This window comes from Copadichromis virginalis, linkage group LG20 (assembly GCF_057382275.1).
Source record: "Copadichromis virginalis isolate Kocher_CV1m ecotype Utaka linkage group LG20, C_Virginalis_male_GT1.1, whole genome shotgun sequence".
NCBI classification, from domain to species: domain Eukaryota; kingdom Metazoa; phylum Chordata; class Actinopteri; order Cichliformes; family Cichlidae; genus Copadichromis; species Copadichromis virginalis.
This window is the reverse complement of record NC_140637.1, coordinates 26,388,536-26,489,861: the sequence shown is the minus strand read 5'-3', so window position 1 is coordinate 26,489,861 and position 101,326 is coordinate 26,388,536. Positions and strand designations below refer to the sequence as shown.

At 41.9% G+C, this 101,326-nt stretch overlaps 1 protein-coding gene across 1 annotated transcript; it reads right to left on the bottom strand.

Annotated features, from left to right (window-relative positions):
- Positions 1–41,903: 41,903 nt before the first annotated feature.
- On the bottom strand, positions 41,904–80,767 carry arhgef10lb (Rho guanine nucleotide exchange factor (GEF) 10-like b). Its single transcript, XM_085443741.1, has 22 exons — positions 80,507–80,767; positions 79,644–79,757; positions 79,306–79,414; positions 77,726–77,829; positions 76,352–76,429; positions 75,804–75,983; positions 74,102–74,218; positions 69,639–69,731; positions 67,677–67,847; positions 66,812–66,957; positions 65,810–65,976; positions 64,301–64,416; positions 58,774–58,901; positions 58,554–58,654; positions 57,645–57,766; positions 48,788–48,874; positions 48,230–48,453; positions 47,364–47,521; positions 47,085–47,227; positions 45,725–45,896; positions 44,753–44,869; positions 41,904–44,026 (listed from the first exon to the last, which is right to left on the bottom strand). Exons 3-22 carry the CDS (start codon positions 79,400–79,402, stop codon positions 43,440–43,442), a joined length of 3,108 nt encoding a protein of 1,035 aa, XP_085299867.1. The 5' UTR covers positions 79,403–79,414; positions 79,644–79,757; positions 80,507–80,767; the 3' UTR covers positions 41,904–43,439.
- Between the last annotated feature and the right edge of the window lie 20,559 nt (positions 80,768–101,326).

Sequence of the window (101,326 nt, the reverse complement as noted above, 5' to 3'; positions counted from 1 at the left end):
CGGCCCTGGATACTGCCAAGATTCTCACGCAGCAGGTGTTCCGTCTCCATGGGGTTCCCCAAGATATCGTGTCCGATCGGGGTCCCCAATTCACGTAGCGAGTGTGGAAGGAGTTTTGTAAGGAACTGGGGGCCCAGGCCAGCTTGTCGTCCGGCTTCCACCCTCAAACCAACGGGCAAGCGGAACGGGCTAATCAAGAGCTCGAAGCGATGCTGCGTTGTGTGGTCTCTTCGAACCAGTCATCATGGAGCGATCAACTGGCGTGGGTCGAATATGCCCATAATGCTAGCACGTCGGCAGCTACTGGGGTTTCCCCGTTTGAGGCCTCCCTGGGGTATCAGCCCCCGCTTCTCTCTGTGTCGGAGGGGGAATTGTCGGTTCCTTCAGTCCAGCACCACCTGCGGCACTGCCGGCGGGCATGGCGCGCCACCCGGGCCGCCCTCTTGAGGGCCGCTGAGCAGAACAAGAGACTTGCGGATCGCCGCCGTGCTCCGGCCCCTGCATACCAGGTCGGGCAACAGGTATGGCTGTCTGCGAAATATGTTCCTCTGAGGGTCGAGTCTAGGAAACTGGCTCCACGCTTTATCGGGCCCTTCCCCATCCTGGCCGTGTTGAATCCTGTGACTGTACGTTTGTCTCTTCCCCGTTCCATGAGAATTCACAATGTCTTTCATGTGTCCCAGGTGAGGCCTGTCCGGACCAGCCCTTTGTGCCCGCCCTCCGGGCCCCCGCCACCCGCCCGGATTATCGACGGCTCGCCGGCGTATTCCGTATCGCGGATATTGGATGCCCGGCGCCGCGGTAGGGGCTTTCAGTTTTTGGTGGACTGGGAGGGGTACGGTCCGGAAGAGCGTTCTTGGGTGCCGCGGTCCGCGGTTCTCGATGCTGCCATGGTGAGAGACTTCCGCCGCAGGCACCCTGATAAGTTTGCTGGGTCGCCGGGAGGCTCCCATTAGAGGGGGGGTACTGTCAGGTTCGACGGTGCCCCGACCGGCGACCTGTGTGTGTGTTTGTTCTCCCGCTCTGTTTTTGTCTCCGTTGTAGTTGTTACGCGGTTGCGTAGCAACGGGAGATGTCCGACCCGGAAGTTCCGCCACTCTGAGTGGTCCCACCTGCAACTGATTCCTCGCCAGCTGCTGCCAATCATCCACCATTGTGACAGAACTATTTAATGATGTGGCTGAGTGACAGACAGCGCTGGAGTATTCCACCAAGCCGGGTAGTGACTCGAATTCAGCGAGTGTTAGACAAACGTTTGATAGCGGAGGGAGGCTAACCGCATCTGTTTGCCTTTTTTCCAGGCTACGAGTGAGACGGAGATACGAGAGGAGAGACGTCACTGTTTACGAAAGTTGTATGGACACATGAGGGGAGCACGGAAGGGACTTAGCACTATGGATTACTTTGGATTTGCTTCACTGTAAATAAAGACACTGTTCAATCTTAACGAGCGATCCGCGTCTGGGTTCTCTTACTCATCACTCCCGTAACACAAAGACATACTTTTCTTTCTTATTCTCATTTAAAATGTCGAACTTTTAATTATTTAATATTTATCTGAATCTTACACCCAAAGTTTTAATCTGATGTAAAATGTATAGAAGTCCATTATTGTATATAGTAACTGTTAAGTCTAATATACCCTAGTAAGCTATAGTACTTTTTCCTTTGGGAAGGTACCATCTGTGCAGTCTGCAATTTTGTTGAAGAAAGATGTTGAATCTATTTAATATTTCTTGAAAAAGAATTGATTTCTGTGTATTTTTTTTCACACTGCATCAAATTAAGGTTGATTACGTCGATTAAGCATCATGAGGTGGAGCGTGAGGGGTGGGTCCCTATTTTTTATTTATTTATTTTTGTTGTTGCTGGGAGTTGGAACCCTATTAGTTAGGTTGCTTAATATTTATGCTAAGTACTCTTTAAAATACCAGAATAGGGAGGATGGTGTAGGTTTAAGTTTATTAGATTGATCAGTATTGCTGAACTATGAAATATTTTTTTTTTGCATACAGGTATAACAGAATAGCTTTAGTGTAGTTGTTGTTTTAAACTTGAGTATGAACTTATACAAAATGCAGAAAGATATTTTAAAAACAGTTTTGTTGATTAAAAAAACACTATATCGGATTCATATCGGTATCGGCAGATATCCAAATTTATGATATCGGTATCGGTATCGGACATAAAAAAGTGGTATCGTGCCATCTCTACTAAAAACTACTTCCAAAAACATTCAGCTTTGATATTAATTAGTTTTTTGGGTTCATTGAGAACATGGTTGTTGTTCAATAATGAAATCATTCCTCAAAAATACAACTTGCCTAATAATTCTGCACTCCCTGTATATACATCAAGGCTGAGGCATGTTGTTGCTGAGGACTTTATTTATTTGAAAGCTGTACTCCCCAAAGTGCTCTACCAGGGGCAACAGGACACTGGACCATGTGCACAGTAACATCAAGCGACACCCCTCCCCCACCTCTGACAATATGACCACTCGTCTCTGCTCTTCATCTGTTTTTAAACCATCCTCAGGAAACAAACCCCTCCAAGCACCCAGGTCACTAAAACATGGCCAGATGGTGCTTTCATCCAGCTACAGGTGTTGATCTGACAGACTGATTCATCTTTGAACAGCAGGACCTGGAGAGCTTCACCTAGTCTGTCCTTTTCTACATTAAGTGCTGTGTTGAGAATATAACAGTTTTTCCTAACTGGAAACCTTGGATCACGAGAGAAGTACAGGCTCTGATCAGAACTGGTAACTCTGCCTTCCAGCTGAGGGAAAGTTTTCTGTACAGCACTGCCAGAGCCAACTCTAGGAGGGGTGTCAAACAAGCTAAGGAGGCTCACAGGAGGAGGATGAGGCCTTCAGTTTCACACTTAGCAGAGCAGCTCAACAACTTCTTTGCTCAGCATCACCTCACCTCCCCCTCCTTCTCACCCAGCACTCTCCCTTTAGGAGCATGAGGTAAGGAGGCAACTGAGAGTGGTGAACTCCAAGAGAGCTTTGTGGCCATGATGGCATGGGGCTGTGGTCAAAGCCTGTGTGGACCAACTGGGAGGGGATCTTCATCAGGTTGTTTAACCTCTGCCTGACTCATGCCACCATTACCACCTGTCTGAAGGCCTACATAATGATTCCCATTCCCTAAAAGCCTGTAATAGACTTCCTCAATGACTACAGACCTATACCCCCTAAATCTTCAGTCATGAAGTGTTTCGAGTGTCTCAGCATATCAGAGACTGCCTACTGCCCTCTCTGGACCCCTACCACTTTGCTTACAGAGCAAATCAGTCCACAGAGGATACCATCTGATCCTGTATCACTGATCTCCTCACCAACCAGCCCAAATCAGTCAGACTTATGTCACATTCTAAAGATCTGACATGTGGGGTACCGCAGGGTTCAGTTCTGGGTCCTATTCTTTTTCTTTTGTACATGTTACTTCTAGGACTTCTAATTAGGCAGTTCCCTGAGGTGTCTTATCACTTCTATGCTGATGATATTCAGCTCTATTGCTCTTTTAAGCCAATGGAAGTCCATAAACTGTCCTGTTTAATTAAATGTTTAGCTTCCATTGAATAGCGGCTTGGTCACAACTACTTACAGCTGAACTCTGAGAAGTCAGAAACATTAATTATTGCCCCCGACAACCAGATATCAAACAGCATCTTGGTTCTCTCGCTCATCTGTTCACCCTAGCCTCAGGTACCTTGGTGTGATCTTTGATTCTGCCATGTCCCTAGAACAACAGTCTCGTCAGTTAATTAGGAATTGCCTTTTTCAGCTAAGAAACATCTCCAAACTGTGAATTTTGCTGTCTAAATCTGAGTTAGAAATGGTTATTCATGCTTTTATTTCATCTCGCTTAGATTATTGTAACAGTCTTTTTCTTTGTCTGAGCAAAATGAATCTTGACCATCTCCAGTTAGTCCAGAATGCTGCTGCAAAGCTTTTAACTAAGATACGAAAAAGAGAGCACATTACACCAGTGTTACGTTCATTACACTGGCTTCCAGCCTGAGATCATCTAATCAAAGGCTGTTGGTAGTCCCACAAACTTGTTTTAAGACCAGAGGAGATCGATCTTTTAGAGCGGTGGCCCCCAGGTTGTGGAATGCTCTCCCTCCATCATTGCGTTGCCTTGATTTTATTTATTCTTTTAAAAAGCAGCTTAAGACTCATTTATTTAAATTGGCTTTTAATTTGTGCTGTATGTTTGATCATTGATGTATTTTATGTATTTTTGTTTTATATTATTGTGAAGCACTTTGTGGTTTTTATCCTGTGAAAAGTGCTATATAAATAAATTGATTTGATTTATCTTTTCAATGGTCTGTTGTCATGTGGCAGTGAAGGCTTGATATAGGACCCAAAATGCAGACTAATTGGGAAAATTAAACTTAAACACAGCTTTATTGCTGAATGACTATGTACATAAACCAAGAAACCTAAACTGAGATACCAGCCGGAACACACAGCCAGAGGATGAGGGAGATCACCACACTGGACGGAGGGAGACACAGACAGTAAATACATCAGAGGGGGTCAGAGCAGAGATGAAACACCTGGGGAACACAGGGGAACAAAATCAACTGACGAGACAGGGGAAGAACAACCGAGTATGGAACACACAGGACTCTTGTCTAGTTTCAAACAAAAACAGGAAGTACGTGAAACATACACACCAAGATGCAGACTGATGAAACCCAGGGAACAGAGGGAGGGGCGAGAGAGGGAGGGACGAGAAAGGGCATAAGAACAAGGAGAGCAAGGGACAGAAAGGCAAGAGAAACCAGACAGACACACAGACCATGACTGGGGAAACGGGGGACAAACAAAGGACCTGCTGTGGTGGACACTCATGAAAGCAACCAACTAAATGAACACGTTGTCATGGTCCCTGTGCCTGCCCGGCCAGCCCAGTGTGGCCACAAATGTTTTTGTTTTTGTTTGCTCTGCCTTTGCTCTCCCCTCTCTTGCTCGCCTTGCTCTCTCTCTCTCCTGTCTCTCTGCCTGGGCGGAGCTCAGATTGAGCTACCACCCTTGGCCCACGCACCTGCAGCTGATCACCAGTGATTCTGCATTTGGTTACTGACACTTCTTAAGGCAGGGGCGCTGAGCTACTCGTCGCTGGAATATTGAATAACTCTAGTTCAGGCATGGGCGAACTACGGCCCGGGGCCACGTGCGGCCCGTTAAACGTTTTGATCCGGCCCGCCAAACTTGAAAAAAATTTAATAAATTAACCTTGTTAATGTTTTATTTCCCCTGCAATTCTGATGTTTCCTCACTAGATGGCGCACTCTAGATATATTGGCTTTGTTGAGGTGAAGCGGCGTAGGCCTATTACTCCACGTTTGCACTTTACCCTGTGACCTACCGCCCCTCTATGAAGATGAGCGGACCCAAGAAAAGGAAAGTGGACAGAGAATGTCGAGTGTTCAAAAAGGAGTGGACAACTAAATATTTTTTCACTGAACACCGATCATCTGCTGTTTGCCTGATATGCCAAGAAACTGTGGCGGTTTTTAAAGAGTATAATATTAGCCGTCACTTTGCCACAAAGCACGCAAATTATGCTAGCAAGCTCTCAACAAAAGAACGGGAATCTGCTGCTGAGAAGTTGGCAGCTAATTTGAAGGCTCAGCAAAGTTTTTTTCACCGTCAAACTGCCATTCAAGAGTCAAGTACCAAGGCCAGTTTTATGCTTTCATTCAAAATAGCAAAGGCCAGCAAACCACTGTCAGAGGGCGAGTTTTTAAAAGAATGTATGGTAGAGACAGCAGGTATTTTGTGCCCGGAGACCAAAGACAAATTTGAGAAAATCTGTTTATCACGGCGGACAGTGACTCGCCGTGTAGAACTAATAGATGAAGATATCACCAGCATATTAAACAAAAAGGCGAAGTCATTCACTTTTTATTCTTTAGCACTGGATGAAAGCAACGATGTCAAAGACACTGCTCAGCTCCTCATTTTTATCCGAGGAATCAACGAAACCTTTGAAATAACGGAGGAGTTTTTGACAATGGAGTCTCTGAAAGGACAAACACGGGGAGAGGACTTGTTTGAACGAGTGTCTGCTGCCATTGAAAACATGAAGCTTCCCTGGAGTAAGCTTGTTAACGTCACCACAGATGGATCTCCAAATTTAACGGGAAAAAACGTTGGCCTGCTGAGGAGAATCCAGAATAAAGTGAAAGATGAAAACTCTGACCAGGATGTGATTTTCCTCCACTGCATCATCCACCAGGAATCTCTATGTAAATCGGTGTTACAGCTGAATCATGTTGTGAATCCTGTGGTGAAACTTGTCAACTTCATACGCGCAGGCCCGTCTGAAGTTTGCCAGAGAGCACATGGATGATACAGCAGAGGATTGGGAGAATGTCATGTGGTCAGATGAAACCAAAGTAGAACTTTTTGGTATAAACTCAACTCGTCGTGTTTGGAGGACGAAGAATACTGAGTTGCATCCCAAGAACACCATACCTACTGTGAAGCATGGGGGTGGAAACATCATGCTATGGGGCTGTTTTTCTGCCAAGGGGACAGGACGACTGATCCGTGTTAAGGACAGAATGAATGGGGCCATGTATCGTGAGATTTTGAGCCAAAACCTCCTTCCATCAGTGAGAACTTTGAAGATGAAACGAGGCTGGGTCTTCCAACATGACAATGATCCAAAACACACCGCCCGGGCAACAAAGGAGTGGCTCCGTAAGAAGCATTTGAAAGTCCTGGAGTGGCCTAGCCAGTCTCCAGACCTCAACCCCATAGAAAATCTGTGGCGGGAGTTGAAAGTCCGTGTTGCTCGGCGACAGCCCCAAAACATCACTGCTCTCGAGAAGATCTGCATGGAGGAATGGGCCAAAATACCAGCTACTGTGTGTGCAAACCTGGTAAAGACCTATAGTAAACGTTTGACCTCTGTTATTGCCAACAAAGGTTATGTTACAAAGTATTGAGTTGTATTTTTGTTATTGACCAAATACTTATTTTCCACCCTGATTTACGAATAAATTCTTTACAAATCCTTCCATGTGAATTCATGGATTTTTTTTTTCACATTCTGTCTCTCACAGTTGAAGTGTACCTCTGGTGCAAATTACTGACCTCTGTCATCATTTTAGGTGGGGGAACTTGCACAATCGGTGGCTGACTAAATACTTTTTTGCCCCACTGTATAGTATAGGCCATCCCTATACACAAACCAATACCATTTCAAAGTCTAAAGCTCATCAAAGATCCATAGGGGGAGGTACATCACTGTTTAAGGTATTATCATGGAACAAAAAATACATTTCGTAAATGTATATGGCCCCAACGACTCTATGAACAATTTTTCTTTACTTTTGTCACAATCTGAAAGCAGGGACTCAAGCGCAGAACAGGTTGACGTCTCAGAGCACCGTTTATTTACACACCAGTGCGATAATATATACAGTGACGGGGAAAAATCCAGGGTTCCAAGGGATTAGGGGAAGGCTCTCTCTCTCACGTTCGCTCACGTCCTCACATCCAACTCACACACGTTCGTACAGCTGGGAGGTCACAGGTCCGGGAAGGTAAAGTTAGTAGCACAATTATCCAGCGATGAGAAAATCTGTGGCCCAGCCTCAAATAGTAGTCGGGAAATCAGCTGATCGCCAACAGGTGTGTAAGCCAAGGGCAGGAGCCAGCAGTGAGCTCCGCCCAGGCAGAGAGGTAGGGGAGAGAGAGAGAGAAAGCAAAAACACAAGTGTAGCCTTATGAGGCCGGCTGGGCAGGCACGGGGACCGTGACAACTTTACCTAGAGCGTCAAAAATTCCCAGCATGCTTCACCATCAGAGCTTCTGTTGCGAGCACGTCACTACCTGACTGAGGTTCCTCTCATTCCCCTACCAAGGTCTCTCATTGTCCAGAATTTCTTCTGATGTCTTCTCCCACCATTTCTTCCAAATTTTGCCAGCACACTTGCTCCACTAAGTGGATTTCATGATCATGCAGTTGAGGTCACGGATCGCTTCTCATCGCTAGTCTGCCTACCACTTATATTTTTGCCTTATATTTTAGTATCCCCTCACCCTCATCAGTTGCACACCACAAAAGGAAGACAAGACAGGGAAGGAAAAGCCCAGGTATATTACCAGACAAGTTTTTGTGATAAATACTTCAGGTATGCCTCTTCCAGAACAATGCATTCCATTATTGTCACAAGATTTCAAGATTTTGCTTTTTCTCCAACAAACTAAGCAAAAAGTTTTCAAAGAAAAGTGATTTTATGTCAATTTTATAGGCATTTACATCTTAAAGCATGGTATCACCAACATTCTCACAATACCAATTTTGGTTTAAAAATAGATTGGATTATGACACATAGATCATGTTTCCTGTCCAGTCTGTCATGTGTTTCACGTCTGTGTTGTGTCCATGTTGTCAAGCTTGTGTGGCATGTCTATGGCTGTGTCCATTAAGAGACCGCATGCTTGAAGTACGCATTTTGAGACCTATTAGAGGATCATCATTTAGCCTGGAGAAATAGTTTGCTGCTTTATAAGAAAGCCCTCCGCAAAGCCAGAACATCTTACTATTCATCACTGATTGAAGAAAATAAGAACAACCCCAGGTTTCTCTTCAGCACTGTAGCCAGGCTGACAAAAAGTCAGAGCTCTTTTGAGCCAACAATCCCTTTAACGTTAACTAGTAATGACTTCATGAACTTCTTCACAAATAACATTTTTATCATTTGAGAAAAAATTACCAATAATCATCCCACAGATGTAATATTATCTACAGCTACTCTTAGTACCATTGATGTTAAGTTAGACTCTTTTTCTCTAATTGATCTTTCTGAGTTAACTTCAATAATTACTTCCTCCAAACCATCAACGTGTCTTTTAGACCCCATTCCTACAAAACTGCTCAAAGAAGTCCTGCCATTAATTAATTCTTCGATCTTAAATATGATCAACCTATCTCTAATAATCAGCTATGTACCACAGGCCTTCAAGCTAGCTGTAGTTAAACCTTTACTCAAAAAGCCATCTCTAGACCCAGCAGTCTTAGCTAATTATAGGCCAATCTCCAACCTTCCTTTCATATCAAAAATCCTTGAAAGAGTAGTTGTCAAACAGCTAAAAGATCATCTGCAGAGGAATGACTTATTTGAAGAGTTTCAGTCAGGTTTCAGAGCTCATCACAGCACAGAAACAGCTTTAGTGAAGGTTACAAATGATCTTCTTATGGCCTCTGACAGTGGACTCATCTCTGTGCTTGTCCTGCTAGACCTTAGTGCAGCATTCGATACTGTCGACCATAATATCCTATTAGAGCGATTAGAACATGCTGTAGGTATTACAGGTACTGCACTGCAGTGGTTTGTATCATATCTATCTAATAGACTCCAATTTGTGCATGTAAATGGAGAGTCCTCTTCACACACTGAGGTTAATTATGGAGTTCCACAGGGTTCAGTGCTAGGACCAATTCTGTTTACATTATACATGCTTCCCTTAGGCAACATCATTAGAAGACATAGCATACATTTTCACTGCTATGCAGATGACACCCAGCTCTATCTGTCCATGACGCCAGATAACACACACCAATTAGTTAAACTGCAGGAATGTCTTAAAGACATAAAGACCTGGATGGCCGCTAACTTTCTGCTTCTTAATTCAGATAAAACTGAGGTTATTGTACTCGGCCCTGAAAAGCCTAGAAATATGGTATCTAACCAGATTCAAATCAAATCAAATCACTTTTATTGTCACATCACATGTGCAGGTACACTGGTACAGTACATGTGAGTGAAATTCTTGTGTGCGAGCTTCACAAGCAACAGAGTTGTGCAAAATACAATAACGTAAACAAGCAAAATACAAGAATGGCTACATCTGAAACTAATATGTACAATATGTACAATATATAATAGTATATGCATTTCTGGATTTGTATACTAAATATTTTTCTACGTGTGTGTGTGTGTGTGTGTGTGTGTGTGTGTGTGTGTGTGTGTGTACGTGTGTGTGTGTGTGTGTGTGTGTACACATATTTTACAAATTAAATAGTGTAAACAATAAAATAAAATACATAAATATATAATATAATATATATATTCTTACTCTGGATGGCATTACCTTGGCCTCCAGTAACGCTGTGAGGAACCTTGGAGTCATTTTTGACCAGGACATGTCCTTCAATGCACATATTAAACAAATATGTAAGACTGCTTTCTTCCATTTGCGCAACATCTCTAAAATTAGAAATATCCTGTCTCAGAGTGACGCTGAAAAACTAGTTCATGCATTTATTACTTCCAGGCTGGACTACTGTAATTCATTATTATCAGGATGTCCTAAAAACTCACTGAAAAGCCTTCAGCTAATCCAAAATGCTGCAGCAAGAGTACTGACAGGGACTAGAAAGAGAGAGCATATTTCTCCTGTTTTGGCTTCCCTTCATTGGCTTCCTGTTGAATCCAGAATTGAATTCAAAATCCTGCTCCTCACATACAAGGTCTTAAATAATCAGGCCCCATCTTATCTTAATGACCTTGTAGTACCATATCACCCCATTAGAGCACTTCGCTCTCGCTCTGCAGGCCTACTTGTTGTTCCTAGAGTATTTAAAAGTAGAATGGGAGGGAGTGTCATGGTCCTGGGTCGGTGACCCAGCGCTTTTAGTTTGTTATCATTTTCTAGATGATGATTGTTTAAGTTCTGTGTTATATTCGGTCTGCCTCTGAGTCTGCGTCTGTATCTGTCTGTCTATGGTGTCACCCCATCTGTTTGTGAATCTGTCTGTTTAGTTCAATGTCTTGTCTGGTTCCATGTGTCTGAGTTTCCTGTTTTATTGTGAAGGTCCGTGTCGTATGTGAGTGTGATCAGTTTACGTTTCCCCTGTCCCGTCAGCCCAGATTCCTCCCAGCTGTGTTGCCCTCCTGTCTCTCATCCCCTGATTACTGGTGTGTGTATTTAAGCCCTGTGTGTTCTCCTGCCTGTTGCCGGTTCGTCTGTATTACTCAGTGTCAGTCTGTGTATCCACCGTGTCTTCTCCCTGCTGTTCATCGTCATCCTCCTCTGCTCGTTTTCATTCAGGTTTGTGCTCTGTAGTTTAGTTGTTTCCCAGTTTAGTTTAGTTCGAGCCCCGTTTTGCTGTTTGTCCACATTCTTTTTGTGTTCAATAAATCACCTTCACTTCTCCACGACTGCCTGCGATTGGATCCTCATTTATTCCACACGGCTCGCCTCGGGAGCCGTGACAGGGAGAGCCTTCAGTTTTCAGGCCCCTCTTCTGTGGAACCAGCTTCCAGTTTGGATTCAGGAGACAGACACTATCTCTACTTTCAAGATTAGGCTTAAAACTTTCCTTTTTGCTAAAGCATATAGTTAGGGCTGGACCAGGTGACCCTGAATCCTCCCTTAGTTATGCTGCAATAGACATAGGCTGCCGGGGGATTCCCATGATGCATTGAGTTTTTCCTTTCCAGTCACCTTTCTCACTCACTATGTGTTAATAGACCTCTCTGCATTGAATCATATCTGTTATTAACCTCTGTCTCTCTTCCACAGCATGTCTTTTATCCTGTCTTCCTTCTCTCACCCCAACCGGTCGCAGCAGATGGCCGCCCCTCCCTGAGCCTGGTTCTGCCGGAGGTTTCTTCCTGTTAAAAGGGAGTTTTTCCTTCCCACTGTTGCCAAAGTGCTTGCTCATAGGGGGTCATATGATTGTTGGGTTTTTCTCTGTATCTATGAAGCGCCTTGAGGCGACTTATGTTGTGATTTGGCGCTATATAAATAAAATTGAATTGAATTGAATTATTACGTCACCGCGACGCAATGACGGCTGTCCCAATCCGAAGGGTACTTCAAATGCATACTCCAAATATGCTGTCGATTTCCCAAATGTCAAGCGTCGTCTGGTGCACGCTTCGTGGTCCCATATATCCCAGAATTCATAGCGCGGCGGTGGGTGTGGATAATTTTGCCGCAAAATACGGCAGAAGCAGAGCGGCCGAAGAGTGAACTGTCAAAAGTACTGAATATTATGTCACTTATTTATGTGCGAATGTTTAATAATGAAGACATTCCTGTTGGCCACATGTCGGCAGAGTTATGTGACATTAGTGATGTTTGTACTAACTTGGTTTTAGAGCCTTTACTTTAAAATATACGCCGTTCAATAGTTGACCATAATCTTACAGAGAATGTGATGATTTTATGGATAATTAAAGTCAGTCATATATCCACAAACACAACAAGCTGAAACTCAGTGATGCTGCTCGGTTTGTAGTCCTGAATATCACGGCACAAGCAGGATTCACTGCACTGTTAATGTTAGCTATGTTATATTGCTGCCTCTGTTCGGTGGTGTCGAGCCAAACGGATTTTAACGTGTGTTTGAACGAGCTGACGGTTCACTCGTTAAGCTGAAAGAAAGATGCTTTGATCACAGGAGTCACACATGTGTCCACTGTACCATCTGGAAACTCTTCTTGTTTAGCACTCGTAATAACACAAACACTAAATCCTCCTTCTCTTGTGCTGTTTTGTAGCAGTGTATACACCTGAGACTGTCACCTGTCTGTCTGTCCTGCATTCTTTCTCTCTTTCTTTCTCTCTGATTGTGGAATAAAAGTATGAACATGTGTTTATAAGTTACACTTGTGTTTGAATCCTGCAGCTTATCACACATTTGATTTCCATGTGTGACAACTGCAAGTGTCCAGAGTGAGGACAGACTGAGGGACCCACTGCTGCACATCATCTGTGAGGCTTTGCACTTTGATACAGAGTCCGTCTGTATCTGGAAGTCCCACAGGATCTTAGCTCGGTCATTCTCCACCACCCTTGGGGGTGTCTCCCATTTTGACCTCGGAACTTCCAGGCCATATTCGGCACAGATGTTTCTGTATACTATGCCGGCCACTTGGTTATTGCGTTCCATGTATGCCCTGCCTGCTAGCATCTTGTGCTGCCATGATTAGTGCCTCTGTGCTGTCTTTCAGTCCAGCTTTGTCCAGCCACTGGTAGGATTTCTGGATATCAGCCACCTCCTCTATCTGCCGGTGGTACATACCATGCAGGGGCCTGTCCTTCCATCATGGTTCCTTGTATCCCTCCTCTTTCTTGGGTTTCTGCTGCCTGAGGTATTCACCGAGCACTCGGTCAGTTGGGGCCATCTTCCAGGAAAGCCAGCTTTCCTAGCTGCCTCTTCATGGTTCCCATTCGCCTGCAGGAACCCCAAGTACTTGTAACTGTCCTCTATGTCTGCAATGTTGCCTTCTGGTAGCTCGATCCCCTCAGTTCTGACTACCTTCCCTCTCTTTGTTATCATCCGACTACACTTCTCCAGCCCGAATGACATCCCGATGTCATTGCGTAGTGTGGATCAGTGAATCGATGTCTCGTTCACTCTTGGCATACAGCTTGATGTCATCCATGTACAGGAGGTGGCTGACAACTGCTCCGTTCCGTAGTCGGTATCTGTAGCCAGTCTTGTCAATGATCTCACTGAGGGGGTTCAGGCCTATGCAGAACAGCAGTGGGGACAGAGCATCTCCTTGGTAGATCCCACACTTGATGGTGACTTGTGCTATGGGCTTGGAGTTGGCCTCTAGTGTTGTACGTCACATCCCCATTGAATTCCTGATGAAGGCTCTTAGGGTCCTGTTGATCTTGTACAATTCTAGGCATTCCAGTATCCAGCTGTGGGGCATTGAGTCATAGGCCTTCTTGTAATCAATCCAGGCAGTGCACTGGTTGGTCAGCCTGGTCTTGCAGTCTCGGCTGACTGTTCTGTCTACCAGTAGCTGGTGTTTTGCACCTCTGGTATTCTTGCCAATCCCTTTCTGTGCCCCGCTCATGTATTGACCCATGTGCCTTTTCATCTTAGCCGATATGATGCCTGACAGGAGCTTCCATGTAGTACTGAGGCAGGTTACTGGTCGGTAGTTGGATGGGACCGGTCCCTTCTTGGGGTCCTTGGGGATCAGGACCGTCCGACCTTCGGTTAGCCATTCCAGGTGTCTCTCGTCCACTAGCAGCTGGTTCATTTGTGCTGCCAGACGCTCGTGGAGTGTAGTCAGCTTCAGCCAGTAGGCGTGAACCATGTCGGGGCCTGGTGCTGTCCAACTCTTCATACTAGAGACCCTTGCTTGGATGTCTGCCACCATGATGGTTACTGGACCCTGTTCATGGAGGTTGCTATGGTCTGCCCTCAGATCCTCTAGCCACTGAGCATTGCCGTTATGGGTTGCGTCCTTCTCCCATATGCTCTTCCAGTATTGCTCCGTCTCCAGCCTTGGTGGTGCTGTTCTCTTATTGTTCCCTTGCCACTGAGAGTACACCTTTGCTGGTTCTGTGGAGAACAGCTGGTTATTTTTCTTTTCTGCTGAAAAGAAAATTGGAAGAAGTGAGAGTTCATTGAAAAGAGTACACAGATAGAAAATTAAGTACAATTAAGAAGAAAGAAGAGAAAACCCCAAAAATCATATAATAATAATAAATTTTATTTATAAAGCGCCTTTCAAGACACCCAAGGACACTGTACAATAGGATAAAACACATAATAGAACAATGACACAATGAAGGACAATAAAACAAAAGCACAAGATAAAATTAATGACAGTGTGAAGAAAAAACTCGCTTTTAACAGGAAGAAATTCCAGGAGAACCAGGCCAAACAGGTGAAACAGGTAGTGGGCAGTATGCAAGGGGTTACCTGTGATGGCCCTGGTTTTCCTGAAACAGGAGGTGCTGGTGATGGCCTCCAGGGATGGCAGAGGGGAGCCAATGATTTTTTGGGCAGTGTTATTTACCCTTTGTGCAGCCTTCCTGTTGTCAGTCGTGGCCTCTGCATTTCAAATACCCAGGCAGTAGGAGAGCTGCTCCACTTCTACCACTCCTCACAGTAGAAGGCCAGCAGCAGCTTATGGTGGTGTCATCGGCATACTTGACATCTGAAGGTGGTCCACTTTGGTGGCAAGGATGTCTGGGATTGTAGTGTTGAATGCTGAGCTGTAGTCCACAAAGAGCATCCTCACATAACTCTTACTGTTCTCCAGATGGCGCAGTGCTCTCTGAAGTGTGATGGTGAAGGTCTCCTCCCAATTCATATCCCCAATACATAATTTCCCCTTGGGATCACAATAAAGTACTTTGATTCTGATTCTGATTCTGATTTGATTTGTAAGCAAAATGGTAGGAGTCAGGACAGGGCCGTATGCAGTCTCTAAGGTGCGAAAACACTATCTGTTCAAAACACTTCATGACTACAGATGTGAGGGTTATAGGTTTGTAGTCATTAAGGCTGTCTATTCCAGGTTTGTGGGGATGGGAATGACACCGTTCCCACCTGGCATAAGTCAGGGAGAGGTTGAACAGCCTGGTGATGATCCCCTACCAGTTGGTCCTCGCAGCCCCTGGGATGCTGTCTGGGCCAGCAGCTCTCCTGGGGTTCACCACTCTCAGTCTCCTCTTAACCTCATGTTCCTGGAGGGACAGGGGTGTGTGCCTGGTGCGGGAGAGAAGGAGGGCAGGGGTGTGGGAGAGGGGTCATCTCAAACTGGGCAAAGAAGGTGTTAAGCTCCTCTCCAAGTGTGAGGCTGCCGTCAGGGGCTGGGTGGCTCTGGCCTTTGATGTTGGAGAGGGCTTGGATGTCTCTCCACACCTGGTGGGGGTAGTCATCTGCCAAGAAGCACACTACCTTCCTTGACATGCTTCCTCATGTTGGCTTTGGCAGTGCTGTACAGAGAACTGTCCATCAGCCTTAAGGCTGAGTTTCAAGTTCTGTTCAGACCTTGATTGCGGTTTGAAAAAAACTCGGATGTTTTTTGTCATGGTCCTGGGTGTTTCCCAGTGTTTTATGTTTGATTTCTATTTCCTGATTATTGGTTATTCATTTGTTGTTTGTTGTCCGCGTATTTGTGAATTGTGTCTTGTTTCCTGTTTTATTTTGATTCTCCCAGTCCTACGTGCAGTGAGTCTAGTTTTGCTTCCCCTTGTCTCGTTATGTATAATTAACCCCAGCTGTGTCTCCCTCCTGTTTCTCATTCCCTGGTTGCTCCTGTGTGTATATAAGCCCTGTGTTTTCTCCTGATTGTTACTGGTCCGTCTGTGTTCCTCCGACAGTTCTCCCTGATTATCCTTCTTCATGTTCTCGCTGTCACCTCGTGTTCAGGATTGAACCCAGTTTAGAAACTACAAGAGTAGTTTCCGTATTTAACCTGTGAGTGGAATATTAAAGACTGGCCGTCCTGTGACTAAACAGTTTGAAAGACAGTGAGCCCACTCAACTTCCACTACAACCACCACTACTATTGTCAGCTGCCCAGCCGTCAGCTCAGTCATCTACTCCACTACCCGCTCCACTCCCACCACAACCATCACTTTGGTCACCAGCTCAGTTTCCAGTGTTGTCACCAGCAGTGTTGGTCAAGTTACTTGAAAAAAGTAATCAGTAACTAATTACTGATTACTTCCCCAAAAAAGTAATCCCGTTACTTTACTGATTACTTATTTTCAAAAGTAATTAATTACTTAGTTACTTAGTTACTTAGTTACTTTTTAAAAACACGATTTACAACCTGAATAGGTGATAAAGCGATAGATCTTTCAGCCCAATTCTACTTTTTCTACATAATCCATCATACAAAATGTAATCAAATGGAAAGGTCCCTTTTTAAAACTTGTTTTATTAGTTTTAATCTTTTAACTTTATGCATCAAGCAAAAAATTTTATTATATGCAACATTCTCTGACTTGAAGAAATTAGTTTAACATTTAAACCTATTTTCTACACATTCCAGCACATAAAATAAAATATTTTTTGTGTTTACACTCACTCTTTCAAATAGATGCAAGTAAAACACAGCAGAAAATAAATAAAGTCAAAGACTCAGCGGTCCTGTTGCTCTATTTTTACCTGTAAAGCAGGACTGCAGTAGGCGGGGGTTTACCCTGGTGCAGGTGTGCCGCGGTCAGTTGAAGAATCCGCGAGTTTCTCTGTGAATTTCCCATTACGTGGTAGCGCACTCGGTGCTTGCTTGGAAGTTTAGGGTTTTTTTTTCGCTGTCAAAAGAAGTTTTCTTCCCATGCACAACGGACACTAATGTTTTTGTCACTTTTTATGGAATCAAACTCAAAGTAAGGTCAGTACTTCCACGCTTTAAACGCTGCACGCTCATACTCTCTCCCACAATCGATATGTGATCCATTGTTGATCTGCACACAGCTGTTGTCACTAACGGCGCACTCGCTTACGTCACTGTTGTGAGACATTCTCGCAAAAAAATCACGGTTTTAGTAACGCAGTAACGCAGCGTTCCTACGGGAAAGTAACGGTAATCTAATTACCGTTTTTGCAATAGTAATCCCTTACTTTACTCGTTACTTGAAAAAAGTAATCAGAACGCGTTACTGCCCATCTCTGGTCACCAGTTCTGTCGCCAGCTCAGGCTCCTCAGCTCTGAGCACAAGGTAAGCGGCGGGGCCAGACGGCATCACCGACCCTCTGCTGCGGTGCTGTGCTAACCAGCTAGCAGGTGTGTTCACTTCAATTTTCAACGTGTCCCTGGCTAAGTCTGTGGTCCCCACATGCTTCAAGAGATCTACCATCATCCCTGTCCCAAAGAACAAGCAGCCCTCATGCCTGAATGACTACCGTCCAGTTGCACTGACCCTATGGGTGTTGGACTTCCTCACTGGCGGTACTCAGGTGGTGAGGGTGGGTAGCTGTATCTCCAACAGCATCAACATCAGCACGTGAGCGCCACAGGAGTGTGTCCTCTCCTCTCTACTCCCTCTACACTTCAGTCTGTGTGGTCACCCAAGGCTGGTGTTGGACGCCATCTCCAACAACGATGAGGCGGCCTACATGGATGAAGTGAAGAATCTGGCATCGTAGTGCCGGGACAACCACCTCCAGCTGAGCGTCGGCAAGACCAAGGAGGGGGTGGTGGACTTCAGAAGGAGTCAGCAAAGAGACTACAAGCCCATTATCATTAATAGAGCTCCAGTGGAGAGTGTGCAGTCCTCAGTATCTCGGTGTCCACATCTCCTCAGACCTGACATGGTCTGCCCACATTCAGGTCCAGACCAAAAAGGCTAGGCAGCGCCTGTATTACCTCCGACAACTGAGGAAGTTCAGGGTCTCTCTTATATACAGACACTGTGGAGAGCATCCTCACACAGAACATCACATCATTGTATGGAAACAGCTGTGTCAAGGATAAAAAAGCTCTTCAGAGAGTGATCTGTATAGCAGAACACTGCTGCAGGACAGCTCTCCCTTCCCTTCAGGACATTTACGTCAGGAGATACTGGACTAGAGCAACTCAGATTTTGAAGGACCTGTCCCATCCCAGCAACGAACTGTTCCAGCTTCTGAAATCAGGCAGAAGGTTCCGCACCATCTGAACAAAAACAGAGAGGCTCAAGAGGAGTTTTTATCCTCAGGCCATTCGTGTGTTGAATCAGCTTACTCTGGACCCCTGGAGACAGCGCAACCTGTTTCACCTCGGAGCTCTACTGGGCCGTCTCAGCAATCACTCTCTGCTGAGAGCATGGGTGAGTTAACTCAGCTGCCTCAGTCCTCTGCTGGAAGCTCGAGTGAGCTCATTCGGCCAGCTGAGGACTGCACCCTGCTGTCACTGCCTGGGCAGAGCCAGTGCCCTGGACTCTGAAAAGAACAAATTACACTTCTGTAAAACCTTTTACTGGTGTATTTTTTAAAATCTAACATTTCATGTACAGTTTTCTCTCACCATGTTACCAGGCTGCTAATTTTTCTGTAGATGGATGTAAAACAGTTTTAATCAGTTTGTTTATATCATGCTTAGGTTTATGCTAAAAGTTTATGCTAAAATCTCAAATGCAACATTTAATTTCTAGATAATTCTGATATTTACAATAAATCTGGACCTCTCCAGATTGTGTGGTTGATCATGCATTGTCTAAAATGAGGAGAACAAAGACTGAGTAGTGAATTATTCAAACTCATGGACTATGAGAGGAACACAGCAACGCAAATAGGGAAAATTGCAGTAGTCCCATCAAGAGGTGATAATAAAATAAATACGAAAATTGAGTGTTAACCAGTCTTTGACAGCAAGAGGCTGCAGTGGGACAGAGACATCCAATTTCAATGGGAAGTAAACTGGGATGTCATCAATACAAAAGTGTAAGAAAATATTATATTTCTTGATAATGAATCCCAAAGGTAGCATGTATAATGAGAACAGAGCAGAACCCAAAACAGGCCCCTGTGGTATACCACACAGGGCAGAACAAGAAGAATATTCACTACTGGCAACAGAAAAAGACCTCTTTCACAAATATTATTTAAATTACCATAAAATGGTGTCTTTCCGACCAACATGTAGTGATGGACCGTGTCAAAGGCAGCGGCTAAATCTATAAGAGCTAAAACAGCAGAACATCCTGAGTCAACAGTTAAAAGATAATTAAAAACTCTCAGTACTGTCATGGGATTTAAAACCAGACCACTTCACAAACACAATCAACATCCAAAATGGTCTGAAGTTGCTTAAACTTTTTCTACATGATTTGACTTTATTAATACAGTATTTGTCTAAAATGTGATTGTCGCAAAGTGGAACCCAGGTGGAGGAAAACTCACCTAAATGTTCATCTCCTCTACCTAAAGGACCTTTTAGCTTCTTTTAATAATGCTATCAGAGGTGCGAGGGCTGCCTATTTCTTACACTTGGTTGCAAATAGCAGAGGTAATCCTAAGGTGCTATTTAACACCATTAGTGGCTTTGTTACTCCTGCTCTTCCCGCGGCCCCGTTTTCTTTCTTTTATGCTTGCAAAGATGAAGAATGTAAGAATGAACTTTTCTCATTCAGCACCTGTTATGTCTATCTCCACCTCATCACACCCTGTCATTTTGGACACTTTCTCTCCTGTTTCACTACCTGAGCTAGCAAAACTAGTGAATTCAGTGAAAGCATCCTCTTGTCCACTTGGCATTGTACCTGCATCATTATGAAAAAATGTCTTCCAGGTTATTGGTCCATCTGTGCTCACTCTAATCAACCCTGAACTGGTGTCTGGTATAGTTCTGGTTTATTTTAAAAAATTCTACTATTCTCTCACTTTTAAAAAAACCTCAGTTAGACCCCCTCTCTTTGGAGCAGCTACAGACCTATCTCTAAATTACCGTTAATTGCTAAGCTTCTAGAAAAGGTTGTGGCTAAGCAACTTATAGCGGCTCTGGACAAACATAGCATTTGCGATAAGTTTCAGTCCGGCTTTCGCAGAGCTCACTCCACAGAATCAGCCCTTCTTAGGGTCTCAAGTGACATTTTGATGAGTAATGATGCAGGAAAATGTTTGGTCCTACTTATGTTGGACCTAACATCCGCTTTTGACACTGTTGACCACCACATCCTCCTTGAAAGGCTTAAACATTGGGTTGGTGTATCTGGTACTGCCTTGGAGTGGTTCTCCTCATATCTACATTAGAGATGGCACGATACCACTTTTTTATGTCCGATACCGATATCATAAATTTGGATAGCTGCCGATACCGATATGAATCCGATACAGTGTTTTTTTTAAATCAATAACACTGTTTTTTTTTTATATCTTGCTGCATTTTGTATAAGTTCATAGTCAAGTTTAAATAAACAACAACACTAAAGCTATTCTGTTATACCTGTATGTAAAAAATACACTGCACCCAAAATAGTTCATAGTTCAGCAATACTGATCAATCTAATAAACTTAAACCTGCACCATCCTCCCTATTCTGGTATTTTAAAGAGTACTTAGCAGAAATATTAAACAACCTAACTAATAGCAAGCAAAAAAAAAATAGGGAACCACCCACCCTCCACCTCATGATTCTTAATCGACGTAATCAACTTTAATTTGATGCAGGTTGGAAAAAAAATGCACAGAAATAAATTATTTTTCAAGAATAATTAAATACATTCAACATCTTTCTTCAACAGAACTGTAGACTGCACAGATGGTATCTTCCCAAAGAAAAAGTACTATAGTTTACTAGGGTATATTAGACTTAATAGTTACTATATACAGTAATGGACTTCTATATATTTTATGTCAGATTAAAACTTTGGGTGTAAGATTCAGATAATTATTTATTAAAAGCTAGACATTTTAAATGAGAATAAGAAAGAAAAGTATGTCTTTGTGCCCCCTTTTCCTTGTTAATGCCCTATCCTCCCCCCTGGCTAAACTTTGCTAGATCCGCCCCTGCACAGTTACCAGCCGTTAGCTGCGTAGAAAAGGATCCTGGTGTAGAAAGTAATATTAAATAAATTCTAACAACAGCTTATCGAGGTTAAACGTGCTGCTGTTATTCAGCCACTGGTTTCCTCTTTCTGGTGCAAAGTGGGCCAAAAACAAACAAGAGAGACGGACTCGCAACAGAAAAGCCGATCAGCTGATCATTGATCAGTTTCATGATTGAAGAAGCAGCAGGAGAGGGAGAGAAGAGGCAGTCGCTCCATATATCGGTTGTTAAACTTAACGATGGAATGCTTGACAAACATTCAGAGATGAACTTACACACTTGCTTTACTTCTCTCTGGGATCACTTCCTCGGAGATGAAATGCTGGTTTGGTAGAGAGGCTATAAATACACACAGCCGCTCTATCACATGATGCATACTGCTCCGACGTGCTACGGTTATGAGCCGAGTTACACCGTGTCGCAAGTTTTGTGAGGTGCTTTTTTGATATTTAATGGATCTGATTACATTTTTTATTTCTCTCCAATATCCGATCCAGTAATTTACGTCAGTATCAGACCGATACCGATACGTAATATCGGATCGGTCCATCTCTAATCTACATAACCAATCTTTTTCTGTGGTGGTCTCTGATTTTAGGTCATCCTCTACCTCCCTTACTTGTGGTGTCCCTCAGGGTTCGGTTTTGGGGCCTTTATTGTTCTTAATATATCTTCTCCCCCTCCAGCATATAATGGGCTCTTTTAGGACATTTCTTATCACTGTTATGCTGATGATATTCAGTTGTACATTTCTTTTAAGCTCCAGGATTTATCTAAGCTTCAGCTTCTAAATGACTGCTTAGATTCCATCAAACGTTGGATGGCTGCAAATTTCCTCCAACTCAACGATGGGAAAACTGAAGGCCTCATATATGCTCCGGACAGATTTGTATCCCAGATAGTGAAAACCCTTGGTCCTCTTTCTGTGTATGTTAAATCCTCTATCAGGTGTCACTTTTAGGTGTCACTTTTGACGCGACTCTCATGGGCATGTGAAATCTCTGGTTCGGTCTTGTTTTTATCATTTAAGAAATGTGGCTAAGTTCAGCCCTATTTTATCTCGCCCTAAACTGGAGATTGTCAGGGTCCTGGGTCTGAGCGACCCAGGATCCCTGGGCAGTCATGGACTAATGATATTATATGTATTTTTGGTGTTGCTGCTGCTCTTTTCCATGCTTGTAGGTGTGTGTGTGTGTGTGTGTGTGTGTGTATGGGTGCAGGTGTGTATGTACACTGGTTTACAGGTGCCTTCAGGCCTGGTGGGTGTGGCCCTGCTAGGGGACTGGCCACACCCGAAGCTACACAGCTGCCGCTGATCAGGGCTCGTCAGGGGAGTTACTTAGGAGAGTCTTGGAGCTCCCACTGACGTGGGATCATTCCTTGAGATTTCATGTTAGTCTTCTGCTTAGTTAAGTCTGTGAGTGTATGCTTACTGGAATTAAGTGTCTTGATGGCTGCCTCTGTTATTTTCCCCTCAGGAGGAACATCGGAGGGCAGCAGGCACAGGGTGTGTGTGGACACACGAGAGTGGAGAACATGACACGGGAGAGCACGGGGATTTACTGTTATTGTTTCCACACACTGTAAATAAACGCACTGTTTATACACAGAGCACCGCGCCTGAGTCCTCCTTCCCCACATCCCCACAGTCTGCCATGCCAAACCGTGACAGAGATAGCTATACTTGCATTTATTTCCTCACGCTTGGACTATTGCAACTCTTTGTTTATGTGTCTAAGCAAAGGTTCTCTGGATTGTCTGCAGGTTGTGCTAAATGCTGCAGCTAGGCTGTTGACAAAATTCTCCAGGTATTCACATGTGACACCATTGCTATTTCAGCTACACTGGCTTCCTGTTGAATTTAGAGTACATTTTAAGATCCTGGTCTTGACATTTAGAGCCTTGCATAGGCTGGAACCATCCTACATCTCCGACCTGCTACAGCCCTATGTCCCCAGCAGGTCCCTGAGGTCATCTGATCGGGGCTTACTTGCTATAAAACAGACTAAGATGAGAACAAAGGGTGACAGAGCTTTTGCCACTGTGACTCCAAGATTGTGGAACTCTCTCCCTCATACATTAAGAATTGTGGACTCGGTAGTTGTTTTTAAAAAACAACTCAAAACTCACCTTTTTAAAACTGTTTTTGGTTAATTTTTTGCCTGTTTTATTTTGTCTGTTTTACCCTTTTATTATTTGTTATCTTATGTGCAGCACTTTGTGATTCTGTCTAGAAAAGTGCTATATAAATAAAATTGTATTTATTTATTTATATACAAAAGTTCATTACATGACAGCACCAGATCAAGTGTGTGACCATTTCCATGAGTTGGATCACTCACCCACTGAGTGAAAATAAGAGTTGATAAGGTTCCTTTACTAGTGGTCCAGTCTCAGAAAAAACATATATGTTAAAATAATCAACAATTAAAACATGATCATAACCTAGCACAAGTAAGTCAAAAGAATTAACACAAAAATCCTTAACCCATTTCAGTGGACCATACACCACAGTGTAGACAATTGAAGGAGTTCAGTTCCAGAAGCTGCACTTTAAAGCTGGGGTAGAAAACGGGTAACAGTTGTCGACAGTGAATTTTGGATTTAAATACAGAAGCTAGCCCTCTACCTTTACCAGTGGTCCGGGGAGAGCTGAGAAATGAACATTGGGGGGGAAGAAATTCCAAGCAAGAACTCCTTTGTGGGTGGCTGTAGCTCAGGTGGCAGCGCAGGTCATCCACTAATCAGAAGGTCGGTGGTTCGATCCCTCCTGGCTGCATGCCAAATATCCCTGGGCAAGATACTAACCCCATGTTTGCCTACTGGTGGTGGTCAGAGGGCCTGGTGGCACCAGTGTCCAGCAGCCTCGCCTCTGTCAGTGCACCCCAGGGCAGCTGTGGCTACAATGTAGCTTGCCATTGCCAGTGTGTGAATGTGTGTGTGAATGGGTGAATGACTGAATGTAGTGTAAAGCGCTTTGGGGTCCTTAGGGACTAGAAAAGCACTATACAAATGCAGGCCATTTACCATTTCACCAGGTTGAAGCCAAGTTTCTGTTGGCCCAAGTTGCGCCAACAGAAACTTTCTGCCAAGTTGGGCCAACAAATGCTTTCATAAATCACGGCCAGTGTATAACAGCGCTATCCAAAACATGATCAAACTGGTGCTAACCGAAGTGCATCTCAGAAGGCGAAGGTGTCTATAATTTGGGCCACTTCTGTAGGACGACAACCACTGCCACTGGAGGCTTCGCTGGCAGGTCTGAAGGAACAGGAAGACAAAAAGGATTTATCCAGCGATGACATCTGGATACTTACATGACTCATCTTTTTTAGTGCTTCCAAGGAGGAAAAGTGAATGGTAGGCAGCATAGTCAATCAAGTATGTCCGCCAGTAGTGGAGGAAGGCTTCCTGGCTGATTTCTCAGATCAAATGTTGGCAGTTTAACTGGCTAAAAGCTCAAAGTGTTTGGCTTTCATAGATGAGTGGAGCAGAGCCATCAGGGCAATATGAAAAAAGAAAAATAACAACATCCTGCAGATAGAACCCAGCTTGCTGTGCACACTGACGCCATCTTTATTGAAAAGACATTTCGGGGAGTGTTATTGCAGAATATTAATAATGAATTTAGCCAAAAATAATTAGCCACAAAGGATTTGCCTGTTTCCCTCGATGCTCACTTAAGTGTTTATTTAAATGAGCGCACCTTAAAGCAGATAACATGTAAGCTAGGGAGGAAATGGCTCATTAATTTGGAACATCATTCTTTACCCTGGCTGGAAAATAGTTTGCTGCCCACCGTAAAGCTAAAACAGAAGAAAACTGAAGAAAATAAGAACAACCCTAGGTTTCTCTTCAGCACTGTAGCCAGGCTGACAAAAAGTCAGAGCTCTGTTGACCCAACTATTCCTTTAACGTTAACTAGCAATCAGTTAATCAATTTCTTCACAAATGAAATTTTAACCATTACAGAAAAAATTACTCATAATCATCTCACAGACATAACATTATCTACAGATACTTTAAGTACCAGTGATATTCATTTAGAATCTTTCTCTGCAGCTGAGTTAACTTCAACAATTACTTCCTCCAAACTATCAACGTGTCTTTTAGACCCCATTCCTACAAAACTGCTCAAAGAAGTCCTGCCATTAATTAATGCTTGTTACAGCCCTAGCAGGGCCTCCTCTTGAAATTGCCCTTGTGTGGGTGTGGTGTTCTCTCTTTGCCTCCTCCTCTCTTGCTCCTCCCACCCCTCTCTCTTGCTTTCAATCTGCCCTCTCTCCAGGACGCACCTGCTGTTCATTGGCCTCGTTTGGCATCTGGACCCAGTCAGCAATCCCCTCTCTGAGGTTATATATGCTGGGGAAGAATTGTATGATGTGGGGTGGTGTTTCTGTGGCTCTACAATGTGTTTTGGGTGATAGAAAGGTCCCATTGTGAGATTGTCCGGGCTGTGATGTGGAAGCAGTGGGGAGAGTAGCTGCTTAAGTGAGTATTGTGGCTTGTGGGCCACAACAGCAGCAGCAGTAGAGCTTACTGCTGCTAGTGACAGGATGAGCCTTTGGGCCCTTGGAAGGGTCAAATGATCATCATATGACCCTAGAACTGAAGAAGCTTCTCGGATGAGACGTGAAACATCTTCAAGCAACTTAAAGAAGTCCAGATGTTTTTCTTTCCAGGCTCCTTAGACTTGAAATTGATTAGAAATCTCAGTCTACAGTTAATACAATGCAAAATACTACATAATGTACAGTATACAGGTCAATGGATGTTCAGTATGGGTTTTATGTCTTCTAAGGACTGCTCACACTGTCAAGGGAAAACACCTTGCAGTTTTGTCCAAGCTCTTGGGTTCTGTCCACCTGTTCAGAGGTTCTGGTGCTGGATATGTGAAGACTTATCAAAGTGTTTGAAATGTAACATTCCAGTCTCCACTTCAGTTTGCTTGTTGGTCGACTTAGATGATGTCACTACAGAGATGAATACAGCCCACAAGGCTCTCACTGCCCTATGCTTGCCAAGAAGACCGTCCTCATGAACTGGAAAAATTAAAATAATGATAATTCTAACCAATATAGAGACCGTCTGATAGATCATATTAATCTACCAGTAGCCATGCTGCTCCTAGGTGGGTCTGGGGCAGGCTTATGGACTTGGAATTCTGGGGGTGCTCTGCCTCTAGGCTGGGGTTCTGGTTGGGCCTGGGTCCTGATTAGTGTGTCGACAGGATTGTGAGTGGGTGCATGCACGGGGGCCCTGCCTAGGGGCAGGAGGCCTCTAGTGCATCAGTGGAACTGGGGGGAGCTATTTAGCTGGCAAGAGGTTGTTACCATCCTTTGCATGTGGTCTCTGCTCGTAAAGATGTGGAGGGCAGGGGATCTGACAGACGTGGAGGATAAACTCAACCTGGGTGTCTATTGTCTTATGTAGTCTGGGAGTTGACTAATTGTTGGGCTGGCTGTTTCTCCTCTGCGGTGGGCTTGGATTGAGTGGCAGCGGAGCCTGCGGGCTTGTCGCAGCTGCCCTCTGTGGCTTCTGCACTGTGGCTACTGGGTAACCTCCCAGCTCTTTTCTAGGTGGGTGGTGCGATTCCTCCTTGTGCTCTCATGTTCTGGGGATCATATATATTTATATCGATCTATCTGCCATGCCTGCTTCATGTCCTGGGGGGAGGGCTTTGGCCCCCCACTGTTAGACACTTACATGGAGAAACCTAATGAATAAAAGCGCGCTCACAACACAGATGTGCACAAAGGTGTGCAAACAGGTACTCAGAGACAGACAGTATCTTGGTTGGCTGCTACATCTAAGCATATCATGCACTATTAATACTGTATGCTGCTCAGTAACACTGAATATTTATTATTTACTGTTGCTTATGCTTATGTTGGTTCTTGCTGTGGTTTGCTTACTGTGTTGTTTTCTTTTCAGCAGGTGATCAAGCAGATTTTCAGTCTATTGTTTCTCCTCTATTTTTTTCCTCTCCTTCTGTTAACTCCCTTCCCAGCTTCTCTTTCCGTTTTCTTTCTCTTTCCCTGTTGCTGTGCCTCCCACAGGCTGCTTCTGCTGAAGGTTTGTTCCCTGTAAGAGTTCTCCCACTGTCCCTCGTCTGATTGATTTGTTCTTGTTTTCTCTGTTTTGTCTGTATTATTGTAGGGTTTTTAATTTACAATATAAAGCACATTGAGGAAATCACTGTAGTGATTTAGCACTGCATAATATAATAAATAATAATAGTATTTACTTGAATTTAACATTCAGTTCAATTCGAGGGCAGCTTGAATTGAACTGAAGACCACTCATCATGTCCTCTGCCATTACAGTGAGGCTCACCTTCATGAGGCTGATCTGTGCTGCATGATGTCATCCTGCCTCAGATTATTTTTCCCCATGTTTTCTCTTTTAATCCTCCCTGCAGCTTTTTATCCACAGAGCCAGCCATTTGCCAAACTGTCTCCCCCAACACACACACACACACACACACACACACACACACACGCGCGCGCGCGCAATGTGGCAAAGAGATTAACACATAAAAGAATAATAATACTGAAATGTCAAAAAAAAAAAACCCTAACCAAAACAGACAACAAAAAAGCCAGAGAGAACATATTTTGTAATGAGATTAATGTTAGTCAAATGAGATATAGAGAAGTGATATGATTCTTCCCTGTCAGGACAGTGTGTGTGAATTGTAAAACTAAGTTCATGACATAGACATAGACCATGTCTTGTGTTTGCTGGGGGATAAAGTTAGGACAAGCCCCTCTATTCTCCCATTATAGGATGCAAGACAGTCTGCCCTCCTGTCAGAAAATAGACTCCAACATCCAAACACATGAACACCAAACTGAAAAAACACAACTACAAATCTGCAATTCATGTTGCTTCTCTAGACATTAGGAATGGTGAACTTTAATGAGACAAAACAAAAGCTGCTTTAAAATGGAAAATAATGAGACTCACCTCACATTAATGCCCTTCTTTGCTCACAGAGCTCAGATCTTTATTTAAAACCACCACGTCTGTTATCTAGCTGCTTAACCTGAGCCCAAAATCCTCACAAAAAGAGAACTGGTGTATGAAATATCTTTCATCTTCTCGAATAGCTGTTCAGTTCCTTCCAGAGCAAATACCATGGCCATATCACTGTGATGGACACATTTTAATTATTTCTCTGTGTTCCTTTATTTGGAAATGTACCTTGTAAGCCATTTTACCTCCATTAATAACCAATGAAATTTTACTGGTTGAAGATTTTAATTGGGACTGGTTGTCTTCTGTCTTGCAGTTTCATTCTAAGTATCATTCATTTAATATCATACAACACTGATTTACAAACCTCATTATCCAATCTTTTATTCACAATGGAACATAGAAAACCTGTCAAAGGTTTAAAGTGTGATAGTGTATCATTTTAAGAAAAATTGTTGTTGTTGTAGTAATAGTAATAGTTGTAGTTTGATTTGATGGCAATAACTCATCACAAAAAAGCTGGGAGAGGGCAAGAAAGGCTGGAAATGTAACACCTGGAGGAACATTTTGCAACTAATTGGGTTGACTGTCAAAAGATCAGTAACATGATTAGGTATAAAAAAGAGTGCATTGGAAAGGAAGCGCTTTTAAAAAGTAAAGATGAGCAGAGGTGCACCAATCTGCAAAGAACTATTTCTACAAATTGTGGAACAATTTCACAGTAATGTTTTAGAACACCCTGAATTGGATAAGCAGAAGAAAATAGATTGATATTCCTAAATATAAAATTGTGACGACTTTTATCAAAAAGTATCATCAAAAAATTCCAAGAATCTGGAAAAGGACAAGACTGAAAATGAATATCGGATACTGGTGAACCCGTGAGGGGTAGCCATCTGCTGCAACAGGTTGGTATCAGTCCTTGATTGATACTTGACTGATTGATTGTGACACGGTGGCCTTCTCTCTCACAATTTTGTCCATTCTTGTCCTCACAGTCAGAAATTTTGAAAAGTGCACCATGACTAAGTGAATATGTGTTGAATATGTATTTAATTTCTTTTACAGTTTTTCTCCATTGGTTTGGCTCATTTCTTGAAACAGAAATTACATTCTCAAAACTCTAAGATCATTTGGCAAAACACTCTTACAGTTTAGCACAACACTATAGCTCACCTGCAAAAGCTCATATCTCTTCCAAAACTGTTCACTCAGGCTTCAATCTAAATCCCTTTCGCATTTAAACAGTCAGTGTCTCCAAAATGGCAAAGATCCTTCTCAATAGCTTTGGCTCATTTCTCGACACAGATCGGACATTCTCATCATTCTTGGTGCTTTTGTCAAAAATAAACCTGGATGGTTGATCACAACAACATGGTCCACCTGCAAAAGCTCATATCTCTCCTAAAACAGTTCCCTCATGTGTCAAAACTACATTTCTTTCTAATCTGAATAGTCAGTGCCCCCAAAATATATCGTCCCTTTGGCATTGTGTGAGTGCTGCCATACAAAATGTTTAGATGTTTTGTCACTATGGCAGAGGACCAACAATATACAACAGAAAAGAGTAGCTTCCAAGGTTTGACATCACAGATTGCACTCACACTACCAAGGAAATTATAACCATTTTTTATTCACACGCAAAGAAAGTTTCATACATATGTAAAAAAAACCTGGGACATCCACTGTGACCCGGTGGCCAATAATATTACGGCCACATCTTCGGCCCTTGGCCAGGTTGAAGCCAGCTTCATCCACGAACACCAGGATGTGAGGGATCTCATGTCCTTCCAATGACATTATTCTCTAAAATAGAGTAAAGAACATAAAATCAGTCATACAGAAGAGTCATATACTACAGTTAGACAATGACATGTTCTCCCCCACAGGTTCAATATACTACAGGCCACTACTCCAGTGGTTCTAAACTAGTGATAGGCCTATGAGGAAGTACTGCAGGGGTATTTGATAGAAAGGGGAGTGGGAAATACTGATGACTTACTGAGATGTTACAGTAAAACCTACAGTATTAGATAGATTTGATTGGGAGACAATAAAATAAGGATTATAATGAGAATCGTATCATACAGTAAACTGCAGTTTTCTGTTGAAATTGTTGAAGTCAGATGAAGCAAATACTGATTCTGAAATCAGGTAAAGGAGGTATTGAAACCAAATAAGTGAACTACTGCTTACTGTGATTACGGGTAAGGTTATAATGAGAGACAACCAGTAACTGACTTACATTTATATACTGGTAGCGCAGCTCCTTCACTCTGTCAGAGTTCCTCTCAAATGGTACCCTGTAGATTTGTTTCATTGTCATCTGATGCTTCTTCAAAACCCGGTCTATTGTGGAGATGCTTAATGTGTTTATATTCTGGAATATATGATTGTCCTGAAGGATGGCATCACGGATCTGTCTCAATGTGATGGCATTATTTGCGGCCTCTTCCCCTTATTCCTCCACCACGCATTCTCAGTCCTCCTCCTCTTCTTCTTCTTCTTCCTCCTCTTCCTTGAGGAAGAACTTCCTCTTGTCCGTTTGCTTGGCCTTGTCTATCCTTGTTCAGAGATCAGACTGGCTCTGGTCAAGCTCTATATATCCGTGTTTGGCAGCACACAATCATGGAACACACCTGTGTGTGACACTACCCCTTCGTTAGTCTAGTTTCACCTGACTGTCAACGACTGTCATCAATTTATCAAATATTCAAAGAAATTCATATATGGTATTCATGGTATTATGTTCTTGACCAATTTTTGACAATTGAACAGACAGTTGTGCATGCGAGTACTTATACAATGAAATCATGCTGACATGTTTTGGAGAGAATGATCATTAGACTGAGAATCAACTAATCAGTTTAGATCTACAAGATCTATTCATTTGGAAAATGTGCTAAATGTGGGCTAACTGTATAACTGTAGGCTACGTGTACTTAATCATTTGCAAAGATGCACTGAGACAATTGAGACATGTACTAAGGTATTTGCCATTTGATAAAATGAATGAGAAATGCCATTCTGTTATGAACATTTGCCAAGAGGTTTGGAGGTTTGTCCATGTTATTTTGAGAATGTAATTTCTGTTTCAAGAAATGAGCCAAACCAATGGAGAAAAACTGTAACACATCTCCATCTCTTATCAGGTTTTTACTTCTTGCTGTTGAAATAACAGGTAATAAGTGTAAGTAGTAGCTATTAAAATGGGCTCTCTCCTGGCCTCATTGAAGGGCATGAGGTCTACTTATATATTTTTTTATTCTTATAAATATAGCATATAATTTGGTTAAATGTAAGGGATTAATAGTGGTGGTGGACATGTAGTGTCCTGGAATACAGCTTGATGTCATTTATGCAGAGTAGGTGAATAAGGTTTACTCCAGTCCATATTAGGCATCTGTAGCCAGTCTTGTCAATGATCTCACTGAGGCGGTTCAGGCCTATGCAGAACAGCAGTGGGAACAGAGCATCTCCTTGGTAGATCCCACATTTGATGGTGACTTGTGCTGTGCTGTTGTATGCCACATCCGCACTGAATTCCTGATTAAGGCTCTACAGTTGTAGAGCCTTAATCAGGACCATCTTGTACAGTTCTACGCATTCTAGTATCCATGTGTGAGGCATTGAGTCATGAGGCTTTCTTGTAGTCAATCCAGGCAGTGCACAGGTTGGTCAGTCTGGTCTTACAGTATCAAGTGACTGCTCTGTCTGCAGGTAGTTGGTGATTTGCTCCTCCAGTGTTTCTGCCCATTCCTTTCTGGGTCCCGCTCAGATATTGAGCCATGTGCTAGTTCATCTTAGTTGCTATGATGGAGCTTCCATGTGGTGCTGAGGTAGGTTATTGGCTGGTAGTTTGATGGGGCTGATCCTTGCTGAGGATCTTTGGGGATCAGGACTGTCTGGCCTTACTTTTATCAAAAAATGTTTCATTTAAAAAAAAGAAAAAAAAATGTTTTGATAAAAGTAAAAAAAACATTTGGTGCCTAAGTCTCAAAATGGTAATGTCAGGGATGAAGTGATTGACTGATTTTGTGTGTTTTGACATGTGTGTTTTAGTATTTTTAGCAACTGTTTTGAGAACTGCGTTAGGAATAATTATAATTTCAATCTGCTGTAAGAATTATGCCAAATTGAAAAACTAATCACAAAAGTCTTTCACAGAAGAACATTTTAAACCCCTCCTGCATCGCACAGTTGCCCTAATAGTCCACTCAAAATCCTGAACTGAAAATTAACTGGAGCAAGTAAAGTGGGTTAATGTAGATTTATGAGTTAAACTGCAGTTTAAATGAGATAAAGCGATGAGCAGGACCCCTCCAAAGCCTATGATGTAATGACAGCATCTAAATTGTTTCTATTAAACTATGAATTAGAAATCAAATATTCCTTTGCATTTTATTTTATGTTATTCATGTTTCATAATTTCTTTAAATGTAAGTTTCAAATTGCATGAATGAATTCTTTCCTTTTTCCCCTCATATGGAATTGTCATGTGTAATTCCCATTGCACCTCCATGATGTTGTCTTTGGGCTCCACATCACGTTAGTGAAGGAGCTCGTTCTCCCGGAGAAAATAATTCATGAACCAAAATCTAGACGGACGTTTTGAAGATCATAGATCGCAAATCTCTGACTTCTGCTTTGGGATTAGCATTCATGCACTCTGTGGTTTGAGCAGCCGCTAACATTTAATCATTTTAAAGTACAGATTACCTTGAGCAATATGGGTCATGGTTAGACAATGGGCTTTTTTATCCCTAAGGGCAAAAATCTCTGAGCAGGATTAAGTAACTTACTAAAGGACAGCTTTCCTACTCTGAAGCTTTAACAAAAGGCTTAATAAACATCCAAATTTCCTTTCATAAAAATGTATTTCAACAAGATCCATGAGAAAGACTGCAGCTGCTGAATTTGTAACATTAAATCTATGTTTACATAATCCTCACATAGCTGCAAATTTTAAAAAGCTGATAAAGTTTTTGAGGTTTTTAAACATTTAATAGCTTCCAGACAACCTCTGGTTTCCAGTCAATTCACCTCAGCCAAAATACAAAAAAATAGATATAACATATAACTTATGATATGCAAAGTCATCTGTGTACACAGTCCAAAGTAAGGCTGGGCTGACCATTGGCATGTTGTCCTAAAGTTCTCATGAAGATCATTTCACAATACAGAAAACATCATTATTTGCATGGAGACTTTTAGTAATTTGTTCAAGGAGTACTATGACGCTTGATGACTAAGGTCGATGTCAAGACTGTTGACATCAACCTTAGACAGCCATGCCCTGTGACCCAGCCCTGTCGGTGACTCTAAATAGGATAAGCAGAATAAAATAGATGGATTTCTAAGGATTTGGAAGAAAATAAATACTTTAATTAAGCAAATTATTAATTGCAGAGTTAACACAAAACAATTGTCATGTAGTGATGTGTCCTGTCAAACTACTGTTCCAAATGTGTAAAAATACTGGCATGATGGCATGATCCTTTCACTATGCATGCACACACACACACACACACACACACACACACACACACACACACACACACACACACACACACACTTACTTACTCTCTTGAGTATCAGTATAAAAAGTGCATTGTTCTCTCTCAGGTGATTAACTTCATCACAAGTAAGTTTATGTGAAACCATCATGTTCCCTGAAACAAATGATTTAAAAAACACTTATAACTGCTACTACTACCTATAACTACTCTTAGAAACTGACTTTTTTGACTACTGAAAAGACCACACAAAGGCAAAATCAATAATATCAACAAGGAATCACAAAGCACACCCCTATGTACTTACCTGTTGTAAGACTGAAAATGTGAAGCAGAAGGAGGAGGCAGAGGACAAGAGAAGCAGTCATCCTGCTGGGTGCTGCTGCTCACAGCTGAGGATGCTCCATCTGTTATAAGAGCGGAGGATGACAGCAGCATTTCATCTCCCATACTTCACTCTGAGGCAGCTTTGCTCAGCAGCTCGGGTTTAAACTCGGAGGATTACAGCATCTCTCTCTCTCTCTCTCTTGTTTTTGTTTCTACACCTCACTCTCAGTGCATCTCCATGTCTGCTTCCCTGTTTTGTCTGCCAGAATATTTAACATTCTGTCCTATTTTCTGTTTCCTTGTTCAAGTTGAACAAGCTCTCTCTCTGCTGTGGCTTAATGTATGCTGCTTATCACAATCCAGCATTTGTTTTTGTTTTTTTCTCTGGATAGGTTTATGTGAAAAAGCACAAAAATGTGCTAAAAGAAATCCCATGTAATTAAGCTTTCGTGTGTTTCATGTGATGCCAATTAAAACATTAAAACATGTATATATATTTTATATTATTTCTCATGGAGGGTTTTTGGCGGGGCAAAAAATATACAAGCAGTATATTAATACTACGTGTGATTTATGCAGTATGTGTGTGGTTGGCTACTAAAAATAGTTCATGGTTGACTGTTCCAACAGCCTAAAGGTTTAGTATCATACAGGGATGCTCGGGAGAGAGAGCTACTCTGGCTGTGGGATGTATAAAATGTAGAAAGCATTTTCTGTGTTTTAGCATTATATGTTACTCAAATTTCTCTGATTATCATCCACTACCAGTCAAACATTTCAGAACATCCCAGTTTTTCCAGGTATTTATTGAAAATTATGCAGTTTAATGTCTCATAAAATTAACAGCAATGTTTTCATCCTAGAATGGGTGAACAAAAACAATGGCAACTGTGTAAAGTTTTTCTGTTATGCCTGTTTCATTCATTTTTAAAGCCAGATAACTTTGGGAGAGTTGCCGTCCCATCTCCATCATCATCAGCTTTCCTTGGGCTATTAACAATTTTTAAAAACTCTGTTTTTACATCACATTCAGTTCAATTGAATTCAGTTTTATTTATCTAGCGCTAAATGACAACAACAGTCACCTCAAGGCGCTTTATATTGTAAGGTAGACCCTACAATAATAATGTTGGTTGATGTGGTTAGCAAGATGAAACACATCTGTTACAATGACTAAAACTTGTTTACTTGCTAACGTTAGCTGTGTTGCCACACAAAGCGCAGTTCTTAGCTGAACTAAGACCAGTGATTTATCCACAATATATATATATGTGGAAATCACCTGAAGAAAAGCTGCCGGTCGCTTAGCTTCACCAGCTTCAGTCACTGTTAAAACCCTTGTTTTGTCCTTGGGTCATTTTTGTCTTCTAAAGAAATCTTTTTTTCTATCAAAAATGTGTTTATTTTCATCAAATGGTCTGAAAATAACAAAAGTTATTCAGTACTATGCTATGTATGATTGGAAGAAGTTTTAAGTAATCTGATTTATTTATGGGGTTTTTTATTGGATTTTATAACACCTGTTGTCCTCGGGGCCAAAAATGTCCCCAAAGTACAAAGTGTTGCAAAGGGACATATTTTCACACCATACTTCTTTCAAACATCTTTGATCTTGGATCACTGATGTGTGGGGTCAAGCAAAGGTCATAACCATAACAACAACAACAACAACAGGCAGCACAATGAGGAGGCAGGTGCTCTACATCCAGTTCAATTGTATTTATACAGCGCCAAATCACAACAACAGTTGCATCACGGTGCTTCATATTGCAAGGTAGACCCTACAATAATACATACACAGAAAGTATGCTCACAAGCCTCCATTGCACTGGAGGACTTTGCACTTGGAGAGGACTCTGTCCATTCCAACACAACATCCCAAGTAAACCGGGGAACTTTGAGATAAAAACGTGGGCAGTATGTGATGCCAGGTCCAGCTGTACATGGAACATGCTAGTGTATGATGGCAAACCATCTGGCCTGCAGTCAGGGCATGCAAGTTGTCCCTAACATTGCAGAAGGTTTCCAAAAGAAAACAATCACCAGTAACAATTTGTTTACTGTATATGACCCTTGGCCTGCAACTGCAGAAAAGAAGGCTGTCCATGATGGGACCAGGGCCCTATTTCAGGAAGCCGGTTTAGTGCAAACTCTGAGTAAGTATACCCTGAGTTAACGAAAACTCTGGGTTTTCGGTTTCACAAAGCGAGTTTAGATTAATTCTGAGTGAGTTACTATGACGACACACTCCGTGAAGCTAACCTGCCCCCTAGCAGGTTTACTTCAACTAACCCTGACCTTCTCCGCCTCTTTGTCAGAAACCTGACTGTAGGAAGTGTCAGACATGGCGTGCCCCTTCCCTGAAGAGCCAGTAGATGTTGAAGCCCAAATTCTCCGCAGAGCTCTCCGCCGGGAGAGAGTGATTAGAGCGCGTTTGGACATTTTATCATTTCCTGATGATTTTCTGTGCGAACGTTACCGTTTTTCAGCACAATCTATAATTTATTTGAATAACATCCTCAGGCCTAATATTGCTCATGTGACACATCGCGGACATTCTCTCAGTTCTGTACATATTATTTGTATTGCACTTCGGTTTTTTGCAAACTGGAGCTTTCTGTATAATATTGGTGAAGCTGAGCACGTTTCCAAGGCTACCGTCTGTCGGGCAGTCAGGAATGTTACAGTTGCACTGAAACGTCTCCTGCACACGTCTGTGGTGTTCCCCGGTCATAGACCCACAAGATTTATCAAAGAGGGATGCCACAAAATTGCAGGTAGCAGGATGAACGAAACTTAATTCATGATGTGCTGATATTTGAACTACTACTTAAATTTTACATTTATTCTCACGGTTCCCAGGCGTGATTGGCTGTATAGATGGCACTCACATTCCAATCATTGCTCCTTCAGTAAATGAAGGAGACTATGTGAACAGGAAGTCTTTCCACAGCATTAATGTACAGGTACATAGCTCCCTGTAGCATGTCAAACTAACAAATTATTTCATTATAGTAATGGATGCTAATTTGTGTTCTCTGCACTGTGAAGATCATATGTGATGCTGCCAACATTATCACAAATATGGAAGCCAACTGCTCAGCCTCTGTGAGTGGTGGTGGTGGAGGACCCCCACCTGTTTTTCGGGCCTCCGCTTTTTTTTCTGTTGGCTATAACGGGTCACATTTGAGCATACAGAGTAAGCAAATATGTACTTGTAATGTGCTCAGATAATTTCAATAAGTGCTTACAGAAGGAAAATTAATGTAGCCTCTAACTGCAATTGATTTACATCGGACAAACAGACCAAGCACTATGGCTCATAATACAATTACACCTTACCTGTTTGGACTATATTTTTATATTTCATTTTTACTTGCTGCCAGGAACGTTTGGGGCCTGTTGGGTTGCACCTGCGCTCACATCACATCACAAAATCAAATGTATAAAATAAAAAATAAAATAAAATATAATAAAAAAACGTGTTAAATGGGTGGAAATCCCTAGATCAATGTTTAAATTAACACTCACGCATTGACTCTGTCGGCTATGTTTTGCCATGCATGCTCACTTTCTTTTGCAGCTGAGGCTGTGTTACTTTTTTTCCGCAAAATTTGCATGTTATCGGCATATGCTGCCATCAGAATTTCGGCCTCAAGTGCTGTAAAATACATTGACCGCGCCTTCTTTCCCTCCGTCTCCATGGTGACTCGCTTAATCTGTGCTCCACTAATCAGGGCTTTATGTATCCTCGTGCGCGCGTTTAACTTGGGGTTAAAGCAACTCCGCGTTGATTGAACTAATTGTTATCAGCCTTTCTGAAACCGAATATTCCGAGTTGGACAGTTCGGGGTTACTCAACCCTGAGTATCGTTTTTCACTCTGAGTTTTCTAAACCGGCTTCCTGAAATAGGGCCCAGTACAGAGGAATAAACCTGAGCTTCCTCCTGCACTTGTGTGAAATATGGACACGGCTTTGTCCTCATGAAAGTTTGCCTTCACTCAGACCCATGCCCTGGTGTCCTACCATGCCAAAATATAGAAAAATGTCAGGTAATGAGTTGGAATAAAGATGAATAAAACCTTGAAACACAGAGATGAATGATATTTTATACTTATTGCTTTATAAATATTCAAACCAGACGGGGTCATTTTTGAGCCCAAAGGACAACAGATGTGAGTATTTGCTGCCACTACTTGAAGTAGTTTAAAAACCGCTTCCTAAATTAACTTTGACATATACCCGTCTGTGATCATCTGTTAAAGCAACCAACTCTGGTTGTGAAACGATAATCACAAATCCCTCAGACTTCATTCAAAATGTGGGTGTTTGATGGAGAGTTGCGGTTAGTGAGAGTTTGGAGGTTTATGAGAGTGAGGAGAGAAAGACAGGAGAGAATGAAGCCAGCTAAGAAGAGGAGGATGTCCTCCCCTGTGTGGGAACATTTGATCTTATTCCTCCCAACAAGGTATGTAAATTTCTACAGAAGATGTATTTTCATAATACTGATGGTGCAATACAATTTATGTTAAGCTGTCTTTACTTTTGTACAAGGTGAAGTGTTTGCTATGTGCCAGGGAGCTGGGATATAACAACAACACCTCATCCATGCTTAGGCACTACAGAGCTTTGCATGAGAACAAGGAGAACACCGTTTGTGGAGCAAGACCAGGTGAGCCATCAAATGCCATGATAATATAGCATGCCGTAATGTTACTAAATGATATAACAATATTATACAACTGTAATAAGTTACGTGTGTGATATTTATATTTGTGCTTTGCTTTTATTGTCTTTCCTCAGGAGAACAATCTCAAATAGATGAAGACCTGGTTAGCATGGTGATTGAGGACTCCCAGCCATTTAGCATTGTGGAGGACAAAGGATTTAAAAGATTTGTTAAATCATTAAATCCTAGCTATGTTCTCCCCACTAAAAAGGCAATAAAAGCAGTGAAAATTTAGTTTTTACTGAATAAAATGTGAACAGGCTGGACTGAGGCCTCAGTCTGTAGCTGTCCATACCTCAACATTACAAAAGCACAACCACTGTCCACACCTCACCTCACAGTAAATGATCATTTCCATTTTAAGCATTTCCAAATAATCATTTTCCATACTGCCACTATAAATATACACAGTATACTGCCACCACTACAATATACATGTTTTACACACTCCTTTTGTTGTTGACATTTACAGGCTGTGTGCAAAATGCCACACTCTTCAAATTCATGCCAACTAATATTTTTACGTCCAGTAGGTGTCCTACTAGAGCAAATGAAGCTTCAAGACGCTTTGCGCTGGGGTGAACCAATTGGATGAAAAGCTTCAGTGCTTCATGAAGCTTCATCTGCCCATCACTACTGACCTGGCCCTCTCCCCTTGAACATCTGAGTTCTTCTGCTTAAATACTCCAAACGATATCCTCCTCTGGACTATTCCATTCAATAGGTAAGATAAACATTACCATTCTAATAAACGTATGATGCTACTCTTTATTAGCAATAAAACACTCAAAGGTGTAGTCAATACATGTTACATCAATACATATCTCTCTAACAAACACAATCCTAAAATCGGCTTTATTCAATTACACCAATTCTCCCCCTCTTCACCTGGTTTCTTCCTGTGACATCCAAACCAAAAAAGAAGCTATAAATACAGGAAGTGAGGCATCACTTCCTCCTTTTGCTCCTGGAACACAGGTAAGTCAGGTGAGTTCAAACCAAGTAAACTAGACAAATTAACAGTTGAATTAAATAAAATGTTAACTTAACAAACTTGTCAATGTTGATTTAAGCCAAGATGCTATATTATATAATCTGTAAAAGTACAAAACATAAACAAAACCGGGATAGTAAATGTTTGCAAACTACAGAATTAAAATAAGGTATGGCTAAATCAAAACACAAACGTTAACTAAGAATAGCAAACTTCAACTCTGGACAAATGGTGTTCTCACCCACTTTGTCACAGCATCCACACAACCAAGGGTACAACTCCTCCAGCTAACTGGCAAAGTCCAATCAGAGGAGATGCTTGCAGATGTGAACATAGATCTAAGATAAGATAAGATAACCTTTATTAGTCCCACACGTGGGAAATTTGTTTTGTCACAGCAGGAAGTGGACAGTGCAAAAGTTATGAATCAAAAATTAGAATACAATAAGAATAAATATAGTACACAACTGTACAGAATAGAATAAAATAAAATACTATATACAGTAGAATAAAATAGAATAAAATATACAATAAGATAAAAATAGAATACAAATGCTATATACAACTGAGTAAAAATACAACGATGCCAGAAAAGATTATTGCACTTAGTGTTATTGCACATGTGTGGATGTGTGTGTTTGATCAGTTAAAGTCTTTATTGTGGAGTGTGACAGCAGTGGGGAGGAAAGACCTGCGAAATCTCTCCGTCCCACACCGTGGGTGCCGCAGTCTCCCACTGAAGGAGCTGCTCAGTGCTGTCACAGTCTGCTGCATGGGGTGGGATATGTTGTCCAACAGGGATGACAGCTTAGCCGCCGTTCTCCTGTCACTCACCACCTCCACTGGGTCCAGAGGGCATCCCAGAACAGAGCTGGCCCTTCGGATCACCCTGTTCAGTCTCTTCCTGTCCCCGGCAGAGATGCTGCCGCCCCAGCAGACCACACCATAGAAGATAGCAGAAGCCACCACAGAGTCATAGAAGGTCTTCAGGAGTGGGCCCTCCACTCCAAACGACCTGAGTCTCCGCAGCAGGTACAGCCTGCTCTGCCCTTTCCTGTAGAGGGCGTCTGAGTTATGAGTCCAGTCCAGTCTGTTGTTCAGATGAACACCAAGGTACCTGTAGCTGTCCACAGCCTCAATGTCCATACCTTGGATGTTCAGTGGTTGCAGTGGAGGATGCTTGTGCCTGCGGAAGTCTACCACCAGCTCCTTGGTTTTACTGGCGTTGATCTGGAGGTAGTTCAGCTGGCACCAGTCCACAAAGTCTTGAGTCAGTCCTCTGTACTCCTTGTCGTCCCCATCAGTGATGAGGCCGACTATTGCAGAGTCATCAGAGAACTTCTGCAGGAAGCACTGGGTGGAGTTGTGGGAGAAGTCTGCAGTGTAGATGGTGAAGAGGAACGGAGCCAGAACCGTTCCCTGTGGGGCCCCCGTACTGCAGACGACCCTGTCCGACACACAGCCCTGAGTTCTCACATACTGTGGTCGGTCGGTGAGGTAGTCCAAAATCCAGGTAGTGAGGTGATGGTCCACTCCAGAGTTCTCCAGCTTGTCCTTCAGAACCAAGGGAAGAATAGTGTTGAAGGCACTGGAGAAATCAAAGAACATGATTCTCACAGTGCTTCCAGCGGTCTCCAGGTGAGCGAGGGAACAATGTAGGAGGTGAATGACGGCATCATCCGCTCCAATGCCAGGCTGGTAGGCAAACTGAAGTGGGTCCAGTGATGAGCTTGTTAGGCGCCGAAGCTGAGCCAGGACCAACCGCTCCAGGGTCTTCATCAGGTGGGATGTCAGAGCCACCGGCCTGTAGCTGTTGAGGTCCTTGGGGCGTGAAGTCTTTGGCACTGGTACAACACAGGAGGTTTTCCAGAGCTGTGGGACTCTTCCCAGCCTCAGGCTCAGGTTGAAGAGGCGCTCTACTCTTCATTTGGCTGAAGAAGCTAATTGAAGGCCTGGTAGCATAAATAAGTGGGCTGCTAACAGCAGGTACCTGTCTGGACTTGCCAATACAGGGCAGAAAATCCACAATCATGAAATATCCCCACAACATGGAAGCTCCACTAAAGTTGGATTTATAGTCCCGCAAATGTGTGCATGTACAGACCAGGAGGGGAAAGGGATTTTCAATCACACAAGACGCACTGTCCAAGTGGGCTGGAATAGAGCAGTGAGTAATAGTGAGTTCCCTGGGGACGGGAGCTCAAAAAATACAGCATGTAAAGCACAGATATTGTTTTTAACACCTGGTTTTACTTCAACTCTTTGTATGTTACAACTTCGTTCTTCTTTGCAGCTGGCTGACAACAGAGTTCAGTGCAATCAGACACACAATCCCTGGACAGATGATGCGGTCTCTCTGCACGACCATAAATAACGCATCACAGCAACCAAGCTAGTTACAAGTAGACACGTGAGTCAACCATTGAGCACAGCACAGAAGGACATTAGAAATAACAGTTTACAAAGCACCAGCTCCTGGTTGAGCAGTTCATGAAGATTCGAGGAACAGGCAGACCAAACTCAGCACCACCTGGATTCACTACATGAAAGCCTCTGACTCTTGTAGAACATCTTTGCTGCATATGGATTAGACATCACCAAGTTCCCATTGCGTCTAAAGGTGGTTGAAACAACAGTGGATTAAGGTCCTGTGGGACTTTCAAGTTCCGGATAGAAAAGCAGCCTCTGGCCAACCAAACAGATATAGTTGACAAGGAGCAGAAGACCACAGCTGTGAAAGACGTGGCTATGCCAGCTGACAGTAACATCAGACAGATGGAGCATTAGACATCTGAGAAGTGGCGAGACTGAAGGAACAGCTGTGGCAGATGTAGGAAGTCGTCATCCTAGTGGTAATAGAAGTATTAGGAGGTGGAACATTTCCAGCAGTGAATCTTAACAGCTCACAGTAAAGACATCACTTGATTCCATTAACTGTCTGGGTCTGTGTATTTATGTTGTATTTATGGTGTAGCTGCACACACGCGCTCTCTCTCTCTCTCTCTCACACACACACACACACACACACACACACCCAAACACCATTGAAACTTTCATTGTGATGCAATTTTCTTACATTTTTTTCCTTTATTATGTAAAGATTTAGGTTTTCATTAAGTTCTTTTCATAATATGCCACTATTTTGTTTAGCCTAACACTGAGATATGTGTCCAAATCAAAACGTTTAAGGTCCAAATGCAGACACTGAGGCTTGACACTCATCTGACATACACATACAACCTGTTTCCATACAGAAATGTTCCACCAAGTATCACATTGTACAGCTTCATTTGAAACACATTGCTGATTTTAAAATTAGTATACTATATAAGCCAGGTTCTTTGGGGGATTGCTTCCTGCTGATGCCAGGTGCTGCTATCTTTGTGATATGCAACATTACTACTGCTCACTGTAGTAAATAAAGCTGTCACCTAGTATCCACTGTGATGACGGTCGTCATCTGTAGGCTTAAGTAATGTTACTTTTATTTTAACTGTCAACTGTCAAAGGTGATATGTCCTTGACTTTAGAATCAACCTTAAATGTTTAAACGTGCCTGGTCTAAGAGTAATCACACGTGACTAGAACTAGAGTAACTGAGGACAAAGAAAGCTGTCACTGGCTAAGCGTGAGAGGGAGCTGCCACACGAGCAGCGTGTTTTCACTGGAGTCTGAGCAGGTTTCTTCTGATGCTGACAGTCCTATCCTGCGGTATCCTCTTCCACCAGAGAAGATGGCTGTTGAAGTGACTTTGTTACGTTTGGCCTCTCCCTCCTTCCCCAACTCCAGTGGCCGCCCTCTCAACCAAACATCGGGGTCCTCATTTACTTCATAGATGGAACCGTCCTCCATCTGGAGATCTGGGGAGGCCCTTGGGTTCGCTTGTTCTGGCTGAGCTGTCAGCAGCTTCCCAGGAAGCTGGGAGGTGGAATGGAGGTGGTACTGCAATAGGAGATGCTTAGGTTTGTCCTGCTTCCATGGAGAAGTTTCTAAGTTCTCCCTATGGTGGCTATTTTCCAGCTTCTGCTCTCCTCTTTCTCCTTCAACATTACCTCCACCTCCTCCTCCCTCTCCATTAGCACTCTCTTTGCTAATGTTGAAGATGGAATCCCGTCGAAGCAAATCAGAGGCCAGGGTGCTGGAGGCTGACACCAGGAAATCTACAGCACCACAGTGAGCATTCAGAGATGTCATCGCTTTACCTGAGGATATAAAAGTTGTGCATCTGCTCACTTTGTCTCATTTTACCAGAGTAACACATGAAAGAAGTAAATGTGTTCCAAAAGACAAAAAAAAAACTAAAACTGAACAAACATTAAGTATACAATAGAACTAAAAAGAGTGTTTTTAAATGCAACCCTGCAGAGAATCATCAACATTTCAGGACCACAGTTTTAGTGGAGTTTGAGTTAAAAGGGGAAGAAGTTTTAAAAAACTTGCACTGAGACCCGCAGAGGTAGAGTGTTTCCAAAGCAAAGCATATGCACAGGACTATTTGATATATATCGCACATCAATAAACTAAAATAGGAAAACTAAATAATAAAGTAAATTAATAGGGGAACAAATAGTATAAATTAGGAAGCAAATAGAAATGAAATAGTCGTTTTTTCATAGATTTATATATAAAAAAAAAATGGCTACACTTCTTTTGAGGGAATTAATGTCATTTTTTGTTAAATAGAGCATATCTCCTGTTTCTTTGTTGCTTTCAAGGTTCAGTTTCCAGTTTATTGAGTTAACTTTGTTTTGGTGAGTGCCAGAGCCTTCATGAGTACGTGTGCATTATCAGGCCATCATGCTACATGGATATATTGTATATCACAAGAGATCTTGAGATGTTCAACCAGTAATGAGCACATGCTGTGTGTACATTCAACTTCAGTCACAAAAACATCAGAGAGCAGGAGCGCTGATGCATGTTCTGACCTGTGATCTTCGGGATACCCTCAAGAGTCGGTACAGAGAAAGTGATGATGACGCCCTGGCTAGTCCCCACCCACAACATACCCTGAGAGATCAGTAAGCTGGATACACAAACGTGACCTGGAAAACAAACATTTAACCATTACATTGGTCATAGTCTAACTGTACATGTTTTATTCCTGCCCAGCCCTGACAACACTGTGTGTGTGTGTAGTCTGCCAAAATTTGAACTCGGGCTGAGCTCTGTCACTGAGCAGCTCAGTTCAATTTACAGCGTGGAGATCTTAAGGAAAAAGTGAACAGGAAGGGAAAGTTTCCAGTAAACTGTAAACGTATTGTAGTATGGGATATCACACCCCTGTGTGTCTTGGCTGAAGACATCTCTATTCATGCCTTTAAGGCAGATAACCTGTGATGACACTATGTAACTGAATGTCTGAATGTTAGATAGACAGCATTACATATTGTTCGTAAGAATGGGAGCAAGTTGTATAGAACAGAAATGCATCATTTAATAACAACTTCTGCTAACTTCTGTTCCCTGAAGGAACAAGGTTGCCCTGCCATGCAGTTGGGTTCAATAATAATAATAACTTAGATTTGTATAGTGTCTTTCAAGAAACCCAACTTTGCTTTACACAACAGTAACTAGAGCTTAAAATAGCTATGGGTTGTGGGATTTGTTGAAGAGGCGAGTTTTGAGAAGTTTCCTGAAGGACTCCAGTGTCGTGCCATCGTGAGTCTCATATGGGAGAGAGTTCCAGAGGGTGGGGGCTGCCACACTGAAGGCTCTGTCCCCAAAGGTATTAATAAGGTTGGTGCAAGGGACAGAAAGGAGACCCATTCAACATGACATCTGAACATTCAGGCAGTGACAACAATATTCTAGAAATGCTAAACACAGGTCTAAAAGCAGCTATGCTGTATTCTTGGTATGCCCGTCTGTCTCGGTGACAGTATCGTTTTTGGCCTTGCCTGGTGACAGATAGTTGGTACGGGTGGAGATGTTGATTTCCTGCAGTTGTTGCAAGGTCTCTGTGTGGAACAGATGAATGGAGGATCCTTTGGTGAAGGCCATCCAAACACCTCCACCTGAATGGACCATATGGCTAACATGGAAGTCTGGATCTGAGTGGGCTTCGAAGCTCTGAAACACAGAGAGAAAGGGTTAATCTGTGGCTTATCTGTCAAAAAAAATATGTCAGTTGGTTTCACAAAATGTGTCATATGACTCATTTTGTGGAAAATATTTTTTTAGGAAAACACGGTACATGAATGTTCTGAAGAATATTTTAATTCATGTAAACAATAATCTGCTGGTTGTTCAGTAAATAAAGCTCTTGCCTAGTTGTGACTGTCATCTGTAGTCATCTGTAGTATTCGGGTAAGTGTGTATGCTGAGAATACATATTTACTAGGGGTGGGACTCGATTAAAAAATAATCTAATTAATTAGAGGCTTTGTAATTAATTAATTACGATTAATTGCATTTAATCACACAAGAAACCTCGCCTCAAAGTGCAAATTTTATTTTTTCATTTAAAAGGGTTTTAGCGGGCGACAGAATCAAATAATACACATGGATGTGAGTATTGTAAACTCGAGCTCTTTTCATTTTTTGGGAAAAAAATGAAGCATTTAAACTGCATTTCAATTCAAAACAGAGAAACAAAAATAATATCCCTGGTCAAAATTGGGCAGACCTTTGACAACCATTTGATATTTGATGCTCTACTGTGAATAAAATATGGATTTATGAGAACAAATCATTTCATTCTGTTTTATATACATTTCACAGAGTATCACAGCTTTTTGGGAATCAGAGTTGGAATCCAATCCAGGCAGTATTTTCCTAAATGTGGTTTACTGTTGATGCTGACCCATCAAACACATTTAACACTTACAGTTTTATTCTTCTCTTGTAGAACTGGTAATACTTATTGAGCTTACTTTGGGCCTTGACATAGCCTGTCAGTTCACTGTCTCTCTGAAACAAGCCCTTTTGTCTTATTTGCCTTAAAAAGCAGCTTTGAACAGCAGGTAGGTGGGACTGTTGAGCTGGTCTGATAATTTAGTTTTGCATTTGTGGTGGATTATACATCCAAGAATATAAAAAATGTCTGAAATGCAATAGTTAGAGGACTCTGAAGCTTGAGCCGTTGGTTCACAGGAATCACTTGTAAAAATGCCAGCCTCATTATTGGGTCATTTTGACATGGATCCACCACTGTAACAGTATACACATCCATTGCAGAGCACAAGGGAAAGTGTAAAGTGTAAAGTAAAGTGTAAGTGTAAAAGTGTTCTCAGTGTGCATACTGAACAGTCAATATACCTGCATGCAGAGGCTGTCTCCTTGTATGACAGTGACTTGGTTTTCACAGCTGGCCCACATAGTGTCTTCAAGTGTCAGCAGACAGTAGACCGGCTTGGAGCCAAGAGACACTAGCTTGCATGAATCCACATCCCACAGTCGCTCTGACAGGAAGAATTAGTTGGTGGTTTAGAACCTAATTTGAGCTCTGTGATTTAGCTCCTACTACGCTAGTGCATGACCTCATTAGTCTGACATGCAAACTCGCATCATGTGAGAGTGGTATCTGTGACAGCTCACCTCCAGTTTTTCTGTGGTATATAGCTACTTTGCCATTAGCCAGTCCAGCAAAAAGGAACGACAGTAAATGTTTGAGGCAGAGCACTGGACAGTTGTCAGGGTTTACCAAGGTCAGCAGGCACTGAACAGCTGTGTCCACACTGCTCTGAACATGGATACTGGAAAGACAAGCAGACAGAAAAGTCACATATTACACATGGGGCCAGATTGTTGCTGTTGCTGCTGTAACAAAATAACATAGCTCTACATTAGTCTTTCAAAATCTCATAGTACAATCTGCTCAAAGAGATACATAAGAAAATTGAATGTCATTACCTGATTTCATGCTTTTCATGTAAGTTTTAAGGTTGTCTTTGATTATTTATTTATATATATATTTTTTAGAATAATGTATTTTGCAATCAACTTGTTTTCTTAAGCCTTTTTTGTGCAATCCAAATCAAATAACAGCAGAGTACCACATTCTTTCAGTTTATAGCAACATAAAATTACAAAATGGGTTTAGACATCCTTTTTCTGGGGAAAAAAATAATAATGGCATAATCAGCGTAAAAACTGCCTGGTGCAAACCTCGGCATGAATGAGCAACTGTAAACTCCCACAAAAACATATGTCAGCAGCAAAAATAATTGTTTTTAGCAGCAGTGACAAAAGAGGGTTCATCCTGGCCTTAAAACTGGTCGATGAAGTGAAAGAAAATTGATGATATTAAAAAAAATGGTTCAATATTTTGAGGAATTGTCTTCTTCTTTTTTTTTTCTAAACTTACAATCGTTAGTCAAATATAACAAAACTGTGGTCCAAACAATACTTAATGTTCCGACAGCTATAAAACTAAATAATGTCCTGTGTTGGAAAAGACTGACCTGCCGTCCTGCAGGCCAACACAGATTATGTTTCCTGTCTTGGCTGCCCTTGGGCCTTTCTCAGTCCCCTCCTGGAGCACTGTACTGGGGCACGGCTCCTTCACATACTCCAGGCAAAGGACTGGGGCTCTCAGTGGGAGGGTTTTGACCAAGCGGGCACTGGCTCGGTTCAGAGAGAAAATCTCTACTTGCCCATGGTTGGAGTTGCCACCTCCACCAGCAACCTGAAGACCATGACAGGAGAAAAGTAGCTTTGCTTATCACAAAACAAAACAAAAAAAAAAACCAACAGTCAAAGCAATTATGCCATGGATCCGTAATGTACCAATAACAGTGTGTCTCGAAAGCACAGATTTGAACAGCCAAGGTTTTATACATAAGTTCTTACAGCAGGGGGACAAGCTTACCCCAGCAGCAGAGCTAACACCGTGGTAGTGGTTATACAGACATAAAACAGAAACCGCACTGAATAATGCATTCAAACATACAGATCCACATAGGAGCAGGTGAATACTGAATAAAAAAGATGTTTTCTGAACAGTGGAAGCTTAAACTCACCCAAAGGTAACCCTGTGGCAAGGATGTGCTGGCAGTGCAGAAACCAAGCAGTCTGGACTGAGATGGGCTGTGAAGAGCTGCCTCCAGCTGGCCAAACATAGCAGACATGTTTGAAACATTAATAACGTTATAAATCATCTCTAAACAAATAATTAATTAATGAAACAGAACAGATGAACAAATTATTCAAAGGTCAGTTCAGTTATTAAAACAATAATGTGTTAATAAATTAACATATTTAATTAGTGAAATGCTTTCTCATCTCATACAGCTAAAACTACTCAGTATCACTCATATATATATATATATACATATATACATATATACATATATATATATATATATATATATATGTATATATATATACCTTAGCAATCCTTATTCGATTCCTGCCTGGGGCGTCTGTATCCAGTAAGGGTCCTAAGGCTAGACCCCCTATGCTAAGTGAGCCTACCACAGACATGAGTGAGACAGATAAATACGAAGGCATGCCGGCTCGGATGTTGCCCGGATCAACAAGGTCCGCGTCAGGTGTTGAGGAACCAGGGCACCATGACGACAAGTGGGCTACTGGAACAAGAAGGCATTGGTGGGCAAGAGACGAAAACAGGGCGTTGTTGGAATGCTACTACGCAAGTAACCCTGGCGGAAGGGGCTACATGAATAGGATGAGGGATGTGTTCCAACATTCGAAAGAAGGGACTGCTATCACAACTAGAGGTTGACGAGGTACAACATAAATGCTACGGCAAGGAGGAGTCAGGACTCCAGGTCAGGGGGGAGATATCATCACCCCCACCCGAGATTGGGTACATAGCCCCAAGTGCAATAGGAGAAGGATCGTTGAGTGCGAGAGGAACTGACCTGAAAAATAGGATCATGGCCAAGCTTGAAACCTGGATCCCCCGTAGCCGGTTACCAAGATTACGTGAAGTACCCTCAGAAGGTCTGCTAGATGATGTTAATGCAGCACTACGGACGATACCTACAACCACGATTACCGACACTAACAAGCTGATCTACAATACGGCAGCAGTGATCAGTGAGATGCTTGGCTACAAGTTGAACAGCCACAAGGGGCAGTACCCTCCATGGAGAAGGAGGCTAGAGAGCAAGATCAAAGTAGCACGGAGGGAGGTTAGCCAACTAACGGAGTTGCAGAAAGGTGCAGCAAAGAAGGTGCATAAGAAATACATCAAACTGTCCTTACCTGAGGCCTTGGAAACTGCCAAGCAAAGACTCACAGCCTTGGCCAGCCACTTGAGGAGGTACACCAGAGAGATAGAAGGCAGGAGAATAAACCAGCTGTTCTCCACGGAACCAGCAAAGGTGTACTCTCAGTGGCAAGGGAACAATAAGAGAACAACACCACCAAGGCTGGAGACAGAGCAATACTGGAAGAGCATATGGGAGAAGGAAGCAACCCATAACGGCAATGCTCAGTGGCTAGTGGATCTGAGGGCAGACCATAGCAACCTCCCTGAACAGGGTCCAGTAACCATCACAGATATCCAAGAAAGGGTCTCCAGTATGAAGAACTGGACAGCACCAGGGCCCGACATGGTTCACGCCTACTGGCTGAAGAAGCTGACTGCACTCCACGAGCGTCTGGCAGCACAAATGAACCAGCTGCTAGTTAACGAGAGACACCTGGAATGGCTAACCGAAGGTCGAACGGTCCTGATCCCCAAGAAGGGACCGGTCCCATCCAACTATCGACCAATAACCTGCCTCAGTACTACATGGAAGCTCCTGTCAGGCATCATATCGGCTAAGATGAACAGGCACATGGGTCAATACATGAGTGGGGCACAGAAAGGGATTGGCAAGAATACCAGAGGCGCAAAATACCAGCTACTGGTAGACAGAACAATCAGCCGAGACTGCAAGGGGGATGTGGCGTACAACACTAGAGGCCAACTCCAAGCCCATAGCACAAGTCACCATCAAGTGTGGGATCTACCAAGGAGATGCTCTGTCCCCACTGCTGTTCTGCATAGGCCTGAACCCCCTCAGTGAGATCATTAACAAGACTGGCTACGGATACCGACTACAGAATGGAGCAGTTGTCAGCCACCTCCTGTACATGGATGACATCAAGCTGTATGCCAAGAGTGAACGAGACATCGATTCACTGATCCACACTACCAGGCTATACAGCAATGACATTGGAATGTCGTTCAGACTGGAGAAGTGTAGTCGAATGGTAACAAAGAGAGGGAAGGTAGTCAGAACTGAGGGGACTGAACTACCAGAAGGCAACATTGCAGACATAGAGGACAGTTACAAGTACCTGGGGATCCCGCAGGCAAATGGGAACCATGAAGAGGCCGCTAGAAAGGCTGCAACCACCAAGTACCTGCAGAGGGTCAGGCAAGTCCTGAGGAGTCAGCTGAATGGTAAGAACAAGATCCGGGCCATCAACACCTACGCCCTGCCCGTGATCAGGTACCCTGCTGGGGTAATAGGCTGGCCAACGGAGGAGATAGAAGCCACTGACATAAAGACAAGAAAGCTCCTTACCATGCATGGAGGGTTTCACCCCAAGTCCAGCACCCTGAGGTGGTACGCTAAGTGGAAGGAAGGGGGCCGGGGACTGGTGAGTGTCAGCACCACAGTCCAGGATGAGACAACGAACATCCAAGAATACATTAGGAAGATGGCCCCAACTGACCGAGTGCTCAGTGAATACCTCAGGCAGCAGAAACCCAAGAAAGAGGAGGGAGACGAGGAACCATCATGGAAGGACAGGCCCCTGCACGGTATGTACCACCGGCAGATAGAGGAGGTGGCTGATATCCAGAAATCCTACCAGTGGCTGGACAAAGCTGGACTGAAAGACAGCACAGAGGCACTAATCATGGCAGCACAAGAACAAGCTCTGAGTACAAGATCCATAGAGGCTGGGGTCTATCACACCAGGCAAGACCCCAGGTGCAGGCTGTGTAAAGATGCCCCAGAGACAATCCAGCACATAACAGCAGGGTGCAAGATGCTAGCAGGCAAGGCATACATGGAACGCCATAACCAAGTGGTTGGCATAGTGTACAGAAACATCTATGCTGAGTATAACCTGGAAGTCCCAAGGTCAAAATGGGAGATGCCCCCAAGGGTGGTGGAGAATGACCAAGCTAAGATCCTGTGGGACTTCCAGATACTGACGGACAAAATGGTGGTGGCTAACCAACCGTGGTGGTGGTAGACAAACATAAGAAGACGGCCGTAGTGATCGATGTAGCGGTTCCGAATGACAGCAATATCAGGAAGAAAGAACACGAGAAGCTGGAGAAATACCAAGGGCTCAAAGAAGAGCTCGAGAGGATGTGAAGGGTGAAGGTGACGGTGGTCCCCGTGGTAATCGGAGCACTAGGTGCGGTGACTCCCAAGCTAGGCGAGTGGCCATAGTATATACAGTATTCTGGAGAAGGTGTCAAATGTTACTGTGTGTGTGTGTGTGTGTGTGTGTGTGTGTGTGTGTGTGTGTGTGTGTGTGTGTGTGTGTGTGTGTGTGTGTGTGTAGATTTTTTAAAATTATTACTCAAGTATAAAAACAATAATAAACACAGCTGCAATGTTTTGGTTCTGTAACCTTTATTCTATCATTACTTTATTAGAGATTAGGTGTAAGAGTTGTTTAGTGTGAATAATTAAATAATAGTTTAATACAACATCATATTGTGCCTTGTACTTAGATAGACAGCAAGTAGAGAGTGATAGATGAGATGAGGAGATGGAAGGAGGAAGAGAGGCAAAGAGTGAGTGTGACAAAGTGGGTGAGAAGACCATTTGTCTATATTCTTAGTTAACATTCTTGTTTTGATTTAACCATATTTCACATGTAATCTGCAATAGGCAAACATCTACTATCCCGGGTTTGTTTATGTTTTGCACTTTTACAGATTATATAATATAACATCTTGGTTTAAATCAATTCCTACAAGTTTGTTAAGTTAACATGTTCTATATTTCAACTGTTAATTTGTATTGTTTAGAACTTTCCTTACGTACCTGTCTTCTAGAAACAAAAGGAGGAAATGTAGTTTTACTTCCTGCTTTATACCTTCTGAGTTCATCTGAGGTCACAGGAAGAGACCAAGTGCAGAAGGGGAAGAACTCTTATAATTTAATAAAGTTGATTTTAGAGGGTTTATAAAGAAATAGATTTATTGTTGTGATATGTATTGATTACACCACAGAGTTTGTTGCCAGTAAGGAGGAGTAGTAGAGGTTTGAATATAATAATGTTCATCTTACCTACTTACTGAATGGAATAGTCCAGAGGAGAAATTGTTTGGTTAAGTGGACTATTTAAGCAGAAGAACTCAGGTGTTTCGGGAAGAAAGGTTCAGGTCAGTGTAGCTGTGTGCAGTTTGACCTTAATTTCCGTTGATTTAAGTTCAGTTATGTTTATTTGAACTGAGTTAATTTGGAGTTGAGTTTATTTGTTTCTTTGTAAATATTTTTTGGGTCACAAAATACCATACCATACCATACCATACCACCTTTATTTATGAAGCACTTTAACATAAAAACCAGAGTTCACAAAGTGCTGTACATGCTAAAAGCATAAGTAAAGAAAATTAAAATGAGATAAGATAAAATAAATAACTAAAAAACTAAAATAAATTGAAACATGTTAAAACAAATTGAGTCAACCCCTCTAATCAATGCCAAAGGCTTCAGCGAATAAATATGTTTTAAGAAGACTTTTAAATTCAGAGAGAGAAGAGGCCTGCCTAAGATGCAAGGGTAGATCATTCCACAACTTTGGAGCAACTACAGCAAAAGCACGATCACCTTTAAATTTATACTTAGTTTTCGGTACCTTAAGGAGCTGCTGATTGGCGGACCTAAGGGAACGGGCAGGTGTATATGGTTGTAGTAGCTCCGAGAGGTAGGGTGGGGGGGGGGGGGGGCAGGCCATTAAGAGATTTAAAAGCAAATAAGAGAATTTTAAAAACAATCCTAGAATGTACATGTAGCCAGTGGAGTGAAATTAAAATTGGGGTAATGTGCTCAAACTTTTTTGTTCCAGTTAAAAGACGTGCTGCAGCATTTTGCACAACCTGCAGGCGCCTAACGGACGCATCACTAACCCCAAAATAAAGTGCGTTACAATAATCCAGCCTAGAAGTAACAAAGGCATGGATTACTGTCTGAAAATGCTGTTTCGATAAGATAGGCTTTATTTTGGCTAATTCCCTCAAATGAAAAAAGCTACATCTTACAACAGCTCTGACCTGGCTTTCAAGTTTAAGATTTGCCTCTATTTTAACTCCCAGATTAGTGATGACTGGTTTAACATACTGTGCCAGTGAACCAAGATCTATAATAGTGGCCTCAGAAGCGCCACCAAAAACCATCACTTCTGTTTTCTGTTCATTAAAATGTAAAAAGTTCAAAGCCATCCAGGCCCTTATTTCATCAAGGCATCTGAGCAGCAGGTCTACTGAGAAGCCATTTATCTTTTTAAGTGGGAAATAAATCTGGGAGTCATCGGCGTAGCAGTGGAAAGAAATCCCATGTTTCCTGAAAATAGACCCAAGGGGTAGGAGATATAGAGAGAAAAGAAGCGGGCCTAAAACTGAACCCTGTGGGACCCCACATTGAAGAGAAGCAGCAGAGGATACAAACTCCCCTAGTTTCACAGAGAAAGTTCGCTCTGCCAAATAGGATCTGAGCTACTGCAGTGCGGTACTCCGCATACCCACCAACTGCTCTAAACGGGAAATTAAAATATTATCATCCACTGTATCAAAAGCAGCAGTTAAATCTAACAGCACAATGATAACACAGTCACCTGAGTCATTTGCCAAAAACACATCATTAAAAACTCTTAAAAGGGCAGATTCGGTACTATGTAAAGCTTTAAAACCAGATTGGAAAACTTCTAAAATACCCTGTTCTTCTAGGAAGGACATTAATTGCTTGTAAACTACCTTTTCAAAATGGTGAATAAATCACTTGCTACACTGGACAGCATCAGTCTCCTGCACTTCTTTGACCGCTTAAGTCAAGTTCTACCACAGTGAGTCTATTAGGGTACCTGGGTCATTGACCCAGTGTTTTCAGTTCTTATTTTGTTTTATTACTGTGAAGGTTTTGGTTTCTGTTTTGCATTTTGCATTTCTCTTTTCCCCAGTTCTTCTGTGTGTGATTTTGTAGTTCCTAAGTTTAATCCCATACTCCCTCTGTTCTGTGTCCAGTCGGTCTGCCCTCATCTCACGTCTCTGCTCACTCTGTTGAAGTGTCTGCTTGTGAGTCTGTGTCTGTGAGTTCAGTCTGTGTTCCCCGTTTTACTTTGAAGGTCCATGTCTTATGTTAATGTGTCTAGTTTTGCTTCCTTTGTCTTGTTAGCCCTGATTTGTCCCAGCTGTGTTTCTCTGCTGTTTCCCTTTCTCTGATTGCGTCCTCTGTATATTTAAGTCCTGTGTCTTCCCTTGTCTGTGTCGTGATCTTCATCATCCCGTGCTGTGTGATCCATCCATCCATCCATCCATCCATCTTTCTCATTTAGTAATAATTGTTTGTTTCGAGTCCATCATTTCTCCTAGCCTGCCTGCACACAGCCTTCACTTGACAGAGTCGTAGGCAGAGCCTGCTTTATTTCCTACAGTTTTTTTTTATCTGTTGCCCTACGGTTCCAAGTGCTATCACCAATCTGTGCATTTTATTATCTCATAACACTTGTTTAATCAGCTACAATCTCTCCTATGGACTCTTTAATGTCTACAGTCTCAGATCAACACAGCCGTGCCCTCCAGCACTATCAGCAGCAGGAGCAGCAGCAACCCCTCAACAGCAACATTGCACCTATCAGGTAAAACATAAACTATGTTTGCTTTGCATTGTCCCCACCTAATGACAGTGATAGTGTATGATGCGCTTCCACATTAGATTCTTGATGAATGTGTGTTGTTTTTATTCAGCCTGGTTCTACAGGGAGTGCAGAATTATTAGGCAAATGAGTATTTTGTCCACATCATCCTCTTCATGCATGTTGTCTTACTCCAAGCTGTATAGGCTCGAAAGCCTACTACCAATTAAGCATATTAGGTGATGTGCATCTCTGTAATGAGAAGGGGTGTGGTCTAATGACATCAACACCCTATATCAGGTGTGCATAATTATTAGGCAACTTCCTTTCCTTTGGCAAAATGGGTCAAAAGAAGGACTTGACAGGCTCAGAAAAGTCAAAAATAGTGAGATATCTTGCAGAGGGATGCAGCAGTCTCAAAATTGCAAAGCTTCTGAAGCGTGATCATCGAACAATCAAGCGTTTCATTCAAAATAGTCAACAGGGTCGCAAGAAGCGTGTGGAAAAACCAAGGCGCAAAATAACTGCCCATGAACTGAGAAAAGTCAAGCGTGCAGCTGCCAAGATGCCACTTGCCACCAGTTTGGCCATATTTCAGAGCTGCAACATCACTGGAGTGCCCAAAAGCACAAGGTGTGCAATACTCAGAGACATGGCCAAGGTAAGAAAGGCTGAAAGACGACCACCACTGAACAAGACACACAAGCTGAAACGTCAAGACTGGGCCAAGAAATATCTCAAGACTGATTTTTCTAAGGTTTTATGGACTGATGAAATGAGAGTGAGCCTTAATGGGCCAGATGGATGGGCCCGTGGCTGGATTGGTAAAGGGCAGAGAGCTCCAGTCCGACTCAGACGCCAGCAAGGTGGAGGTGGAGTACTGGTTTGGGCTGGTATCATCAAAGATGAGCTTGTGGGGCCTTTTCGGGTTGAGGATGGAGTCAAGCTCAACTCCCAGTCCTACTACCAGTTTCTGGAAGACACCTTCTTCAAGCAGTGGTACAGGAAGAAGTCTGCATCCTTCAAGAAAAACATGATTTTCATGCAGGACAATGCTCCATCACACACGTCCAAGTACTCCACAGTGTGGCTGGCAAGAAAGGGTATAAAAGAAGAAAAACTAATGACATGGCCACCTTGTTCACCTGATCTGAACCCCATTGAGAACCTGTGGTCCATCATCAAATGTGAGATTTACAAGGAAGGAAAACAGTACACCTCTCTGAACAGTGTCTGGGAGGCTGTGGTTGCTGCTGCACGCAATGTTGATGGTGAACAGATCAAAACACTGACAGAATCCATGGATGGCAGGCTTTTGAGTGTCCTTGCAAAGAAAGGTGGCTATATTGGTCGCTGATTTGTTTTTGTTTTGTTTTTGAATCTCAGAAATGTATATTGGTGAATGTGGAGATGTTATATTGGTGTCACTGGTAAAAATAAATAATTGAAATGGGTATATATTTGTTTTTTGTTAAGTTGCCTAATAATTATGCACAGTAATAGTCACCTGCACACACAGATATCCCCCTAAAATAGCTAAAACTAAAAACTACTTCCAAAAACATTCAGCTTTGATATTAATGAGTTTTTTGGGTTCATTGAGAACATGGTTGTTGTTCAATAATAAAATTATTCCTCAAAAATACAACTTGCCTAATAATTCTGCACTCCCTGCATGTGCCCCTTTTTAACTTTGAGCACCCACCCCTTCAAACATCTCTGCACGGCCCTGGTCCACACATAGCAACAAACCATTGATGAGTAGTTTGTTGCTATGTGTCTTTTGGACTGCGGTTACCCACTTGTAAGAAGGCCAGTGAAAATACTACATGGGAGGAAACTGTTCAGGCTATGAGGAATGTGTGGACATGCAGCAACGCAGGGGAAGAGCTGGTGAAGCTGAAAGCAGGAGGTCAGGATAGTCCAGCTGAGATTGAGTCACCACAAATTTCCTTCATTTAATTAAAGACTAATCAAACACAGACTCTAAGTGAAACATTTTTGGACAACTGTATTTGTCATCAGCAACAGCTCTCTCACCTTCAGAGTGTGTGTTCTGGAGGAGAAAACCGAAAGTTTACAGGTAAGCAGTGGGCAGCTTAACAGAGCTTTCGTCTTCCCATCTTCTTCAGCACATTCCCAACCTGATGTGTTTTCCTTTCCTGACCAAACAACAGACACGCACGCACACACAAACATTAAAGACAAAAACTAACAACTTTCTTAAACTGTCAAAATGCAGACTTTGCTGTATGATAATGATGATGATGATAATGATGATAATGATGATAATAATAATAATAATAATAATAATAATAATAATAATAATAATAATAATGATGATGGATTGCGTTTATATAGCGCTCATAGATCCTCAAAGCACTTTACAATTCCACTATTCATTCACTCTCACATTCACACACTGGTGGAGGCAGCTACAGTTGTAGCCACAGCTGCCCTGGGGCAGACTGACAGAAGTGAGGCTGCCATATCGCACCATCAGCCCCTCTGGCCAACACCAGTAGGCGGTAGATGAAGTGTCTTGCCCAAGGACCCAATGACCGAGACAGACAACGCTGGGGATCGAATCGGCAACCTTATGGTTACAAGATGAGCTTCCCAACCCCCTGAACCACGGTTGCATGTATGTAGTAACTTTAAAGTTGAAGACAAATACAACTTATGATTAAAATTAAATGTAAAATTAATTTGATGATTTATTGGTGAATTAATGTCAAACTCATGTCTCAGCATGAATAGGCTGCAAATTTCAATTTAACCTAAAATTGGCTTTTATTGTTTTACAGCATTTATCAGCACTGCTAACTGGTTGGTAGTTTTTAGGTGAAGCACAAATCTAAAAAGATTGTGAATCTGAGTGCTCAGAGTATCAAAATGCTATGCACGCAGCAGTCCATTTCCACACTCCACACACACAATTAAACTTACTCTGGGCTATCTTGGCGAGGTGAAGACGGTTCACCCAGGAGATCTTACTGAAGGGGTTGGGAGTGTTGAAGACCACCACGATGCTCACTGGACGACCAGACCTGTCAGGCATTGAATATTATGTGGTCATATCTTCTAACACTTTCACACACCTCTGCCTGGTAAAACCTCACTGCCCCTTCTCTAAGTCTGCTTTGGATATGGACCTCTTGACACTTACTTGTCAGGTTTGCCTGGAACAGATAGGCGTAGGCGACACTTGTTGGCGTTCTGGATCTCCTCCTCCTTTAGACGGATGAGCCTCTGCAGAGCCAGACACCAGTCCTGAGACACTGTGGTATTCAGATTCTGGCAGGGAGATTAAAAAAAAGGGGGGAAATAAAGGATGGACCTCACTTGCTTGGGGTGGGGTTGTGTTTTGTTTTGTTTTTATTTATAAACAAATACGGCAGAGGTGTGGTCGCTTGCTCAACTGCAGGTGCTGCAGTGAACTCAAGGGTCGGTCCCAGGGAGGTTGGAGAGACGGGTGGAGATAATTTATCTAACAAGGTTTTTCCCTTTTTATAATAAGATCAGAGACAAGAGGAGAGGAAGAGTGTACCGAACTGGGAAGAGTTATATAAGTGCAAAATCAATAAGAACCCCTAACACAACCGCAACAACAGTGTGTTGGGTTGCAGTCTTTTACATACACATTCAGAGTTTTAATCAATAATGTGCTTAGACATACTGCTGCTCACTGATGATCACCTTTTCTTAACCTACAATTCTTTCATATAATTTTATGGTCATTAAAAGCTGTTGAGCCATACCATTTTCTCAATACTACTGTAGGGTCCTACAGTATATAGCACCTTGATGTGAATTTTGTAAAACGTGAATTGAATTGAAAGTGAGAGCTTTAATCATCTACCTACTACTCTGCACATCACCCATGTTCTTAAAAATCTGTCCTGTACTATTCTTCTTCATATGTATGCCTGGTTTGAGATAGTAGGCATTAATGCAGTTATAGCTGTCTGTCCAAAACAGCTTGCTATTATGATATATTTATATTTAACTGGTTAAACAAAACAATTATTATTAATCAAGAGGACAATGAAGTATTACAGTTTTTCTTGATTGCTTAATCACTATAACCAATCTTGTGAACCCAAATTTCAAAATCATAATGCCACTTTCCAAAAAGCACACCCATTACCCTGAGCTATAAACACTATGCCCCTGCTTTACCACATGAGTCAGATGTGGTGAACTGTTACTGCAAAACTCTACACACAAATCCCTACATTTGTCAGTGCTGACACCATGTGGTCACTTAGAAAGCACTAGCAGTCAATAATGCTAACTCACATCAGCACAGTTTTAGCTCAATTAGCACACAATTAACGAAGTGGAAACACTAAAAGTCAAAATGTATCACACACCAATCAGAAACTTTGATAGATAGACAAAAGCGGCAAAGTCAGCTCATTCAGGTTTGAAACAATGGATCCAAAGACATTTCAAGGAGGAGGAGGAGAAGGAGGTCTAGGACACCAGGGAGGAGGAGGTGGAGGAACATAATTGGCCATTGGGCTATTGTAAATGCCCCCTGGTCAGCGTGGAGGGAATGTTGCTCCCTGTGCCGGCATCAGCCAACGAGGGGTACACCACTGCCATGCCATTCTAGGACCCTATAAATAAGGGGACCATATTTTGATTTCCAAAAGGAGGACACTTGGCCCAGTCATGAAAAACTTTATTTACAGTTTTTCTGAATTGCTAAAACACTAAACCCCATTGTAAAAACTAAATTGTCAACTATGAAAACTCTTTCATCAAATCAATCTCACAGTTGCCAAAATCTTAAACACTATTTATGTGGTTAGGAGACCGTTGGCAAATCTGAATCTCCCGTTTACCAAAACTCTCTAAACACATTCTCAAACACAAAACACATTTAGCAGTGTGGTGCACTTGTATCCAGAATGGTGCACACAGGCAACAGAAGTTAAACACAACTAACACACTGTTTTCATCATTAACTCTCTACCACTCAAAATGGAAAACACATGTTGCAACCTCTTCTTTTGTTTTTTGCTAGATTGAATACAGCTTCATCCACGAAGATGTATTCATGAGGCCTAACCATTGAGTCAAGTACACAACAAACTAATTTTAGTTCTGTAAATGAATAGTATGATGTATACATGTGCTGTGTATACAAGTATACTTATAACTAAATTGTTTTTTGTTTAGAATTGAAGGATGGCCACATGAGGGTGGAAGGACATGAATGCGCTCACAACACCAGGAGACACTTATTGTGGATATGGTCAATCAGAATAATGGAATTCGACTGCATGGAACACAGCAGTGGATTATAGAAAACAACATACATGTTGAATCTAGCAAAAAGGAGAAGAAAAGGTCGCAATGTCATAGGTCAACGTACCATTATTGAACTGCCTGGCCAGCGTGGTGGAAATGTAACTGTGCTGCCATCAGCAGCTATGGGGTTCTCCGCTGTCATGTTACTGTTGGGCCATACAACACCGAACTTCTAGCAACATTCCTGGATGGTCTACAGGATGCTTTGCTTGAGCAGAGACATCGCGAGCAGGCAGAGCATCCCATATCATTTGGGACAATGTGAGCTTTCACCGAGGTCCAAAAATATGCAACTGGTTTCACAATGAGCAGCATTTTATCAATGTGTTTCTTCCACCATACTCTCCCTTTTGAACCCTGTCAAGGAGTTTTTCTTAGCATGGAGATGGAAAGTATACGACCGAAATTCTTAAACACAGGAAAATCTACTTCAAGCAGATTAAATTATCTGAATATGCTGTAAAATATTTTTTTTTATGTATATGTAACTTTTTTTATTGCAGTTCTTTTTTCTTTTTTTTTGTTAAAATGTGAGTACAAGTATAAATGAATGAATAAATACACATTCTTTTCCCGCTTTCTCACAGTGTTTTGTATTTATTTCTGTAGTGTGTAATAGTTGCTAAGTTGTGTTTGCACGTTGGCTGGTTTTGTGTGGTTTTTGACAGTAGTGCTTGATTTTGAGAAAAGTTTAAATAGTTTGGGGTCAAATGTTTGGTTTTGCAAGACAAATCAAAGGTTTTGTGTGTGTAGTTTGAATTTTACAGTTTGTGTTTAGTGTTTTGAGACAAAGAGATGAGATTTTAGGAAATGTGTTTTAGCAATTCAGAAAAACTGTATTCTGGTTGCTTAAAGAAAACGTTAACATATTTAAATGATGCCTTCTATGTGCGGTTAATGAATGGTGAAATAAAAAATATCACATAGGCTTTTACAAGTCAAGTGCAAAAAAAGAGGATGGTTGGTCACCCTACTATAACACTATGCTTCTCCTTGCTTTTCTTGGTGGTCTGAGACAACATATGTTCCAGTGGGACTGAGGGGAACCAGCAGCCAGAGCAGCCTCACTACGTTCTTGTTGTCAGCTTCCATCACGCTGCTCTGGTTCGAGACTGGTTTACCAATAACCCAAGGTTTTCTAACATCTTTCTGCCTGCATACTCTCCCTTTCTAATCCCGAGGAGTTATTTTCGGCATGGCAGTGGAAAGTGTATGACAGAGAACCATATGCCCGTGTATATACATTGGTTGCGTCTTTTGTGTTCATCATGTGAAAAGGTTTTTGAGGGTAAGAACCAAAAGCAACGTAACTTGTTTTACATTTATTGCACCAGTGTGTACAACTATGTTGTCGTGTGTGTGTTTTTGAGGTCTTGTGTGTGATGTCTGTGGGCAAAGTTTGGTTTTTCAGCAAGAGTGAATGATTTTGAGTGTAGAGCTTCATTTTGACCTGACAATACGATGTTTGGGAAATTGGGTGAGACATTATGGATTTGTGCTTACTGTTTTGGGGATACAAGGCATAGTTTCAAGAAATGTGTTTAAGCAATCGAGAAAATCTGTAAGCAATCGAGGAAAACTGTAAAATGAAATCAGAACAAATCTCTTTTACAAAGTGCTAACACTTGCCAAATATGACACCAAAACTAAAAGGTGTGATTTTACATAGTGTGACAGTGTTTCCATAAAATTTAAGAGTGAAATTTCAGAAGGAACACATCAATATATCTGTCGATTTATCGATGGAACAGCAGAAAAGCTGTGATCAACCAATCTCTATATCTCACATGCTTTCAGAACACTTTTAGGAAGACATACCTGCTGCATAAAGCAGCAGGTTTCAGGCCCCTCTTCTGTGGAACCAGCTTCCAGTTTGGATTCGGGAGACAGACACTATCTCTACTTTCAAGATTAGGCTTAAAACTTTCCTTTTTCCTAAAGCATATAGTTAGGGCTGGACCAGGTGACCCTGAATCCTCCCTTAGTTATGCTGCAATAGACGTAGGCTGCTGGGGGACTACCCTGATTCATTGAGTTTTTCCTTTTCAGTCACCTTTCTCACTCTCTATGTGTTAATAGACCTCTCTGCATTGAATCACACTTGTTATTAACCCTTTAAGACCTACCATAGAACCAAGTCCGCCAGAGCTTATATTATATTTTTACATGCTGTGGAGCCATTTTTGGGAGCATTTCAAGTTGCTATACATCAATACAAACATTATAGCCCAGATTTTAATAATATGTATTCATTAAGTGCATAGTAATTACATAAATTGCAAAAAAGTGCAATAAACTACAAAAAAATGTAAAATCGTTTTTGATTTTTTAACATATATTTGTAGTTAGAGAAATTTAAGAGGCTTATCCCTCAAAACTGTAAATACAAAAAAGTTGCACAAAATAGTTTCCCACCACAGGAAATGTATTTTGAGTGTCTTCATAGTTTTATTTTTGAAATACACCAATTTTTATACACTGCAGGAAAAACGAAAATAAATATTATACTGCAAATTTGCAAAAAAGCAGCATATGCATCAAAATAAACTATTTCCAGCAGTGCAATATGAGTCCTAAGCATCCCAGAAAAGACACAGAAAGTCATAAAGTCAAAGATAACTTTTAAAAAGAGCAGTATAGGCCCTGAGGCCCTGATCGCAAAAAAGACTACATTTCTGCGAAAATGACGTCACTTCCGGTTTCGGGCAGGTAATGGCGGAAATGCAAAAGTTCGCGCTGACGTCTATTCCAACGTAGGAAGTGTTATGGACAGCTGATCGGATCGGTAAAGCGTGTTTCTGGAATATTATGTTTTTGTTCCTGCAAGCGCTTTTTATGCAGTTTTTGCAAAGCTATATGTGGAAGGAAACCGTGACCTAGGACAAGCTGATGGCATAAGATGTAAGTACAACTCCTCCGGTTTCATATGCAAAAAAAATTTTTGCGCTAGCTTACGTGGTTGCAGTGCTACTGGGATTTAAAAATAGTTACGCATAACAGAGCGTTCCCGCTCCAATCGGCTCTAAAGGGTTAATCTCTGTCTCTCTTCCACACCATGTCTTTATCCTGTCTTCCTTCTCTCACCCCAACCGGTCGCAGCAGATGGCCCCGCCCCACCCTCAGCCTGGTTCTGCCGGAGGTTTCTTACTGTTAAAAGGGAGTTTTTCTTTCCCACTGTTGCCAAAGTGCTTGCTCATAGGTGGTCATTTGATTGTTGGGTTTTTTCTGTATGTATTATTGTAGGGTCTACCTTATAATATAAAGCGCCTTGAGGTGACTGTTGTTGTGATTTGGCGCTATATAAATAAAACTGAATTGAACTGAATTGAATTGAATTCATAAAGCAAAGTGAAAATAATAATAAATATTGTTACCTGGTAGATTCCGTGGAGCGTGCCAACCAACAGTGAGACCTCCTCCACTACAGCCAGGTCATGCTGCAGCTCTTCCAATTCCTGATACAATCTTGGAGGGCCAAGCAATACTTTACCTGAAACACATACGTGGTCACATTTAGCATCTATGACAGCTTTGTACCAGGCATCTTCAGTATCAGAGGGGACCTCTGGTGGGTGCTTGGGGAAGTCCCCCTCCAATGCCAAAGATTCCCAAGCCACTGCAGAGCACCACCCCGAGGGAGGCCAGAACATCTAGCCACACGCCCCAGAACCAACAAGCACATGCATCGTAGTCTAAGGAGCTTGGAAAGAAAAGCATCTGGACTTCTTTAGGCTGCTTGAAGACGTTTCACCTCTCATCCGAGAAGCTTCTTCAGTTCTAGGGTCAAATGGTGGAGAGTCCCAGATTTAAACCCCATGGGGATATCCCCCAAGGAGGGACAAAGGACCCCCTGATGATCCTCTACCTAATCACATGAGCCAAGGTGTGAAAATGGGTGTGGCTCATGAAAGTTATGCAGTTTAATGTCTCATTGCACTCTGAAATGAAAGCATAGTACAAATACGCAATTGGAGTAAAAGAAATCATGGAATCAATTTATAGACCAAAATGTATTCTAAACTTTTGACTCATCAAAGTAGCACCTGATATAACAGCTGAACACAGCCGTGGCTTCTTTCTACAATAGAAATCAAATATTCTCCCATATCTGTAGCAGAAGTTCCCATAAATGTGGACCTTGTAGGTTGCTTTGCTTCACTCTTCTGTCCAGTTCATCCCAAACCAGCTTGATGGGGTTTAAGTCTGGACATTCCGTGTTTTCAAGCTCACCACCTTGTTCTTTGTTCCTGAGGTAGTTCTGGCACAGCTTGGATCTATGTTTTGGGTCATTATCTTGCTGTAGGATGAACCCCTGACCAACTAAGCTCATACCAGAGGGTACTGCATGGTGCTGCAGAATGCTGTGGTAGTTGTTTGGGTTCAGGGTGCCTCTCACTCTGGTAGTGTATATATTGCTTTGCACTCAGAGCGCATATAAATTTCGATTTTCCATTTTATATAAGAACATTAGCAGTGCAGTGAAATAATTGTTTTATGCGTTCATGTTCAGAAATAAAAGTCAGCAATAATCATAGAACACAAGCATCACTTTCTGTGTGGTTGTTCAGTGTGCACAGCCTGTGTTTATATTTTCTGCAAACATATATTCAATTAGTGCTGTCAGCGTTAATCTTGTTAAAATGACATTAACACCATAGCACCATAACACGGACAGCACTAATATATTCATATCAGTATTCTATAGAAAGGCACACTGTTGTGATTCTGTCATAATTATGACTCCTGGCTCAAGACCTTTACACAGTACTTTAAAACAGATAGCTTGGAATAATTCCCAATCAAATTCTTAATATTTGCTTGCTTTTAGTATACTGCACAGCAATCTGTGTGGTAGCTCAGATAATGAGATGTGGATATGATACCAGTGATGCTGGCAGTAGAGCTGTGACATCTGGCTGTGATGACACCGTCTTTGCCCTGCAGACTATCTTGCCCCACCTCCACCACCTGAGTCTGCAGCAGAGAAGCACTCCACTTCACTGTGTACTTAGGACCAACAGGAACCAGGGTGTTGATGTCAGGGGGACCCCTGGTGGACAAATACATTGCAAACATTTACAACAAGGGACTGGGGGTCTCAGCAGGACACAACAGCTATGGCGTAACTGCAGCTTGTCTAGGAAATGTTTTTCTTATCTAGATTCACTGACACTTAGTAACATATGTAAAGATGGTTATTAACTCAATAAGTCAACCGAGGGGTTGTGTTGGAAGTATATCTACATATGCAGGTAAACAGACTGATACCAATACATACATTATTTCCACTCAACCCTGCACTAAAACCACTTTCTACTGCAAATCTCATTCACCCAGTCACAAGCATTCTCATAAAGAGCGTTTATTGATGCCTAAGGACTATTGCACACACAGTCCTACACCAATTGATGTATCAGGGCAAATTCCATATTTAGTATCTTAAATACACTTTGGCCAAAAAGTATTTGTCCCTGTGGCAGCAGAGCCAAAGCAGAATACAAGTCCAGTTTCCCCTGGTAAATAATAAATTAATTAATTAATAATAATAATAATAATATTAATAATAATAATAATAATAATGGGGAGATAAAACCAATAATAACACCAATATTTGTAGTTGACATGGCTTTCTTTTAGTACCTGTTCAAGCTCTGAGAACCCTACGAGACGAACTTGTATAATATCCCAAATAATAACAGCTGGGTAATTGCAAATTCACTCCAACCATTCAGTTAATTTTAATTGAATTCTATTTTATTCATATAGTGCCAATTCACAACAACAATCACCACAAGATGACTTTGGTCACTATACGTATCGCACCAGTCAGGATATTCAGAAACACCTAGGAGTAAAGTTTGGGATTAAAGAGGTTTGGTACTTACTTCAGGTTCACATTGGCACAAATGAGGGTGTCGTTGATGAGAAAGACCTTCCGCTCCTTTGACTTGATAACTTGACCTTTATCCCCAAAAACTATCTCAGTAAGAAGTTCACAATGAATCAGCTGCCTCTGTTCTGAGTTCAGCAGCTAAAAACAATGCAGGTCACTGATTACAAAGTATTCTTACATAATGTTTGAAACTACAGAAATCAAGAAATGTCTTCACTGAAATCAAGTTTCAGAGTAGTTTTATCCCAGGTAAGATTCATGTCACAAGCTAAGAGCTGACAAAGTACACCTTCATATCTGCAGACAGTTTGGCATGGTGCTGATTAGCTGAAGATATCAAATTCCTTGAGAAACAAATTTTCTCATTTATTTTATCCCATATTAAGGTAACCCATTGGTTACTAGACTAGTGTTAAATTCAGCTTGAATAGAGAACTTTGGTGATCTTCCGTCAGCTGCCCAGAGGTACCATGAGCAATACAAATTAATTTAGCTGAACACATGCTGGAGGATGAACCCACCCAACCATGTACTTTCAACGTCCAGCTAGAAAAATGAAAGAGGACTCAAAAATCAAACATCTATGCAAATTCATGCTGGGTAATGCAAATAAAGTCTATCAGATGAGATTCTCCCACAGATTGTGGAATCTCCTTACACCATTTTCAAAAATGTAAGAGAAGCTTGTTCTTTGCATCCATACAACTGGAGCTTTGCTTTTAAAGATTGATTGGACAAAGGAAAGTGAATGGACTTTCTGGTGACTTCTGAATATATGTGGTCATGCCATTATCTCAAATTTACCCGCAAGTTTCATGAACAGCTTATGTTTGCATAAATAAATGCATAGTTGTCACCTTGTTGAGATTGCGTTCCCCAGTGCTGTGAGCTAAGTGCTGGATCTCAGCCTCCTGATCAGCCAGACGTTTCTGCTCATTGAGTTTCTCGGCCAGGGTCTCAAGCTCAGTCAGAGCCAGCTGCAGGGGCAGCCGGTCACTGTGGGACCTTGGAGTGTTCTTCAACATGTCCTGATGCAACACAGCAGAGACTGTTCATATAACATGTCTTATGGTGACAGAGAATTTAATAGTCCATAGAGAGAACTCATTATAAAGACAGAAAATATAGAAAACCTTTCACTTGACAATAGTATTTTACCAAATACAACCTTACATTTAAGTGAGTGGGTTAAAAAAGGAAAGATTAAATATTATTTAATCATTTAAAGTCTGCCCATTCTCTTGAGTCCTTATTTTATTTTTGGACTAGAGCAGAATGACTGACAGACAAATAGTCTTTGTTCGTCTTATATCACGTTTAGTGCAGCCCCTCAGTTCATCCTCTCTCTGAACCAAGGGTTTGTAACACTTCCTCCTTGAAGCCATTGTTTTTTAAAGTTACCCTGATTTTAATTAAAAGTACTCAAGAAACTGAATTGCCATTGCCAAAGACCTGAATTAAATTGTAAAAATTAATAAAAGTCTTATTTTGGGTAAAGTGACAAAGATGTGTAATTCCTCTGATTTTCGAAGAGGTGAAGTTTAATGTTTTTTTTTTTTTTTTGGTTGATTATCTGGGTTATTCCAAATAGGAGAGTAAGGAGATGGTGAGGCTGTGGAGTTGGTAATATTTCCCACCAGGTTGACAGAGATGACTCTATGGATATGCTGTGAAAAGTTTGTCTGATGAATGGGAGATTCAATAAAAGTATGTCTCGGCATAATGCTCGATCAGTTTGTAACCAGAACAATTTGGATTGAGGATTAAACCATTTAATAAGATATTTTAGCTGATTAGCTAAATAATATAATTCTATATTTGCTGCTTCTAGACCTCCTGGAGATTTTTGTTTTTGCACAATTTGATATGGGGAGTTTTATTTTTCCAACAAAATTTTGACAGAGATGACTTAATAGACTTGAACAAGGAGGTTTTAGGAGATACAGGGATCACTGACAATACATAATAGAATTTTGGAAGGACTGAGATTTTAACTGTTGCTATCCTTCCACTAAGTGATATAGGTAGGTTGATCCAGGGGTTTAAATCCTCTGGGATAAATTTAAACAAGGGAGTGAAATTCATCATTCATTCTGTCAGCTTGGAGGAAACTTTAATACCTAAATATCTAATATTGTCTGTTTGAAGGTGATGGGGCGAAACAAGATCTGCCACATCCTCCTCATCCATACAGAGTGGTAAAATAGTGGATTTCGACCAGTTTATAGGGGAGCTGGAGACTATTTAGAACAACAATTGTTGCATTGTTACCTATTTAGCTGTTACTGTCACTTATATTCACAAACAATAGGCTAACTTTTTTATGTAACTATGTACTGACGTGTACTCTAACTGAGTGTAATATTAAATATTCATGCAATTCGTTTCACTTTTTTGAATGGGGTTTTGAAAAACCAGCTTTCTGGTACAGTACTACTTGCTGAATGCACAGTGCACTGGAGTAGACAGTGGCGAGAACTGCCTTTCACTTCCTTTCATCAGAAAGTTTCAGTGTAACTTTTTCAGCCTTACAGTATTCCAGAAGAGTCGGTAAGTTTCAGTATGAATTGACATGTACACTTGACCACACACCTTTTCTAAAAGTCAGCATTTCCTATTTAGCATGCAAGTCATCTGTTTAAACTGCATTTCATCAACTGGTTGCTTCGCTTGCCTTGTAAGATTTGGATAAATAAGTAATAACTGTAACCTGAACCTTCAGCTTGCGTTCCATGGTCATGACCCACGAGTGCAGAGGTTGAGACATGCTAACAAGGGATCAGAGTGATGCAGTCACTGGTGTGTCATCAGTCACTCACCTGTAGCAGCAGAATGAATTGTGGGAAGCGCTGAATAGGTTTAACCATCAAGCCATATAGGGTGATTCTGTCTGGGCTTGATGCCTGCTTCCTCTAAAGGTCGAAAGAAAAGAGGTTTTTTTTCCACTGAGCTTAAAATAGGAAGTGCTTCATGTTTCAAAACAAAGTATTGTATTTTCCAAGATCACTTGATCACTTGAGGTAAATGGTTGTAACTAACAGTTAGAGATCCTACAACCACTTGATTATGGTCCACATGGAATATTGCCCTATGCCTGTATGTAGCATGCTGGGAAGAATGGGGAGGATTTCCTCGTCTTCCACGGTTGCTGTACAACACTACAGAGCTGAGTCATTTTCAAATATGTATTAACTCTTGATATTGAAAGTCTGCTGCTGATCTCAGTGGCTGATTCACAGTTTCCCCCTTCCTTATTCTGAGATTTCCAGGTGTGGGTAAAAGAACCACAGATGATGTTCCTCAGGAAAGCAGAAAAAGTTGATCATCAAAGCAGACTGTTTCTTAGGCATATAGAGGATTCTCTTCTCTCAAATTGACTGCATTTTGTGCTGCTGCATTTTAAAATGATTTCATATTAAATATTAAAGTTAAATAGCACAGGTGGCCAAACAGTGGCTGTGGCACATTATACTGTTTGTATTGTTTGTCTGAAAAGACGGAGAATAATGTGCATATGTGTTTCAATAAAGATGTCATGGTATTCATGCAGATGCTGTAGTTGAATGTTTCAGTTGAAGTTCATAAGTGTTCTATAGTCTGTAACACTGACAACACTATTAAATAACTACAGATTATATGTTCGGGAATTTTACTTCTATGTATTTTTCTTTCTTTCAGTGTGGCATAGTGGTGAAGTGTCTAGCACTGTTACTTCGCAGTAAGGTCCTGAGTTGGGATGGGTACCGGTATCCGGTGCCATGATGGCACCGGTTCTGACATAAACGGCACCGGTTCTGACATAAACGGCACCAGTTCTGAGCGGCGAACAGGTGGATGATGTCTCTCTTTTAAACCCGGCCCAATAAGGCTAAACACGTTATTAAATTAACGCCTGTAAGGTGAACTAGCAAACACCGTCGTAGTTACATGCGGCTGTCTTCTTGTTTGATGGCAGATACTCCCTTCACCCTGGCCAAAAAGGCTTAAATGACAAAAAAAAAGTGTAAAACAGTCAAACATGAGAGGTTTTTGGACAAAGTTTGTGTTTTTTCCATTGTTTAAGCACTGCTTCCAGCCAAGAGTGATACCATATATGCCCTATAGCTGCAGAAAAGGCTAACATTGTTATCTTTTTACAAAAAAAACAGCTGAACGTGAGGTTTTTGGACCAATTTTGTGTTCTCCATTCTTTAAGCACCGGTTTGAGCACCGTTTAAGCACCGGCACCGTTTCAAAAGTACCAGTTTGGTACTGGTATCGGATAAAACCTAAACGATACCCATCCCTAGTCCTGAGTATATATATTATACACACACAGGTATATATATGCAAATATATCTGTGAAGGTTCTCAGTCATCCAGGTCATTGTAGTCAAAGGAGCTTGCAAAGAAAACCGTCTGGACTTCTTTAAGTTGCTTGAAGACGTTTCACCTCTCAAATGGTCAGGAGTCCCAGATATAAACCTAGTGGGAGTATCCCCCCACAGAGGGACAAAAGGACCCCCTGATGATCCTCTAATCGCCTGAGCCAAGGTGTGAAACTGGGTGTGGGTCCCAATCAGCCAGGGTTTCGGGTGAGCTCATTGTGAAACCTGGCCCCACCTTATCATGCGAATTCCTGAGGTCAGATGGCCCAGCCGGTGTATCAGAAAAACTCAGGAGAGTTTTCTCCAAGCATGACATCCCGGTGCATTTCAGACCCAGCAACATGCTCAGACAAAGACTGGTTCACCCAAAAGACAAAACTCCAAAACACAGACTTAACAATGTGGGGTATGCTGTGCAGTGCAGCGAGGAATGCCCAGACCTCTACATTGGAGTGACCAAACAGCCACTTCACAAGCGCATGGCACAACACAGAAGAGCCACTTCCACAGGACAAGACTCAGCTGTCCATCTGCATCTTAAGGACAAAGGTCACTCTTTTGAGGATGCCAATGTTCACATTTTGGACAGAGAGGACAGATGGTTTGAAAGAGGAGTGAAAGAAGCCACCTATGTGAGCGACTGTGAGCGACCATCTTTGAACAGAGGCGGTGGTTTACGACACCAACTCTCTGCCATCTATAATCCAGTTTTGAGTTCCCTCCCCAGACGCCTTAATGCCCACTCACATCCTGGGCCATCTGACCTCGCATGATAAGGTGGGGCCAGGTTTCACAATGAGCTCACCCGAAACCCTGGCTGATTGGGACCCACACCCAGTTTCACACCTTGGCTCAGGCGATTAGAGGATCATCAGGGGGTCCTTTGTCCCTCTTTGGGGGGATACTCCCACTAGGTTTAAATCTGGGACTCTCCACCATTTGACCTTAGAACTGAAGAAGCTTCTCGGATGAGAGGTGAAACGTCTTCAAGCAACTTAAAGAAGTCCAGACGCTTTTCTTTGCAAGCTCCATATGCAAATATATGCAAAACAAGAGAAAGGCATTCAATAGAAAAGGCAAACATTAGAGGACAGGTTCCAAAGTGTTTGGAAGTAGTGCAAGAGGACTTGGTCTGAGTAAAGTCTGTGTGTGAGTGTGGCCTGAGTGATGAGGGTTACTCCAACCATGGCTCAGATTGGTGGGTCAGTGGGCAGGATTGGGGTCACCTGTGAGTGCCCTAGATTTCCTGAGACAGAAGGAGCTGGTGATGGCCTCGGCAGAGGGCAGCCACTGATTCTTTTGTTACCCCTCCTGTTCTCAGTAGTGGCCTTTGCATATCAAACACCCAAGCAGTAAGGGAGCATGCTCCCCACTCAGGAGCAGTCAAAGGTAAGCTGCAGCTTCTGGTCCAGTTTGTTTTTCATGTTTTTCATGTCCGTGTGCGCAGCCATCTTGGAATGAGTAGTTCCTTTCCCATTTATTATTTATCTGCACATTTTCCTTTTTTCACTTCCTTTATTATTTTTGCCATTTGGCCATTCTTCTTTCCAGAGTTTTGTCATATCTCATATGCCCTGCCATGGGGTTATAATGAGCTGTCTTGAAAATCATTTCCTGGTGGCTCTTAGTCACTAACAACTAGGTGTGTTCCTCCTCTGTACAAGTGTCACGACTCACTCGATAAAGCCTATCATTTAACAATACAAAGTGCGGTCCGCGCATCATCAGGGCGCGCCGAGTGACCATCAATTTCTATCACTTGGTCAAAGGTTGAGTGTAGGGTGTCATCACAAGATTAGTCCAGTGGAAAATCTTCCGTGGGGTGAATTGCAGCCAATCGGTTCCCAGAATTAGGGGATGCGACAGGTGCGAGCAAACTGCTGCCTTTACTCTATGCATGTTGCCCTTGTATTCCAATAGCAGCAGCACAAGTGGGGTAATTGTGAATATCCCCATGAACACATCTAACCTCCACCCACTCTGCCTCCAACAATGCCACGGGGAGAACCAGGGTCTGCATGACACCTTACCAGAATGTGGTATGTTCCTCCAGGACCGTGGCAGGGTGCTGGAGCCCCGGCGACGGTTCAAATATTAAAACTATGCAAGTACTTTTTAAAATGTCAATGGATAAAATGAATATTGGGTTACACTTCTGGATGTGGGCGGTCATGGTCTTCAGCTACTTGCTTTCAACATAGAAAGAAGGGGAAATTGCTGCTGGCTTGTAAGGGAGCCCATCTTCTTGCCAAAAGGCTGGAACAGTGCTGAGAGTAAGAGGCTTCAGGTGCTCACAGCTCAAACTTTACACTTCTAAGTTCATAAAAAATCTCATAACCTTATAAACCATGTATTCTCAGGATATGGGAACTTAACAAAACATTAGAATTTCCATAATTCCTCATATCAGCACAGCCTGTTCTGATATTATACTCACTCATAGCTGATTCCACTCCAAGTCACATTTTAGCTATTCCTGTAAGACTTTATTCATCTGTCTCATTCTCATGGCCAATTCATGATCACCAGTTAACCTTAAGTCTATGTCTTTGCACTGCGGAAGGAAATGGGAATACCTGGCAAAAACCCACACAAGCACATGGATAACCTTCAAACTCCTCACAGAAAGGCCTCATCTCGAATTCAAACCAGGAAACATTTAGCTGCAAGGTGACAAATGCACCAACCATCCACCACCATGCCACCCTTTTCACTTTACAGCTTTTCACATTATTTTCATTTAAACTGCACTTTTAAAAAGGTCACACTTGTTTATCATTTGGTATAATTTGATTTTAAATCCAGTTAACAATCCTACTCTTCTTAGTTCTCCCCTGAAGGGAGGGAACATGTAATCGGTTCCGTTTGTCATTTGTCACATTTGACAATGTGGTGTAAATGTGCAGTGTGAGCACCTTAAGAAAGTCCAAGAAAGCAGGTTTTGACAAGCAGGCCTTCTTGATAAGAGCCATGGCGCTGGTGAAGTTATTGATGTAGTCACTATACACGTTCAGAACCATGGACTTTGAAAACTGTGAAGGAAACATTGTGACATAAGGACTCTGCTTCGCCACAATATTTGTATGATAAGATTCACAGTAATTCAACATGTGGAACTACAAAGTAAATAAATGGTTGACGAGTCAATATTTTTGTCAAACCATTAGCCATCATAGGTTATTCTGACTGCCCTCTGAAACACGGAGCTCCCACTCTAACAGACTGACTCACTATGGAGCTAAGTCAGGGTCAAAAGTTTTATTCATTTGAAAAAGTTATTTGAAAATGACTGTTCTTATTTATAAAGTGCTTTACAAAACAGAACATTACGGCTAACGGGTGGATTTTCCCCATTTGAGTGCAGTTAGGCAAACAGCCACTTACTGCTAAAGAGTCAGACAGTAAAAGTGGACAGCATAGCCTCAGTTTCTTAACATAAAACTCACTGCTGCATCCAGGGACAGCATAAAAGTGATCCCCTTAAACTGACTTTTAGTTTTAGTGTCACAGCTGTCATGGTCCTGGTCTGTGACCCAGTGTTTCTATGTTCCTTAGGCTTTATCTGGCATTGTTTAGGTTACTAGTTTAATCACTGGTATTTCTGGTTCTCTTAGTTTTCGCCTTGTGTTATATTTATTTTTTTGTGTGTAGTTGTATGTTACTGTGCTTCCCCTGTGTTCCATGTTTCTCATTTAGTCACCCTTGTCTTCATGTTCGTTTATCTGCTATGTCCGTGTTAGGTCTTCCTTTTCTGTCTCCCTAGTCGACTATTTTCTCATGTCTGTTTCTCCCCTGGTCGCCAGTGTCAAGCCTGTGTGTCTTAGTCTGTGTCTCAGAGTGTTTCCTGTTTTATTTTGACAGTCTATCATCTTGTGTTCATTATGTTCAATTTTTCTAACTTTACAGCAGTAAAGCTGCCTCCTTTCATTCATCACTTTGTGTTACACGTCCTGCATTTGGGTCCGACCTCTGCCTGTCACACAGTGCTAACCATGACAACAGGAGATGTCAGTCATTAGTCTACATTCTGCTTCTCCCTTTTGATACACGCTCACAACACAAAATTAGGGAAACTGAAAAAAGGGTCTGAAACTGGATGAGATCAAATGAGATTTGAAACAAAGAAAAGTGAATTTAAAGCTAAAAATAAATTGGAAAAAAATACTTGCATTAAAACGAATAGTTTATTTAAAATAAAACAGTTTATGTTTTTTTCACTTTCTTTTAAAACATGAAAACGTAGAATTTCACTTTCAAATAACTTTTTCAAATTAATTAAACTTTTGACCACAATCTTGCTCCATAAATGCTTTCACCTTCTATATTTCAGTATGCCTGTCAGGCAGAGAGGCATCTATCAGATAATAATATTATGTCACTAAAATCAGGAAATAGCACAGCCATGATGGTCTGACAACCCCTATGCCTAATACATCACTGAGATTACCTCGGCTTAGAATCAGAGACTTCAGCTTTACAAAAACGATGTTATGAGCAGGTTGTGTGGAGTTTAAATGACTTGAAAGAGACTTTAGTAGTGTGATGATGGACACTTCACTTAAAGGTGAAGGATGACAGAAATTAAAAAGAGAAATTAGGAAGAAAATGTCAACTGACCGAAGCCACAAACAAGTCTCCTATCTTTTCACTTTGATCCCACTCGGCCACGCGGGATGCAAGGGCAATCTGGAACATGCAGTGACACTGATAGATCTCGTGCAGGCGGTGAAAGATCTGACGCACCTTCTTTGGGTTTAAAATCACAGACTGTGTCTCCAGCAAAGGCTTCTGGTACTCCTGAAGGACAAAGACAGACCAGTCTGGTATACTGCATATCTGTGGTTATGGTTCTGTTAGGTTACCCAAACAGTGCTTAAACTGTATACTTTGCATTTTGATATCCATGATGAATTCATCTGCTAAATAATGACCCACAATGTTAAATATTAGAAATTGGGATGTCATATTTCTGATGGCTGAAGTTTTTTCTGCTTAAGTATAAAGTAATTAAAGTTTTAGAGTGAGTTCCCCAAAGTGCTCAGATGAACACTGAACATTTATAATTAACCTTTATATTAAAATGCAAAATTTGGATATAATATAAAAAATATAAAATTCGTGACTGAGTTCCACACTGACAACACCTGAAGAGAAACGTGTCTCACCTGAAGGATTCGTTTGAGAGAGTCCAAGTAGCTGCTCTCACTTTGCACAATGGATCTGAGGATGAGACGTCTGACAACCTGAACGAAGCACCAATAAGTGAAATGGATCCAGCAAACCAATGACCGTAAATATTAACAATAAAAACATGCGCAAACAGTTTCAGTTTTAGAAAAGTTGTAGATGATGAGTCAAGACGAATGCAGAAATATGGAACAACAGGGAGGACAAAATTTCTTAAACTTCAGCCACAGTTGTTTGATATTTATTTGAAGTAGTTCATGTTAAATTATTTGTTTTAAACATCCTAGAAAACATGATCATGTTAAGAATGCTTAAATAACTTTGACCTTGCAGTAAGTGTAGGTGGCTGTGGCTCAGTAGCATAGAGTAGTTGGTAACTATATGCCAAGCTGCCTCAATACACTATTGCAATGTCCTTGGGCAAGTGACAGTTACTGATGCATCAATCAGTAACTGTGCAACTGTGTGTGTGTGTGTGTGAAAACTAGAAAACTATGAATGTGACCTGTAGTAAAAAAAAAAACACTTTAAGTGCTCAGTTAGAGCAGAAAAGTGCCATACATTTACCAGTCCATACACAAATCTCCATTAGGTTAGGGTCACAGTTGTGAAATCAGGTCTTTTTCAAAGTCTTTTTGAGGATAATCATCTGTTGTTGATAGAATAATAACGTTTTACTGTAAGTAGCTACCACAAGTTCACTACTTGGCATGAATTCCTTTTATGTGTTGAATATGTCATGGAATAACACAGAAGCACCTGGCACTGAAACTCAGCCTCCAACTAAACACATGTATGACACATCTATGATATCTACCATGCCTTATTATTTCATTCATACGATTAGCAGAAAACTTATTGTGACCTTAAGATCGAGGTCATTGACATTCAAACTCGCCTGAGATTTTTAATAGATACACCTATGGTATTAATTTGGAGCTCCTACGTCGTCTTGATCCCACCTGGCAGGGTGACGACTAAAGGATGAGGACTAAATTACTAGACCCCTATGTGTTTAAAGAGAGCAAGGGATTTTCAACATAGCATTTCTAAATCTACTAGGTTTTTTTTAAAGCAAAAAATGTTTTTTTGCACTCAATAACAATTATTTTAGAAAAAAAAATCAGCAGGGTTTGAGCTGTCACCTGAGAAAGCCTCATGGCAAAAACAAAAGAACTCTGCTTAGACTTGAGAAAAACAATTGTTGATGCTCACAAAGCAGGAGATGGATATGCAAAATCATCTCAGCGTCTCCAAGTGTGAAGTATCAAAAATGTCAAAGATAGCCCTACAGTACAGAACCAATAAGTCAGCAGAAATACAGATTAGTGAACATATGCTGACATGCACACCTGCTGACTGCTGAGTCCCTCTGGCATGGGGCAGAGTTGTGGTGGAGGGTGTTTTACCTCACACAAAAACACATCTATGTAACCGGCATCATCTTTTCCATCACCTGCAAAATCAAACAACCAGAGAGTGTTTGCATCACAAGTCATTTACTGCCTTTCCTGGCTCATTTATTAACTACTGTCTTCTTTTCCATCACTGTAACTGAATATGTTATTCATATAAAGAGCATTTTATTATTATAAATCTCACACACTTACATACACACATGTGTAGTCACTTTTCTAAATTCCCCCCTCGCCCCTGCAGGCGGTCTTTATCCTTCAAACTCGGATCTTTAACGAGAGGCCTGGAAGCTGGAGGGTCCTGCTCAGTATCTTAGCTGTTCCTAGGACTGCGCTCTGGACAGAGATCTCAGATGCTGTTCCTGGGATCTGCTGGAGCCACTTGCACTTGGTCACTGCACAAAGTGCTCCAATTACCACTGGGATCACTGTTGCCTTCATCCTTCAAATCTTAAGTTCTTCTCTGAGTCCTTGGTACCTCCCCAGCTTTTCATGTTCCTCCGTTCTGATGTTGCTAGCACTTGGTATGCCGGCCACTAGCCCTGCCTGCTTGTATCTTGCACCCTGCTGTTATGTGCTGGATTGTGTCAGGCGCATCTTTACACAGCCTGCACCTGGGGTCTTGCCTGGTGTGATAGACCCCAACCTCTATGGATCTTGTGCTCAGAGCTTGTTCCTGCGCTGCCATGATTAGTGCCTCTGTGCTGTCTTTCAGTCCAGCTTTGTTCAGCCACTGGTAGGATTTCTGGATGTCAGCCACCTCCTGCCAGGGGTACATACCGTGCAGTGGCCTGTTCTTCCACAATGGTTCCATGTGGTATTGAGGCAGGTTTTCTGCCGGTAATTTGATGGGAGCTGTTCCTTCTGGGGATCAGGACTGTCCAACCTTCAGTAAGCCAATCCGGGTGTCTCTCACCTTTCAGCACCTGGTTCGTTGGTGCTGTCAGAGGCTCATGGAGTGCAGTCAGCTTCTTGTCTGGCTTCAGCTATCTCTTTCCCACTCATATCTGAGATAGGGTACATTAGCATGAGGGGTCTAGCCTAGGAATCCTTACCGGATGCAGAAGCCCTGGTTGGGAATTGAACCCCGGACATGAATTTCCAAAGGCATGTAATTATAATTTTTATTATTTTATATGCTAAATGTTAAAAAGAATGTTGACAGGTTTCTGCCGTACCCTGTACAAAAGTAAAAATAGTAATGGTGACATCAGCTGTTTTTTTAACTATTGTTTGCACCCTCGGTTTGGCACCCTTGGTGTTGGATCCAAAAGTGACTGGTAATGGGCTGGCTGTGACAGAGGACGTTTGTACATAAGGTAGCAAGTTATCAGTTACAAGGTAGCAACACTCTAAATCATGACTCAAATAGGCCCATTATTTACAAAATGAACATCATAGACTTGAATCTTGGAAAACTTGCAACTCAGGCCAAAAACTTTTTAAAGAACGTTATAATTTTCATTTTTAATTATTAATGAATTATTTAAGGATTAATCCCAGCTCCAATTCTATACCTGTAGAGTCTTTTCTCTGTAGGAATGACACTTTGCGAATCATTGCTAACTTTCTCCTTCCTAAACCCTCCTTGGTACCGTTTCTTGCTGCTTTCATCAATTACTGAACCTGGAATACAAGAACAGATGTGTAACCATGGTTACTTCAAATTCAAATCTGAAAAAATTAAACCACTTGTATTGTATCAAAATACTATTGGGGTTTATTTCATTTCTGGCAAAAGCAAAACAAAACCATATCTATCTGAAGTCATTTAAGATTATCTGATTAACAGTCAGAGTAAAAAGTAGTTTGTTCAAAGATGGAAGAGACAAACAGCTGAAGTGACTAGCACTACCTTAGTGTCACAGGTCTGTCTGATGTGGGCAAAAAGAGGCATACTGATACACAAAGCCAGCTCTCTCCTGGTGACAGCACAAAGGTCTTTGAGCCCCGGCACATCTGCAGGCAGCTGACAGTTGAACATCAGGAGGCAGAGACACAGCATTAGTTTAACTTTGACACGCCTGACAACTCATATCAATAAACACAACACAATACGACAAGAAGTTCAGTTAAAGACACATGTTAGTAGGTTTCCCACATACCCAGAAAATGAACCGCTGCCTAGGTCTTTGTTAAATAAACTTAACAATATTGATGTTTTTGCAAAGTTTTATACACATCTGATCAATACTTCTGCACATACAGTAGTTGTCAGAAGTTGACATACATTCATCCTGAGCGAATGTACAAGTTTGAATTTATTTGGGATTTTCTTTAATATTAGAAGCCACATTCAGACAGTCGATGGATCACACACACAGTGATGATGCATTATTTTGTATGTTTTCAACACTTTGTTTTAGGGATCAAATCACAAACCTTCCATTTGGCAGATAAATGACTGTGGTTCATGTGGGAAACTGTTATATCTAACTAAATGAAAGTGACTTTAATGTGAGGGTAGAGGGCCATCACTCTAAAGAAACACATTTACAATGAAGGAAATGTATGTGAAACTGAGATCTAAACTTGGCTTGGCAAGAAACTACAGACACACATGAACTTTAACATCTTAAAACATGGACTGACAAATCTAATAAAAAAGCATAACATTAAGATTTATTGTTGCATATATTCTCTAAGAGAAAGTTAATCATAATATCTGTCTCTAGCAATTGTTCATATTTCCTTTGTATATAGTTTTAAGACACCTACCTTCTGTTCACACAAACCACTTTATTTATCCAAAGTAAAGAGATTCCGTGTTGTGTTGACCCAGCTGATGAACTCCTTATTCAATATTCCGAACTTTACAAATTCTCCCCACTAACCAAGTCAAATTACTCAAGTTACATTTTACCCTTTTCAAAACACTGAGCGGCGAAAGTCCAACAGCAAGTTACAGCACATGGTGACAAAAGCAGAAGACAGAAGTGCTGACATGGTGAGGGACTGCCAGAAATAAATCACTTCCTCTTTTCATCATTCTCGGGTTGATTCACACAGAAGTTTAAAACAGATGTAGTTATTCCTTAGCAAAGTGATTTTTGGGCTGAAAAACTATGAATCGTTTAAAGCTAATCCTGACACTGCTGGACTTTTTCCACAAAGGTTGAATCTGCCTATAATGAAAAAAATAAAGAGAATTATGACCAACTCTGCAGTTTCTCTCTTTCAGTTCATCATTTTGCACTTGTAAAATATTCTTAACTCCAACCACAATAAAACATGAATGCTGTTTTTACAGCGCCTTCTGTGATCCAAAATATATTAAATCTACTTTATTTCTTTAGTGAAGACTTTTTAAATGACTTCACATGCGGTTTTCAGAGTAAGCATATTGATAGTTTTTTTGTAATGACTTATCTTGCTGCTGCTGTGGGTTGGAGGAGCAGCCTCACAGTCACACGGGTCATCATAACGCTCAAACTCACTGCAGCTCCAGCTTTTGGAGCCGAGATGATCGGGTCTCTGAATGGTAAATGGCCTGTATTTGTATAGCGCTTTACTAGTCCCTAAGGACCCCAAAGCACTTTACACATCCAGTCATCTACCCATTCACACACTGGTGATGGTAAGCTACATTGTAGCCACAGCCAACCTGGGGCGCACTGACAGAGGCGAGGCTGCTGGACACTGGCGCCACCGGGCCCTCTGACCACCACCAGTAGGCAATGGGTGAAGTGTCTTGCCCAAGGACACAACGACCGAGACTGTCCAAGCCGGGGCTCGAACCGGCAACCTTCCAATTACAAGGCGAACTCCCAACTCTTGAGCCACGATCGCCCCGCCCCGATCGCCATGATGTCCTCAAAAGTCATCCACACCTGGACACAACATACTGTCAAGGTTAAAAAAGAGAGCAAACAACTGACGTGTTTGTCGCTCTCTATTCTTCTTCTTAAATTCATATCGTTAACTTTGTTTTGGACTTGACCGATCAACCGTTAAACCTGTTATGTGGGGTCTATCACCAAAATACATTTTGCTCACATCTGAACCTGTTTGGCTCTAGCACAAATCTGCTCCACATTCCAACATAAAGAAGAAAAAGCCTTAGAGGCAGCTTTAAGCTTTTATCCTGAGCTTCTAGAACTGTCTGCTGGAGGCCCTGAGAGCAGCCAGAAGTGCTGAAATGTTTAAACAAACTTAAAACTTACTGCCTCAGCTTGGCTTTTGACTGATTATGTGCATATACTAAAAATCAATTCAATTCAATTCAATTTTACTTATACAGTGCCAAATTACAACAACAGTCGCCTCAAGGCGCTTTATATTGTAAGGAAGATCCTACTATAATACATTCTGAGAAAAAACCCAACAACCATATGACCCCCTATCAGCAAGCACTTTGGCGACAGTGGGAAGGAAAAACTCCCTTTTAACAGGAAGAAACCTCCGGCAGAACCAGGTTCAGGGAGGGGCGGGGCCATCTGCTGTGACCGGTTGGGGTGAGAGAAGGAAAACAGGATAAAGACATGCTGTGGAAGAGAGACAGAGGTTAATAACAAGTACGATTCAATGCAGAGAGGTCTGTTAACACATGTTAATGTTTTACTACAATCTGTGAAATATTAACTGATTTTCTTTTCTTCTACATACAAAAACAAATATTAAATAACTTTCCTTAAATGGACTGGTTCTTATTTAGTGCATTTGTACTCTGAGCACTCTACACAACTTGCCTAATTCACACATTTAAAGCACTTTTCTCTAGGTTGTTACTAAGTGCTTTCTGTCTAACACTCACACACATTCATTCTGTTACCCAAGGATATTTGACATGCAGACTGGGATCAAACCACCAACCTTCTGGTTAGTAGGTGACCTGCTCCACCACCTGAGCTACAGCCACCCACTAACATTTGTTGGATGTAGTTGTGCTCTCATCAGCTGCTTGTTATGTCTGTGGCGTCCCAAAAACCTGTTGTAGAGTTGGAAAGTATGGATGTCTGCTGGGAGGTTGCAGAGAGCCATCTGGTGGACAAACTGCTGAACAACACACCATGGTTGGAGTTCTCCTTCATTTTGGTTCAATTCTATATTATCCATATAGCTCCAAATCACAACAACTGCCACCTCAAGACCCTTTATGTTATAAGGTAAAGACTCCACTATAATACAGAGAAAACACCAACAATCAGATGAAGGAGAAAAAGGAAAAACTCTGTTTTATCAGGAAGAAATCTCTGGCAGAACTAGTCTCAGGGAGGTACTGGTTGGAAGTGATGGGAGGAAGACAGGACAAAAGACACAGTGGAAGAGAGACAGAGACTAATAATAACTAATGATTAAATGCAGCATGGTATCTAAACACATAGCGAGTAAAATGGGTTAGTGAAAAAAAAAACAACACTCAGTGCATCATGGAAGCCCCAAGCAGCCTAATGCAACATAAGTAAAGGAGGATTCCCAGAAAGCTGATCCAGCCCTAACTATTTTAAGACCAATTGTAAAAGTAGAGGGGTGTCTGAAAGCTGAAGGCTCTGCCTCCCATTCTACTTCTAAATACCCTATCACCACAAGTAATCCAGCAGTGTGAGAGCAAAGTTCTCTGTTGGGCTGATGCAGTACTAGAGATGGCACGATACCACTTTTTTTATGTCCGATACCGATATCATAAATTTGGATATCTGCCGATACCGATATGAATCCGATATAGTGTTTTTTTAATCAACAAAACTGTTTTTTTTTTTTATATCTTGCTGCATTTTGTATAAGTTCATACTCAAGTATAAAACAACAACTACACTAAAGCTATTCTGTTATACCTATATGCAAAAAAAAAATATTTCATAGTTCAGCAATACTGATCAATCTAATAAACTTAAACCTACACCATCCTCCCTATTCTGGTATTTTAAAGAGTACTTAGCATAAATATTAAGCAACCTAACTAATAGGGCTCCAACTCCCAGCAACAACAAAAATAAATAAATAAAAAATAGGGAACCACCCCTCACACTCCACCTCATAATGCTTAATCAACGTAATCAACCTTAATTTGATGCAGTGTGAAAAAAAATGCACAGAAATCAATTATTTTTCAAGAAATATTAAATAGATTCAACATCTTTCTTCAACAAAATTGCAGACTGCACAGATGGTACCTTCCCAAAGGAAAAAGTACTATAGCTTACTAGGGTATATATATTAGACTTAATAGTTACTATATACAGTAATTGACTTCTATTCATTTTACATCAAATTAAAACTTTGGGTGTAAGATTCGGATAATTATTTATTAAAAGCTAGACATTTTAAATGAGAATAAGAAAGAAAAGTATGTCTTTGTGCCCCCTTTTCCCTGTTAATGCCCTATCGGCCCCCCTGGCTCAACTTTGCTAGATCCGCCCCTGCACAGTTACAGCCGTCAGCTACATAGAAAAAGATCCTCGAGTAGAAAGTAATAATAAATAAATTCTAACAACAGCTGATCAAGCTTAAACGTGCTGCTGTTGTTCAGCCGCTGGTTTCCTCTTTCTGGTGCAAAGTGGGCCAAAAACAAACCAGAGACACGGACTAGCGACAGAAAAGCCGATCAGCTGATCATTAAGCAGTTTCATGATTGAAGTAGCAGCCAGAAGAGGCAGTCGCTCCATATATCGTTTGGTAAGCTTAACGCAGGAATGCTTTACAAACATTCAGAGATGGACTTACACACTTGCTTTACTTCTCTCGGGGATAACTTTGTCGGAGATGAAATGCCGGGTTGCTAGCGAAGCTCCACATGCTATCCAGACCACCGACATGCCACAGCCGCTCTGTCACGTGATGCATACTGCTCCGACGTGCTAACGTTCTGAGGTGAGTTACGGCGTGTTGCAAGTTTTGTGAGGTGCTTTCGTGATATTTAATGGATCGGATTACATTTTTTATTTTTCTCCGATATCTGATCCAGTAATTTAGGTCAGTATCGGACCGATACCGATACGTAATATCGGATCGGTCCATCTCTATGCAGTACTAATAGGTCTTTATTATAAAATGGGGCCTGATCATTTGAGCACTCACATGTAATAAGTAGGATTTTCTTGATTCAAATTAACAGGGAGCCAATGAAGACAAGAAAAATATGCTCTCTCTTTCTAGTCCCTGTCAGTACTCTTGCTGCAGCATTTTGGATTAACTGAAGGCTTTTCAGGGAGTTTTCAGGACATCCTGATAATAATGAATTGCAGTAGTCCAACCTGGAAGTAATAAATGCATGAACTAGTTTTTCAGCGTCACTCTGAGACAGGATATTTCTAACTTTAGAGATGTTGCGCATATGGAAGAACGCAGTCTTACATATTTGTTTAATATGTGCGTTGAAGGACATGTCCTGGTCAAAAATGACTCCAAGGTTCCTCACAGCATTACTGGAGGCCAAGGTAATGCCATCCAGAGTAAGAATCTGGTTAAGATAAGATAAGATAAGATAACCTTTATTAGTCCCACACGTGGGAAATTTGTTTTGTCACAGCAGGAAGTGGACAGTGCAAAAGTTATGATGCAAAAATTAGAATACAATAAGAATAAATACAGTACACAGCTGTACAGAATAGAATAAAATAATATACTATATACAGTAGAATAAAATAGAATAAAAATATACAATAAGATAAAAATAGAATACGAATGCTATATACAACTGAGTAAAAATACAACGATGCCAGAAAAGATTATTGCACTTAGTGTTATTGCACATGTGTGGATGTGTGTGTTTGTTCAGTTAAAGTCTTTGTTGTGGAGTCTGACAGCAGTGGGGAGGAAAGACCTGCGAAATCTCTCCGTCCCACACCGTGGGTGCCGCAGTCTCCCACTGAAGGAGCTGCTCAGTGCTGTCACAGTCTGCTGCATGGGGTGGGAGACGTTGTCCAACAGGGATGACAGCTTAGCCGCCATTCTCCTGTCACTCACCACCTCCACTGGGTCCAGAGGGCATCCTAGAACAGAGCTGGCCCTTCGGATCACCCTGTTCAGTCTCTTCCTGTCCCCAGCAGAGATGCTGCCGCCCCAGCAGACCACACCATAAAAGATAGCAGAAGCCACCACAGAGTCATAGAAGGTCTTCAGGAGTGGGCCCTCCACCCCAAACGACCTGAGTCTCCGCAGCAGGTACAACCTGCTCTGCCCTTTCCTGTAGAGGGCGTCTGAGTTATGAGTCCAGTCCAGTCTGTTGTTCAGATGAACACCAAGGTACCTGTAGCTGTCCACAGCCTCAATGTCCATACCCTGGATGTTCAGTGGTTGCAGTGGAGAATGCTTGTGCCTGCGGAAGTCTACCACCAGCTCCTTGGTTTTACTGGCGTTGATCTGGAGGTAGTTCAGCTGGCACCAGTCCACAAAGTCTTGAGTCAGTCCTCTGTACTCCTTGTCGTCCCCATCAGTGATGAGGCCGACTATTGCAGAGTCATCAGAGAACTTCTGCAGGAAGCACTGGGTGGAGTTGTGGGAGAAGTCTGCAGTGTAGATGGTGAAGAGGAACGGAGCCAGAACCGTTCCCTGTGGGGCCCCCGTACTGCAGACGACCCTGTCCGACACACAGCCCTGAGTCCTCACATACTGTGGTCGGTCGGTGAGGTAGTCCAAAATCCAGGTAGTGAGGTGATGGTCCACTCCAGAGTTCTCCAGCTTGTCCTTCAGAACCGAGGGAAGAATAGAGTTGAAGGCACTGGAGAAATCAAAGAACATGATTCTCACAGTGCTTCCAGCGGTCTCCAGGTGAGCGAGGGAACGATGTAGGAGGTGAATGACGGCATCATCCGCTCCAATGCCAGGCTGGTAGGCAAACTGAAGTGGGTCCAGTGATGAGCTTGTTAGGCGCCGAAGCTGAGCCAGGACCAACCGCTCCAGGGTCTTCATCAGGTGGGATGTCAGAGCCACCGGCCTGTAGCTGTTGAGGTCCTTGGGGCGTGAAGTCTTTGGCACTGGTACAACACAGGAGGTTTTCCAGAGCTGTGGGACTCTTCCCAACCTCAGGCTCAGGTTGAAGAGGTGCTCCATCACCCCACACAGTTGGTCCGCGCAGGATGCCAGATACCATATTAGATACCATATTTCATGGCCGAGTACAATAACCTCAGTTTTATCTGAATTAAGAAGCAGAAAGTTAGCAGCCATCCAGGTCTTTATGTCTTTAAGACATTCCTGCAGTTTAACTAATTGGTGTGTGTTATCTGGCTTAATAGATAGAGCTGGGTGTCATCTGCATAGCAGTGAAAATTCATGCTGTGTCTTCTAATGATGCTGCATAGGGGAGGCATGTATAGTGTAAACAGAATTGGTCCTAGCACTGAACCCTGTGGAACTCCATAATTAACCTCAGTTCACTGTGTGTTATGCTTGTATAACTATGCATGTGACAAATAAAGAACCTTGAACCTTGAAATTAGAGTCTATTAGATAGATATGATACAAACCACTGCAGCACGGTACCTGTAATACCTACAGCATGTTTGGCTCTCGTCGAAGGCGGTCGCACTTTTTCTCCTCTCCTCCTTCCGCTTATCTTCCCTGCTTAGCCTCTTGTGTCCTTGTCCTGTCTCGTGTGTATTACTTTCCCTCGAACACTCTCTCACTGTCGTTCTCTAAAACCTAAAAGAGAATTATGGATTTGATCAACTGGTCTCTGAATGCTATTGACGCCCTTTTCTCAACGAGAAGTCTGGGCTCGGGAGAGCCCGAGTGCCCTGGAGGGACTTTCCCTGCCGGATACACGATGGACGGGTGGCAGAAATGGAGGATCATGTGCCTGGTGGGACTGTCGATCAAGGACGCTGAAGATATCTACCTATTCGGAACCATGATAACAGGGTTCTTGCTGATCGGAGCTGTCTTGGCCCTGGCTTATCGGAGAATTAAGAGAGCGGAACCGGCTGTTCAAACCCCCCCAAGGCTGCCCGCTGGGATTGAAACGATGGGACGAGGCGCAACTTCTCACAACGAAAGCAGCATGGCTAACACCTTGGAGACGCTTACAGCTGCCATGAAGACTCAAAATAACACCATTGAGCGTATATTGGGATACATCAAAGAGAGGCCTGCTCAAAATGACACCCTTGAGCGAAAGTTGGATCACATCGCAGAACGGCTCACTGCAGTTGTGGGGTCTCAGAATTAAAAGAATGACAACACCACGGAACGGAAGTTTGATACCATCATGGGGAGGCTCGCGGTTCTCCAACGGGAGATATAGAGACCAGTGTCGGAGTGTTAAAGAACAGCTTTGAAATTCTCCTGAGCTGCTCGCATAGAAGAAAAATCAACAACATCAACACGCGGATACCTAGGCGCCAGCTGCGGGCCCAAGGCTGGAGCCGAACAAAAACTCCCAGATAACGACTGTGTGTTGACTATTCTTCCCACCCCATGCAAGGCCACCTGGGTTGGCTGGCAGACTGTTTACTTAGCCTGATAGGGGGGAGGACACTGTCTCAGCTGAACTCTGGACACGCACACACAAATGCCTTCGATGCTTGTTTCCTGCGGGGGAACATGGTGGGTCTGTGTGCCGCGCTGTGCAGGGCGGCTGCTGTGTTCGCTTTGTATTACTCCTCACCCCCCTACCCAATCCTGTGGCTTGTCATGTCTTTCACAAAGTTGTGCTGTGGACATTTATGTGCTTTTTGTGCAGGGGAGTTTTTTTGTTTCCTGTTCTCATGCTGTCCTACCATAGAAGCACAGCATGAGTAGAGGTCTCTTTTTTTCCTCTTGTACTTTCCCATTGTTGTGTATATTTCAGTGTTTTTCTGTAACGCTACCGATCTCCGACTTGTATCCCCATGTAATGTCTGTGTTGTGTCTGTAAGGTCGGGGGGGGGGTTCCCATTTCACTGCAGGGCAACCTGCATGTGGCGAATAAAGCTTTGATTCATTGATTGATTGATTGATTAATTGATTGATTGATTGATTGATTGATTGATTGATTGAGCATGTTCTAATCGCTCTAATAGGATATTATGGTCAACAGTATCGAATGCTGCACTAAGGTCTAGCAGGACCAGCACAGAGATGAGTCCACTGTCAGAGGCCATAAGAAGATCATTTGTAACCTTCACTAATGTGATTGTTGTACTATGATGAGTTTGGAAATTTGACTGAAAGTCTTCAAATAAACCATTCCTCTGCAGATGAGAGCTGTTTGACAACTACTCTTTCAAGGATTTTTGATATGAAAGGAAGGTTGGAGATTGGCATATAATTAGCTAACACTGCTGGGTCTTGAGATGGCTTTTTGAGTAAAGGTTTGACTACAACCACCTTGAAGGCCTGTGGTACGTAGCCGATTATTAGAGATAGGTTGATCATATTTAAGATCGAAGAATTAATTAATGGCAGGACTTCTTCGAGCAGTTTTGTAGGAATGGGGTCTAAAAGACATGTTGATGGTTTGGAGGAAGTAATTATTGAAGTTAACTCAGAAAGATCAATTGGAGAAAAAGAGTCTAACTTAACATCAATGGTACTAACAGTAGCTGTAGATAATATTACATCTGTGGGATGATTATTGGTAATTTTTTCTCTAATGATAAGATTTTTATTTGCGAAGAAGTTCATGAAGTCATTACTAGTTAACGTTAAAGGGATGGTTGGCTCAATAGAGCTCTGACTTTTTGTCAGCCTGGCTACAGTGCTGAAGAGAAACCTAGGGTTGTTCTTATTTTCTTCAATCAGTGACGAATAGTAAGATGTTTTGGCTTTACGGAGGGCTTTCTTATAAAGCAACAAACTATTTCTCCAGGCTAAATGATGATCTTCTAAATTTGTGACACGCCATTTCCTCTCCAGCTTAAGAGTCCTCTGCTTTAGGCTACGTGTTTGAGAATTATACCACAGAGTCAGGTACTTCTGATTTGAGACCTTAGTTTTCATCGGAGCTACAGTATCCAGAGTCGTACGTAGTGAGGAGGTAAAATTATTAACAAGATAATCGACCTCTGTTGGAGTATGTCTGTGAAGGTTCTCAGTCATCCAGAAAAACCTAGTGGGAGGTCACTCCCACTAGGTTTATATCTGGGACTCTCCACCATTTGACCTTAGAACTGAAGAAGCTTCTCGGATGAGAGGTGAAACGTCTTCAAGCAACTTAAAGAAGTCCAGACGCTTTTCTTTGCAAGCTCCTTTGACTCTGTTGGAGTAGTATTCAGATAGCTGCTCTGCTGTATGTTGGTACAGGGCATTGAAGATGATAACAGTGGGTGGATTATATTCTTAAACTTAGTTACAGCACTTTCAGAAAGACATCTACTTTGATAAAGTCTACTCTCCACTGCTGTGTAAACAATTATTGTAAATGTAAATGTTATCAGGAATGTTATAAATGGAAAATCTTATATTGCATTCTGAGCACAACAAATGTGAAATGGCAGGAAAGATCAGTGCTCTGTTGCAGTATGCAGAGTACATGTGTAAATTTTTCAGAGTACCAAAAAACACATTGCCTTTTCAGACTGATGATCAAACACAGAGATAGAGGTCACAGAAACATTACAAATACCTGAATGTTGCTGTCTTATGTCATTCAGTCACCTAAAGGTAGTAAGTTTGACCTTTGGAGGGTCATCATGATTAGGTCTGCATGCCTACTGTAAATGCATCGATTTCCAGTCATGTGACTGGCTGATTAGCTATTTGTCTTAATGAGCAGTTGAGCAAATGTACCTAAGTTACCTGATTTTAGTCAATAGGGCTTTTAAAAAGTATTACTGCCATTTTTGTCTTAATATTTCTAGTAACACTACTTATTTAGTATTATTCACATATTACACAGACTGTTTGTGCTGACTGAACAGGCTCAGACTGAAGCAGTGCAGTTCCTGGCCTATTTTCAGTTATCATTAAAATTATTGTCAGGTGGGATAGGCTCCAGCGCCCCCCGCGACCCTGAAAAGGATAAGCAGAAGCGAATGGATGGATGGATTATTGTCAGGATTATATTGTTGATTGTCATTTATGCTTAGAAATATTTACTCATATATGCTTAGAGTTTATAATCAATGGCATATTGATAGGGGTTTGATCCTTAGTAGTCTGCAAAGAATTTGTGTGCATTCCAGAGTGTTCTGGCATGCACACACACAGCTTAATGTCATGAGAGAGGTTATATCTTCTCTTACTGATATATGGTATAGCAAACACATCTATATCTGTTTTAGTATAAGTGCCTTTTGTTTAGATGAACTGCTGGACTTCCAGACCAGCAGGTTTAGGGAAGTCGTTTATGGGTTCACATTCTGACCCCACACACACACACACACACACACACACACACACACACACACACACACACACACACACACACACACAACGCACAGACAAGGTACTCTTTGTTTGTATGTATACGTCATATGTTAATGAACCTATGCATACTCATGTAACCTCAATAAAGAGTAGTGTTGCGGGGGGAGCGGACGAGAGCAACTGGGGTCAAGCGAAGGAACAGCGTTTGTCCAGTTCTCTCCCGTGCATGAGAAACATAAAGAACTTTGCCTACTCGTGTCTTGCTTTGCTGTGTGGTTAAATTGTCTTGAACATTCCAACGAATAGGTTCATTTGTACACGTGATAACCTATCAGTTATCACGTGTATAAATCTCACCATTAGATGTCAGTAGATTGCAGATTGCAGTCAATTCAGTCACTTTTCTTATCCCTCCTAATTCAAGTGCATAAACCGATCTACTTTAGCTCTGGTAATTCTGATGATCATTCAATAAATCTTAATCTTTTTGTTTGCTTTTTGGAGGAGTGAAGTTACAAAAACCTCTTCAATCAAATTTGCTTTGGTGGACAGAAAACAACCATTGTAGACTGTTTGGGGTTACCTTTTATAATGTGGGACTAGTATTGAATTTTCAAAACTGAAGTCAGTTCTTCTGACCAGTTTCAGACCAGGATGAACATAAGTACAATATTGAACCTGAAGTATGATCATCCCACCCACTAGGGAACCGCTCCCAGCTGTGGGTTCACCTCCTCCTGCTGAACTCATAGAGCAGCAAACAACCAGCCCAGGGACAGACTTTAATGTAGCATCACTTTCATCGGTCACTCCCGAACTCCTGTGAAACATGACGAATGTGGCCTTTGCAAATATGAGTAACTAAGAAAACATGTCCACTGTTTTGTAAGCCATTGTTTTACTGCATAAGTTCCCATCTACAGTAATGGAGATAAGCAGGCACATAATATGAAAAGGTTGTAGGTTGACTTTGTCTTTTCTGATTCATCAGTTTGTGTGGCTCTTTTCACAGGAGTGACCTAACCCACACTTTATTTACTTATATGATAAATTAAGTTTAGTGCAATGTAGTGCAAAATACACTTTTAATTTAATAACATGAAGCTGCATCAAGTTTCCATGGTGACTGTTCAAGAAATTCTGCATTCATAAATAAATATCAGACTGTCAAAAGAGCTCATCTGTGCGAGACCACCGAGCTGAGAGCATTTTCAGGTCGAGATCTCCCCGTACGCCATCGTTGGAGAGCATTTAAAAGTTTTTCTTCCTGACTGTGATTTGAAAACGTCTAAATGGAATCAAGTCAAGGAATCTATAAACCAATCAGGGTATGTGACCATTTTTGTTTTTACTGCATTCAATAATTTGAAGAATTTGTTGTAGTTTTAAAAGTTGACAAACTGAGAATCATTTTAAGTAACAATGACTAAATTGCTATTTCTTTGACAGGTGTTGTTCAACACACCGATTTATGAAACAGCTTCAAAGATCTGCTGGCATCTTCCAGGCTACAGGACTCATGCAAACCAAAGCTGACAGAAAATATCAGGTAATTTCTGAGGACCTGAGAGTGGTGGTGATTAGATGTCTCCTTTTATTTTTAGATTGCGATTATGACGGAGTTTCTCAGACTTCAGCAGGAAGATCGAATTCCACCTAACCTCACTGCTGAAGATCTGAGAGATCTTTTGGTGGAGAAAAACAGGGAGACACTCAGAGAGCAGTGCGTTGCTGTCACACCTGAAAGTCTGTTTGTGATGACATGTAAATGCTGAGAGAAAACCTCTGTTTTGCTTTCTTTTGAAGGCTATGGGAGTTTGAATTAGAGGATTTTGAAGAAGAGGAAGCCAAACCTCTTCTAAGGCTGGTAAGACTAGAAAACTCACAAGACTTGTAGTAATTTGGACTTTTTTTTTTTCATTATGTTCACATAACCTTTAAACATAAGTGCACTATAAATGTGCTTTCCGTTTCAGGTATGGGCAGTGAACGATATCAATAAAATGAGGGACGTTGAATTTCAAGCCAGAATGCTTCTTCAGTTCCCAGAGGCCATACCTCCTAAATTTCAGTGAGTCACGTGTAATATACAGTTATTAACCCTGTAAGACCCAACCCATCAAAAAATAGCCAGAAAATTCAGATTTTTTTGGAACTGAGATGTTTATTAACCCTTTAAACAAAATCCACAAATTTGTTTTTTGACAACAAAACAACACGACAACAAACGTCATGTTGTGTATGATATACTTTTATTATGTATTTATTATATTTTTTTGTATCGCATTTGATACATTGGGTGTTTTGGCAACTTTTTGTTAACAACAATGTTAATTTTAGACAAAAAAAAGAAGAGTTTTGTCCATAACATTTAGAAATTATGGAAAGTATTGATCATGTTGATGAGATAGAGCTCCCAGAAACTCATGTATGATACAAAGGCGGTTATAGGGTTAACAGTCCAGCTACAGTGTTTCAATATTTAAATGATGCTTTGAATATGTTTAAAAGATAACTCTTATAATGTTTTTCTACAGAGCACAAATGAAGAACGCTCCTCTGACGGTCTTTCAATGGCAAATGTTCCACCAGCCGAAGGAGCTCTTTCAGAAAGTGTGCCAGTGGCTGACATTCCCTGTGAGGAACCCTATGCTGAGTCCAAATCCAGTGTTGAAGGCGAAGATCATAAGATCAAAGGATCTCGTTCGGAAATTGGGCCAGTTCCTGATGTTCCCTGTGAAGAACCTTTTCCTGAACCTGAATCCAGTATGAAGTCCAAAGACCTTCAGATCAAGAAGAAGAAGAAGAAGAAGAAGGGCTTCTTCAAAAGACTTAAAAGTCTGTTCTGCTGTTGTTGCAGACCAAAAGACACTGACTGACATTGAAACTGAAATTGTCACCGTACTGAGTCTGCGGCCCAGTATTGGTGTTCCAGTAACTGTAAATATGTAAATAGTATGTTCCTTGATGATTGTTGTTCATGTTTTGGGGGTTTCTTTAGTTTTCAGTGGGCTGGGTGTTTTTTTCCCCTTCGTGTTCTTTACTTAATTTTTGTTCATAGTTCCTGATTTGTTTTCCTAGTTCTTGTTTCTTAGTTCTTGATTCCAGTTGAGTTTCTATATGAGTTTTGAGTTTTTGGTTTGTTTTTTGTGACATTTATCCCTTTTTTTTTTTTTTTTTTTTTTTTATGTCCCGTTTGGATCTTTAGCCATCAGAATTGTTGTCTTAAGGCCAAGAAAGATGCCAAGCGGATTTATTTTACCAAGTGGATCATCATGGCCTTGCCATATTGGTCCATTTGATTGACCTTTATTATAATTATGAATTTATTTTATTTACAGTTGCTACAAACGGGACAGACATGACTGGGGGATAGGACAGGGAGAAAGAATGAAAGAAAGAGAGGGAGAGAAAGAAAACCAAAGGGGAGAAGAGACGGTGAGAAGGGGGGGAAGAAAGAAAAAAACAAACAAACACCTGGGTCACCTGTATGGAGAAAAAAAACAGAAGAGAAAGCAAACAACAAAGAGCAACATAATAAAAAAAAAAACGGCACCATCACAATAAACTAGCTAGCAGTAGATATCAGTAGATACTAAATAATAAACGATATTGTGCAGCACGCAAGATAGACAGTGCAGAATGTGCTTTGAGGCAGCAGCCAAGAAAGCTGTAGTCCGCGTCTGTGAATACCCGTGTGTACACCTGTGTGCATACCTGTGTGGATCAGCATGCTTGCATTCCAAAGGTTTCTCCATGTAACGATCTGCTAGGGAGTGTGGGGAGCCACAGCCCCGTCCTCCAGGGTATGAAGCAGGTATGGAGGAGATCAAAACTCCAGACATCCAGAGGCCCCCAGAACACAAGAGACCAAGGAAGACCAACAGAGGGGCAGCCGCGCCACTGTCCCAGTAAGAGCTGAGGAGAGTCCCAGATGAGGGCTCACTCAGCAGCCGCGGAGCAGAAGGCAGGGGGAGTTGCAGTGACGCGCCCGTGAGCTCCGCCGGCAGCCAGCTGCGCCTGAGTGACCGAGCCCCAGGCCGAGAGGCCGGGGGCACCCCACCCCCGAAGTGGCCCGAGCGAGCCCCAGGCTCCAGGCCCCGATAAGCGGCCGCCAAGGAGTGAGCCGGTGTGTACCCGGACGCCCACCCCCAGACACAAAGAACCACCAACGCACCGACACCTGAGGGAGTCCGCCACCGGCAGGGGAAGTGGTGGTGGGTGGAGATAGGCCTCCAAACCTTGGAGGGCCTGAGATGTCCCCAGAGAGGTGGCGTCTGATACCCAACCTGACATATAGACACAGACATACAGGCACACACAGACACAAACATCCATTCCCACCCTCATGCTCTCATATGCACTTACTCCACACTCAACCAACGTGGAGACAGACATAAAGAGACGCTGTACACACGATCACACTCCCCAAGCGTACTCTACGAACCGGGTCTAGGTACCCTTGCCCCTGGAGGGGGGAACTGCACCCAGACCCAGGTGGTGTTACTCTTTCCCTGCGGTGGGGAGAGGCAGACCGCTCCGACTCCGCAGCAGCAGGGAGGCCCCACACTCCAGACCGCAGTCGGACGGCCAACTCCTCCTCCTAGCCCCCCCGCTCCAGCAGGCCGCAGAGAACGGGGGTGAGAGAATGGGCCGCAGAGAATGGGTGTGTGTGTGTGTGTGACATTTATCCCTAATGAAAATATTTTTCCGCAATAAAAGCTGCCAATTTAAGTTTCATTCCACATAAGAGTCCTATGTTTGGGTCCGACTATACCTGTCACAACACACCATGACAGAAATCAAACTTTATAAACTCATTCATATTTCTACATGAGTCTTCATCTATATTAAAGATTTTTTTCTTTCAAACTTTTGTAAGAGTCTCTTATGGTTCTCAAAATATTTATAGTCCAGTAGGTGTAGTCGGGTAAACATAACATATTGATGGTATTATTTTTAATACAATTTGAACTTATTCTGTTAACATATGAACAACAGTAACTGAAACTGGTATATAAAATGCATTTCCTGTAGAAAATGCAGTGTGAATGCTAATAGCTGAATAGTTTGAGTTGAATTTTGATAATTTCTGATATCTTTGGTAAAAAACATGTTCAATGGGCTGAAATACAGCGAAACATTCACCTGACAGCCAAAGCACAGAACTGAAATTCACACAGAAGAACTTGGAAACTAGCTGAACAGCTTGAAAATGTACATAAGAAAAACTGTCTAATGGCAAAAGAAAATCTAGAACTAGAATACATCTGAATGAATATTAATAGCTCATATTCTTTAAATCACTGGAAGAGTGGAATTATGTATTTTAAATGTCTAAACTCAACAATCTCAAATGAAAAAAGCATAATATTTTCAGAATATCTGCTGTGTGTGTGTGTGTGTGTGTGTGTGTGTGTGTGTGTGTGTGTGTGTGTGTGTGTGTGTGTGTGAGAGAGAGAGAGAGATCCAATTTTTATTCTTCGGGGGCAGCATTTCATTGGTGGATTCAAATTGAGCATTTTCAGACTGGTTGACTGGCATAGACACACGCAGGACACTCCATGCTCTGTGTGTGTCTCTTTGTGCCCCTGTCTGTGTATGTTTGTACGTCTGTGTTTATGTTTGCATCCATGTTTGTAAACATTGCATTCTGGATGTAGGTTATGTGTCACTGCATTTCTGTGTGGGTGTGTCCATATTTGTAAACATTGTTAGGCATGTCATTTTTGCCTTACCCTTGTGTATCTGCCATTTGTTCGAGGGGAATCCTCTGCAGAAATACACTGCAGAAAGCTTGTGTCTCTCTTTGTCTGAGTGTGTAAGGGCTGCAGCAGGTGCAGCTGTTTGGGCAGGAAAAAGTACACAGCCTCTCTGTTTGGTGGATTCAGAGTTCAGACTCATTGACTGGTAGGGATGGGTTCTGACATAAACATAAACGGTAGTAACCAGACCAAAAAGTAGCGCACATTTCGGTGCTTTATTTCGGTGCTTTTTTTTCCTGAGCTGTGATACACTTTAGATTCTAGCCAATCATTTTACGTTTCCGAGGATAGTAGGCGGGTCCAGGTACGTACGTTCTTTTAGAGCAGAGCTACAGATTAAAAATGCCCAAGGCAAAGCGGTCAAAGTCTGGCTGTACTTCACAGCAAAAGATGCAAACTCAGCAGCCTGCAACAAGTGCTTTAAGCTGATACTGTGATACAGTCAAAGGAAGTAACACCTCAAATCCGATAAAAGCGTTTTTTTTAAAAGCCGAAAAATGCGCCGTATTTGATAGCTTGCTGCGAGACCTCACACCGAGCGCATCTACTGCGGGTGTGTTGCCTGTTATTGGACCGGAGTTAGCAACATCCCCCAAAAACACGAAGAGTAGAGTCCTGGCCCCTAGCCCTGCCAGTGTAGCAGAAATGATGACAGATGATGATGCAGCAGCTGCTGTTCTTCTCTGCGTGAGTAGCTTAATGTTGTTTGTATGTAATTTACATTGATAAGGCTAAACACGTTATTAAATTAACGCCTGTAAGGTGAACTAGCAAACACCGTCGTAGTTACATGCGGCTGTCTTCTTGTTTGATGGCAGATACTCCCTTCACCCTGGCCAAAAAGGCTAAAATGACCAAAGAAAAAGTGGAAAACAGCTAAACATGAGAGGTTTTTCGACAAAGTTTGTGTTTTTTCCATTGTTTAAGCACTGCTTCCAGCCAAGAGTTTATTTGTTTATTTGTTTATTTATAAGGAACCCCATTAGCTTCCACAACAGTGGTTGCTAGTCTTCCTGGGGCCCAAACCATCAAATACCACCAAATAAAATGATACACAATGAGTTGGATGCAAATTGTCCACATAATTTGGCTCTTACATCCACAATAAGGTTTTACAATTCTGAAAATGTAAACATGTGAATATTAAAAATTATATTAAAACAAACCAAAAAAAAAACCCAAAACAAAACACTCGAACAAAATACACAATTTCCATTACAAGTGACATTACCCTCTACAATTTTTACAAATAAATTAAAAACTGCCTAAATAGGCTTTTAGGTGATTTTTAAAATTATGAATAGAAGCCAATTCTCTAATTGCATAAGGCAACTTATTCCATTGAAAAGGTACTCTAAATATAACAGTGTTTTTCAAAAAGTTACTTTTAACTCGAGGAGTTACTAAATTGTGGTTAGTTGAAAATCGTGTGGCATGATTATGTATTTCATCTGGATACTGCAACTGAGCATAAAAAAAAGTGTGGTGTGTTTACCAGTATTGCTTTCTTTAAAAATACAAGTAAGCCATAGTATAATTTAGCTTGTACAGAAAGCCAAGAAAGTTTATCATGCATTTTATCAATACTTGTATAATATGAACACCTTAAGAGTGATACCATATATGCCCTATAGCTGCAGAAAAGGCTAACATTGTTATTATTTTACAAAAAAAAACCAGCTGAACGTGAGAGGTTTTTGGACCAATTTTGTGTTCTCCATTCTTTAAGCACCGGTTTGAGCACCGGCACCGTTTCAAAAGTACCAGTTTGGTACTGGTATCGGATAAAACCTTAACGATACCCATCCCTATTGACTGACATTTCTACTACGTTATACTATTATACTACTGTATATTAAGTTATACTGTTACACCACTTCTTCCAAGTTGTTATATGTGTGCTAAATATTAACATTTCTGCTTGATTACAATACTTCTGCTATGTTGTACTATTTCTGCCAAGTGATTACATTTTTGCTAAGTTGTTATGCTTAAGCAAAATGATTACAAGTTCAACTACTTTTCAAATACTGACTTCAGCTTCTTCAGCTATTTTCAGCTGTTTTCAGCAGACAGCTTCAGCTTTACAGCATTCACACAGCATTTTCGCAGGAAATGCAAATTTTTCTAGTTGAGAATAATGTTTCTTTTTACCTGAACTCAGTACAGAAAATGTATTAGTAACAAACTGAGACACTGACTTGAACCTGAAACTGAAACAGTCTGCGAGTGAAGAATCCAGTGGCGGACTCCCTCAGACATCGGTGCGTTGGTGGTTCTTTGTGTCCGGGGATGGGCGTCCAGGTACACACCGGCTCACTCCTTGGCGGCCGCTTATTGGGGCCTGGAGCCTGGGGCTCACTCGGGCCACTTCGGAGGTGGGGTGCCCCCCGGCCTCTCGGCCTGGGGCTCGGTCACTCGGGCACGGCTGGCTGCCGGCGGAGCTCACGGGCGCGTCACTGCAACTCCCCCTGGCTTCTGCTCCGCGGCTGCTGAGTGAGCCCTCATCTGGGACTCTCCTCAGCTCTTTCCGGGACAGTGGCGCAGCTGCCCCTCTGTTGGTCTTCCTTGGTCTCTTGTGTTCTGGGGGCCTCTGGATGTCTGGAGTTTTGATCTCCTCCATACCTGCTTCATGCCCTGGAGGACGGGGCTGTGGCCCCCCCACACCCTCTAGCAGATCATTACATGGAGGAACCTTTTAAAAAAAAACAAGCGCGTCCATGCTCACACGTGTACACACGGGTGATCACACCCACAAACTACACCCTTTTTGGCTCCTACCTCAAAGCACACTGTGCTCTGTTGATCTTATGTGCTGCACAATAATGTTTAATATTTAGTATTTACTGTCATATTCCCATATATCATTGTGATGCTGTTTATTCTATTACTCTTGTTCTCTTCTGCTTGTTTTCTTTTTTCTTTCTCAGCAGGTGATCCAGGTGATTGATATATGCATTTTTTTCTCTTTTTTTTCTGCTCATTCTGTTGGTTTTTGTCTTTTGCCCTTCTCCCCCATCCCTCTTCTCAGCTGTTTCTCTTTCCCTCTTTCTTTCTCCCCTTCTTTCCCCCAGTCAAGTCTGTCCCGTATTCAGTAAGTGAAAATAAAATAAACAATAAAAGGTGAATCAAATGGACCATTACGGCAAGGCTGGGATGGTCAATTTGGTAAAGTAAATCCAATGGGCATCTTTCTTTGCCTTTAGACAACAATTCTGATGGCAAAAGAGCCAAACGGGACAGGCCAAAAAAAAAAAAAAAAAAAGAATCCTGTGAGAACATTTTCACCTTCAATTAAAACTCCATTAAATCTGCTGTTAATGATTAACGAGGGGTTACTGAAGTGTTTCTGTCCTTACAGATGTGGAGACAGAAACATGCTGCTGTTTGTACATATTTAATAATTAGCTCTGCACAGGAGCTGAAGATAAGTCCAGCCTGTTATTCTTGCAGTATTATAATAAAAGCACAATAATGATTGGTAGTGAGTGAGTAAGCAGCCTGGGGATTTTCTCCATTGTTCATGTTAACCGTTTCACTGCCTCATCTTCAGCTGTGAGTCTGAACATCCTTCAGTTCAGTCAGAGCAGCAGAGTTCATGTCTGAACTACAGCACTGACTTTAATGAACATTCAAGCACAGAGTGATTGCTTCAGTCAGGGTATATTCACTCATGTGCACTGATTAGCTACCTATCACACCTTGCACAGACAGCTAACTGCTCATCTTAGTAAGGTGGCCAAGGAGTTACTAATCAGCTTACAAGCACACATTTCACTTACCGAGAAAATGCGGTGCCTCAGGTCCTTCTGTCAGTTATTTCAGTTACTGCAGAGTACCTCACATTGTTAGTTTGAAACATATAGTCCTGGTCTCTCAGCGTCCCTGCTGTTCTGGAACAGATCTCTCTCTCTCTCGGGTTATGGACTGAAAGTATCAGTGACTAAAAATTGTGTTTTACCCTATTTTAGACCATTTAGCAATTTTATTTTATTTAATTCCTAAATCTCCATCTTCTGAGAGGGGAAAATCGCCCCTCGGGTTCTCTCGTCATATTAGCCCTGAAGCATTGCTTTAAATCATGTGTTGGATCACATTTTTACCCATGAATTGTGTGTGGAAACTTTGACTGTGAACTTTAATAACGTACTTCTTGAATTATTGGACTCTGTTGCTCCTGTAAAGAAGTTAAGACTTGTCCAAAGTAGAAGCTTGTCTATCTGCATTCCCTGCTTCTTAATGCTGATAAGACAGATTTGACAGCCATTGGACCACAAAAATTATATTACTACTACTACTACAAGGACTGCCTTTTATCACCTACAGCTAAAATCAGACACGTTTTATCACTTGATGCTGCAGAGGTTCTTGTCCATGCATTTGTGTCTTTGCACTTTGCTTATTGTAACACTCTTCGTTCTGGGTTACCAAAGAAAAGTTTTAGAGGTTTACAGATGGTAGAAAATGCAGCTGCTTGCACTTAAACCAAAAGTGAGAAATGTGAGCACATTACTCCAGCACTGAAGTCTCTTCACTGGTTGCCTTG

Coding starts and splice junctions, on each gene's coding strand:
- arhgef10lb (XM_085443741.1), bottom strand. CDS start 79,402: ATGAAAGCAGCAAGAAACGGTACCAAGGAGGGTTTAGGAAGGAGAAAG. Junction 69,732..74,101: donor CTTTCTTGGACTTTCTTAAG/GTGCTCACACTG, acceptor TTCGACCTTTAG/AGGAAGCAGGCATCAAGCCC. Junction 58,655..58,773: donor GTTCCAGGCAAACCTGACAA/GTAAGTGTCAAG, acceptor AATGCCTGACAG/GTCTGGTCGTCCAGTGAGCA.